At 44.9% G+C, this 107,290-nt stretch overlaps 1 protein-coding gene across 2 annotated transcripts; it reads right to left on the bottom strand.

Moving 5' to 3' along the window:
• Positions 1-461: 461 nt before the first annotated feature.
• Positions 462-107,073, bottom strand: PTPRB (protein tyrosine phosphatase receptor type B). Of its 2 annotated transcripts, XM_058557631.1 has the most exons (34): positions 107,004-107,073; positions 105,426-105,821; positions 95,303-95,559; positions 78,892-79,165; positions 66,569-66,844; positions 65,235-65,492; positions 63,426-63,689; positions 61,387-61,656; positions 59,425-59,685; positions 54,830-55,096; positions 50,968-51,231; positions 46,610-46,873; positions 45,828-46,091; positions 44,738-45,001; positions 42,344-42,613; positions 38,836-39,099; positions 36,988-37,251; positions 36,093-36,374; positions 31,787-32,065; positions 31,113-31,262; positions 29,303-29,546; positions 22,992-23,098; positions 19,935-20,034; positions 19,034-19,117; positions 18,918-18,935; positions 18,722-18,803; positions 18,050-18,140; positions 17,305-17,381; positions 15,526-15,660; positions 14,422-14,544; positions 14,147-14,310; positions 12,526-12,661; positions 6,361-6,481; positions 462-4,515 (listed from the first exon to the last, which is right to left on the bottom strand). In XM_058557631.1, exons 1-34 carry the CDS (start codon positions 107,056-107,058, stop codon positions 4,493-4,495), a joined length of 6,648 nt encoding a protein of 2,215 aa, XP_058413614.1. In that variant the 5' UTR covers positions 107,059-107,073; the 3' UTR covers positions 462-4,492. The 2 variants fall into 2 exon arrangements, with proteins under 2 accessions (XP_058413614.1, XP_058413613.1); XM_058557630.1 differs by lacking the exons at positions 95,303-95,559; positions 105,426-105,821; positions 107,004-107,073 and adding an exon at positions 79,527-79,683.
• Between the last annotated feature and the right edge of the window lie 217 nt (positions 107,074-107,290).

Genomic DNA, 107,290 nt, shown 5'->3' with positions numbered 1-107,290 from the left:
AAAAAACAGCCGTAATTAACCTTTCTTGTGAATGTTCTAGAAGGGATACATTACATTTGTCTGATATTATTCACAGTTTGAACAACTTATTTCAGTATCTTATATAAGATCAAATACATTGGCATATAGGTTATAAAAATAATCTTTGGTAAATCTGTTAATAGAGCTCTTTTATTTCCATTACATAAACCTCTATTTTAGGAGCATTCACCAACAATTTCCTTATTTCGTGAATGTATCTATATAGACAATCTTTTAAAAAATAAAATGTCTTATTTTTGTTGCCTGCATTTATTCCTAGGGAGCCTCCCTACAAGTCAAGAGTATTCTTTAGGCAGAAATATTTCCATTGCTAGAAACATTTTTAGAACAGAACAGATTTTTGCTATTATCATGGCTGCATCAAATGTTACCCTGCATTTTAACTAAAACGGCCAAACATTTCCAAAGGCATCATCCACTGGAGAATCTACAGTAGTGTGTTTGGAATTCCCAACTCAGTCAGTTGAGTCAAACAGCTGGTCAGTCTCAAAACTAAATGAATCAATTCAGCTGCTTAGTCAGCTGAGTCATCTGGCTGTCGTAGTTGAAGTGGACCCCAAAGGATGGTACGTCCTGAGAGAAACACGACATTTTCAAAGAACCGTCTGGACACACAGGAGGGATGCTGTGTGCTCTTCCCAACGACGTCTGGTTAGATCGGCTTTTCAAATATTTTCCCTTCTTTGCATCATTTCACTTGCTTTCTGCAGCCATGGTTTACAGATTTTCCTTCCAGGTGAAACATCCTTTGAACACTTGATGAGATTTTAAATCTCAGGTTAAAAATACTCAGAAACTTCACAGGTCACGTGGGCTGATCATGGCTGTTTCCACCCTAACTCTTCAGGGTGAGGGAGGGTTGAGGGCTTGCTCACAGCCACCGAGGGGAGGCTCAGCCATTCCTTCCTGCCACTCTGTCTTGACTCATCGCTTACTTTCATTTCCTTGGTGAAATGGAGCCCAGAAAGTCCTTGCACTGCCACCTCAGACAAGCAGCTGATTACCTCTTGTTTCTACCAGGCCCACGTGTGTGAACGAAAGCTCTCGGGCACCCCGGAGTTGGGGCTCAGAGGCTACCTCGAGCTATCTTGCAGATCTGGCGGGTTGATGACTTCAGGATCCCAACCTCAAAGACCCAAAAAAGCTAGGTAAATGGGAATTTAGTATATGGCTGGTGATTTTCTTGCAAAAGGTAAAGAGAGTGTTTAATATAACAGCTGGATCCTGAGACTAAGGAAGAGAATCAGAGTGAGAAGTACAACATGGGAGTCTATTTTTGTTTTCTGGACATCTGCTTAGTGGTTTCATGTTATTTTCACATGTCATTTTGGGCTTTGATCCAAGAGGTAATAGCAAAATTAATTAAAGACCTTCCCAAATAAAACTGTCCCCATAATGTCTGTGTGCTGTGCCGTTTTAGTATTTAAAAGGAAATCATGGTCATTTCTTCTATAACGTGGAGCCTGAAGACTATGCGATACCAATGGGAATAAGGAGATGAGATGACCGGAAAGTAAAATCACGTTTGACTGGGAAAACAAACGTATTCAAAAGGGAGGAGGGGACAAGCAGCGAGAAAGAGAGACTCAGAAGTGTTAAGAGACAGCGGATGACTTAGGTCAAATACATGCAGGCCAGACAGGGAGACCGGCCTTTGAAAAATCTGACTCAGGAGCTGAAAAATTGGCTGGTGTCCAGAGAACAGAATGATAACATGAAATTGATTTAATGGGTAGAGATTAAAGGAGGTAATTATAAAGAACTTGGATAAATAATTATTAAGATGCAAGACAGGACTCTCGCAAGATTTGCTAGCTCAAAAGCATTTTGAAGACTCGGTGATTAAAGCGTATGGCACAGTGCACAGACAGGAGGCCCACCTTGATGGGAGACGGAGTGTTTACCAAGACATCAGGCATGATGGAATTAAATTAAAATACATCCAATTGAGGTGAATGTCAAGGAAACCTTTTCTTTTTCCTTCCTAAATTTAATAAATAGATAAACTAGATTATGTATTTAGTCTTTGGCAGTGGCGGGAGGGAAGATACTGAAATATTTGTTGCTAAGGAGATTTAAAATTAGACAGGTGGAGGGTAGGAATAAGTATTTCCTGGATTAGACGAAAAGGACATAACAACAGTTTTCCCTTGTCGAGTCCATTTCCGTAACTCTGATAGCACCCCAGGTACGTCAGGGTATGTGAGCGCTATTTACTCTTATAGGTTGTAGGTTTTTTATGGTTTTAATTTGTGGTTTGTGCGATTAATTGCTCTCTTATAGATCAGTGGTTTGTACTGAAGCAGCATCGTTGGAAGGCTGCACTGCCCTGGGCCGCTCTGTTATTTCACTGCCCGCTGAGGCCCTCTTTCAAGCTTAACTGAAAATAGTAACAACCTTTGCTTAGTATTGTGATGCATTCTCTTGATTGAGTAAAAAGGTGGAGTTGCCAGGACAGGGCCTGGCAGGTTGCAGGTGTTACTAAAACTTTTCTGAATGAATGAAAAGCCAAAAGTGAATTTCTCTTTCTGTGGATTAATGTGCTTTGTGCTGAGCAGCATTAGTTTGCAATTCTGTTTGGTTTTCCTCTTGCTTTTTCTTTCTAATGCAGGAAAGGTCTTCCTAGTGGACACCACATCTCCTCGGTCTCTGACCTCTCTTTTCTCCCTGGGGGCATGTCTGCCACCCTTACAGATGTGTTGTTCCTTTCCAAATCTGGAAGACCCACCTCGTTCCCTGAGACAGGATCCGAGCCTGACACAGTCGTTTCACAGGGGCGTTGCGCACCATAAACCTGGGACACCCAGGATTCCTTTTATTACTCTCCACAGTCATTCCTACAAAGTTTTTCTGTTTTTATAAACTTCAAATAGCTCTGGAAATTTTTCCGGTTTGGGTGGAGACTTACACAACTATAATGAACTACTTTAGATATATTTAACGCTTTTCAATTACTATGCCAGTTACACTCACTATATTACTTATGAGACTTTATGTATGCAGCAGAAATATATACTTTGAAAAGAAATGTACTCTATCTGCAAATGAAGCTGTGAGATCAACAAGCTTGATCTCTAATTCTTAAGTTTATCACAGAGAAATTTGTAGTGAGAAGAAGGCAAACATGTCTGGCTCATTTCTCAGGTGGCCATGAGGGTTCTGTACAGACGCCTTTCAGATGTTCCCCAGGAAGACTTCGAGCCAGACCTGGAGGAGGGCAGTGACCACGTTCCGACTCTGAAATCTGTTGTAGTCAAAACAGCACAGAGACTGGACATAAACCTGGTAGGACGTGGTGACTTTTCTACTAAATGCAGCTTAAGTGACTACTTGATATTTGACCTCAATGATTTACTAAAAAAGTTTTTTGGAGAATTTTATACGAAGCACCTCTGAGTTTTCGTCTTCATTGTTTGGTTTTTCAATGAACTAGATATGATGTTTGTAGATGTTTCTGTGACGATGTTGACATTTGGTCCTCTGATCAGGAGTTTAATCTGCCACCACCATCTTTTTTTCATGGGAAAACCAAGTACGATTGGCCTAATTTTGACTTTTCTGGGAACGCAGCCCACAAGCAATCAGACAGAGGCGAGTGTGTGCACCTCGACCGGCACCGTCACTGTGGCAGGGCAGGCAAGTTCACACGACACACTCTGAAGGCAGCGAAACATCTCGTCACTGTGGGTGGGGCTCTGCATGTGGACGATGCTTCCAGTCAGGGTCCAGGCCGCTCCCCTCTTGAGACAAGGAGTTCATCACTCGGGTTTGGACACTTCTCCATCAGAACCTCAACCCTGCAGCCAGGACTCCACAGCAGGTTACATGGCCCCGAGCTGACCACGGCGGCTCGAGCCTCTGGCGGCAGAAAGGGGAGAGACTGACTGGTTGAGGCACAACCACCTTCTTCAGCTCTGGGGCTGCCTACCCGCTCCCCTCAGTCATTTTTTGACTGTTATATTTGCCCAGTAGCATCTGGGTCAGCTTTGGATGCCAGGATCCGCAGGGCAGCAGGGCAGCACGGCCGGCTGTCCCGAGTGCCCTCCGCCTGGCCCTTCCTCCTGCCCAATAAGTTTCACGACAGGTACAAACCGTGGCCCCAGGGCCCCTCTGCAGCTACCTCCACACACGTCACCAGCACTCCCGTCACACAGGCCAGCCAGTTTATGCTGAACAGCCCATGAACACGTCAGTGTGGAAAAATAGCATCATATAAAGATTAACATCAAACATTGTGAAAAATACATATTTACAGAAGAAACTACAAAATACAACTATGTACAATAATCTCTGTTCCCTTTAAATTACATAAATTCTTTGGCATTCTCCAGATTAATAAATTATACACAGTATCAACAGAAATAGCTGGCACCTCTGTAGGGCATGAAGCAAGTCTGTAAGAAAGTCACACAGTGAATAGTTTTTATCCAGGAGATCTTCAGACACATTCTCAATGCCTTGAGTAGCCCGCGTCTGGAAGGAAGGACACGGTTATTAGAGACTGTAGCAGGATGTGTCACAGTTGTTTGTTCTGTTTATGAAAATCACAAATGGAAAAGACTAGCAGAAACGACCAAAGCTCAACGTGGTTCAGGATGAGGCCGTCCCTGTGGGGCCAGGTCATTCCATCAGACCCACAGATTATGAGAACTGAAAGGGACTAGGGATTCTGTCCATCCCCCTGGTTTTACAGATGAGCCCACAGGCCCAGAGAGGCAGAGTAACTCACTCAGGGTCACACAGCTGGATAATGCTAGTTAGTTCCAGAGCCAGGACCTGAATCCTAACTTTCAGATGCCTGAAGCTAACCACACCACAGTTAGCTTCTTTCAGGGACACCAAGATTACTCTAAAAAGAGACTCTCAAACATTTCAAAACAAGACAAAGGAAACTCCAAGATCCCCCAGAACCCCCTCCTTCTTAGAGCTTCTTAAAGAATCTGACATGCAAAAACCTTAATTTACTATACAGATAAATTAGGGGGTAATTATTCACAATACAAAAGGATTATCTGATTTACACAGGACTCCTTTAAATAGCAGCTCTCACATGTGTTTGTGCTTTACAGATTATTAACTATTCAGCATACTGGCTGGTGGGTGGGTACAGAGGGTGCAGAGAACTAAATAAAATTGAAGATCATTCAGAAATGGACATAAAATAGCTCTGAAATAATGTTTGTCAGAAAAAAGTGATCTGATCTATATGCCCACGTGGCGAGGGCCTGAGACCTCTGCCGACAGCCGTGCGAGGGTGCTGTCTTGAGTGGATCCCCAGCCCCCTCAGCCTTCAGGTGACTGCAGCCCTGGCCAGGGTCTTGACTGCAACCTCCTGAAAGACCCTGGGCCAGAGCCACTCAGCCCGAATTCCTGATCTACAGACACTGCGAGATAATAAACGTTGAGCTAAGCTGCTAAGTTTTGGGGTAATTTGTTAGGCGGAATAAATAACTAATACAATGTAACTTCAAATGTGCAATTAGCCTGTGTGATAAGTTAGGTCTTAGTGATGGTCCAGAGTAGGAAAGGCGTGTGGACCCCTCAAGTCAAGTAATTACTGTCTGATCAAAGCAGTGCCTTATAAAGTTTATACGTTTTTTTCTACTGAATATTTCATTTAAAAAGTGCTACATGCTTGTTCTAGAAAATTTAGAAAATACATAACATGGAAGAAAAATTATCATTTTACTGCTCAGAGAAATTCGTTTTATTGTGGTATGTATCTTTCCAGTCTTTCTTTTCCCCCACGTATTTTTTTTTTGTTCATTTTGCATTCTGCTTTTCTTATTTATAAGCATATCCATATTATTATAATTTCCTCAAAAATATCATTCTTCATGACCGCATCGTATTCTACTGAGTGCATGCAGCATGGTGTACTCAGTCCTCTACTGTTAAACATTTAGGTTTTCCCACTCAAACTGTTAACTATGAAAAGCTGCCCCAGTACTTGGGGTGGTAGTGGAGATACTGGCTGACAAGACAGGAACATACCAAGGACCTCGATACATATGGCCAAGTTCTCCTCCAAAGGGATTTTATAACTGAAGCTCCCAGCTATGATTTCAAACCACTCTCCCAGGAAGGGCTCAGAAAAGGAATGTTAAGCAGAGTCCTCACGAGAAGGCGTCCTAGGCCAGGCTGGCTCAGTGCCCGTTGTGGGAGTCCCTCCCAGTCTCTGCTTCCCCCCTGCTGCCCCTCGTGAGGCCTTCCCTTGAGCCTTTGGGAAGAAGGGGAGATGGTGGTGCATGCTGCAATGGTTTCCAGACCCACCGCATCTTGGTGGATGGATGTGCAGGTCAGTGAGCAAGCTCCTACCTCTGAGGTGCTCCGGGTTCACGTTCTCATAGATGGGGAACAAGGGGTTCTCCTGCTCGCTCCGCAGCCGCCTTGCCCTGAGGACGTCCCTCACACACTGGTGCAGGTAGACGTACTGACACTGAAAGAGCAGAGACCGCGTCAGAGGAAGGCAGGTTCTCAACATCAGAAAGCTGAGGGACTCCCACAGACATCAACAGAGATGGGATTCGTGTGGTCAGCAAATTCCTGGATCACCACTCACGAATGGTCTCTAGGACGTAGAAGAGTGCGTGCTCTCTGTGATCACTGAGAAGAGAGTGATGGTGACCGGCAGAAAGGAGCTGTTTCTTCATCCTTTACGTGAGTGCATATTTACAGAGTATGTTCTCTGAGTGCCTACAACTCTGTCTGGCACATGGAAGGTCCTCCACGAATATTTATTAGATAGATGAATGAATGCCAAACACTGTGCTATGCATGTTACATAAATTGTCTCATTTGATTATTCTGACAACCTCGTGAAGTAGGTATAATCATCTGTATAAACAAAGACTCAGAGAAGTTCAGTAACTTCCAAGGTCACAAAGCTAAGACCTGGGACCCCAGGATTTGATCCTGGGTGTGTGACCTCGAACTTCATGTTCTTCTCACCTCACCAGTTTTCTTAGATGCATCCTAATTTCACTGCTTTACTGAATGAGAAAATCATTTCACGGCACACCCTGTTGTTGTGTTCCCTTTCTTCCGGGAGTGTAGTGAGAAAAAGGAGGTGTGTACTGGACCCCACTGGACGGTCAGCACTTTTAGAGCAAAGCCAGGGTCTTGTCCACCTTGGTTCTCTCAGTCTCTGAGTCTGGCTCATGGAGGAAGCTCAGAGGTGTTGGCTGACCACAGAGAACGACAGGGGGTTACACGTGAGGACAGACTCACCTGTCAGCTACCTGGGAGCTAACTGCTTTCAAAATAGAAACAAAACAGAAGAGTCAGTGTTTTGGTGACGAAAAAGTCACCACAAAGACCTCCACTGACAACAGATGCTCAGCCACAGGCAGCCAAGGCCCCTTCCTTCCTACCAGCTGAGGAGTCTAAGGCGGGAACGCATGTCCTCGTAATCGCAGTGCTCGGCCTGGGGACCCCTCAGTCACACAGCAACTGCCCAGAGCCCAGGGGAGAGGCTGGGGGAGAGCACACGCCACACCAGGGACCTCGGGCTCTCAGTCTGCCTCCAGCCACTGGGTCGGAATCACAGGGTCCTCGGATCTGTCTCCCCGTCTATAAAACGAGAAGGCCAAGGCTCTTCCACAGCTAACATCCTTTGACCGTCAGAGGGTATAAGACTCTGGGTTGCTATCAGTTAGATGGATGCTGAAACCTTTCCTGGACACTGTGATTACGGTGATGAGTGTGGTCAGCTTCAGAATATTTTAAAGGTTTGAGAATCAAAGAGAGACTATGAGATCTTCCTCACAGACGATCTTTACAAGTGGGCAAGTATTTATTGTCATGAGTTGGCACGTGGCATTGCCCCTGACTGGAAGCCAGCCTGGTCATCGACTCATGGGACTTCATAGTGTGGGTCTGGTATAATCATTAGATTAGGACATTTCAAAGAAACAAATCCATAATAAGTGAGGCCTGCGTTAATCTTAATAACTGTTCTCCCTATTTCTGCTCTCAATCCGGGGTCACTTGTACGAGTGTTTTTTGACACCTCGACCTTGAAGATCCGAGGAGGGTGCTGTCCTGCAAACGGTTGTTGGTTGGGCAGTCGCTTCTCCCCATCTTGAGAACCAGCCACCAGACTATGCACTGACGCTTCCCTGTGTCCTCTCATCCAAAGCGTAATCCATGTTTTCGGTTCTGGGATGTCAGGGTACTGTGGGACCTTAAGGTTCAGCTGTGAGTGAGCTCTGTGCTGTGCCTCATTAATAAATTCTCCAACAACAATCCACCACGGGTTTTGAAACGTTAATACTCATTGATTTGCCTTGTCTTAATATAAATTATTCTTTTCCCAACAGAATGTCCCTTTGAAAATGATTACTACTAAAACCTTCATATTGTTAACGAGCTTCCCATTTTATTCTTAATGACAAGTAGACAAAGTCTAATATAGGAACTTCGGATCATAAAAGATCATTTTTTGCTCTGTTCAGCTAACTGGTGAAGCCTCAGTTCCATTCAATTTCACCAATAGTTGGAGTATTAGGTAATATTTCCTGGATTCTACTTATGGCCTTTCAAGGTCCTTGAGTGCACAGCAGATATGGGAACAAATACCTATAAGGTGACAATCATAGGATAGAACTGTGTACAAAGCTTCACATAAGAAGAAGCCATCAGGTTCACTTTTGGGGAGGAAAGTATCAACTCCAGAGAAAAGGTGACATTTGTAAGAATTTGAACAAAGAAGCGGGACATTCCAAATGATGTGTATGACCTGAAGCACACGTGTATTCTGGAAACTGAGCTGTCTAGTGTAGCTACAATGTAGGATGCGTGGGTCATGGGGAACCCCCAGGACAGCTCCCAAATGGGCGCTGAGATCCTTAGTCCTACAACATCCCACTGTTTCCTTCTCACGAGGCAGCGAAAAGGAGGACACACTGGAAACTCCCCCGTCCGATGCCTCTTCGCTTAGAAACCCTTCCTTTTCGATACATTTATCAAAACTTGTGATGACCTGCGACCCTTCGTATCCCAAATGAGGTGGGATAAAGTTGAGGCTGGCCATCCCAGTGGACCCAGAAGAGTAATACAAGGGGTCAGATGTCCTTCTATCTTTGCTGGAACAGTCGCCCACGGGGCCCAGTGGTGACTCACGCCCCTCTGCTCTCGCTCCCAGTACCAAGTGGGCCATGCCAGCTGGGGCCAGGGCTCCTGAGACTGCAGAAGGAGCCCACCTTTGGCAGAGCCTTAAAGCAAGACAGATGATATCTGGATGTTGTTTGGGATTTCGTTTGATAGAGAAAAAAAGGAGAAAGTTTCTATCTCACTGCAGTTTTATTTCATCAGGATCAAAAGAGTCAAAGCAGATTCCGGCTCAGGAAGGGGACTCTCCTTCGTTTTGTCAGACCTAAGACAACGGGGGTGGGCAGGGTTGTGACAGGAGACTGCAGATATAAGCTGGGGCCGGGTTACTAAGAGGCTCATGAGCAAGGAGAGAGTCGGAACTTCATTTCAAAGCCGTGGAGATTTTTAAGCAGCAAGGGCAGTGGCGGAGAGAGTAACAGAGCAGAAGGTGGGAGAACAGACAGGACTCAGTGACTGCTGGAAGTGGGGGCTGTAGCAACAGAAGTCAGACCCCCGCTCGGGCAGGCAGGGGCAGGGCAAGAGGGGCGGCAGCGTGTCCCCTGGGGCCGGAAGCAGCAAGAGCAGCAGCAGCGTTTGTGGAAGGACAGACGTGAGTTCGGCTTTAAGTTTCCTGAGTGTGAGGTGCCTGCAGGCCTCCAGGTGGAGGCGTCTGGAAGGCAGGGACGTAGGGGAGGATGGAGGCACAAGGTACCTGAAGCCATGGGGGTGGAGGATGTCCCAGGGAAGGAAGATGGAGAGAGAGAAGAGCAGAGCCTTGGGGAACGGAAACAGGAAAAGGCTGAGGAACAAGAGCCATGGAATCTCCAGAGGGGCCAGGGAAGAAGGAGGAGTTACATCTGCGCAGAGGGAGGGGAGGTCGGCACATGCAATTACCACGCCCGGAAGGCGGCCAGTGACAGTCACAGCAGAGAGCCCCTGCTCTTCCCCACGTGTCTCTCCAGAGTCCCGGGCAGTGTACAGGAGTGCCTCACGGCCAGGGAAGCCCTGACAGTCAGCAGGGAACCTGAACACACGCACACACGCACGCACACACGCACACGCACACTCACACACTCGCACGCACCTCCAGACTACTTCAAAGGTTATCACCTCCTCTTCCTAAAATTACAAGTTAAGTACCATTTGAGTTTGTGGAAGTGACAATAAACTAACAAGGATACACTGATGCTGACTTTTTAGCAACATAATTGTAGGCTATCTGCTCATTCATTTAGCAGGTAAGATGATGTGGGGACAGAGAGAAGGACGAGTGTCCCCTCCCCCCCGGGAACTCGTGGTCTCGAGGAGAAAGCTGAAGGACAGCAGTCATGATGCGGTGTGAGGTAATAACACCGCAACCCTTAATGAAGCAGCAGAGCTACGCAGCCATCTGCCCAGGCCGTGAGTGAGGGCTGAGGGGGATGCTGCAGTGACGGTTACTGTCGACGTCATCAGCACTGAGAGACCTGACAGGAAGTGATGCCACAGGAAGCACTCAGCACCACTAGGAAGCACTCAGCACCACCAAGAAGCACTCAGCACCACCGAGAAGCACTCTGCACCACCAGGAAGCACTCAGCACCACAGGAAGCACTCAGCACCACTAGGAAGCACTCAGCACCACCGAGAAGCACTCAGCACCACTAGGAAGCACTCAGCACCACTGACAAGCACTGTGGGGCTAACCAAGAACTTGAACTTAATTGAGCCTCGAGATCTAAGGGCTGCCAACAAAAACCGTGGGGCATCGAGGAAGACATCACCCCCGACAACAAGCATCAGCCATATCCTGAATGTGGGAAATCAACAGACAAAACACACTGGTTTCTTTAACAAATCAGTGTCACAAAAACAAACTGAATTAGATTAAAAGAGACGTGAAAGAGACTTCAACCAAATGCAATGTGTGAACTTTGGGTTCTGATGCAAGGCACGTATAAAAAGTAATTTTTGAGATAATTAGGGGTATTGAAACACTGACTGGATATTAGATGATATTAAGGAATTATGGTTAAAATTGTTAGGTGTGTCAATGGCATTGTGGTCATTATTTTAAAGAGTCCTTATCTGTAAAATATATATATCCACAGTATTTCAGGATGAAATGGTGTGATAATAGGGTTTACTTTAAATATTCCAATGAGGTCGTGGGGCAGGGGAACCGCACTTGTGGGTGTCGATGGAAGAAGAACCAGAACGCTGATTATCGTAGAAGCTGGAGTTTGAGTAGGTGGACGTTCATAATACGTACTATTTTCCAAGTTTTATGTAATTTTTAAAATTCCATAATAAAATATTCAACATGTGGTGCAAGGATTGTTATAATGGAAGTACTCCTGGCCCAGGACAAGGCAGTGGCAGAGGATCCTGGTGTGGCCGTGACACCAGTGTTCTCCCAGCCGTGTCACAGAACACGAGTTCTGCAGGTGTTAACATGTGCTGCCCAAGAAGAGAGTTCACGGGTCATGTGGTGTTGGGAATGGGGGGTTCAGCAGAGCTCAGGGGACGCCCCATTTGTGGGGCACTCCCCTGAAGGTGTCGTGTGTCCTCTGACTGCAGGAGGGAGAGGGGTAGGACAACCATTCACCTGGTGACCACGGGAACCTTTTCTTTCTCATGGAGGATTCTGCAGAGTCACTTGGGCAACACCAGGGCGAGAGAACTCGGGCTTGGGAGGCAGTGATGCAGGGGTGACAGGCGTGGTTTGTGGGGCACTGACCTGACCCTGGGGCTGTGGTCCTGGGGGCTGGGACTCTCTAGAGCAGGGGTCAAGTCCCAGCTTGGCCTCTTCTCAGCCTGCAAAGCCCTTTAGCCCCTGAACCTCAGTTTTCTAGCCTGGAAATAGGAAACCTCTCGTATCTGGTTATTGTGAAAATTTAATGAGACAACATGTTCAAAAATGCCCCGCAAATGTCAAAGGATGGTACAAATGGAAGCATTTGTCCTTCACAACCAACATACACACCCTCAGTGTCTCCAGAGACGGGGGTAGAGCTAGGGCGGCTGGAGGAGGAGGTGGGACTCCGTTTCCTCTCTGCTGATTGAAGTTCTCGTGCTCACTCACCAGCCGGTCTGAAAACCACCTTCAAGGTGGACTGGTCTGGCCCTTTTCCCACGTGTATGCATTGATTAAAAAAGTCTATCTTTCTTCCTATCCACCTGAGGAAGATGGGCCACCAGCTCAGTAAAGATGAGGGTACCCATCGTCCTCAAGGTCACTGAGACTGTTTTAAAGTAATGATTCCTAGAAAGCATGTATATTCAGTTCTCTTTCTCTCCCTAATGAGTCCTGGTTATTTCTACTTGTCGGATTAAAGCCCTGGGCATTTTGCGGGGAGGAGAAGGCGGGGGCCGGGAGACCGTCTGTGTCCTTCAGCCTATGACTCTTACCTCGGTCTGGACCATGTGCACCCTGTGAAGTCTTAGGTCGTGCACGGCTCCATAAATGTCCACGGAGTCCTTGGAGTCTAACTGCTGGAGGATTCGGTCCAAGGCGATGAAGGTTCCGGTCCTGCCCACACCAGCACTGGAAGACACATCAAAGGAAGACGCAGCCTCTTTATTAAACTGGGCTTTCAAGACTCAAGCACGATCTTTCCTTTCCCTCCAAGTTACCGGAGAATGTAGGACTTCTTTCTCTCTTTGTGCTCTCTCAGAGCAGTATCACCTGGAGACCCAGCTTGCCTTCTCTTTCCTCAACCCCCGCCTCCCAGGGAGGACCACCCTGCACTAGGTGTGCATCATTTCTGTGTATGTTTTTATACTTTTCCTACACACATGTGAATCCATAAAAAAATATTCATTTTATGTCTCAAAAATTTACTAAAATGGTGACATGTTTCATGTATCCTTCTGCCAACTTTTCTGCTCAATATTATGTTTTGAGATTTTCCCATGCTGTTTCATGTAGATCTAACTTCTTTAACTACTCTACAGAGTTCACAAACCACCACGATCCATACCCTACTGGTAGACAATGGGATCATTTTTAGTTTTTCTCTATTAAAATTGTGCTGCAGTGAACATCATTGTGCACGTGTGTGCAGATTTCTCCAGGGTTGATATTTAGGGGCAGAACTGCTGAATCGTAGGGTGTGAACACCTTCAGTGTCAGGAAGGATTTCCAAATTGCTCCCAAAAGTGATTGTACAACCTGGGGATTTCTGATGCACATATTTACAAGAAAAAGAAGAACCGTTCTCCAGCGGTCCTGGGTGAAAACGCCTGCCATTCTTCAGAAAGCAGGAAGCTCCTGAGTGCCTCCCGTTCCTGTTAGATGCACCAGGTTCCAAAAACACATAGAAGCAGGTCCCCCGGGAACAGAGCAGACTGGGAGAGAGCGAGCGCATCTGACATTTCTCTCACCCCTCATTTATGAATGCCCGTCAGTTAGGGCTAGCAAAGCATTGCTGCAAACGCTAGTTAGCTAAACCCCAGGCTCCCCAGAGAGAGAGAGAAAGAGAGACTGTATGTTAGGTTGGTTTTATGGACATACCATCTGAAGCAAAGAGAAGTCAAGAGAGCAGGAATTTAAGAGCAGAGTTGGTGCTGTGGGTGGCAAGTGCCGCTCGACCTGGAGGGAGGTCTGGAGCAGGGGTCCTGAAGGATGGTTAGGGTAGACAGCTGGAGGGGAGAGAGAGCAGGAGGCGAGAACCAGCGTGTGCAGCCTCCTTCCCCACTGGGGTGGGAAGGGGGTTTCTGGGAAGCTGGACTGGGGGTGCAGGTGGGCCCAATGATGGGTGGCCTGGAAGTCACGTATGGACTTGGCATTTGTACAGTAGGAAAAAGAGCCAGAGGGAGAGATAAGGCTGGAGAGGGAGGGTGAGGGGCGAAGGAGAAGGGAAGGTGGGAAGGAGAGTCAGCGGGAAGCAGTGAGGCTGTGAGGAGAGGGAGAAGGATGTAGTCACATCTTTGGGGCCGGTCGGCACAAACCCTGCACCCTCCAGCTCCCCTGCTCAGGCCTCTGGTCAGACTCCCAGCTGCCATTTCTCGGGTCCCAGGCCCTGAGTACCTGCAGTGCACCACGGCGGGCCCGGCCCCGGGGGTTCTGTTGATGTAGTCTCTGACGGTTCTCACAAACTGGATCAGGGACTGCGTGGTCTCCGGAACCCCGTGGTCTGGCCACACTGTGTAGTGAAAGTGGCGGATGAGTCTGTGTGCATCGAGCTGTTCCTCCTGTAGGAGCAGAGAGGAGAATCAGAGGAACGGTGCCGGGCAGACCTTCAATGTGACGGCCGTCCAGGCGGGACTCAAGCTGCGTTATTACATGAAGTCAAATGAACGTACGCTGCATATCCTGAACTCCCGGATGGTCCACTCGGGCAGCACAGACTCCGAGAGCATCTGCAGGATGAGGTCCCCGTAGTAGAGGGAATCCTGGTCCGCTGGCCAGTAATGGTCACACTTTACCTAGAGGAAGACAGACAAAGAGTGAGTCCGGAAACATGACCCCTCTGTGGACCTGGACATTCCCTCCTCGAAACGTCTTCCTGAGTTGGACTCCAGGATCAGCTGCTGCAGCCAGCTGACCGTCTGCTTTGCATTGACCGGCTCCTGCCCAGTGCTCAAGCTGGGCTGCTGCTGCCAGTGAAGGAGAGGCAGTGCACGTGGATCCATTGACCTTCCAGGCACAATGTTCCGTGGCTTGAGTTCTGTGGTTGATTTCCTCCGCATTTCAGTTCCACTAGCAGATAAACCATGTCCTACAAAGGCTCTTTCTGAAGAAAGACGGAGCTGGGCAGAGGAAGGCATTGTCCTCCTGGCCCTGTTTGGTTCATATTTGACACCACCGCCCTAACCTGGACCAAGTGCCACATGCCAAGTGGTCTTGCAGAAGTCAGACCATTTAGCTAAGCTCACATTTACAGGCAGCGAGACGAGAAAGAGGATTGTGAACACAGATTGACTGACTACAGATACTGGGCACTTGACACACAATCTCTCTTTTAGTCCTCAAAGGAACCACATAAAATAAAGCATGATAAGTGTATTACAAGAGGTTTGCTTAATTTGTCCAGATAACTATTTCACTTTGTGTCTGCTGGTCACTTCTCCTGCTTTCCTAAGAGCAGGGCTGAGCCAGTGACTCTGGCAAGGTGGCTCTCTCACTGAAGGATGGAGCAGACAGGTGCCAGTTAATCCTTCTGTGTCCTGGGCTTGTCTGATAACCCCAGTCCTCACACGGAAACACCTTTGACTGAAACGTCAGACCAGAGTCAGAATCGGAGTCACCTCTCAGAGCCTGTACTTATACACAAGTGGCTTAATTCACAGCGATGTTCTCGTGTGATGCCCACGGGGCTTTTGTGGGGGTCGGCTTTTGCTGACGGGGCAGCGCTCCCTCCGGGCGGCGGAAAGCACGGCGGGAAGTCAGGGAGACCATGCACTCACCCGGCCTTTCTCCACACACTGGGTCACCATGACGATGTTGTGGACGTTCTGTTCCCACGCCATTTTCCAGAAGTCGTCCTTGGTGCCAGGAAGAGGGCCCTGAGTAGCGATGTATTCTCTCCTGAAGCTGTTTCCCTGCGACGAATTAACAGCATGGAGTCAGAACAATGGGCCTCTCAGAAGGTGAACAAAGGGCTGGCTCTGCAGATTAGATGGTTCGCCAGGCCCTGACCTCAGGGAAAGATACTGACGGTGTCAGGCCTGGGAGCAGGAAGGACAAAGGCCGGAACACCCGACTGTGTTAAGAGCCAAACTCCCTGTTCTCAGGCCGGTCTATTCTAAGGGCAGTAATGCAGAAAACACTTCACCCTCAGTTGCGTGAGCGTGTGTGCGTGTGTGTGTGTGTGTGTGTGTGTGTGTGGACTGAGGACTAAACTGATCAGGCTCTTTCCCTATCTGACGTAGAAGGGTTTTCGTCATTTTGGATAATTGACATTAGGTTAATGTTGGCAGGACACCAGGCAAGGGCCACGTCAGGGAAGAGAAACCACTGTCCATCGAGCATCCACCAAAGAACGTGCCGTGGGTCACACACTTGCTTTCGTCTTGGCCACGACTCTCTGGGCTGGGTCTGCCCACCCCTTCATTCTGCACTCCAGCAGTACAGAATTACTTGCAGCTCCTCGTGGAAGCTCCTTCTCTCCTTAGGGCCTCTACCTTGTGTGACTTCTGCCACCCCCCACCCCGCCCCCCCAACACTGCCTGTCATCTGGCCAACGCTTATTTGTCCTCCAAGTCTCAGCCTGCTGCCTGCTCTTCCTTTATCTTGTTCTCTGCTGGGTGGTGTTCTCCTCCCAGAAGCTCCCGTGCAGCCTCTAGCCTCTTGTGACTCAGAGCGTGGTCCTCAGACCAGCGATCACATGGGAGCTTGTCAGAAATGCAGAGTCCCAGGCCCCACCCAGCCCTGCTGAAGCAGCATCTGCACACATGCGGTGTGCAGGTGTGTTAACACATGCGGTGTGCAGGTATGTTAACGCTGGAGCAGCACAGGCTCCGTCCTGTTCCCCGAGGCATCGCCCCATCGTTTCCTGATGCCCCAACCTGCTGAGGGTTCCTGGGGGGTCAGGATTCCAGCTGATCCTGTCCCAGTAGCAGCTCAGTGTCTGACTCACAGTCAGCACTTAGCTAGAGCGCTCATTGAGTGGCTCGATGATCATCTGAGGTAACTATATTATCCTCACTTTTTGGAAAAGGAAATGGAGGCCCGAAGAGGTGACAACTTGCGAAAGGTCACAGAGTCAGCAAGGGGCAGAGATGGGGATCAACCCTGGGTCTGTCTGACCTGAAAGCTTTTTCTGCTGTGGGGCACTGCAGGAAGCTGGCAAGATGCTAGCCAGAATCCGAGCCCAAAGATTTGACACAACCTTGAGCTGCGTCTGTGGTTTTCAAAAATACCAAAAACTCTGAACCAGCTTCCCTAGCTGGGCAGCCTCAGCAGCGGAGGCCCAGCTTCCTCAGGGAGCTCTAATCTCTCTGGGGAGAAAACCTTTGAGATGCCTCCTGGGCTCATTATAATCTTGTGTGACTACAGCCATTGTGAAAACTGGGCCTTAGCAACGATGGAACTAGACTCCCTGCATTTCATGGCCATCAGACATGGTCTTCTAAAACCCGTATGTTTCCAGACCTGAGAACAGTGGGAGCACACGGAGGAGAGGCGTCTGCAGTGCAGCCCCCCGCATAGCTTCGTCCAGGCCCAGGGCCCGGCGGTTCACTTACAGGGATGTAGCTGGCGTTGATGTAGTCAGAGCATGGGTCATCATCCACGTTGGACAGCTTCACTCGCGAGGCATCGTCTGGAAGGCAGTGTATTGAGAGAGTTTTGTCACTGAGTCCTGGGGTGCTTTTCTCCTGTTTGTGGAATGTGTATTTGACATGCATTCACTCTGATCCCATAACAGCCCCACAAGGGAGGTCTCCTCATCTCCATTCACAGAGGAGGCTCAGATCAGAAGATTCACTGGCCCCAGGTGGCACAGGTGGCCCATAAACACACACGCAAACAAATGCCGAGGCCCCGTCTGTGCTCTCCTTTGTGCCACTACGGAGCAGCCGCTCCTTTCCCTGCGGGAATGAACACAACCCAGAAAAACGACCTGCTGCTGCTTCTCCTAATAGGGTAAGGATAATGAAAACACATATAATAATTGCTAACTGGAGACTTTGTTAAGTAAACCCAGGCTGGCCCTGCTGTAGAGCCCCTTCCTGCTCCTGTGCCTACAAGGAGGGCCGTAGGACCCTGCGGTGAGACACCAACAGCAAGAGAGGCCTCTGTGACCAGTTAAGCTGGTTGTTACCCTCCGGAGGGAAGCTCAGTAACAGACAAGTCCTCTCTTTTAAAGGCACTCAGAGCCTCAGACCTGCCACATCCAGCTACACCCTGTTTCTGTAGCCCCATTTCACTGCAGCAAAGAGAAGAAATGGCTAGAGGAAGGCAGTTTTACAAATTTCAACGCAAACTCACAGGGCAATATATTGTTGTACCGGTTTTTCCCTCTGTTCTCCGGCAAGAGTGCGATGTCACACGACTGGTTTCGTCCCACGTCTTTTAAGTCCTGTTAGGTCAAAAACAAGTTTGCAAGTGCAGAACATGGGGTAGAATAAGGCAAATCATGCGATCCTTGAGATAGACAATGATATCAGAACACACGCACTTGCTACTGTTTGTGGAAGGCCTGGTACTGCAATTGTGTCAGCTCTGACCCCACAGAGCTGGGTCAGCCCCGCAGGAGGCAGCCTCATCTCCCTTCACAGATGGGGCTCAGACAGGATAAGTCACACAGGGGCCAAAGCCGGGAACCGGACCCAAAACTGGGCACTTGCACCCAACCACACTGTCTCCCAGTCACGCAAACGGCAGGTGAAATGCTGACAGCGTTAGGTTTGTGTTTGAAATTTGTTGATTCCTTCTTATCATCTGATCCAGGCAGCACTTTGCTGTGCTGTTCTAGAGATTGGACTGGCCTCTGAGACCAGGTGGTATGTTGTGCAGGGAAGGGATTCGGGCAAAACAGAATGCTCAGCTGAGAGCATCATCCTAACGCCAGAACCGGTGGGCCTGTGACTCCACAGTGGAGGCTGGGAGGACATCCTGCTAAGGACCAGGGTGCTGAAGCATCAGGCGTCCAAGTCGTACCTCGTACTCCTTGGAGAGAAGGTAGTTGGAGTCGGCCTGCAGCTTCATGAAGTGCCCTTCAAACTGATTTACTTTTATTGGGCTATAATCAAAAATAGAAGGAAAAGAAAATTACCAAAGAAAAGGGAAAATGCCATGACCAGTCTGAGTTGTAATTGAAAAGCAGATAATACAGTAACTGAGTTCTCTCTCTTACCAAGACGTTTTCCGGTTACTGTGGAGGGAAGCCGAAAGAAGAAAGACCTCGTTAGCAAACCTAACACAACACAATCAACTCATCTTTCAATAAACCATAGGGAGGAGACTGCTCACCCTTTCTGGCCGAGGTTCAGGTGGACAGACAGCGGCCGGTCCCGGCGAATACTTAGGCGGGCAGAGGGCCGTTCTCTGCTGTGGCTGAAACACAAGGCAGAGGATTTATATTCTCACCAGGAAATTTCATTTAAACACATTTTTCATTCATGGTAAGGCTGTGCCTGTTTGTGCAAATGTGGATTTTTCAGTATTCGTGTAGATTTACACTCAGCCGATGTCTCTTTGAGGGAGGGAAAAGGAGGAAGGGCATAAAGAAGGAATAGATTTTCCTACTAGAGATGGGTCTCTGAATAGCTGAAGATTTGTCTTCTGGTTTCTGGCTACAGGGTGTGACCACTTCCCACACTCTCAACAAAACCTTCCTTAAAAAAACCAGTAAGCCTCAGATGCGAGACGTGACTGCAAGAGAGGACAGTGTGCCAAATGAGAGAAATCCCCCAAGACGGGAGAGCGTGGCATTGGGGCCACGTGCTGTTTGGCTCTTCTTGGTCTCTGCTTAACTCAGCATGGCAGAGACGAGCCACAAAGTGGTGTTGTCAGCCACATTCTTCAGCATATTTCAGACATATTTGGGCCGACAATTTGTGGACACCTCTGTCTTCATGAGGAGACTGAACCACACAAAGATGTTTTTCTCTTCTGCAAAAGGAGTATTTTACATTCCAGTGAAGCTACACCCGTCCCCAGCCCGGGGGCCCCTCCCTCCGTCACTTGGTAAGGGCAAAATTCATCAATGGCGTGTGGAAAGGCTGAAAAGGGAGTCATGGTTTTAGGGTTTGACTTGCTTTTCTTGAGAAGCAAAGGATAATAACCTGGAGAAATTGCCTTACTTTCCCCTACTTTTCAGCTGCAGCTTTCAAGTCGTGGGCCCAGAGACCAGAGGGGTCTTGGTACTCACCTGGCTTTCTGTCTGCAAATGAATACGGCCACAACCGCCACCAGCATGCCGATTAAGAACAGGCCTGCGCTCACACCTTCAATGACTCCAAACAGGGGCTCTACGAGAACCAGAGGGAAACAGCAAACCCAGGTGGGAAAATCAGTGCTGAGGAGTCAGTAAGAGAGCCACCGAAACCCCATCTCCCCAGGAACGTCGTTAAAGATGGAATTCTGAGGATGCCACACGGAGGCATTTACCATCTACAGGCTAGGAGTTCCCAGCCAGGAAGACGAAATGCTGCCTGCCCACCACCCTGGAACGGCAGGTTGGTCATCACACTTTCGAAGGTAACGGTGTTTCGCTCATAAAGGAATTGTGGACCTTGTTTGTGCTTGTGTGTAAAGCGTGGGGCACTTGAGAGAAAGGCCAGCAGTTTGCCACCAAGATAAAAATGCTCTTTCACTCTGTTTCACTCGTACAAAACAGGTCACGGCATCTGGGACTTCGGCAAATCCAGTGAATTGCTGAGAGTTGTTTTAACGAAATCTCATTTTTATTATCTGGTCTGATACTGCCACTGGGAGTTTATGAACAGGTAAGAGTAACCCATTTTCTAAACAGCTTTATTAAAATATAATTCACATATCATACCACCAATTTAAATTGTACAATTCAATAGTTTTTAGTACAATCACAGAATTTTACAAATATCACCGCATTCAATTTTATAACATTTTCATCACCCTCAAAAAAGAAACCCCATACCCCTTAGCAGTCATTCTGCATTCTTCCCTCTCCCTAACCTCTGGCAGCCACTAATCTACTTTCTATCTCCATAGATTTGCCTGTTCTAACATTTCATATAAACTGAATCACAAATACGTGGGTTTTGTGATAGGCTTCTTTCATTTAGCATAATGTTTTCAAGGTTCATCCATGTTGTAGCATGTATCAGTCTTTCATTCCTTTTTATGGCTGAATAATATTCCATTGTATGGATAGATCACATTTTGTTTATCCATTCATCCATAGATGGACATTTGGGTTATCTTTATTTTTTGGTTAGTATGAATAATGCCGCTATGAACATCCATGTACATGTTTCTGTGTGGATGTATGTTTTCATTTCTCTTGGGTTATAATTAGGAGTGGGTTAGATGGTAACCCTAGGTTTAATGTTTTGAGGAACTGCAAAACTGTTTTCCAAAGCAGTGACACCATTTTACATTTCTACAAGCAATGTGTGAGGGTTCCAATTTCTCCATATCCTTGCTAACACTTGTTACTGTCTTTGCTTATAGCCATTCTAGCCAGTGTGAAGTGGTATCTCATTGTGGTTATGATTTGCAATTCTCTAATGACCAATGATGCTGAGCATCTTTCCATGTGCATATTGACATTTGCGTATCTTCTTTGGAGAAATGTCTATTAACGTCCTTTGCCCATGTTTTAATTGTGTTAACTTATCTTTTATCATTGAGTTATAAGGTAAGAGTTCTTTATATCTTCTGGATGCTCCATTCTTGTCAGATACAAGATTTGCAAATAGTTTCTCCTATTCTGTGAGTTGTCTTCACTTTCTTCACGATGGCCTTTGAAGCACAAAAGTTTTCCATTTTGATTAAGTCCCATTTACCTATTTTTTTCTTTTGTTGCTTGTGCTTTTGGTGTCATATCTAAGATTTCCTAACCCAAAGTCACAAAGATTTACTTCTATGTTTTCTTTTAAAAGTTTATTGTTTTGGCTCTTACATTTAGTCTACGGAGTAGCCCATTTTTGCTTGTGGGTTTGTTTATTCAATGTTGCTTTTCAAGACTCATCAAGTCAACATAATCATCTTTCTTTTAATGTGGTTAATGTTCTTTTTTTGAATATATGTTTACTATCTTCCTTTACTGGACTATACGCAATTTTTGTTTTATAACAATATTTCAGATAGGAAAGAATTGTGTTTACAAAGCCCTACTTAACATTAAATTATAAGCAAATAATTTTAAATTTAATTCTAAATTTAAATTTAAATTCTAAATCCTCTTAACTGTGTTCTGATCCCTTTTTGGTTTGAAAAGTGGGAGATTATCCCTATATTTGGCATAAATAGATGGGAGTGTTTGTGAGGCTGAGTCATGTTTTGTCATGCAGCATGAGAGACTGTTTTAGCTCTAAAGAAGAACTTCCTGTGACCAAGCACTGGGGAGTCCTGGCTACAGGGAAAGGCTGGGACTGATCACGTTCTCAAGGAACAATGTGCTGAAAAGTGATGCTATTCTCAGCTTCAGGTGGATGTGTTCCGGGCAGTGCAGGGCAGAGGTCAAGGGCTCTGGCAGAAAGTGCTGGAACCCCAGCTGTACTATCTCGGGCAAGATGCTAACCTCTTCGTGCCTCAGGTCCTCACCTTTGAAATGGGGATGATGCTAGTGTCTGCCTCAGAGGGTCGCGGTGAGGACTGGATAAACTACTCTGTGCACAGTTTTGTGCAGGGCGCCTCCACAGAGAGGGGCCAGGAGATGTGAGCTGCTGGCGCTTAGGCTTCCCCATGACACACTGGAGAGGTTTCTCCCATAAATGCGTGTAAAGCCTTTTATGTCAACATTTTTCACAGTGTGAAAACATCATATAAGAGCAAAAGGACAAAATCACCTATAATCCATTATTTTGAGACATCCACTGTTAATACACTGGTGTTTTTCCCCTAGACTTTTCTTCCATGCATTTCTATGTATATGCATACATACATTCCCACTTACAACTGAAGGCCTTTTGTATCTACTTATGTTTTGACGTGTGCAAGCTCTTGATTTGAATTTTTTTCACTCACTATTTTTAAAAAATCATTTTTAGTAGGAAAAAAATCTAGTATTACTATCTTCTTTTCGAGATTAATCCTCTTTCAGTCCATTCCTAGAGAAGTTGTACAATTCCTCTAATCCACATCAATCCTTGATCACATAATATTTAATTCCAAGTGAAAATAAACGTCCCCTCATCAGCCATGTCACCAGACCCTCCACTGGGCCCCCCGTAGGTGACGTGGCAGCTGGCAGACCCCAGGGGTGGATGGAGGGGAGCCTCACCTGACTCAGTGGTGATGGGCAAGGAGAAAAACGTGTCTGAATAGAGTGGCTTTGTGAACTCCTTCAGGTCCTCATCAAACAGCTGCGTGAAAGCCCGAATGCTGATTCTGAAAAGAAAACAGATCCATTTAAGTGCAAATTAGTGTGTGACCATGGTGAGAACGTGTGTCCAAGGAGAAACAGTGTGGGCACCAGGTCAGTGTGTATGCAGGGTAGGACAGGAATTATAGAATCAGACAGAACTGAGTCCACGCATTCATTCATTCATTCATTCATCAAATATTTACTGAGCCCCACTCTGTGCCCGTCCCTGTCCCAGGAGCCGGGGACATTGCAAGGAACAAACGAAGTCCCCACCGTCCCAGGGGCTACATTCTCAGACCATAATACACAAGTTTAATATGCCAGATGGTGGCAGGTGCTGTGAAAAAGAAAAGAGCAGAGTGAGAGATGGAGAGCAGCGGGGATGGGGCATCGGGCGAGGTCAGGGAAGGTCCTGATAAGAGGACACCTGCACTGAAATCTGTGGAAGGGGAGGGAGGGGGCCACGCCTGTGACCCAGGCAGAGGAGCAGCAGTGGGGGGGGGGCAGAGAGGGCCTGGCCTGCAGGAGGAGGGAGGAGTTGAAGATGACTCTGAGACCTGAGCTCAGGTCACGTAGGGGAACACTGGCATCACGGATGGAAATGGGCAGCTGGGCTGCAGAGAGAGGGGGAGCCTGGCTGGGACTGTGCTGGATTCACAGTGACGGTGGGCCGTGGGTTGAGAACCCTCCCGCCGACACCTGGAGTTACTCCCGTCATGTGGACAGGAGAGCTGCTGGGGTGGCCGTCCACGTGTCCACACAGGATGGTGCCTGGAGACCAGCTGGCCCTAAATTCAATAAGCAAGCAGGTTGCAGCTACTAAAACACAGAGTTGTCCCCTCAGCCTGGATGAAAAGCCTCTTGTCCCCATCATAGGACCTAAGGCTCATGCTCTCCAGGTGAGTCAGGCGCTGGCTGGAGGGCTGCGCCTGACTTTTTCTGGGCACATATTTTAGGGAGCATTAGAGATCATTTGAGGGGACTGACCAGGACAATGACAGAGAAGCCTTAGAGGAACAGGGTAATCACTTCAGATTTAAGGAAGTCTGCCATGCAGAAGAGGAAACAGACACAATGGTTTTCCTCTTGAAGGCAGAACTAACTCAGTGGGTTGACCTCGTAGGGACCTGTAGTTTGGGAACATAAAGTCGCTTTCTAACCTCTAGAGTAGGAGCTGCCTCATAGGTAGTGAGCTCTCCATCGTTGAGGGGGTGTAAGCAGCGGCTGGAGGAGAACCAGGGCTCCAGGAAGATGTAGGAGAGTGTCCTGCACTGTTAAAGACTGGCTGGGGCCACCTCTTGAGTTCTTTCTATCTTGAAGATTCTCAGACTGTAGGTTTACTGATAGGGTATAACGCTTGGTTTATATGGGAAAACTTCTAGTGTTAATTTAAATCCTATGAACGTGAGCGGAAGACTCATTTTTCCTTTAAAAAAAAATCTATATTTGTTCAACCCCCAAGTATCAGAGCACGTCCTGTAATAATACTGAAGTCATCCCAGGCTGGGCCCAATTTTCTTGACCCTTGGCCCCCTCCTTCCAAGTCACGCCCAGGTCCAAGTGTCACCTTGTAAAGTGAACAAGATATCGACCAACCACATCTATAATTTCCATCTTTAAAAGATAATTTCCAAGGCAAAAGTTGTACTTCCTGGAGTAACAGACTGTTGGTGGAAGTACAGTGGGGCATTCCCAAAGGGTAACCAGCAGTCAGTGCATGTTCTGCGGGAAGTGAGGAGTCGGTGTGTGTTGCTGACATGTTGTACCTTTGGAGACTGAAAGGAGTCTCCGGTGAAAAGAATTCCTTATACCCGTGTAGTGATTTGTAAGTGTGGAAGAGCTTTCACAAACATGGTCCTCCTTGGTCATCTCCAACATTTACAATATAATAAGGAAGCATGTATTCCTTCAGACATTTGGAACCTGGAGCTTGCAGAGTCCAGGTCTCCTTCCAGATCACAGAGAAAGCGGTGCAAAGAAAACCCAGCTCCGTGTTTTCTGACTCCTAGTCCAGATCTCCTTCTCTCGTTTCCTCTCGGCTTACTCTTGGTTTCACAGCAAAGACTTCTATTGGAGGGATAAAGAGGGCCGGCTCTGGGAAGCAGAGGCTCTGAGGTCTAGCTCCTGCTCTGCCGCTGATTAGTGGAATGGTCCCTAAAGTGCCTTGTGCCTCAGTTTCCTCATCTGTAAAGTAAAGCACTGGATACAACACCTTGACGTGTTCTGTTCTGCAATTCCATGATTCGCAGGTGCAAATGCAAACTACCAAATGGGTGCAGATGAATGGGCTCCTTTAGGAACCAGGAAGGAGACGATGACCTAGTATAGGCTTGGCTTAAAATTACTGGGTCATCAGGAACTCTGCCCTTACAACCTTTCCAAAAGTGGAGGTCACGGCCACATTCCCTCACCCAGCTCTTGGCACGCATCAGAATCCCATCCCATCCTGTCTCCCCATTCCCCATTTTCATACCCCTCCCACCCCAAAACTGGACTATTTGCTCCTCTCTAAACAGTCTATGCTTTTCTGACTCTGAACTGACTCCTTCTGTTCCCACCACCTTGCCCCTCCTCCTGTCCTTATCTCCAGATTTTCAGATCCTTCCCTACTTTCTAATGCCAGTTAAAATGGCGCCTCCTCCAAGAAGCCCCTTGAACCTTCACAGCACTTACTTACCTACGCCCCTCTTAGGTGCTTCAAGATTTCTGCCTATGTTTCGCAGACCTGTTTTATGTATCTGTACATGAATAAGATTATTTTAATGCACAGATATCTGACAGGAATTATTTCAACTTTAAATGTGTACAGAATCGGAATTCTATAGCACGGATCATGTGGTTCAGTTTCCTTCATTTGAGGTCAAGAGAAGCTGACCACCTGATCGTGGCCATGTTGCTGTTCTCTGTAGAAGAGAAACAAGACCAGGTAGGCACTTTCCTGACCTCCAGCTGCCTCTCACCCTCACGATCGGCCCCTACCCCCATGGGACAGCGTTAGTCATACACGGGGTAACAGGAATCCAGCGACGAATGGGAACACTGTCATTGACATCACGAACTTGCACATCTGCTGAACTCAGCATTTCCCATTTCTTTCCAATTCTGATTTTTCTTTCTCTGTGTCCGATCTACCCGTTCTCTCCACAGGGAAGATGCCTGACAGCCTTGAGGGTCAGTGTGGAGACACCATCTCGAGACAGGCAGAATTCTGACCGCCCAGAGCCAGGGCTCAGCATCACCGCTCAGGAGGCTCTGAGACGTGGTTCCCGTGTGCCTCCTCCTGTCGAGCACTGGCTGCCTGGCCTGCTTTTCACAGGACTGAACCAGACGTGTTCTGGAGAAATGAGGAAAGCTGTGTTCTAGAAGACAGATCTGTACAGCGTGAGTGGATTACACTATAATAAGAATGTGTAACTTTTCCTAGAGCATCTTGGCGCCTTCTCTTGTTTGTTCATACACATTCATTGGGTGGCTCTTTTGTGCCGGGGACTTGCCGTATCAATCCATAACCAATGTCTCGTCTGTCTCCCTGTCAGACTGTGAGCTCTCGCAGGCTAGTGAAGGCGGCAGGCAATTAAACAAAGGGTTAAAATCCTGATGTCTAGGCAGATGCAGGACTGGTGCTGTGGAAATGGAGCTGAGGCCAACTGCCTGGCTGTGGGTTGACAGGGGTGGTGTGGGGCCGGTTGAAGGCTGAGCTGGCTTTTGGGGCGTCCAGAGGAGTTACCCAGTCAGAGAAGGGAGTGGAGGGCTACCCAAACAGAGTGAGAAGAATGTGCAAAGACTCAGAGGTGTAAGAGAGCCGTGTCCCGTTCAAGGGAGCTCCGAGGAGCGAGGGCAGCAGAGGCAGGGTGCGAGGGGCAAACGGCGGGAGGCAGAGCCTCCAGGTGAGCAGGAGGGGAAGGAGTTGGGAGTCTTCACTTGCTCCTGGAGGTGAATGGGAGCCCCTGGAAGGCCCTAACCTCCACGGGATGCGACTGGGTTTGATTTGTCGCCTACGTTCGTCCTCAGGACAGCTCTGACATTCCGCAGGTGAGGAAAGTGAGGGTTACCGGGTCACACAGCTGAAAAGGGCAGTGCTGGGGCTCCCATGCAGGGGCGCCCCAGGCCCTTGGCAGCGGCCGGGCACAGGGACGGTGACTGGGGGACGGCTGGGCTCTGTCTGGACGTGAACCGTCTACAGCTTCTCAGTCTCTCTCTCAAATGCAGTAATTAGTCATCTCCTCTCCTCTCTCAGAAAGCAAACAAATAGAAATAGCCTTGACTTTCCAGCTCACAAAGAGAAAAGAGCCCTCGGGAGACTTTTGCTCAAATTTCCTTGAGCTCCAGTGAACAGGAGCTGAGGCATCGTTTGATTCTTATGGGAACTGAGGGACCCAGCATTCTGATCTCTTACATTTCTCCTTTGCTCTGTCCAAGATCTCACCTCCTTCAGGTAGGCTCATGCGGCCTCTTCTTGAGGGAATCGTCACTAATACGTTTGTGTGTCTCCTCCGGAGGTGCCAGCCGTGGCTGGGGTGGCACGAGCATGTTTGTGGTGAGTCCCGGGCAGAGGCAGCCACACAGAGATCCTGCCCCAAGTGTGTACAGCAGTCCCTCGTTATCCGTGGGGGATGCGTTCCAGGACCCCCAGGGGATGCCTGACACTGCGGGAAGTGCCAAACCCTAGAGATGCTGTATTTCTCCTGTACATACAGACCTCTGATCAAGTGTAATTTATAAATTACGCACAGCAAGAGATTACAACAATAATATAAAATAGAACAATTATAACAACAAACTGTAATAAAAGTTACCATAGATCTTAGCAATCTCAGCAAACAATTTTTTGTCTTTCCTTATTAAGTCGAGATCTTTCACCTTTTCACTTAGAGGAAGCACTCTGTGGCTTCCCTGTGGCGTGTCTGAATTGCCAGCATCAGGACTCTTGCACTTTGGGGCCGTTGTTAAGGAAAATAAGGGTGACTTGAACACAAACACTTCGATACCCCGACAGTCGATCTGATGACCCAGACGGCTACTAAGTGACTAATGGGCTGGTGGAGGATACAGCGTGGATCCACTGGACAAAGGGATGATTCATGTCCCAGGAGTGAGATTTCAGAATGTTACTCAGAACAGAGCATAATTTAAAACTTATGAATTGTTTATTTCTGGAATTTTCCATTTAATATTTTCGGGCCATGGTTGACCAAGGAAAGCAAAACTTTGGATAAGGGGGGATGACTGTACTCTGTTTTAGGAAAACCATCTGCCTGCCTTTGTGGATGGGAGGGAAGGGCTTAGGATGTCCTCAGGTGTGACACCACATCACTGTCTCCTTTTGGAGCCGGCAGGGAAGGTTCTACTGAGACTCAGGGCTGATGCTCAAAATCCGTAAGAGTCAGTAAGACCTGGGTGTGGAACAATAAGAACGGACACTGGCCACAGAGAACTTGGTTGGCTGCCATCTTGGCTGGCCACCAGCTCTGGGAAGACCCAACAGAGAAGGCACGTCCTTTGCAGAAGTACCAGTCTTGGATGCCTGGATCCTCGTACCCAGGACAGCAGCACAGCTTCTCTTTCTCTTGAGGACCCTGGTTGGGAGGCTGGTGCTTCTGCTTTCTCTGCCTTCTGGGAGCCCTGTGCAGACTGAGGGCACAGCCAGTTCTCGTGCTGGAAGCACCCGTTAGCTACAGTCATGCTTCCTGGGACAACCCCCCAGTTGCTTTTCATCTGCAGTCTCAGCGTGCGGAAGGGGAGCTCCCATCACTCAGGGCCTTTCCCTTCAAGAGTTCTGTCTGGACCAAATACCATTTGCATCTTTTTATGCCTTAGAAGGTAAATAAATAAGTGTAATTCCAGTCCTCCCTAAAAGTGGAAGATAGAACCTCATATTTCTCAGGTCTCCCTAAACTCAATCTTTGTATTTGAACATTTTCACAATCATTAACCTGGGAAATTATTTGACTTGTACTAAAGAAGTTCTAGGAGAAAGAACAATCTATTAAGAACCTTCAGCTCTTCACATAATGGATTGGCCTTCTGCACAATGCAGAAGGTCCTCCTCACACATCGCCTGTGAGTGGAGTCAGGGACACGACTTTTATGAGTCACCCCGCACAATGAGAGCACTCTCGTGACACAGGTGATTAATCTACAGGAGCTCATGTGCCTCCAATGCCCAGACAGCTGAGCGCCAGTGATGCAGCTCGTCCCTTCCAGCAGACGATGGTAATACGTCTCACCTGTAGGCAGTGCGTGGCTTCAGCGGTCCATCACAGAATTTCTGCTGGTTGGGATCGCATTTCCCCCCTAGGCTCTCCATCTCTGCTCCAAGCTTGATGTTAAAACTCTTGGAGTTGCTGTCAGGACTTTCCGCACATTTGCTGGCAAAATAATTGGTCTGATAAACTCGAACGGAGGCGTTGTGCCTGTACTCCAGGTAGGAGGGCAGCGGGTGCTGCGGTTCTGGCTTCAGCTCGTCACTGCCTGGAGGGAGAAACCACAGTGATGCGCTGACTCTCCATGACTTTAGTGACATCTAACCTGGCTGCCTCCTCACCCACATGTCTGGTCATCCCCAGAGGGCAGAATCTCTGCACTTGATCAAATCCTCCCAATGAAATTAATTTTAATTCAGTTTTTCTAAAATAAATAAAAAATTAAAAATAAAGCATGTATATACAAATTATACACACACACACACATATATACTATCACTTTTCTAGGAAATAAAATGTGTGTGTGAGAGAGGGCAGCTCATTAAATCAAATGATAACATGTCCCATAGCTCCAGAAAGCGAGTTGGCCACTCAGTAAACTTTCTCCCTTCCAGTAACCACTGTGGCTGAGCTAATGAGGAAATCCCCACGACCTGGGAAATGGAGAAGGAGAAGAGAAATCAAGTCCGAAGCCAGGCAGTGTCCCTGAGCACGCTCCACGAGCCACGCCCGATCTGATAATTGCTCGGGTGCAGCTCTGTCCTGTAAACTGCGTGCAGTCTAATCCCGGCTTGACCCGGCCCCTCCTGCAGACACTTCCCAGAACCTTCCCCGTCCACCCGGCCTGCGGTGTGTTTTGGCACCGCTGAGTTTTGATGTTGGCTGGAGGAAAGCACAATTAGGAAGAGAAATGTTGTAGAAATCGAATACCATTTACAATGAACTTCAGGGAGTGGTACTGCGGGGGTTCATCGCACCCTGGACTCTTGTTTAATGACCTTTGCTCCAAATGAGTGGGTCCTGGAGATACTGTCTTGCTGGCAGTAGTGGAGAAGCAAAGTTGCCCTTAGGCTGAGCGTCTGTGCTATAACTGACACTCGTATGCGCTGGACTGTTGCGGACACGTGTGCCCCCAAAGACCGCCCCCTGCAGGTGTGACAAACGCCAACATGATGAACCCCAAAGACCACACTTGGCGGTGGTGGGGGATGCTGTTATAACCACCACCTGGTGTTTGCTGCGTCCACAGGAACTGGGCAGACACTGAACAATTGAGTGGACTGGAGAATGAAAAGCACTATTGAAAATTCGGTAGAGAAAGGAGGAAGGCTTTCCATGATCAACTTTTCCCTCTTTCAACCTTTTGAGCAGCTTTGTGAACTGGTGGGTGGTTTGGGAACGTGTGATTGGTTGAGGTATCTGAGACGGGAAGGGGAAGACAGCTGAAGCAGACTGCTGCTTAACGGCAGAACAAGAGCGTGCTGAACAGGACTGAGTGAGCAGAGGAGACTGAATGAGTCAACATGCAGTGCAATTCCAGCAGCGCCTGGCACAGGGTCCAGGCTCAGCAAATGATGGTTCCTGTCATTATTGCTGCGGCTGCTCTTATTATTATTCACTCATTTAATAATTAAGCCCAGCAGATAATAGCCTTTATTGCTGAAAGAGCCTTTGAGCAGTTTTTTGTTACATCTCCCTGCATCCAGCAGAGAGAGAGTGGAATGATACAAAAATTAGGTTTTCTGCTCTTAGAAACTTGCCCCAGAAGGCGCCCCCTCAGTGACCTCTGAGAAAGCAACCCTGTGTCTTGCAGGAAGTTATTCACGTCACTTACCGTCAGCCTCTCTCACCACCACGGTGAAGTATTTCACAGCCCCGTTGGTGTCGCTGAACCAGCTGCAGTTGAAAGTAAAGTTGATGGAAGATTTGCTAATGAGCACATCCTTTTTATTCACACGAATGTGTGGAGGTGGAGGAGGCGGGCCTGGAAGGAGAAGGAGGAACCAAGAAGGGTCACAACTCTGCTTTTACAGACAGACAGTGAAACGAAGGTCTCCACTCACCGGCGTCAGACTCTGTGCGCGTGTGTGTGTTTGTGTGTGTGCACGCGCTTAATTAAAGCGTGTAATTAAGAAAGCCCCCTCCTCCCCTGAAGGGAAGCAGGCAGAGGAAACCATTTGCAGGTGGCACCTCAAACATAATGAGAGCGGCAGCTCCTCAGCAGGATTTCCTGAAGCTGCAACATCAAATTGCTTAAAAGCCCCATTAGAGCTCTGACTAGATGGGGCAAAGTGATGTATTAAATACCAACTCGTTCAAGTACTTTAAGACCCTTTAAGTTGTTTGCTGCCAGGTTACTGTACTCAGAGAAATGTCCCATTTCCCGGAGCTTTGGGTCCTCCTCTCCAAGCGACAGCGAGCCTGCTAATGAGGACGTGAGCATGTGAGTGGCAGTGGTGCCGGGAGGACAGAGAGGAAGGCGCCCAGGCACGCCTCCGGGACACTCACGGTCTATCATGGTGATGGTGCTGTCTTCCACCACCTCGCTGGTCATGCCGGCCGACTGCACCTTGATGGACACCAGGTACCTCTTGTGGGGCACGAGCATCATGATGTTGAGCAGAGACTTTTCTTTCTCCAGCTTTCTGGAAAACTCAACTTCCTGAGTGTCCATTTTCCGGCATTCAACGCTGTAGCCGTCAAAGTCGGAATCAGGAGGGATCCAAGAACAGGCAATGGCCGTGGAGTTCTGCGGCCGGCAGTGCAGGCTCTGTATCTTGTCCGGCTCTAAAGGGCAGGGGGAGAGACAGAGACACGTTTTACAACTCCGAGGGACATCTTTTTTCAGCTCCTTTGGGTCCAATTAGCGGGAGATCTAAATAAATAATTCTCAAACTTTATTTGGATTGTTTTTCAAGATTCTCATCGATCTCCAAGGGAATTTCTGCCTGCCAGATCCCGCTTTGAAAAACATTAAAAGTGAACACCCTGTCCCTTTAGAAAGCCACCAAGTGCCAGGATGATGGGAACACAGATGCACAGGTAGGCACTAAGATCAGGAGGCAGAAGTCAGAGAGGAGGTGGGCAGAGTAGTCTGGAGGTGAGAAGTGCAGCTCGGCCTCTGAATTCACACTCTGTTTACCAGCTGTGCACAAGTGGGAAGTCAGGTGACCCGTCTGTGTCCCTCTGTAGAGCGGGGAAATTGAGAATACTAGTTTGCGTGGTTACTGTAGCGATTCAGGGAGTTGAAACACGCCCCACCTAGAACCGTGGCTGGCATAGCAACTGCTCAAGAAATGCTAGTTCTTTTCGTAAGGAAATTAAGACAGGGCACTGCTGACTCGTCACCCGCTAGGCTCTGGCTTCTGTCTCCCTCGTCCATTCTTTGCCTTCTCCCCCTGCTCGCATGCCATGCTCTGGGCACTGAAACTGCTGTGGTTCCCACGTACACCACCCCTGTGCTTATGGCCATTCAGTTTCTTCTGCCTGACTCGGGAGGGACTCAGTGGATGGTGGTGAGAAACACAACAAAGAAAAGATTCAGTTGGAAAGAAAAGCAGTTATGTGACTGCGCAGGTTATTAACCACACCCTGTTGGCTGCCCCAATCTGCATGCCCCCATCTCTAATTACATGCTATGGAGCTACACTGTACTATTTAGATAGTAGGTTTTTAAAAATTTTTGTTGTTTTTAAAAAATCTTATTAAAGTTGAATTTGGATAGCAGTTTTTGAATTTTAACAGCTGAGCCATTTAGAAAAGAGTTCTCAGATCCCCAATCTGTAATCAGAGGGGCTCTGGTCCCGTGTTTCCAGTGTGCACTGGGGTCGGGTGCTGAGGTGACCTCCCTTTCCCCTGGAATGTCTGAGGAGCCCTCAGGCCTTGCAATAGAACTTGAAAACGTAGGTCTAGACCACGCTATTTCATTCCAGGAGTCAAAAGCTTTCATAAACGTTAAATTTAAAAAGACAGCTCATTGTTCTATTGACTGTTGCACAAAATATTGCTCAGATGGCAATAATCAGAGACTAGTCCACCAAAAAGCCTCACAAAAACACTGTGTGATGTGGGGAGGGATTAAAAAAGCAAGGTAAAAGACAGTTATGCTTGACCTTAAGAACACCAAACTGGAAAACCCCCTCCATTTCACTGTTGGGTTTTTATGCTCCCTGTTACAAATTTCATCCTTTCCTCTCTTCTCCACCTCCCCCACCTCCCCAGATTAGAATTGTATGTTCACTCAAAAATCTTGTAGATAGGACTGGCTGCATAATTTTCAGGTCTCAGGGCCAAGTGAAAATGTGATGCCCATTGTTCAAAATATTATTAAGAGTTTCCAGATGGTGATAGCAGAGAATTAAACCAAGTGTGGGCCCCTCTAAGCCTGGGGCACTGTGTGCCTGCACAGCTGGTAATGCTGGCCCTGCGTGGAGAACAGATCATTCTTTCAGCTCATGAAGGACCCATGACATAGATGAGCTTCCAGGAACTGTGTGTAGACCCAGGCGGCCCTCCCAGAGCAGCACCTGTGGCTCTGATTTGGAACTCACCACCTGCCCCTGACACATGCTCTGATAGAGGGTCCTGGTTCTCAGCAACCACAACTCTGAAACACTCAGCATCTGTGCCACGGAATGAATTCCTGTTCCATATCAAGGTCTACAGATGCCAGCCAAGTCACAACAGGTTAGATGAGGATGAGCTAGGAAAAAAATCAACCTGAAGATTTTTGAGGATGGGGGCAGAATTGGCCTTTGAGGCAAGCAATAATTGTGCCTTTTCAAACATTAACTGCTTGTTGATCTGGTGAACTCCCTTCAAACTAAGTCGCAGTTGAGACCTTCCCTTTCAGCCTTGGAGGAAGTCTTAAAACATCCTGCCTAATCCATAATTCTGATAATTTGCCCAAAGAATATCATGGAAACTTGCATCAACCTCTTCCCTCACTTCCTTCTCTCTCCTTTTCACTTCTAAGTCCCACCTGTCTTCCAAGGCTCAGGTCATGTCCCCATTCACTAAGAAAAGAGCACCTACTATGAGCAAGGTGCTCTGCTAGGCACTGTGAACAGCAGAGAGGTGAATAAGACATTAGCTCTAACCCCTAGGAAGGGAGAAGAGTCCAAAATAGCCATGATGCAAGGTGGAAAGGAGAACATACCAGAAGAAATGGGGCAAGAAGATGCTGTGTGGAGGATAGACAACTTTCCGCTGCTGGCGTGAGTGATGGGCAGGAGTCAGCAGAGGCTTTCTGGCAGAGAGGACACCACGCCAGCATACTGGGAAAGGGGCATTTTAGGCAGAGAAAACCATGACCCATGAGCCTAGGCCCAAGGGTGGGGCTGGAAGAACAGGAAGGTTGGTGACTGAGAACTTCGAGTTGTTCGTCACACTGGAGCGTGTCTGTGAGAAGTGGCATGCTGGAATGACTTGACATGAGAATATAAACTTCTACTTTGTTTAATCCTCTGATATTTTGGGTTTTCTGTTACCCACTGCCAAACCCAGTCCTAACTAATACAATCCTCATAGTTCCACCAGACTTTCCTTATAAACTCAGCATCGAGTCCCTCTTCCTGCCGGCTGCTTTCCTCCTGAACGTGCCGCATCTGGTAAACGCCTCTCTTAAGTTCTAGCATCCAGGACTGAATACAACGCTCCAGACGAGATCTGACCAGCCCAGCCGCGACTGAGCTCTTAAACTGAGCGCCTTTACACAGCCCACAATCAGCCACTGAAAACCCATCCTGAGCTTGCTGTAAACTAAAACTCCTGGTTCTTTTTCACATTTCTCTTGACACACGATTTCTTGATCCCAACTGCTCTTTGGCCACAATATGGACCACACATATGATTGTTATAACATTAATGTTTGTTGAATAAACAAAACAACTACTTGCTTACATTTCTAATTTTCAACTATATATTTTATCAACGACCAACAACTACCTGATCTGATCATGGAAGCTACATGTATGGGTATTATTGATACATAAATATTTGGATTGAGGTTCCTGTGCTGAAAACCTTTGTTTCCTTCACATTTGTTGTATCTATCCCAAAATGCCTTTGGGAAGAAACAGATACATAATTCCTTGTCGAAGTATTTTTACCTTTAGGATTTACAGCAATATGTCCTACCAGATCACTCTGCTTCTAGTCTGCCCCTTCTAGTTGTACCCAGAGTGACTTTCTACAGTGCAAATCTGATTGTGGTGTCTCGGCCGAAAATCCTTCAGTGGCTCCAATTGATTGAGGATAAAGTTCAAAGTCGGTACCACAGCTCACCAGACATTTTATGACCTGATTCTCCTAGTCCGCACCTTTCATGCTCCAGCCAACTAAACTCCTCTCTGTCTCTCTCTTCTGCCTCATCTTGGAATATTCTATTCTCTCTCCCTGGAATATTCTCCACTTCTTTCCCCATCTCCACCTGGTGAATCTTGCCCTTGCCTTAGGTGTCGATTTGTGTGTTTCTTCCCCCAGGAAGCTCCCTTGTTTTGGGTCAGGTGCCCCGACCTCGTGTTTCTATAGGGCCAGATGTGTCCTTCATCACACCCACAATGGAACTGCCTTTTAATGATAGTACATCCCACTCCATTGTAAGCTCCATGAGGGCAGAGATGATTTCTTTATTGTCCATGACTGTTAGTGTTGAATGAATAAACAAATCTGTACAGACTCCTGCCTGAATTCAAACCTAACAAATCCCAAGTAGAAATGTGGATTTAAACCAAGTCCCATGGGAATAAGATGCTGCAACACATACTTCCTCCTCACCCCATCTGACAACCAAGAGAAACAAAACATGCCATACTTGTCCTCACAGATCCAAAAATCGGTTTGCTGTAGGTTTTCCAGGAATCGCCGCTGACAGTCCTGACACTGAATCGATAGGATCTCCCCGGACGAAGACCGTACACGATGCGGCCTTCTGATTTTCTGTTGTTGTAGGGGTTGAAGACGGTGACTGCATCTCTGGGGAACCACTGCAGCTCGAAGTCATCGTAGTCTGTCCAGTCTGGTGGCCCCTTCCAGGTGATGGCCAAGGACGTGTTTGCAACATCAGCAAATGACATAAGACTGGGAGGACTTGGGGCTGCATGCAGGAGAATGTGAAAAATCATGCAATCACTTCTATGCCATAACAGATACAGATAAGACAGCTGAACAACATCAGACGTACTTTTAATGTACTTTGTAGGAGGAGATAATATGATAATATAGTAACAGGAGCTTCCGTGTATAGTTTACTATGTGTAAGGCACTGTCCTCAAGTGTTTTACGTACAGTTCCTTTAATTTTCACAACCAGAGCTTCCTTATCAGGCTGCTATGGAGCATGAGGGTGTCTGAATGGGTTCCAAGTGTGCAAAGGTATTGATTCCATCAGATTTGGGATGTGAGGGCTCCCAGCAACACAATGATGATATATGTGATTATCCCCATTTACAGATAATAAAATTGAGGCTTAGAGATGCTCGGTGACCTGCCCAGCTTCACATAGGTAAGTGGCAGAGCTCAGCTAAGGACCAAGACCTTCTAACTGAAGTCTGTTTCCTTTTTCTGCTGTACATAGTGCCTTCCCAGGTTCAGGGCTAGCACGTGGCTCACCATGGTTGATTTTACTTCTTCTTATTAAAACCGTAATTAAAACGCGTCTTTGGAAGCTACTTCCCGTTGACACTTGCCCGCTGCACCTGGGCCTCCCACCTGTTCTGCTGTCCCCCGTGACCTTGTTGCTGAGGTCTCCACTGTGAGTGACCACACACAGCGTGTACTTCCTTCCAGGGACAAGGCTGTGAAAACGCCACTCTGTCAGGTCCTTGTCTTTCCAGTTTTCCTTCTTCGTGCCATTGGGGTTGTAGAGAATCAGCTCATAAAAGTCAAGGTCCCCAGAGGCTGGACTCCAACTGAACCAGAGACTGTCTGTCGTGTTCCGACTGGATCCCTTGAGGTTGCTCACAGCGGCTGGGACTTAAACAGAGGGGAGACCTTTACTAAAAGCAAAACAGTTAGAAAAAAGGCACTTTGGCCCACAGGTGAAAACACGAGCTATGTTGGCATGGGGGGAGGAGTACCTTTGTAGAGTCAGATTGTGCCTCTATCTCAGGTCACTTAAGTTTAGGGGCTGTGGTCTAGAAATGTGGCACAAATTAAAATAAAACCAAACGCAACGGGTGGTCACTTCTATGTGCTCACCACGCGTACTCTGATAAACACACAAAATGAAATCTTCAGAAATGATCAATGAAAGCTGGCCAAACAGTTCATAACTTAGCTTATAAAAGGCCCCGAAAGTGCTCATAAAGCTTCCAGCCCATTTGGTCCGGCCCATCTCACTGGCGGCCACCATCCCATCACATTCCTCTCTGTGGCTTCACTTCCCTCCCCCTCTTTCAGCTTCTCATTGTCTCCTGCTCTTTCTTACCAAAGTCTATGCTGGTGGAACCTCACTTGGGGGAAGAAGTGCTACCAGTCACTTCTACCAGTGTATAAATTAGTCACGCTGGCACCTGTCCTGTGGGTCCTGAAGCTTCATTACTGTCTGGAGAGTGAAGACTGTTGTGCCTGGTTGGAGGGACTTGAAACATTAATGAGCAGATAAGGGAAGATGTGCAGAGGGCAGATGGCCCTGGAAATGGTAAATCAAGGCAAGTCTATTCACGGTTGAGGCTTATCTGATGCTCTTTTCATTCCCTTCAAAAGACAAACTGAGAACTTCTGTTGGGGGCCTGGGATGTGCTCTTCACGGGGCTCCCCCACCTTTAGGTCTCCAACGAAAGGCCTTCTCTCTCTAATGTAGTTTCTTGTCCCACCAAGTCACTCTCCGCCACAACACACTGTCTATTTCCTTCACAGAACTGAAGGTGTTCCCAAATCATCTCCCCTGAGAATCTGCTGTCCTGGCCCCTCCCCCTCTGCGCTGAGACAGAGCTCGGCCAGGCCAGGGACCTCGTCTGCCTTGGTCACTGTCACACGCCAGCAGTGAGCCCAGTGCCCAGAGGAGCTCGCAAAAGCTATTGTCAAATGAGAAAAAAAATTGAATAGAAAAATGAGATGATGGACTCAAATTATAGAGAAAGAATAGATTTCGCTTCTTATTTGCAGCCCAGTGAGTCTCTCTCATCTCCAGAGCTCTTCGTGTTCACTGTGTCTATGCTGCGTTTCCGCTCACAGCCGTTGTCACTCGCTGGTCCCCTCTGGAGCTGCCCTTCTCTGGACCTGCCCTCCATTCCGTCTCTTCTCGCAGGAGCTGCAGGGCCCAGCTTGACCACAGCCACCTGGGCTAGCGGCCTCCTGCAGCAGTGTGCTGGCAAGTAGAGGAGCCAGGCTCATTTTTTCACCAAACCCTGTGAGGTAAACACGTGGGGGCCACAGAGCAGAGACCAGAGCAGAACTGTTCTGAGAAATAATCCAGAGTCTGATTTAGGGCCAGAAAGCCTACAGGTCACAGATTTCACATACAGCCGGACCCTGGGTGGGATTGGGAACCAAGGGCAAATCAACGACAAGCCGACAAATATTGCGACGAGCTCCCTGCTTGGGTCTGGGTCTTACCTGTCCTCCCGAACATGAAAGACTCGTTAGACAGCTCGCCACTGTGAGTAACGATCACCATCTTGTACATCCGGCCTTGCAGCAAGTTCTGGAAAGAGAAGGTCTGGACGTGCGGGTCAACCTGAGCTCGCTCCTGAAGAGTCCGATCCGGGTTGTACAGAAAGATGTTGTAGCCGCTGAGCTCGCCCGCGGAGGTGGTCCAGCGGAAGGACAGGTGTCTGGTGGAGTTCTCTGTGAGCCTCAGGTTGGTGACAGCTGCTGGGACTGGAGGGAAAGCCGAGAAACGAGAGAGAGAGACTGAGTCTTGGCTCGTCCCTGACACAGCCCAGGACCAACGCTGGACGGCCGCACTCAGCCGCTGAAAACACGTGGACCCTGCCTTTAAAAAGTACTGACGTCACAGAGACCCCAAAGTAAAGAAATCTGAATTTTGTGAATTAGTGATGCTGAAATTGTTCATTTTACAAGACAAAACCAAAAGAGAACAACAACAACAAAAAACAGTAATGGAAAATTATCTCCACAGACATTTTTTGGATATAGAATAAAGGTTAATCTGTGTGACTAAACGTTTTTCCAATAGAGCAGATCAGAGATCAAAAAACTACCTCCGAGCGCCATCGGAGAGCTAAGAAATGGCCGTTGGAGGGGAGGCCAGTGGGGAGGAGGGGGGTGGGAAAGAACTGGAAAAGCAGATGGCACAAGAGGAAATCAGATTCAGGGAAACAGGAAAGAGAAGAGGGAAAGTCAAAACCATTAAGAAGAAAGACAAAAGGTTTCCACGAGGATTTTGCAGCCCCTTCAGGGCTTCCCGTGGGAAGATGACCAGGTGCCCCAGGATGGGCTGCTGCCAATCTGCTGGTGCAGGTGCTGCCTGACTCCTTGGGGTCCTAGGAGGCTGGGGGTCCTTCCTCCAACCAGACACTTCCGCAGGCTCTCTGCTGTCTCCCTCTCCTCATGCCAGGCCCTTAGAAGTTGGTATTTCCTGTGGCTCCATCCTTTGTCCCCTTCGTGTTCAGTGACACTAGTGCAGCAGTCAGTCTTGTTCACTGTATGGATCACTATGGTCTGAATGTTGGTGCCCCCCAAAATCCGTATTGAAACCTAACCCCCCAGGTGATGGTGTTAGGAGGCAGAGCCATTGGTCATGAGAGTGGAGCCCTCGTGAATGGGATTAGTGCCCTAAAAAGAGGCCCCAGAGAGTCATCCTTCCGCCATGTGAGGACCCAGCAAGAGGGCGCCGTCCATGAACCAGAAGGCGGGCCCTCACCGGACACAGAATCTACCGGCGCCTTGATCCTGGACTTCCAGCCTCCAGAACTGTGAGAAATAAATGCTTGTTGTTTAAGTTCTCCAGTTTATAGTATTTTTGCTATAGCAGCCTGAACAGACTACGACATGGATTTAACTAGGATTTTTGTCCAAATCTTTATGTCCAGGCCACCTTTCTGAGCTCAGGCCCATATTTTCAATTTCTGTGATCACCTCTCTCTGCAAGCCGCTCGGGCATCTCAGACTCAGTACAGAACTGAACCCTGAAAACTTCCCCTGACACTCCCTCCTCCTGCTTCTCTCGTCTCAATGACTGGCATCGTCTTCTACTGACTGCCCAGGTAGAAGCTCCGGAATCTTCTGTTCCTCTCTCTATGCTCCCCTCAGCCACCAAGTGCCGTCTCATCCAGGGCGGAGACAGTTCCTGACAGCATCACTGCTCCTCATCAGGCCCGCGCTGGCGCAGCTCTCCAGCTCATCACATCTGCACCTGCATCACCTGTGACCCCGTCACCTCTCTGACCATATCCCTCCGCTCCCGTCCTCACTCTGCCCCGAGAGGCGGCCTCTTCGCTGTTCCTCCAACAGGCCAGACACACTCCCGCCTCAGGGTCTGTTTGCTCTGCTGGGGGACCGTCTTCCCAAACATCTGCACGACCCTCTTTCTACCTTTTCAGATTGTAACTCAAGTGTCACTTCTCAACAAAACCTTTGAGGACTGTGCTGCCTAACACTGTGAGCCTCCCACAACGGCTGCCCCACTTCCCTGCTGTGAGGTTCTCGTCAGTGTTTATTACCACCTAACCTGCTTAAGATTTTCTGCTTGTTGCTCTCCTTCATGGCCTTTCTCCCCTGCTAGAACATAAGCTGCCTGCCCACGAGGCTTTGTTTTCCTCGCTCTGTGATCCAGCATTTAGATAGCAGGTGCTCAATCCAAGGGAATCGATGAACATCTCCCACCTCCGGTCTCCTCCACTCAATCCATCCCCCGCTGCCATCCGACTTATCTTTCTTAAGGTATTTTTATTACAAAACATTCACTCGCTGGCTTTCATTGGCCCCTCACTGCTTACAAGATGAGAAATACACTCCTGAGGAAGGCAGGCCAGGCACTCTCTAATCTGGCCCCAGTCTGCCCTTCCAGACTCCCCCCTCCCTCAGGAGCACACACTCCAGCCACCCACGACTTCTCACTGCTCCTTCTCCATGGCCCTGTCTTGGCAAAGGATGGTCTGTCTGCACGGGGTGTCCCACCTTCTCTCCACCTGGAGAACTGCTTCATCCTTGGTGACAGTACTGAATGTCACTTTTATGAAGACTTCCCCCTTCCACCCGACCTCCATGCTCCCCTGATGTTGGACATTCCTCTTACACACAACTCTTATCACAATGACTGCCACTTCTTGTCCACGTGTCTGTTTCTCCCATGAGTCAGTCAGCTCTTCCAGGACAAGAAGCCTAATTCATCTTTATGTCCCAATCACCATCACCCCCATTCAAATGTAGATACTTAATAAATAAGTAATCTATCAGACCAGTGTTGTCTGAATAACTGCCCCCAAAGACGTCCATGTCCTGATACACAGAACCTATGCATGTTACCTTATGTGGTGAAAGAGACTTTGCAGATGCGGTTAAGTTAGGGATCTGGAGATGAGAGGTCATCCTGGGTTATCCAGGTGGTGACCACTGTAATCACAAGTCTTTAAAAGATGGAAGAGGGAGGCAGACGAGCAGAGAAGGTGATAGGTGACGGGCAGAGGTGGGAGTGGTGCCATTGCGGGAAGGGGGCCATGACCCAGGGAATGTGAGTGGGCTCTAGAAGCTGAAAAGGGCAAGAAATGGATTCTCCCCAGAAAGTCTCCAGAAGAAACACAGCCCTGCTCTCTCTTGACACCTTCATTTTAGCCCCATAAGACCCATTTCAGATTCTGACCTCTGGAACTGTAAGATAATAAGTCTGTGTTGTTTTAAGCTGCAAAGTTTGTGGTAATTTATTATGGCAGCAACGGGAAACCAACAGAGTCAGTGTTGGTGAAAACTCTGAGCTGGAGTGTGGTGGGCTGCAGGCTGTGTGAGCAGGCGGCTGACCTAGAAGTGGTAAATCCTGGTGAAAGTTACTACTGTGTCAGGAAATACGTATCCTCTCCCAGGGTCACTTAATCCCTCTGATGCTACAGTTCTGCAGGATAGCAGACAGGGAGACACTCGTACAAACAGCAGCTGTGTGAGTTACCTGTGCGGCCTTCAGCCTGGGCTCCCTTGCTGAAGAGGCCTCCACTCACGGTTAGGATCTGTATCTTGTATTTCTTTCCTGGTGTTAGGTCTTCAAATTTGTGCTGCTTTGTGGTGGCTGGCTCTGATGTGTTGCTCAGAAGGATCCCGTTTTCAGTGAGAAGCAGGATGTCATATCTTTCTGCCACGCCCACAGCTTCCTGCCAACTTACCATTAAGGAGTGGCTGCTGTAGGCATTGTCTGCAGTTACTCCCTGGACGGAAGCTGGGACTGCAGAGACAGAAGAGAAGCAGGTTCCATCACTTCGGGTCAAGTGACCAACTGAGAAAACTCTCCTAACTCGACTGCATTCACAAGACGCGGCCCCAGCTTGATCTGCTGCATCACTACTCCCAGTGCCCTGAGGAGAAAGTATTTCTTGGCAGGAATTATCTGCATAACTGCTTTGATTCTCCATTTTCTCTCTGAATTTAGAGAGGCTCTTGAAGTCAAACAAGTGGAAGAATTAGTGACAGCGACACTGATATGTATGTAGAGTGATGTGTATTTATGTATCTGGAAAGCCGAGGTAGTTTGGGTGACTGAACTATGTCGCTCATACAGACTTTTATTCCCAGGGTTAAATCAAGTCTAGGCTTCAAACCTTGACCTAAGCCGTGGTGCATCAAGTGTTTGCGCTGTGGCTCCTGATGTGAAAGGCAAAACTGTGTTATTTGTTAATAATACTTTCTGTCCTAGGCTCACGTTTTTTCTCCTTCTACGTAATCTCCTGAGATCTCATCCACTCCTGCGGTCTGAACTGCTACCTGAGTGGTGACAACTCCCAAACTTAAACTTCCGGTTCAGATCTCGTTTCTGTTTTTGCAAACGACATTTTTCCCTGGATGCTCTGCAGACACTGGCTCCCACTGGACTCCTCCTCTCCCTGGTGACCCCTTTAGCGTCCTCTGTCTCCTTCTCTTGGTTCAAGTCACAAACTGGGCTGTCACTCTCTCCTTTCTGCATATAATCCAACGTGAGTCATAATTCTGTCTCCTAAATCTCACATCTCTCAAATCTCTCCACTTCTGTCCTCTCTGCTGCCACAACCCAGGACAACGCCATCTCTCGTGTGCATATGGCAAGTCTCTAGACTGCCCCTTGCCCCTCACCTGCCACTGTTTCCACCCGCACACTGGATCTGGCACACTCTCAGCGCACGCCAGTGCTGACGGCCCTCTAACGGCCCTCTGTGATCCTGAACACCTCGACCAGGCGCACAGGCCCTGCACGACCGGGTCCCTCTACTTGCTGGGCCACGTGGCTCACTCGCTTTATTCCAGCACACGAGATCCTGTTAGGCCCTCAAGTGTGCCAGGCTTCCTCTCACCTCTAGGCCTTTGCTTTTTCTGCTGGAGCCAAGTGAACACACGCTTCCCCAGGATGACTCCTCAGTGTCTGTTTAAATGTTACTTCCTCCTGGAAGCCCTCCCTGACTCCTCCTGTTTGCTCCTATGACATCTTGTAACAACCTTTATTTTCGTACATATTATGTTGCACTGTCTCTGTCTCCTTCACGAGATTATAAGCTGCTTGAGGTTAGGGGTCTATCTTGCTGCTGAATCTATTTTCTAACATAGTAGTTGGCATGTGGTTGGAGATACACGTACGTGAAATAGAAGTGCATGGCAGGACACGGTCTAGAAGCCCAGGCCCCTCAGCCACAGAGGTGGCCCTGAGAAGGGAAGACATCCAATACACATGGTGCCACAGAAGAGAGAGCATGAGGTTCAGAGAAGCAGACCTAGATTTCAACTACAGCTCTGGCTCTTGTTACATGAATCCTTGATAATGGTTCATAAAATGAGCCCTACTCTCCTTGTCTGTAAGATGGAGAGAATGACCTCTAGTGTGACTAGAGAGAATTTTAAATTCCCGACATATAGCAGCAGGTGCTTATCGCTTATTCTTGTTTTAAAAGTAATTTAAAATAATAGTGATATTGATATAAATAAACAGATACATTATTAATTCATTTGTTACTTGTTCTTTAGTTATCACAGGCAAATAGATGGCACAGCTGTGTACTTTTGTTTTCTTAAAAAAAGAATTTTGAGAAAGGAGTGAAATTTTGAAAAATGCATAGTTAAAGTCTGCTTGTTAAAATGTTTATACCCTCTAGCAAAGGGTAAAATTTGAATAAAAATCTATTCAAATACTTTGGTTTCAAATTACCTTTCATTTATTTTAAAAATCTCTATTAAGAAAGAAAAATGTGAAGAAAAACTATGAGAAAGGCTCTTGAACCCACATTGAATTGTACAAATTCAGGCGGTTTTGAATTTGGATATTTTCGGTTTGTGAAGAGCTAAGCCCGCAATGGAGAACGACTGGCCCTCTCCAGGCGATGCTCACCTGTCCGTCCGAGCGAGTCCACCTGGTTCCTCAGGGACCCGCTGACCGAGGCGACCACCACCTGGTACTGCTCCCCTGCCTCCAGCCGGTGGAACGTGTGCTCAGAGACGTGCTTGGGGACGGTCTGAGACTCAACCTGCTGACTCTGCCTGAACACTGACACCGTGTAGGAGTCAACATCTCCCCCGCCAGGGGTCCACTTCACCGTCAGGCTGTCTGTGGCCCCATTGGGAGAAACGTGAATATTTTTGACAGTGCTAGGAACTAAAAAAGAAAATAAATTTAAAAACCATCACTTAAAGAATGAACTGTGGAAATTTTCAACCAAAGTTTTTGTGCTTCTTATGTTTTGGCGTCTATTGAAAGAATGCATGCAAAAAAATTGGTATCAATTTACCATTTTTCTCTGACCTTTCTGCCTGAACTGGGGTGGAAGGGGGAAGTCTGGAGGGACATCAAGTCCAGGGAGTAGAAACGAAGGATACAGCAAGGGCTGGTTAGGTTACCGTGATCCAGGCCTTGGACTTTTCTCATTGACTAGCTGTGGGACTATAGCTGGATTACTTAACCTCTGTAGTTTCAGTTTCCTCATCAGAAAGGTGGTCATGATAATAATAGGAACCAGCCCAGAGAGCTGTGAGATCTATATACACGAACATATGCCATACATACATGATATATATACACATGTAGGATTGAACAAAACGTACATGTAAAGTACTTTGCTGTGGGCCTGGTTCATGGCAAACTGTCAATGAATGTTAACTATTTTAGCAACACTCCTAAGAGAGTTCCAGAGAAGGAATACCCAGCCAACAGAGTTACTTCTACTTAATCTGTGTGCCTTACAGGCACCAGCTAGTCACATCAATTCAGTACCACTTCTCAGAAAGCTTTTTTTCCTTCTCCTATATCATACTTCACTTTTGTTAATGCAGCTTGGAAAACATCGTTGTCACTGTCAAGATAACCTTCTCCCTTCTTGCCATCCCCTTTTACCCTCCAAATCCTCGGTCAAAACTCCTGGCTATGCAGCATGCTGACTACACCGCTGCATCTAGTCAGGTTCAAGAGCCGTGTTTCAAATTACCTGTGAAGCCCTCAATGAAGGCTGACCGCTGCACGTCTCCACTGATGGTCAAGACAAGAATTTTATACTGGCGCCCTGGGGTCAGGGAGGTGAATCGATACTCAGTTGCAGTATTTACAAGGTGAAAAGGAGGAAATACTTTCATGTCATTGAAGAGAAGCTGGATCTCATACTGGTCGACGTCCCCGTTGGCTCGTGACCAGGTCACCTGCAGATCCTCAGTGCTCCGATTCCGCAGGGTGAGATCCATAACGGGCTCCGGGACTAAGGAGGAATATAAGACGACTCTGAGGAAAGTGACTGAACAGAGTTTACCTGCACGGTAATTTATGAATCATGTTCAAGGAACCAGCCAACATCTCCCTCCCGCAAATAAACCGCTTGAAGTGTTTCATGCATAATTAAACAAGAAAAATTGGAAGCAACCATTAAACTTGTGATCTTTTTCCTGACATAAATCTTATATGCTAAGTGTTGGTAGAACATAATTATAAAATGAGTTATGATCTCAATCATTAGATATGCTAAGAAGTCTAGAACTGTAAATGCCACAATGCAAGGGGACAGGGAATAAAAATGGGACACTGGGCTTCTCCCCCATTAGGCTTTCTTTTTTCTACCAATAAACAGTCTGTCATACAGGCCATGGCTTGGCCATGAGGCTGGCTCCAAGTGAGGCTCGTGGGAATGTAATTTACTCAGATTCGAGGCTCAGATAAATTATTTACTTTTGTGACCTTCGAGTGCCAACCAACCACCAGATTTTGCCTCTTTCCACTTACTTGTTCTCCCGTTCCCCTGCTCGCTGGCCTCATATTGTCCACTTCTTGTGCTGACAGTGACACTGTACAGACGTCCAGGGACTAGCTTAACAAACACACACTCGTTTTCAGACTTGGGGATGCTCTTGGTTTGAACGAAATTGTTTTTGTTTTTAATGGTGACTTCGTAGTGATCAAAGTCCCCAGCGGCGTGCACCCAGGACACCTTTAGATAGTCACTCCTGGCTGAGTTGCTAATGCTAACTCCCTGGACCTTGTCGGGCACTGAAAAGAGAACAGAGAACAGCTAAGACTTAGTGATTCTGAGTGAGCAATTGATCACAGATGACAACCCGGGACGATAAAGGAAAGCGAGCAGATTTTTATTGTGTGCATTTAAAAGAAAAATCTTAGATCTTCAGTCACAAATTTCTGGGGGAGAAAGATTGTTACACTACTTGGAGTGATTAAATGGATCTTTTAACAGAACCTGATGAATTAATTCTAATCCTGTTGTTTGCCTACACAAAATGTCATGTATAAGATAGAACATTAAACATGATAACCGATGATTAATATGAATGATAGTGATGACATTAATAATTCCAACATACCTTGGAGACTTAAGATGTGATAAAAAGTTACCAAGAAGAGTATAAACAATCCAAAAGAAAAATGGAAGAAGAGGAAACACGTAATAAATACATGAAGACGTCCAACATCCTTGGTGATGAAGGAAATGCAAGTCAAGACCACAGCAAAATTCTGTTTTATATCCATTTGATTGGCAAAATTTAAAAACCTGATAAGACCAAGTGTGAGAGAGGATGCCCATTCACAGGAGATTGTATGAATGAACTGGTACATATACACAGTGAAATATGATATAGCAGTCACAATTAATTTCTTCTTAAAACACAAAAATATAGATTTCTTGCTTTTAACATCAAAACAAAAAATATGAATGAATCTTATCAATATAATATTAAGTGAAAAACTAAGTCCTAAAGATTACGTACTGCCTAAAATAACATTTTTCATAATGTTAAAACAACTAAAAATTTAAAAATCCATAATTTTAGGGCTATATAAATAATAAAACTATGCAAGATGGAAGCAAGAGAGAGTTGAAAATAGGAGTTGAGATGATGGTTACCTTGGGAAGGATTAGTGCAGTGGGAACCACTTGATTACACAGAGATTGTTGTCAAGTCTTAGCTTTCATTTTGGGTAGTGGTTTCTCATGTATATATTAAACTATTAAAAATTATTAATAAATAATTTATCAATAATAATAAATAAATACTAAAATTATTATTTTAATTAAACCATTATTTAAATTAATATTTAAATAAAATTATTATTTAAATTGATAAAATTATTAATTAAATGCCTAAATTAAATTAAAAGCCTAAAAATAAGTAAAAGTGGCCATTGACGCATGGTTTCCTGATGCAAGAATTATGATTAATTCAATTTTGTGTACCTGAAGTTCCCTCCAATAACTATAGAAACAATTCTGTGTACCTATCGTTTTTCTCCTAGTCAGTTGGTCAATCAGTCAGTCACTCAATTGGACAAAGCCTGTGTCCAAGTCTTCTCTTCTACTTTCCCGCAAAGCATGAAATGACACAGAGAAGTCAGTATTTTGGCATCTAAGCCGCAGTTTCACGACGCTTCTCACACCTACCAGTCGCCCTGTGACCCTGTGTTGGCCTGAGTCTGCTTGTTAGTTTCGTATCGGGATGCCTCTCACCACGGACACGGAGCCAAGACAGGTATGGTTTCTTCAAGATATTTACGCAAACCAAGTACAGGGCTGCTGGAAGTCAGTCATCTCAGAGTTAAGGGAAGGAAATTCTGAAGATGTTGCATGGGCTAAGGAAGTCAATGATCCAGGCAAGTTACTGAAGGCAAAGTAAGTTTTACAGGAAGAAACCGCTGAGCACCACGCTCGTCGGTCAGGGGCCCTCCAGGAGGAACAGGAGGTAACTTGTGAGACTTGCCTTGCTGCACAGTGAGATGATGTGACACTTGTATTGACATTTTCACCCAAAAATAGAACAAGAGCCTCCGAAAAGGAGAAGGGCAGTGAGACAATTGGCCAGATCAACAAGACAATCCCCCTGACTCGACTCTCCAGTAAATGAGTCTGTCGGGCAATGGTTCGCCTCCATCAGCCAGGCACAAAATCCAGTTCATGCTGGTGGAAAGCCACAGGGCGCCGTAAGTAAATAGTAACTTTTCTTGACTTAAAAACCATCTTAGCACACGGCCTTGCAGTATGAAGGTCACGTGGACAGGAGGCATCCATGAACTGACGCCGAGGGAAAGCAAGTGGTTAGGGGTCAGATGACACATCCTTTAATTTCTGGCTATTTTTAGCCTCCAAGTTGATCAACATAAGACTCTGACATAAGCCTGCTTCATAAATGGAAATCTGCTTTTCAGATCTAAGTCATTATTGTGACTACCAGTATATAATCAGACTTTAAATCGTTCAGGGGTAGGGAATCTCTTTCTATCCCTGACTAGTACTCTCGGGACATGATGTAACAGCCAGGCTGAGCTCACTGCTGGTCAGCCGTGTGACCAGGACAAGCCACAGTTTCTCTCTGGGACTTTATCTTCAAAGGAGACAGGATGAGACCATCTACAGGCACTTTCAATGCCAGCATGCTGTAACAACGTAAATCAGTGGTTCTTAACGTTTTTCAGGTCACAGAAACTATGAGAATCTGATAAAGCCAGGCACTCTCTCCTCGAGGAAATGCACACACACCTTCTTTTCCCCAGCAACTTCAAGCACAAGTTCCTGAAGTCTACCATGGAGCATGGGGGGAAAACCCTGATCTGGGTGATTTCTGATGATTCTTTTATCCATCAGACATCTATTGGGTGCCTACGAGGCTCTGTGCTGGGTTATAGGGTGATGTCAGTTGTCCCAGATCCTCATGGAAAAACTGACATGTTTAAATGCAAATATCAACCTATAGCTCAGAGGAAAGGTTTGACAAAATGCTCATGTCAACCTGAAGCAGAAATCTCAGATGTAAACTCTAGCAAGCATAAGCATTTGGGAAAATGCTAAATGTCTAAATTCCGTTCTTTCCGGCACATGGAAGATCCAGCATTCATCACCTTTGCTAAGATTTTGCTCCCTAGTCCCAGGACCCTAAAGGTTCACATTTCACCTCGTGTGACAAGGGATGAACAGTGGTCTTGATCCACAGACCTTTTGGGAAGGACTTCAGCAGAGAACTTTGTAGGCTCTGGAGTCATTCAGAACTGGGTTCAAACCCAGGATCTGAGACAGACTGGCTGTTTACAAGTTACTTAACCTCTCTGAACCTTGGTGTCCTGATCTGTAAAATGGGAATAATTACAACCACCACCTCAACAAGGAGTTTTAAGGATTAAGTTACTTAACAAATGTAAAACCAGGGGCTAGCAAGCAAAAAGCATTCCTGAGACAGAAACATTGTTACCATGTTTGAATATACTAGGAATTCCAGCAATGAAAGTGGTGTTTATCTCAGTCTAAGGGTAACATGTGCTCACATAAGGAGTTTCTTGGGTAAAATATGAAGACAATGTAACAATTCCGTGATACAGTCGCCTTTAATCCCATCATCAGAGTTGGTGCAGACCTACGATGCCCCGCCCCTATCATCAGAGTTGGTGCAGACCTACGATGCCCACCCCTATCATCAGAGTTGGTGCAGACCTACGATGCCCCGCCCCTATCATCAGAGTTGGTGCAGACCTACGATGCCTGCCCCTATCATCAGAGTTGGTGCAGACCTACGATGCCCCGCCCTATCATCAGAGTTGGTGCAGACCTACGATGCCCACCCCTATCATCAGAGTTGGTGTAGACCTACGATGCCCGGCCCCTATCATCAGAGTTGGTGCAGATCATCAGAGTTGGTGCAAACCTATGATGCCTGCCCCTATCATTAGGGTTGGTGCAGATCTATGATGCCTGCCCCCATCATCAGAGTTGGTGCAGATCTATGATGCCCACTCCTATCATCAGAGTTGGTGCAGACCTACAATGCCTGGCCCCTATCATCAGAGTTGGTGCAGATCTATGATGCCCGCCCCTATCATCAGAGTTGGGGCAGATCTATGATGCCCGCCCCTATCATTAGGGTTGGTGCAGATCTATGATGCCTGCCCCTATCATCAGAGTTGGTGCAGATCTATGATGCCTGCCCCTGTCATCAGAGTTGGTGCAGATCTATGATGCCCGCCCCTATCATCAGAGTTGGTGCAGATCTACGATGCCCACCCCTATGATCAGAGCCGGTGCAGACTTATGATGCCCTGCCACATGGAGCTGGTTGGTATGGCGCCTGTACCCTCCATGGCCTCACCTGTCCGCTCTTGGCTGAAGGCATGACTTTCATACATGCCGCTCCTTGTGGTTATGGTCACGTTGTAGAGGCGGCCGGGGGTGAGGGAGCTGAAGGAGCATTCGCTGACAGACTTGGCAATAATGAGGGACTGGACCACCCTGCTGTCGTGGGAGAGGGTCACCACGTAGCTGTCCACATCTCCTGAAGCCGGTAACCAGGAAACGCTGAGGTAGTCATTACGGCCAGAGTTGTTCACCGTCACTCCACTCACACTCGAGGGGACTGTGGTTAAAAAGGGGGGAAATTTAAAAAGAAGACCGCAATCAGAAGTCTGAGTCTTCTACCATGGTCAGCTCAAACAGTGAGGACTCAGGATCGCCCAGGAGGTCACGGGGAGTGTGAGGGTTTCCCTTTAGCTTCCGGAAGCTGAGTGCTCTCGCGTCAGGAGGCTACCCAAAAGAAAGAGGCAGGAGGCCTTGTGGAGGCATCATAAACACAAGGATGCTGCTACTGCATCTTTATGGCGTTGCTGTTTGAAAAGTATTTTAAGTGGAGGCATTTTATGTGAGGGTGTCAGGAGTTCCCTCTGTGGGAAAGGGAACGAATGTTATACCATACAAAGGAATCAGCTCGAACCAAACTCATCAACAAGACAAAGATGTCTGAGGGGAGACGTGAAGGACGTGGTGGCTTTTCTAAAGGGCTTGGACTCTAGGACAGTTCCATCTTCTCGTGATGAAGTTATTCATTCCTGGGGAGTCTAATAAAACACAACTGGAGGGGTTGTTTTCTCTTGGCAAAGTATTTCCTGCCCTCTAGCGGCAAGAAATAAACCTAAACACCTCTCCTGGAAGGAACAAGTCTGGAAATTGGACCCACTGGGCAGAGAAAGCTGTTGTGATAAGGGGCTGTCTGATGCCGACCTCAATCACTTGCTTATTTCAATTGGGATGCCACAAACATTTACTGAGAACCTGCTATTTGCCAAGTACACAGCAATGGAAAAGACGTGGATGCCTTCAACGAGCTCCCTGGCTAGAAGCAGAGTCTGCAAATTCATCATTGTGGATTTGAGTAATAGTTGCACCATGTATCAGAAATAAGTGCACAGTAAATAGTCCTGCCACCAGTGAACATCAGAATAAAGCCCTATAGGACAGATGAACTGCACTACATTAGTTGATTATCTTCAGCTAAACATTTTCATACAATTGTCAATATCAGTGCATCACACATAACGAATGGGATTTGCCTAGCAGACCCCTGAGAATCCTTCTAATCTATTGTACTCTGACATTGTGATTTAAGCCCCAAAGTCTTCTTCACGCTTACAAACACTTACCCATCACCAAAAATTATAAACAGCACCCTACTGAAAAATTCTGCTGATGTTGTTCCATGTATATGGACATTTCCCAGATATAAAGTTGGACTTTTAGCCATAATATTTATGTATTGATCTTTTCTTTCCTTCCTTCCGTCTTCCTCCATCCTTCTAACTATCTGTACATCCCTTGGTTGCTCTTCAAAGAATTATGCTTGTTTTTCAAAACTGCTAGAAATATTTGCAACTACTAACATTTTATTAGAAAAAGATACAATTATCAAAAGTTTTGCCAAAAATATAAATTCACCTTTAAGAAAAAATAGATATAAAATTTTTTTGTTTTCCTTTAGAATGAGCATTTTCTCAGGTTAGAATTAGATTTGTTATGCATATCTGATACCTTTAATTTTAAATATGTTGCCACCTTATCTGGGCTGGGAGAGTTTATGTATGTGTTTCAACTTGGTGGAAATATAAGTGAATGAGAAAACTTTTCAAAATTATTTCAGCATTGACCAATATTTCAGCAATTTGAGTAGATGGTAATGATTATCAAGGCTTTAGCCATTGAATTTTTTACAATCTACTGTGTACAAAATTTACTAATCTGGGCATCTTTCAAAATCTCTAGTTACTGTGTTTCTGCAGTTGTACTCCATTTTTCTCCCTTCTAATGATAATGTCTGCACTCTTAATGTGTTTGAATAAAATAACTCATGCTTATATTTATCCATATTTTGCCCTTTCCTCAAAACTTTATGATCATTCTTCAAAGAACTTCTTGTCTCTTTTTTGTGTGCTTCTCTTACATAATGTGGGTCAAATACTGATACCTTTATTACAATTAAAATTCAGTATAAAAATTACAAGTCCACTGACTTCAAGTCATGTCAGATACCAAACTGTTTTACTCTATCACAAGAAGTTGGACAGCCCTGTGGTATTTGAAATGGGAATTAACCTGTGTGACAGAGTCTGGCTCGTTGCTCACCAATCCATTTCCTTTTCCTCTGGGACACGCAGCTAGACTGGATTTCTCAGCCTCTCCCACAGTTAGTGTGGCCATATGACTATGTTCCTGACAGTGGAATGTGGGTGGTGCTTACTTCTAGGACTGGTAATCGCCACTGCCCCCCGCCCCCAACTTCCACTCTCTGGAGAAATGGAGAGACCTCTGAGCACCCAGAGGAAGGAAGAACCACAGATGGTAGGAGCCTGGATCCTCGAATTACTGCTTGGAGAAGAACCAACCAACAGAGCTGTCCAGTCCGGAATACCCACATTGCACAGTTGTGTGAGCAGGAAATCAGTCAGTCTATCTGACTAACCCCACTGCAACCGACTAGGAAGTGGATGCAAGTTCTTCTCAAAGCCCCCTCAACTTTCTTGTTATTTCTCCTTCCGCACTCCGACACCCAGTGTCGGGGTGATTACTGGGGATGGATTAGAAGACGGAGGCTTAGAGAAATAAGTTAATGGCAGAGCTAGGACCAGAACCTCAGTTTCTTGATTCCCAAATGAAGCTTTTCAGTCCCCGACTCCCAATTATGCTACACTGATGGGTGGTGTCATGAACCACTGAGAGAGGAGAAAGAAGGTACCAGGAGGAAAGATGGGCATTAGAGTCAGCCACCACAGGATGACAGAAATGGGCGTTCCTCAGTGAGTTTTCACCAAGACTGTGGAATATCTTTTCAATGACTTAGTCACTCTTCTGGGAGAGTTAATGAAGTCAACGTTCCGTGGGTTCATGAAGTAGACGAGATTCATGATCTTGGAAAAGGACACAGCTTTGAAACCTGCAGCTGATACTCAGAATCTGAGCATTGGAGATACAGGGGGAGCCTGAAATCCAGCTTATCATAATCCTATGAAACTAAGTAGGCAAAGCCACCGAGCTGATGCTGAGTTCACTAACAATTATCAAAGTTTCTATTAGATTTATTTAACATTTTTTCTGCCTAAGAAGCTGGAACATACATTTTATATTGTTTGTGTACATTCTTTCTCTGTGTCATGTAGGAAATATGTACATATGACGTGTTTGCTTACTCAGCTCTCTGCCCTATTTGACTGTGAGCCCGTTAGGGTCGAGGAACATCCCTGAGATGGCAGAGAACACTTGTTTAATGTTGCTTATGAAAATATACATGATCTGGGAATTTTATTAACATAACTTTTGACCATAGGAGTTGGAAATCATTTCCTTTCTATGTCTTGAAACCAAGAATATGAAAAGGAGTAGAAGATTTAAAAAAAAAAAATCTCATTACTTGTTTACCTTAACCTGACATGAACAGGAAATCAGCTGAATGAGAGGATGAGCATAGGCATCGAATGACCATCACATCATCACAGACAGTTTCTCTAGGCTCTCACCCGTCCTCTGAGTTCCATTCCTGGGAGAGCAACATGTACCATCTGGATGGTATTGAAATGTGGCCTTTAGGAAGGTCAGAGATGGGTCTGTTGTTAGGATGTTTTAAAAATTCTAGGACACACTCTGGAGGCTCCATGTGCTCAGACTCTGTAGGTCCCAGACAGTCGTCTTACCTGTCCTCCCCTCCACGACCACCTGTCGGGAAGAGATCCCTCCGCTTACTGTGGTGACCACCACGGAGTAGAGGCTGCCCGGCTTGAGGGAGTGGAAGCTGTATTTGCTGGTCTCACTGGAGACACTTTCGTTTTTGATGACCACGTTTTCATGGATCAGTAGGACTTGGTAGAACTCTATGTCTCCCAGCGCCCTGGTCCAGTTAGTAAATAGACTGCTGATTGTCCCTTGGTTGGCCACATGCAAACCAGTCACTTGGGCAGGCACTAAGACACAGTGGACAGAGAGAAGAAAAAACAGATGACCAAGTGTCACCCTAAGGAAGTGTAACAGAAATGAGTCAAAAATGGAGACAGTCTTGAAAATGCTAGGATATATATATATTTTGCTATAGACTGTCTGCTCTATTTCCTGTGGCAAGTGGAGAACGACTCCCCATAGAGACTCTACCATTCTGGAAAAGCTACTTATACGGGAATCAAAATTATTTCAGATGCAAGGATGAGATACATGCCTATTAAGTAGTTTTGATTTTAAATTTTAAATAATGAAAGACTGCTATTTTTGAAGACTGCTTACTTAACGTGATTTTATCTGTTCCCACCCTGTGGGGACTCAAAGCCACGTGACAACCTGAGCCATGGTTGTTATGGGTGGTACTGGGAAATCTCTGCAACCTGACGATTAGGCTGCAGTCTAGAAAACTGGCTGATTCTTTACTGGCACCTTCTGGAGAGGACTATTACTATTTCATGAAAATACTACAATAATATGTTATATTATATAATAATAATAATAACTACTGAGTGCCCACTGTGTGCCAATTATGGGCTCTATGCTTTATAGAGATTATATTATTTGATACTCATTCAAAACTCTATAAAGTTGATTTCCTTATTGTCTTTACTGAAGAAGAAACTGAAGATCATAAAGTGTAAGTAACTTAGCCTATATCACGATGCCAACAAACAGTCAACCTGGGGTCCAAAGCCTGAACCTGTCTGACTTGTGAGCCCGTGCCCTTTTCCTGATTAGCAATTACTGTGATTTCTAACCTTCCCATTAACAAATCTTTTACACAGATCTTTAAGTTGGCACTTGATCAGCACACATCTTCTTTGTGCCTCTTCCCTGAACTAGGATAATCAAAGGGATTGAAACCTTGGTACAACCCTTCTCAGGATTTGTTGACTTTTGGATTAAGATACAAACATTTTTATTAAAAGATATTACTATACATGGTACAGAAGATTCAATTCTAATTCCAAATTTCATATGGAAAGCAAAGGAATCAATACGCCAAAACAATTTTGAAAAAGAAGAAAAAGTGGGAGGACTAAGATCATCTGATTTCAAGACTTACTAGAAAACCACAGCAATGAGGACAGCGCGGTGCTGGTGAAAGGATAGACCATAGATGGATGGAACAGAACTGAGAGTCTAGAAACAGATCAAAACATGCCCAGTCAACCGATTTTTTACAGAGATGCAAGGGCAATTCAGTGGAGAAAGGATAGTCCTTTCAACAAATAGGGCTGAAATTATTAAATGGCCATTTGCAAAGAAATAAGTCCTGACTCATATCGCACACATATGTAAAAATGAACTCAAAATGGATTATACATCTAAATTTAAAACCTAAAACTACAAAATTTCTGGGAGAAAATCTCTGTGACCTTGTGTTAGGCAAAGATTTCTTAGATATGACACCAAAGCATGATGCATGAAAGAAAAAATGATAAATTGATATTAAAATTAAAAACTTATTTTCTATGAGACACACTAACAAATTAATGAAAAGACAAGCCGCAGACTGGGAGAAAACATTGCAACACACATTTCTGACAAAGAACTTATATCTGGAATAAAGAATTCTCAAAACTCAAGGATAAGAAACAAACAACTCTATTAAAAAATGGGCAAAATGTTTGAAAATATATTCTTCCCCAAAGAAGATAATAGATGGTAAATAAGCATATGAAAAGATGCTCAAAACCATTAGTCATTAGGGAAAGACAAATTAAAACCACGTGAAATACTACTTACACACTTATGAAATTAAAGAAAAAAATCTGACAATACCAAGTGCTGCTGAGGATACGGAGGAACTGGAAGTCTCACACACTGCTGGTGCAAAAGCAAAATTCACAACCACTCTGGAAACCAGTCTGGTAGTTTCTACAAAGTTAAGCATACACTTACCATACGACCCTGCAATCTGAGTGATGGGATGATGAAAATGAGCTTAGGTCTTAAAGAATGCCTCAGATTTCCACTTCTGGCAGTATGGTGGGCTACATGCCAAGAAAGTCCCCCCAGTAAACACAACTACATGTGTTGGATGAAATATAAAAATGTAAATGTATGATTGAGTTGTCAAGAATGTAAGGAATTCTCAGAGACCCAAAAGTAAGTGATAGAGAGGTAATTCCATCACTGAAGCAGACTCATCTTAAGGGCATCTCTCAAACTTAAGCTTTGATGTTGTAGGTTTGCAGGATCTGTGAGACAGGAGGTAAAGGGTAGGGCTTTCCCAGGCTGAGGAGCCTCATAGGTGACCCTGCATAACATTGGATCCTGAAAGGTTCCACCCAAGTGTGAGCGAATAAACGTGCCCTCTCTACTCCCCACATCACCTCAGCCTCCACAGCACCAGGTGGAGAAGAAACACTTTCCATGGAGGATTCATAAGCTCAAAGCGGCTTCAGTGAGTGTGCAACCCAAATTCCTAAAACCTGATGATCAAAAACCTCAAGCTGACAATTTAGATTAAAAGAGTCCGGGTTGATAGTCGTCTTGTGCACATGAAAGAATCAAATGAAAACAAAATTCTCTCTGAAACTCACCTTTAAACATGGCCTCAAAGAAATCCCACAGAACAAAATTCCAAAATATATGAGTTTACAGTAAAAAGCACAAACATTTAAAGATGTACTGCACCATGAGCAAAAGGCAGTAGACTCAATAGACAACAGGACTGAACTCCCAAGGATTTCAGATTTGTAATGATCAGACACAGAATGTAAAATAAAAGTGGTCAGCTTGCTTATGGCAACAGAGCAGGGGAATGGGAATATGACTAAAGAGCGGCAGGGCACAAAACAGAGTTGGAAGAGAACCACGGAGAATGTTCAAAAGTGAAGAGCATAATGATTAAAATTTAAAACTCAATGGGTCGATTTAAAAGTAGATTAGCCAGAACCAAATAAAGAATTAATGAACTAAAACAAAGAACTGAGGAAATTATCCAGACTACAGCCCAGAGAGCAAATTCATGGAAAATATGAAATAAATATATTCTAGAATACCAGATACCAGAAGAGACAGGGAATGGAGAAAAGCCAAGAGCCAATATTAGAGAGTTAATGGCTGAGAATTTCCGGGATTGATGAAAGGTACTAATGTGCAAGCACAGAAATCTCAACAATCTCAAGCAGGGCAAACAAAAAGAAGTCTACACCGAGAGCATCACTTCGAGACAACAGATCACCAAGGGCAGACGGGAGACCTTAGAAGCAGTCATACAAACAGATCACCCACAGAGAAATAAAAATTAGGCTGACAGCCAACTTTTCAACAGCAACAATAAATGCCAGAAAGACGAGAATAATATCTTCAATGTGCTGAGAGAAAATAACTTCCAACATAGAATTGTAACCCAGGGAAAATACCTTTCAAGACTGAGAGCCATATAAAGACATACCCAGAAAAATGAAAGTGTAGAGAGTTTGTCTCTAAACTCGCTCAGTAAAGAAATTTGAAGAATGTTCTCCAGGGTGGAGGAAAGTCATCCCAGATGGAACTTCTGAGATACAGGAAGGAAAGAGGAGAACAAAGTGGTAAATTGCTGGGCCAATCCAAAGATACATCGACTGTATAAAACAATAATTATATTTCTTGTGGGATTAAAAAAGGAGAGAGAAATAAAACACAGGGCAACAATAGTATATAAATTGGAAAGGGGAGTCTTTGATGATGACCTTGCTTCCTATTTCATTGAGAAAATGAGAGTTATTGAAAGATAACTGCCCACCACCACATCCATCCATCACTGGTGTCTGCACCTATATGTTCTCTCTTTCCAGCTGGCCCTAAAGTTACAGCACTTATGCACCTTTCTAAAGACAATGCCTTCATTTTGCTCTAGATCCCAAGCCCTCTGCTTACTCACAGAATGACTGAAGCAATCCTTCCCTCTCTCTTTACATCATCACCATTCCTCTCTCTTCCAGAACATTCCTATCAACACAAAACATGCCGGTATTTCTTCTATCCTTAAAAAATAATCCTCCTTTCCAATATACTTCCTCTTTCAGATGCTGCCCTATTTCTCTGCTCTCCTTTGTAGCAAAACTCCTTGGAAAAGTTGTTCTCTGTTCTGTTTCAATTTTACCAAAATAAACCCAAACAAAGTAAAACAAAGGTACTAATAAAGACAAGAGCTAAAATTAGTAAAACAGAAAACGAACAATAGGAAGGATCCATTAAACAATGGCCAGAGCGTAATAGGCACTTAATGAACATTTACAAGTTGAATGTTGAACAATTCAGCAGACAGGATACTTTTAAAGCCTAAAATTTATAAAAAAATTACCTGTTCTTCCTTTTGTTGAAGATGAATTTTTTAAGTCCCCACTAATACTGGTGACTGTAGCTACGTATTTTCGCCCAGGCACCAGGTCACTAAAAGTGAATTCTTGGGCATCTCTGGGGAGCGACTTGTGGATGAGTAAAAGGTCTCTGTCAGCGAGTGAAATGATGTATTTCTCCCATTCTGCTGCAGGGGTCTGCCACGTGACACTCAGGGAGGTTTCATTGGCATGCTTGACACGAAGCTGGTGGACAGCCAGGGGGACTGAGGAGAAAACAAGGGAGACTTGGGTCACTGATCAATGCAGGTACACTCAAGTGCTCTGTAGAGAGCTGTTCTCCACCATCCACGGGAGCCTAGCATGTCTTTTCTGAACGCTCATGAGCATTAAGAACAAAAAGCTAATCACCAAAAACTTTGTTCATGTAACATAACCAGAAATAAGAATTCAAAACAATGCTACTGGAAAATACTTTACCGGGTCATTTAATTTTGACCACATATTACTTTATGAGTGTTTATCTCTTCATATGAATTCTATGATACAAAAACATTTAATTCAATCTTGCCATCCACCAAACACAGAAACCACAGGGAAAGGTCCACGCTTGAGTATTTAGGTGGAGTTAGGAGCATCTGGTACCCCCATAGCTTGGAAAGACCAACTGCTTCTTCCCTTCGTTTCTGAGGAGGGGTCACTGATGTGTTCATGAAAGGAAGAGTAACAACAGTATCTGATTTAAGGACTCCATTATCCAAAGAATTGAAATTGCTTCCATTTCTTTAAAAGGTTTTAGTATTACAATTTCTAGGAGACATTGTTAAGAGCAAAGCGTTGGTCCCACAAACAGCAGGGAAACCAAAGTATGCAAGAATTAAGTATGTAAAATTATATTGTGATTTTTGCATCAGAGAAATGTTCTATAATTCCATTCTAATTGAATCCCTAATCTCTATCTTCCTTCTTCAACAGAGTATATAGAAAAGAATTGGACTATTTAGATCAAAGCCTTCTTGAACTTGCCTTACTCCCCTAGGGATACAGTTTAAGAAAAGTTGTCCGGAGACTTATGTCGAGATGCTGAGAGCCCTACTGCCCTCCACTGTGTTCCCAGGTCATCTGAGGTGAGTGATGAAACGCTACAGAGGACTCAGATGCTTGTTCTGTGAAATTCTGAAAGTGGCTTGTTTTAAGCTTAAAGTCTGATCATCATCCGATGAGTATGAATATTTGGAAAACGAAGAGATTACTGGAAGACAGTTGGCAAGCTGAGGAGGCATCTTCCTTTTTGTTGACTTGCTTTTAGGAAGAACGTTGAGTTAATGTAGTTATTTCCTTATTATCAGGCAAGACTAAGAGAGAAGATGTTTGAATTTCACTCCAAGTATGGAGTATTCCCTGTCACGGGGATTTTCATAGACATGCTGAGCTCAGCAGGGCAACTCTCTTACTTGAAAGCTGAGGAAACAGACTCAGAGAGGCTGTGACTTGCCCAGGGAATTACGGTATAGTGGTGACCCCAGAATCCCAAACCACGTCTCAGCACGCTCATGCGCCCCCTCCCTAACACCTGGAGAGATGCCTCTCCACTTGCATAACCTCCTTGGTACCCGCAGTTCCCCCACCAGTCAACGTCAGGTCAAGGCAGTGCTTCTCTAGCTTGAGCACCAGCAAAGGCCGTCAACTACCTACTCTTGATGGAAAGATTCTCGGATTGTTTCCTTCCCATTCTTTTGGTGTTTAAAAAATGCCTTTCATTTATAAAATAATGGAGTTACTAGTGGAAGTGATTTTTAATGTTCTAATTTGACAAAATTAAACATTACAAACCTACTTCAGTCTGCAAGTCTACAATATCTCAAATTCAGGGAACACTGGGGGATGACACTGACGGTTCCCTGGGTCCCTGGGAGAGACACGAAATTAAGGTGTCATCAGTCATTAACACCTTGATATTTGCTCACCTGTTCTGCCATGGCAGCGCTTAGAATTCTTCAGATTTCCACTCTCAACGGTGACTTCCACCTCGTACTGTCTTCCCGGTGTGAGCCCCACGGCATCTAGGGCATAGTGCGTTTCCTGCTTTCCCACGGTGACGTTGAGGAGAACTGAAGAATCATTGAAGAGCAGGATACGATACTGCTCCCAGTCTCCAGCAGGGGGTGACCAACTCACCACTAGGGACCTCAGAGAACCATTGCTGTTCGCCTCCAGGTTCCCAACTTTCTCTGGAACTAAACGGTGAGATGATGTGAAAAGGAGACACTAAAAACTGAAAGTAAGGATACTCACTCACCTTTCACAGCAACAGCAGATAAGAGACCTGATAGCTGCAATTCAAAACATTTCTACCCCTCCTGATGTTTGGGAACTGCAAATGAGTGTTCTTTCCTCATTTTGGAGACATTTGACACTCAAGAAATGCACGCTAAAATCATTTCCGTAATATATCAGTAATGCGATCTTCTGTAACATTGTTGATAACCTAGCGATATGAGTGCTGTGTTTTATTGATCGCATACCAGCCCTAGAGACAATACTGATGTTGCTTCTAATGATGGTGACAACTTTGGAAGAGACTCTGGATGTTGTGGTCATGGAACATTCCCCTCTTTCTTTTCTAACTGAAGAGATTCCTCTTGCAGTATAGCTCCGATCTTATTATTCCTTTGCTCCAAAACATTCAAGGTTTCTCCATTAGCTACAGAATAAAACATCAAGCCCTTGGCATGGCATTTGTGGCTTTCCAAAATCAGACCCTATATCCTTCCAGTCTTAACTCTGACTACTGCCCCCCCTTTCCCCACTCTTGAACGCTGGCCTCCGGTCGCACGTTCTGCGGGCCTGTAAGTCTCCTGGCTCTTCTGGCTTGGCGCCTTTGCTGATATTATTCCTTCCACCTCAGATGCCTGTCCCTCTTTTCCCTTTTCACCTGCCAAGACCTTCACGTTTTTTTAGGTCCCAGTTAAAGGCCATTTCCTCCAGGAAGTCTTCGCTGATCTTCTGAAAGAGAATTTTGTTCTCTTTTCTTTCTGATCATATGGCTCTTATTGGGGATCTCTAATAGCACAGACGGTGGACTCGGAATCAGACCGCCTGGTTTAACCTTCAGCCCCACCACTTACTGGCTGGACGACCATGGACAAGTTATTTGACATCTCCGAATTATCTGTAAAATTGTGATAATAACAGGACCTCTCTCGTGGTTTTGCTGTGAGAACTAAACAAAATCATGGTGTACAGTGTTTAGTCAGGGCCTGACACATGGAAATATCAACACAATTACCATTATTAAAATGAACTATTTGTATTTTGTGTGTGTATAGTCTACATTTGTGTGATTAAAATGTAACTTCCTTAAAAGCAAGGGTCAGCAAAGCAAATATTACAGGATTTGTGGGTCACATACGGTCTCTGTCTCATATTTTTCTTTCATTTTCTTTTTATTTTTTAAAAATCCTTTAAAAATGTAAAACCACTCTTTGCTTGGGTCTATACAAAAACAGGTCACAGGCCACATTTGGCCAAAGGATGTAGACTGCTGAACTCTGCCATTTTAACAACTCCCAGAGCTCATTGTACAGTAATTTATACATAGAAGCCACAGGATAAATGTTTGGTGACATAAGTTAATAAAATAATTTATGGAAATCTTGGTTAAGTACTCACTGGCCCTCACATAAGAGCTGATCAGAAATGTTCTATTCATTAGTACCAATGTGAGTGCATTTATGCTACTTAAGCGATGTGACATGAAAGATCACAGGGCAGAGCCAGTCCCGGGATCACTCGAGAATCAATCTAAACACTTTTGCTTAAATAACTCAGATGAAGGAGGGAACCCTCTGCTTTACTCTGTACGTGGGACCCTGGCCCAGACACCCTCAGTCATGTAGACCGTGCTTCCCAGGTAGGGAAAGCAGTCTCTTCTCACTTATTTTGTCCTATCCTAAGACGGACCAGAGAGTGATTTGGGCAACGGAGGAATACTCTGGAGACTCACCTGTTCTGCCCACTGCTGCCTTCTGAGCAGACAGTTCACCAGAGACACAGCTGATGGTAACTTGATAAAGTCGTCCAGGGGTTAAGTCTTTAAATTGGGTTTCAGTAACCTGAGGTGCTAACATTCTGGATTCCTTGATGGTGCCTTGGTGAGACAGGGTAATGTTGTAGGAATCCACATTTCCAGAAGGTCTTTGCCACTTGACTTTCAGAGAGGTCGAAGTGCCATCATTTGCCACCCTCAGATTTGAGACTGCCATGGGGGCTAAGTGGGAAGAAAGGAAAAGAGACTAACTCAGGATGTCTTACCAGTCTTGTGGCGAAATTCTGACCTGTATTTTAATCCCTACAAGCCACACTCTGTGCTCAGGTGAAAACAACAACTTCACATGGCAAAAATAATGCTGCAAAACCAAAGAAGGACTGTCCGGCTAGTGGAAAGAGCACAAACTTGACAGTCAGGAGCCTGGTTCCGGCCCAGACCTGGGCAGCTCTGTCCATCTCACTGAGCACAGGAGTCCTTACTGGCAAATGAGGGATTCATCAAAAGACCCAAAATGGTCTCTGCCAGTTCCGAAATTCTTTAAGTGGAGCGCTCAAAGAAGTCTGTCATCCGCCTGATTTCTTCTTGCCTTTATGTGTTTAATAATGGTGAGCACACAATAACACATTGCCCAATTGATCGGCCATCACAAAATTCTGTGTGCAAAAGTACCTTATTTTTCATATTAAATCATGATAAAGTTAAAGCTGAAGAGTTGTGTCGTTATTACATCAAAGGAAAATCATGACAAAGGAGAGACACTTTGGTGAACATTTTTTCAACCTTCTGTCTGTGCTGTAATTTTGGGCCTCACTAACAGCATAATATAAATTGGCAACGTTTCATTAAAACAATCAGCATAGCACACTGATTTGCATAGGCCAGTCAGAATTGTAATTTGCTTTTGATATACATAAATACTTCTTAACACATATGGTACAGTTTTGTTGGGAATGTCTATACATCTTTGAGGTGTGATATGAAAGTTATGTAAATGTACAGGTGTCCCCAAATATCTTTCCCACCAACCTCCTATAGTTCCAGAACTCTCCCCATTAGAGTAATTTCTAAGGCACTATATATTTTAGAGTTTCTCCTAAAATTAGATAGCTTACCAAGAGAAGGGATTTATTAACACATTAGACCCACCAGAAGTGAGAATCCACTAGAATGTAAGCACCCTGGGGCAAAGACTTTGTCTCTCCGGGACGTTGTTATATCCACAATGCCTAGCATACGGTATGCACTCAACAAATACTGAATGAATGAACGAATGTGTCCATGAATTATTCATTAAAACTTGGTGCAGACTAGTCTATCTGGCCACGGTAAGCTGTGAGAACAGCTCCTGTAGTAGTGGGTCTCAGGACACACTGTATGGATAGAGGGGGTTGGAAATGGCTGTTTCACGGGAGTGGTCTTTGAATAGCACCGAGGGAAGTAATCCTACTTCATTGTGGGTGATGTCACAAGGCAGAGGATGCCTGTTTAAGAGAAGGAAGTAGGAACCCTTACCAAGGAGATGGGCATTCAGAAAGAGAAGCTGAGACTGTATCAGTGATTAACTTTGCTCCTTCAGAGTGTTGCAAAGGGCTGGCCTAAACTTTACAATGAAAGGGAATCCCTCTTTCTCTAAGTAGAAAAGTGGACATATATTAAGGCCCTCTATAACATATGAATTTCAATTTGTCCTATATAACCATTATTCAAATGATTTAATAAGTCTTATTGATCTGAATTCTTGTTCAGCTAGCTAGGGAGACTTACTGGTCCTGGCTGGTGTCCATCTGTAGCTCTGTAGCCCTGCAGCCTCGGTCACGATGGTGAGGTTGTACAGGTGGCCTGGCGTCAGGCTGTGAAAAGTGTAGGAAGTAGCGTGTCTATCCACCACACTGCCATGAACTAGGATCCTTTTATCCATTAGCATCAGCTGGTATCTTTCCACGTTCCCAGAGCCATGGGACCACGAAATCAGGAGTGAATTAGTTTTTGCTGAAATACCAATATCTTTCACCGGAGATGGCACTAGTGGGACAAAATGCATTTCCAAAGCATCATTCATAATTTCCTTATGGAAGATACAGACACATTTAATTCAAAATCACACATTCATTTATGCTTCTCTGTACATCCAACTTGTGTAATAACTGAATAAAAGAGCACTCTTGAGACTTTACTGGAACCTGGATGAATGCTCTGTTCAGAGTCCACAGCCTAAAGCTACTTCATCCATCACCTGCCTGTCTCCCGTCTTGAGAGTTGTTAATGTAGTTTTTGTTGATGAAGTATGATGTGGCATAGCAGTAAAAGGAAAAGAAAAAAAGAGAACTATAGAAGATGAAAGATGGAAAGAGAGAATAAAGCAGGGAGGAAATGAGGGAAGAATGAATGATGAGAAGGACAGGACTTTAGGGAAGGGGCATTGCATCAGAATGTGTGGGTGCACGCAAAGACTTGTTCCAAACACAGAGATATTTAGGAAATACCATGCCTCAATGTTGTGAGAAGAATATGCAGAGGAGGAAAACATTTAAGAAATAAGATTGATGGCACAAACTCAGAAAATGAGGCAGAAAATGCTGTTGCCTAAGATTTGAGTTAGAAGGGCTGTTAGGAAACATCTCCTTCATTTTGGAGAAAATTCTAGTCCCAGGGAAGTTCCATGACTCGTTCAAAATCACTCAGCAAGCTAGCAGCACAACCACACCATCTTATTTTCAGTCCAGTCTTCCCACTGCATGGCATAGCATTTATTTGTCTATCTATCCATCTATCATCTCTCTCTCTCTCTGTCTATCTTCTATCTATTTATCTATCTATCTATCTATCTATCTATCTATCTATCTATCATCTATCTACCATGTATCTATCTATCTATCCTCTATATCTATCTATCATCATCTGTCTATCATCTATCTACCTGTCTGTCTGTCTGTCTATCTATCTATCTATCTATCTATTTACTTATCTATCTACCTCTCTATCTAACTATCCATCTTTTTTTGGTCTAATGGCATTATTACTCCCATTTCTTAAATTTAATACAATTTCAAAAGGAGCACAGAATATTAAATACCCAACAATCTGTGGACAGGTCTTACCTGTTGATCCATTGGTGTAAATTGTCAAGGAACGTTTCTCTCCGGAGAAGGCTGTGATGGTGATATTGTATCTACTACCAGCAGTGAGGTTAGAAAACATGTATTCATTCCTTGAAGTACTTGCTTGGATTTTGGTCTCTTGTATCTTTTGGTTATCATCCAATAACTGCACTTCATACCAGGTGACTTTCCCAGAAGAAGGAGTCCACCAAACACGCAAGCTGGTCGAAGTCGTCTTCTCTTCAGTGACTTCAAACCTGGCGGGAGGTAGAGGATCTGCAAGGCAAATACCCAGAAAGAGAACGTGGCTTGAAGACTTCTGCAAATACCTGCTTCCCTTACTGTAATCCAGATCCACTTTCCTCAAAAACGTTAAGAATCTGCTGCCCATGAAAGACACTGCATTTTACTTCACTTCCAAACTTACCATTTTGTTTAAAAAAGAAACCCACTTAGCTACTAGTCTTATAAACTCCTTTTTTTTTTTGGTGAGGAAGATCGGCCCTGAGCTAACATCTGCTAATCCTCCTCTTTTTTTTTTTTTTTTTGCTGAGGAAGACTGGCCCTGGGCTAACATCCATGCCCATCTTCCTCTTTTATATGGGACGCGGCCACAGCATGGCTTGACAAGCGGTGCGTCTGTGCGCACCCAGATCCGAACCGGAAAACCCTGGGCCGCCGCAGCGGAGCGTGAGCACTTAACTGCTTGCGCCAACAGGCCGGCCCCTAAACTCCTTTTTTTGATAAAACTTTTTTGTTAACACAGGTCTGAGCTTGGACTTCCAAGTACCGTTATATTTTCTTTTGCTTGTAAGTTTAGCAAACTTTTCAAACATTGACAAGTATCCAGGCTCTGCTTGGATAAATACTGAAAATCTCAATAAAAAATATAGACATTAAGAAATAATTGTAAAATTTGTACTGAACTTTTTCTTTTTTAGGTTGTGGATTTGGGGAGTTAAGTACACATAACTTTGGGTTGTTTTTAGATATCAGAAAACCACAGAAGATACAGACATGATCAGGAGCCTAAGCTAGGTTTTCTCACCACAGCGAATTCTCCCAACAGCTGGGTTCCCCTAGACTTTCTACGTTTGAGTTCTGGGACACGGAGGAGCTGCCGGAGCCCCAGAGCAGGTAGGATGGGCTGGTCCTGCACCCAGCTGTTCACCTAGTTTCAACTCTCAAAGCCATGGGTCAGCCTGCAGAGTCCCACTTCCCACGTGCTGAATCTTCACTGTGAAACGTGAAGTAGGAGGAACAGCACGTCTCCAGCGTAGGAACTAAGTCAGCAGCATTGAGCGAGCAGCCATTCTCTGGTGCAGGGGGGACCATCTGAGAAACGAGGCTCTCCCTACCCCGAACGCTGGGAGAAGAAACAGTGAGGGATGCTACACACGAGTACTTTTCAGAAATCCTACATTGTTGTTGATCTAGGAGGCGGAATTAAGATACTGAGAGTCAATTTCAGGAGTCAGATCTGATGTTTTAGAGGCATGGCTATAGCGAACTCAGTTCTTATCTGCCTCCCGGTAAATTATATTTTACTCGCGAAATAACTCCAGGAATTCCAGAATCTTCTTGGAACAGTATATGTTTTAAGAAGGTGTTCACTTGTGATTAACATAAATACAAATAGGAACAAGGTAATCTTATTCTATATTCAAACGGCATTTATGGCCAGACTGCTCACGAGACCATCACCTACAGGCACCAGGCAGAGGCTAAACACAACCTATGATCAGTCTAAGGTCTTTGTGTTCTACGCTATGATTTATATGAGTACATCATGCTGCAAAAATTAAACAAGCCATATAACATTTTATAACATCAATAATTAATAATAACGTAAATATTAGCTGACAAGTAAGCCGAGGCAGCAGTGACTCTGAGCCCAAAGCATGGGGGGGCTTGGCGGATGAGGCTGTGCGTTTTACGCCCCCACACGACCCAGCTGCACCTCAGGAGTTCGGGCTCTGGAGGCTGACCCACTGGGTGTGGACCCAGCTCTCCTACTTTGTAGCTGGTACTTCGGGCGGTTCCTTCACTTCTCTGCCTCAGTGGTCTCATCCATGCAACGCTGATAATAATCCTACCTTTTCAGTAGAATTGGTAGGAAGATTAAATTGAGTACTTTATCTAAAGCATTTAGACCGTGTCTGGCACATGGTAAGAGTTCCACGTTAGCTATTATTATTACTCCCATAATCAGGAGAAGACCTTGACCCAGAAGCAGGAGATGTGGTGGCAGAGAGCGTGGGCTTTGGAGTCGGAGAGAAGTAAATACAAACCTCGGCTCTGTCACGTGTGAGTCCTGAGACTGGGCAGACTGCTCAACCATCCCGGCCCACTGGTCCTGTGGGTCCGGGGAGTACAATGATAACACCACATTCTCGATGTTTCGAGGAGCATCAAGATACGGAGGAGACTTACCTGGCATATAATGGGCACTCAGTAACATAAACTTATTTCTGTCAACTTTATCATAAAAAAAATTCCTCGGAGTCACTGACCAAATGGAGGCAAAAGTGGAATAAAATTTTTTTGAAACTAAACTGATAATAGCCTTGTTTGCCTTCTTCATAAAAAAAACACTTGATAAAATCTTATGAGTTTATTCCCATGAACTAACTTTCTAAGTCTTAAGATAAAAAATTCCTAAGATGATTCTTATTTATAGGTTCTTGAGGAAAAACAGTCTTTCCTTTTTTCTTGGCAACATGATTTAACTTTTCTATCCTACATAATAGTCTATAATTAAGGATGTCGTAATAAAAGGAAAGAACAATTTCCCCTGACAAAAAGTTTTCTTATTGCCAGTGAGGAGAAGGCACTTCACCACCGAGAGATTCTAACGGGAACGAAACGCAGGAACAAGCTGTCAGACCCAGGAGACGACGCGTTCTTGCTGAAGAGGCACTTTAGGGACAAGGAGGAGAGAGACAGCTCGTTCCAGGGACAGCTCAGGAGGGATCAATACTGTCCTCTACAGCTACAGTCAGGCCAGGTCAAGGCTGGGGAAAACGATGCTGCGGTCAGGATAACCTAAACATATATAATCTGCAAAATACGAGCTCTGGAAAATGAATCTTAGGTTGCGTGCCTAGAGGGTGCAGTTCAGAAACGCAGACTTTATCTAATCTCTCTGAGCCAGAAAACAAAACAGTCAATCCTTTGTATATCCGCTAGAACAAAGGACAATGAGACTGGGAAGTGCCTGGGCTTCGAGACCCACGCTGGAGACAAACACTCCAACCCCGTCTGCACCGCGATAAAGCGCTTTGCTGGCAGGGGGCCACCGCTGCTCCAAGGACCGCAAAACTTCAATAGTTTCACACTGCTTTTCCACCTAAGCCCCATGAAAACTCTGCCATATTAAAAAAAAGTTTTCAATATTTTATTAGAAACAGATACTTCCATCGGGGTGTTAATTTCATATATACACATATGAAAGAGAGAGAGAGAGATTTTTAATGCTATTTGAAAGCTTAGTCATGTTTCATCTTCTGATCGTGTGACAGATCATATGGAATTAGAAGACCTCACTTGACCTCTGTAATTTACGCTGATGGCCAGCGGTTTCCCTGCATATCTCTGTGCTCTTCCCGTCTTCCTGGTTTCTCCACCACTCTCACAAATGCACTAACCAGTGAAGGACTATCAACTAGAACTGTCAACAACCATAAATCAATCACCGAATCTCAATCAATATATCAAATTTATCATTAGCCATAAATTTAAGACATCTTTGTTTGTACTTAGTTCCAGACAGACCTGGAATACAGAAAGTTTTCAGGATTCATGTGCTATATTTCAGTGAATCTACCAGTATCAGGAAGCCCAGAATTTCATAAGTAGGCTTGATGTCAACCCAAATCTTCTGTTCTCAAAGATGAAGTTTAGCTAAATCCTTGAACCAAAATAAATTCTTCCTTTTTTTCCCTTCTTTTTTTAAAAAAATGTGACTTAGCAAGAGGGAGAAACTCATATATATAAAATGCCATTAATATTTGCTTTAAAATTTTTTGTGTGGCCATTAAAACATTATTATCTACTGATAAACGAATTTCCAGAGTGTTTAGAATTTGAAATGATAGCATTTATTTTGGAAATAAATCCAACCTCATAACAGGAGTGCAGGCAATCCATGGATTGGTGCCAAAAGCTTCTCTTGACATCATCACAGCACCACAGTCTCTCTGTGTAGAGTAGAGATGATGTGCTTTCTCAGCTGGAATGGGGGCAGAGACTTGTGTCACACAGGTAACAAGTACTAAAGCTGGGCTCCTCACACCTGGCTGCAAGGTGTGCGTTCCTTCCATCACACCTTAGGTGTCCCAGGGTGGGAAACGATGTTATGAATTGGAGATTCAGTGTAACCACAAAAAAATCAAAGCAGATATCTAAAGAAAGGAAGAGGCAAATCTACAGAACGCTTACTTGATGGTTTGGATATTGTGGACCAAATGAGCAGCAACACTAATGACAGCCAAATCTCATCCCATGGCCATGAAAGTTTTTTCCATTGCTTTTTTTTTAACTGATGTTTTTGTTGTCTGTTCCTTTTCCTCTCAATCTTACTGCCTTTACCTAGGCTCCCCTCACCCTCTCTCTGGATTGCTCCAAAGGTTTTCTTGGTGTCTTCCTTCTTTTCTTTCTTTTTCCCGCTATTGACAAATAACCTCTTTGTCTCTCTCTCCCATCTGCCATCCTCGACCCCCCTGGAGATCAAGAATTTTCCACAAGATGAAGTCCAAGTTTCTCTGCAGGATGCAAGGTCTCCTCAAACTGGGTGTCAGCCTCCTGCCCAGCCTTCTCTTTCACCACTGACTCCAGGCCAAGAGATCCATCTTTTCAGCGATCACAGAGGATGCTATTCTCGATAAAGGCAGGGTGGCTGGGAGCCTGGAAGCTGCATCTGTGCAGCACTCTGCCGAACACAGAGCGAACGCCAACCTCGCAGAGAAAATAACTGGACTTTTCTCATGGAAATCAGGGTCAGGTGGGGCAAAAGCCACAAACCATCCTTTGGGACAGATTTTTGAAAGTGGGTGGAAGAACAAAATGGAAAAAGAATTGCTCACAATCTCCAGTTAATTAAGTACATTTATAGAGAGGTCATTTTCTTCTACTTTGTGATTGTTGCTGTTTGGTGATAGTCGGCTTTCTGACTTACTGTGAAGATGATACACCATATTAGGCTAATACATCAGATTAACGCGCATTAAATTTATTGCCTTTATACACCAGACATAAAGTTCAGGTAGTAAAGAACTTTCAAAGTTCTTAGCAACCTTGAAAGGGAAATTAAAGCAGTCTGGCCCATCCTTCGCATCATCATCAACAGCAGTGCAACATGCCCCATTACTCTGTGGGTCATCAATTCGGCACCAGGTATGTAAATAGCACACGGCCGGCCCTCTGAGAGTCTACAGTCTACTCAGGCAGTTAAGACACACGTGAAAAGGGGGAATAAAAAGAAGAATTACCAGGGGGGCTAACTTTGATGTCAGACAGACCTGGGTTCAAATCCCAACACTCACTCATGGTGGGGCTTTAGGCAAGTTGCTCAACCTTGCTGACGCTATTTCCTTGTCTGTAGAATGGGACTCAAGATATCTGCTTTCGGGGCTGGCCCGGTGGCGCAAGCGGTTAAGGTCGCGCGCTCTGCTGCGGCGGCCCTGGGTTCGCCGGTTTGGATTCTGGGCGCGCACCCACACACCGTTTGGCAAGCCATGCTGTGGCGGCATCCCATATAAAGTGGAGGAAGATGGGCACGGATGTTAGCCCAGGGCCAGTCTTCCTCAGCAAAAAAGAGGAGGATTGGCAGATGTTAGCACAAGGCTGATCTCCTCACACACACACCCACAAAAAATGAAGATACCTGCTTTCCAGAGCTCTAAGTGTCACACGCAGCCCTGGCACATAGGGACACTCAGTTGGTGTGAGTGCTGCTGCTGTTCTTGGCGTTCAGAGTGACACAGGCCAGCACTGACGCTAAATATGCACATGGAGAACAACACCCAAGGGCTGAGGTCCCAGAGGCGGGCTTCACGAAGGAAACGAACTGAGCAAGTTTGGAAGGTCAAGTAGTACTAAAACCTGAGAGAAGGGCATTGCAGAGTGCGAGTGCGGGGTAAGCGAAAGCTCTGCAGGGCTCATCTGTGGCGTGTTAGAGGACTGCGTCAGCACTGTGGGTACTGACCACTATGGAGACTCGGGTGCCCTCAGTCCCCTGCTGTCCTGCAGCAGCCCCACTGCAGCTCTCTGAGACTCAACTTTATCTCAAGTGCTACATGAATGCCCATAAAGAGAAGTCCCTGGGCCTCCTCTTCCAGCCAGATGGCTGCTCAGAAGCTCTCTTATGTAGAAATTCATGAGCTATCCCTTGATGTGTGCTTCCAAACCTGGACATCTAGGTAGTAAGGAACTATTGTTAATGCTAGATAATGATATTGTGGTTATGTTAAAAAATAGTCCTTATCTTTCACAAATGCATACTGAAATATTTATAAATGAAATTAAATGATGACTTGGATTGCATCAAAATGATATGGGGTGGTGGTGTGGGGGACGGAGATGAAACAAGACTGGCTATGGACTGGTAACTGTGGAAGGGAGGTGAGGAGCACGTGGTAGTTCATTAGACTATTCTGATTACTTTTTCATGTGTCAGTTTTTCCATGTAAAAGGAAGAAAAATAAAATCAAAAACAAAAATCCCTGGAAATCTATATGTATACCTACAATGCTCATTTTAGCTGCATATTATATGTTTTGGGGCATATATTCATCTGCATTTATAAACATTAACACGTATAGAATGGGCTGGATTTCTCCTGCAAGATCAGAAAAGTGTCAGTATTCTTCTTTGTCCCCCACAGGGATTCCAGCAAATTGGTGTCTGGGAAAGGAAGGAGAAACAACTTTTTTTGTCCTTCTCTCATTCGGTCTGGACAAATTAGATTTTCTTTCTTTCTTGCTAACCTGTAGAATGCCATGGCCACCAACAGAAGTCAGATTAATGGAGGAAGCTTCCTACCCACACACAAGAAGATCAAGTTCAGAGAACAGGTTGATTTATTCCACAAACGTCGGTCAGCTTGACCTTAGAATTCCTAAAATAAATAGACTACAAATGGCTGACCGCTGAATAGTAAAGTCCATCACCAAAAGTTCAACTCAATCAAAAATCAATAGCTGCTCATAATTTCTTCACACTAAAACTCATTTAATCATTACTATACTCTTGCATAGGCTAAGTATCTACAGATTTAAAGCATTTTGTAATATATTTTTTCCTCTTTAAAAGTTGACTTTAAAAGTAATAACAAAATGTGATATGGTAATTTGAAAGAGCTAACACCAACTTAAAGATTATATCTTTTCCGCAGAGTAGTGGGAAGAACTGGAGTTGGAGCCAATGAGCCCCCGTTCAGGTGCTGGGTCTACCATACCTCAGCTGTGTGGATTTGTGACTAGTTAATTCTTAGGAATATCAGTCTCATCTCCAACCGGAAAGTAATAATAGTAAACTTACTACACACTTGGTATGTGACAAAACCGTTCTAGAATTTATGCATGAACCAGTGGAAACCTTGACGTGACCCTACGAAGCAGGCATTATTTTTATCATCATCCCCATTTAACAGACGAGGAAACAGGCCTGGAGAGGTCAGTGAGGTGCTTGGGCAGATGGCTGGAGAAGTGCTGGAGGCGGCTGCGTTCAGAACTCACTCCCAACCACCCTGCACCCTGAGCCCACACGATGCTCCTTCCACAGGGCCACCACGAGGCTACAGTTAAACAGTGGTCAGTAAAACAGACAGAAATGATAGAAAAACTATGTCAATAGCTCTTGAACTTCAGTGTGCACTGATTCATTTTGATATTTGTCTAAAATCAGATACTCTCGGCCCCACTCCCTCTTGATTCATTACATGTGGGGTAGAAGCCAAGAATGTGCTTTTAAAACAAGCGCTGCAGGAGATTTTGATGCAAGTAGCTTGCACATGTTATTGAGAAATAATAGCCTATGTTTAAAGCTATGTAAGTGTCACAGGCTGAATTATGTCCCTCTAAAATTCATATGTTGAAACCTCCAATACTTGAGAATGTGACTGTATTTGGAGATAAGGTCTTTAAAGAGGTGATTAAATTAAAATGGGGTTGTTAGGATGGGCCCTAATCCAATATGCTGGTGTCCTTATAAGAAGAGGACATTAGGACACAGACAACACAGACAGAGGGACGGCCATGTGAGGACACAGCGAGAAGGCAGTGTCTGTAAGCCAATCAGAGAAGCATGAGAAGAACCTGCTGACACCTTGATCTGGGACTTCCCAGCCTCCAGAATTGTGAGAAAATAAATTCATGTTGTTGAAGCCACCCAGTCTGTGGTATTTTATTATGGAAGCCCGAGTAAACTGATACAATAAGCAACATTTTGAAGTGAAAATAACAGCTGACATGATGACTTGGTAATTAAAGCTCCCAAAATGTTTTTTATTAAAGACAAAGGAATTAGCCATATTAAAAGAGCTAAAATATTTTTTTTTGCTTTTTGTTCTAGCCTAATTAATAAGTAACCGAAACTTACTAACAAGAGGGCGTATGCCACTAAGATATTCTTCCTGTAGGTAAAGTTCTCTACCCCCAGACTATTTCCCTGGGCTCCATAACTTACCCATAACCCAAAGAGAATAGACCATATTTTTGGTATCTGTACATTCTCCCACCAAAATATTCATTTCATTCATTCATATCTATCTATCTATCATCTATCTATCTATTCATCCATAGATCCACCCATTCATCTATCCATTCGTTCATCCATTCATCCAACGGCCCATCCATTTAATCAATATTTATTGACCACACACCATGTGCTAGGTGCCATTTTAGGTATTGAAAACGACTTTTTATTGGTGGGAAGATAAAAGCCCCCCAAAAGTCTTAAACGAAAACTGTAAAGTTTCATTTAAACAAACTCAAATGTCATTAGGATGCATTCCAGTGAGGAAATAAATGAAGTGGTCCAGGGGGACTCCAGTGAATTGGTATCTGAAAGGAGAGAAGCCACTCTAGAGAGTTCTAGGCAGACTGGCCCAGTTTTACGGAATCTTCTAATATTTTAAAAGAATTAATACATCTGGTATTTATGTGAATTTTCCATTTTTAATTTTGGTGAAAAAATCTGAATTTTTCACAAACACTGTGTGAACCAAACAAAACACATCTATTATTCTGACACCTAGACACCCCCAGGGCTACCAGTTTGCAGCCTCTACTCTAGACTCTGAGGACACAGTGTTATAAAAGTGTTGAGTTCTTCCATATCTTTTATCTTCATTGTCTGATTTCTGATGAATTCACAACTAAATAATTCGGCTTTCAATTTATTATGGTTGCATCAACATGGTCTTCTCTCTGACCATGAAGCATGGGACGCACAAGGCAGGGCAAGGTCTTCATCCAGGAAAGAAGTGCTGAAGCTCTGTCACCACCCTCACCATGGCCTCCCCTCCCCTCTGCACAGGACCTCAGGGTAGGGGCCATGTTTTGTTTATCATCTCTACAAGCCCACCAATCACTGCTTGAGTGTAATTCCCTGCAGTATCCATGCTCGACAGATGTTTGCTGGACTGAATTTGAATCCACATATGTTTTAATTCTGATTTTAAATCTGGAGTGAGAACTGATTGCAGAAATACTTCCCATTCAGTTAAAATTTTTGATCTTTAAGGTCATGTCTGCATGACACCAAAATAACTATTTTAGACAATTTATCAGGAAAAAACAATCAGAAAAATCACACCTGCAATGATACAGAGATAATCTGAGCAACTCTAGTGAATCACCTCTTGCTCTCACTCTATTTTATTCCAGACCAATAAGACAGGCAAAATGGATAAGGAAACACACACATTTTGAATGACTTTTTGTTTGAAGTTACATCTTGGACTTATTATCCTACTAGTTAGTCCTTAATAACAGTAAAATATGATTTGTGAAGCTCATCTCTGAGCTTAGCAATTAATATAGAGGAATACTATTACTTTCTCTTTACTAAATGAAAAATTCACATATGTCCTTAAAATATAGAAAGCCCTACTGACCAAAAATAAATAAAAACCAACAAAAAAAATCCTCCCTGAAACATTTTTTTAAATATCCTAATGTAAAAACAGTGTTTACATAAATAAAATTATTTTAGGGGCCAGCCTGGTGGCGCAGCGGTTAAGTGCGAGCACTCTGCTTTGGCGGCCCAGGGTTCGCAGGTTCGGATCCCGGGCATGCAGCGACGCACCGCTTGTCAATCCATGGTGTGGCGGCATCCCCTATAAAATAGAGGAAGATGGGCATGGATGTTAGCCCAGGTCCAGTATTCCTCAGCAAAAAAGAGGAAGGTTGGCATCGGACGTTAGCTCAGGGCTGATCTTCCTCACAAAAAAATAAAATTATTTTAAAAATGTAGAGAATCCTAAGAAGGGTTTTACCATCATACAAACAAATGTGAAAAAATTATCATTATACAAACATCACCTGCAAATTTCATTCTTCACATTTATCATGGAGCTCATAAAATTTGTGGTGAAAAGTCTATTTGTGGTACTGCAAAAAATAACTTCTTAAGAAAAATGATGAGAACCTGAATGCTAACCCATTGTGAATGCTGATGAAGTCTTTTTTAACTCAACATAGTCAATAAAATGCAAATATTTCTTACATTTCACAAATGCATTTGGACTTGAGACACCTACATGCTTCATAATTAAACTCAAGGCACATTCTAACTAGCAACCCCCACAGTAAGTCCTATTCCATCAACGTTTTTTCCAAAAAGTAAAACCTCTGGGTTAAATGACTTTGCTGGCTTCTGAATGTCTTCACCTTTTCTGCCATCAGCTTCTGAAGGCTCACCTACGTCCACAAAATGTTCTGCCCCATTCAACACAGATGCCTTATCAAATGGAATGAACACGTCTGGAAGTTCTATGCCATAAATTTCACAGTATTAGCAGTCTGAGTGTTCACAAACTGTCCTCACAGACCAAGAAACCAACAGCTTTCTAACTAAAAACCTAGCCTCTTAAAGTTCTGTAAAATGTTCTAATTATGTGGTTGGTTTCAATCTCTCTTTGATTCTATATAAAAACATAACCAAATTCTTAATGAGTGGTGTCTCTTTTCAATTTAAGTTCCTGCAAATCTCAGAAATTATCTAAAAGTTTCATCTGAAGTAAGTCAAGTGATGTAACTGGGCATTCTTAATCTTTCCTTTGAGAAGATGAGAGAATTAATGTTTGGTTGACTTATTTCCTGAGCCCAGCACTTTTCCTGACCTGCTGTAATGCACAAGAAGGGGAAGCTCCGCAGCCTCTTTGAAGAACGGGAGCTAAAGGAGCGATCTGCGTTCAGGTTGAAATGGAGAGAACCACCAGGACAACACATTTCTAAATTTAACTCATGGAATTTTTCAGTTAAATTTGATTTTCTGGATGAAAGTAAGGTTTCTCTATTGCAACAGATAAAGATAACGTTAAAAGGAAGACTACAGAAGTCATAAAACCTCAAAGTCGTCAGAGAATTCAGAGCATGCCTGAGGGTGGGTGGGGCTTAGTGAGCCCCCCACAGAAGTGGTTGGCACTTGGTAAGAACTCAGACCCGAACGACCACGTCTAACACTCATTTTACAGATAAGAAAACTGAGGCAGGCAAGACAAACTCTTACCATATTAGCATGCAAGGTTTACAAAAGTGCAAGGAAAATCATTGCCTTGAGGTGCACAGTGACCAAAGGACGTTCTCTGAGATTATGCTGTTTTAGTCACTCAAGTGACACGAAACTATTTTCGTACTCTCATTTCAAGGGACTTCTCTAATTTTCCCCTATGAATGACTCTACTCTATTCCTGAAGATTTTATGTCTTGGTTCCAAAAATAAAACTAAGTTGAGGAAGGCATATCCCTAATCATTGCACTTCCAGTATTTATTCTAAAAACATTTACTTAAAATTGTTCCAGGGCTTGACAACTTCAGCGATGTAAGCTGAACCTACACGACTTGAACCATTCCCTCCACAGCCGGCCTTCTCCTTGCCGCCTACTCCACTGTCTCCAGCACTAAGGAAGTCTCTCAAAGCAACCAAGTGCTTCTGGCGAGGTCTGAGGAGACTAGAATGCCGCCTCGGTCTTTTTTATCTTCACAGGTATTTCTGCCCTTATTTGTTTATATGCCTGGAACTCAAACGAAACACCAGCTTGAAAAGGCAGGGCTCAGCCCCAGGGCCTGGCCCTCCAACTGCACCTGTCACCCTTTACCTGTTTGCAAGACCACAGTCTTCTCTTCTCCGTCCAGAGACACAATTCTGAAGTTATAGACGGTTCCCGCCTGTAAATCCTTGGGGTTACATCCATAGGTGGTGTTGTCTATCCGCATGGGGTGGCAAAACGTGACGTTCGATGTGTCACTGCTGTAGATGAGGCTAAAGTTACACGGTGACCCCAAAGTTCTCCACCGGAGAGACACCGACTGGCTGGAGACGCTGGACTCCGTCAGGGTGAAGTTACATCTCTGTGGCTCCCCCACTCCCGTCTGCAAAGGAACCAGAGACAACAGCTGAAGCCCGCAGTGTAGACCGCCCAGGGACAGGTCCAGGGAAGCTCCCCATGCCGCCTCCCTGCCCTCGCCGCCAGCCTCAGCCCATCCCTCGCCCTCGGCCCGCAGGAGCTGGGTAGCGACTTTCTCCCAGCAGCTCTTTCTCCGGAGCAGCTGCAGACGGAGGCGGCTTTTAGCCTGTGGCCGCAGGACGAGCTGTCAGCCTAGCTGGGGGCTCAGAGGAGGATCTTTCTTCCTGCGGGAGGGGAAGAACGGCTGCCCCCCCGTCCCCCTCTCCCTCCCCGAAACACAGCCCCGGAGACCGAAGGCGGGCCGGGGACCCGGCCCCGGGCCTCACCCGCAGCAGGCTCAGCGCGGTGCACACGGCCAGCCCGGCCCCCGGGCCCAGCATCGCGCCCCGGGCCCCTCCCGGCCGCGGGCACTTGTTGCGCTCAGCGCTGCCCGCGGGGCGCGCGCCGCGCCGGGGCCGCCGCTGCCGAAGCTGCCGCCGCCGGTGCCGCCACCGCCCGGGCGCGCTGCGGACGCGGGAGGCGGCGGGGGCAGCGCGCCCTCCCCACGGCCATTCGGAGCGCGGCCCGCCCGGCCCGGCCGCCGACTTCCGCAATCAGAAGGCAATTTCCTCGTCTCGGGGCCAAGGAACAATGCTCCGGGCGGGGGGGCCCGAGGAGCCGCCCTGCGCCCCCCGCGCCCCCCGCGCCCGCGCCCCGACTCCCGCTTCTCCCCCGCGCCCGCGCAGGGGCCCGGCCTCGCCGAGCTCGCCCCCACCCCCGCCCCGACCCCCTTCTCCCCCGCGGCCCCACCGCCCCTCGGCCGCAGCGGCGCTCGCCGGCTCTCATCCTGACCCGCAGCCCCCGCCGCCGGCGCCCCCTCGCCTAGCTTCCTTCCTACCCCGCATCTGCTTTCTCCGGGTCTCTTCCCGGCATTGAACTTGACCCCGCCGGTTCCCGGCCGCCCGCGCTCCTTCCTGGAGCCTTGCACTGGAGCGCTTTGCCCTTCTCACCCCGAAGCGCTCGTCCGTCCCAGCCGCACCCCCGACACCAGCAAGACAAAGACCCCGAAGGGTCTTGTCCTTGGCAACGTGACCCTTACTGCCTTCTGCCCTTCACTTTCCCCTCTCTCCTGTGTGGAGGCCTGCGTCCTCCCTAAAGCTCACGCCACTGCTGCGAACCGAGAACACGTATCTGCACCACCGCCTGTTGGACCCGCAAGCACAGCGGGTGCGTCACCGGGCCATCCAGCAGGTGAAGCCGCTTCATCCACAATTGTCCAAGCCGTACAAACTGTCCTTTGTGGAAACACTGTCGATAGCTCAGCCCCCCACGAATTACAAAACTGGAATCACCCGGTTTTCAGCACTGACTTTATACTTGTTAGCAGCTGCCTCAGCACCTGAATGATCACCTATCCGAAAATGGATTGTAGAGCAGTTCCCAGTAACCGAAGAGCAACAACGTTTCATTGTACACAGGTGCTGGTAGCAAAATATTGCAACAACTTTTATAATGTTTGATTTCTTTTCTTTGGGTTTCATCCCTGACAACTGCCAAAACAGATGAGATTCCACATTTTGATTTTCAAAACAGAATACTCTGGAGCTAAAGCAATGGGGAGTGTGACGTAGTCCCTTCTTTTTCAAACAGATTATACATAAAGCTATACTATTGGATACTATAGTGACCATATTTACATTAAGGAAAAGCAGAAAAAAGGGAAAATTGTTTCAATTCTTTTAGAAAATATGTTTTTAAAAAATATCTTAATGAAAAAATAAAGTTTCTACCCCTTCAGGGATTCTATGGACTTTTAATTTGCAGCCAGACCAGGGATCTCAATCTCCTTTTCAAGTTAGTAAACGCTCAAAGAAGGTCAAACCTAAAACATGTGTGTATTTCTGAGAAAACCGAATCTTTCCTCCTTCTCTGCCTAGGTCACCTGTCTCACAAAAGAGGTTTTGCCCTGTGTATTTTGCCTGCAAGTTCAGTGGCTTTTCACAGCCCGGCTGGCTCCCAGTCACCAGAGAGGGCCCCTCCTCTCCGTCAGACGCTGGGAGCCTGCAGGCTGCCCTCAGCCTGTACAGGGGTCTTTTTTCAGCTTGATTCCTTTTCAACAGCACCTTTTTCTTTTCATGCTGCATTCAGAAAACAATGTGGTTTCCTCGTCTGCAAAACTGGAATAATGCCTACTGTGAATACTTCTCAGAGCTGTTATAAGGACTAAGATCACACATGTTAAGCATCTTTGAAACTTTAATGTGCCGTACTGGGTCAGTTTGCCTACTAATAGAGTGCACTCAAATCCCATTTTGTGCTTTTAAATTCTTTTAAATTTAAAGTCTTTTAAAATCACATAGATCGCACTTTCCTAGCTTCTGCTGCCTGTCCTTCTGTTTGTCTTTTCTGTTAAGGTTTATAAAATTTTCTCGTAAATTGCCCCTCAGATTTGGAGTCTTCTCACCCAAATACACTAAATACTCTTTGGTCTTTGGCGAAAATCTTCAATAAATCCTACCTCTTCCAAGTTGCCCAGACATCTTTTTTTTCTCGACACTACGTGCCACCAATCTACTGTACCCTGTAAGTTTATTTTAAAATTACATTTCATTTCCAACATACTGTCTAACAATCCTTCCTTTGGTGCAGGGAAATGCACCAAAAAGGCAAAACTTGAAGAAGACTGATCAAACTAGGCACTAACAAAATGTCCTCAAACCACACAGTTCAGATGCTTCCAGATTCTGTTATCAACAATGATCTGCCAGTAGTGCCCTTGGGACTAGGAATTAGGAAAAGGAGGAATGATTTTTTTAAATACAATTATTTTATTTCTGACCTATCAAGGAGAGATGCATACATTTAGAATCGTGTGTTGTCTTTTATCTATTTTAATATCAATATATATGAAGAATCATGGCAATACATGCAGGAAAGGACCAGTGGTCGTAGACGTTTCTTTGCTGAAGAGACCTAAGTGCCGGTTCTTTTTTGGAGAATCTTAAGGCTCACAGTAGAGCTCCTCAATAATTGTGGGTGCTAAATAACCCATAAGAATTAACTTTTATGAAACAATGAGTGAAAGTTTAAACTCAGGCTTTTACTGACTACATTTTTCCTTTTAAAAGCACTTACGTTACTATGAGAAATTAGGGAGAATTGTAATGGATTCAAGGCAGTATGGGACTGCGAAAAGCTGCTAGATATCATCTTTTCTTATCAATTTATCAACGAGAAGTTTATTTGAAACTAGTGTACAAAGTATAAATAAAATGATTCATTTTTTTCTTTGTTCTCATCTTTGTTTGGAATTCCTCAACTCCTTTTGAACGTATTTATCCTGCATAATGACACTGCATTTCTTTAGAAGTTACCGCATTCCAGGAATTTGGGATCAGCCACTCTGTGACTTTTCAGGGGACAATGTCTTCTCTCTGCCACTAGGAAGCCTTTCCCAGACTGCACGGGAAGGGTGGGGCTGCTTCTGACTGCATGTGAGTGAACAAACAGCTGCCTCTTAAACAGTGTCATAGCAATTAATTAATGATTGTTGTAATTTACATAGTCATTAATTATGAATGCGTGGGTGAAAGCACGGCTCTTCTCACATTATGAACATAGATGTCAAGTGATACAACCGGTTCTCAAGGGTCCAGGGGCCACACTGTGAGAACTACTCCTTTAGATCTGGGTGTGGGGACATTTTGGAGATGAGGGGAGGGCAGGTGGATTGGTGAGCTTGACCGGTCAGTCCAAACTCGGTCACCCATGACCTGGCCTCTGCCCACCCCTCCCCTCCCTCCTGCTTGCCTCCTATGCTCCAGTGGCCAGGGTCTGATAATCGTTTACTCATTCATTCTGCACACACTGATTGACCACCTACTATGCGCCAGGCTCTGGTTTAGGTTTTGGAGACACCCCCACAGAGCTGACATTTTCCTGCCCCAGGACCTTTGTGCCTGCTGTTTCATCCTCTGGGACCACTCCTCCCAAGGGGCTCTGCTTGGCTATCCTCCTGTCAACCTTTAGGTCTCAGCTTAAACACACCCCTAACAGGGCCAGGTCCTTTCTGACCTCACAAGGAAAGAGTGTCCTTTCGTTATTCTTCATCTCAGCAACCCATTTGTTTAATTCTGAGCATTATGACATTTGATAATAATCTAATTATTTATATGTTCACACTGTCTGCCTTCCCCAGGCATGTGGGGAATTCTCTTAGGACAGAGTCTTTGTCTGTCTTCTTCTTGTGCAGAGCTTGGCATAAAAGTAGTGTTTCAACAAATATTTGTTGAATGAATGGATGAATGAATGTATGAGTGAATCTTTGTAGCTTCTCAGTAAATACTGTTATATGAAAAAATACTCTCAACAAGTCCTTCTAAACAAGTTCCTGCTGGATGCTTCAACAGCATCTTGGAGGGAGGGAGGGAAAGAAAAGAGAAAGAAAGAGGGAAGGGCAAAGGAGTAAAGGAAGATTGATTTTGAAGAGGAAGAGGAAATGGTGTGAATAGATGAGGATGGGGGAAAGAGCGAGGGGGACCAGGAGAGAGGGAAGGAGGACGGAGGACCCTCCAGGGCAGTGGCTTTCACTGGGCAGCGTCACATCATCTGAGGACTTCTGGGAACCTCAGTCCAGGGGCCCTTCCTCAATCTGAGGGATACAGACCGCCGCGGTGGAGCCCAGTACTGTGTGTCTGTGTGTGTGTGCATGTGTGTGAGCCAGCCTTCCTGCTCCAGCTTCTGAGAAAGAGCCATTCCAACAAAAGCCTTAGATTGTCAGCCCCCACCCTAAACACCAAACCAAGCGTCATTTTACATTAAAGAGAGTTCACGATAGCTTAGTGTTCTTTTCTTCTAAATTTCACTGAGCTCTCTGGTTACAAGAAGCTATGCAAGTGATTTAGAAGGTCTTGAACAATTTTAGAATGTGTCAAATTGATACTGGCTCAAGACAAGGTTGACATAAGGGAAGTCATATTGTACAAAAGAAAAACCCTATTGTAACTTTGAATGACCTCTGACAAACTAACCCAGCTGGATATGCACCGTCCAGGAGGTCTAACTGCTCTGTAGATTTTACAACCCCTGCTTGTGCACGTACCTCCCAGCTGTGATAAGATGATAACTTTGCTTTTTTGAGTTCCTTAGGAATGTGATGAACCCCGAACAGAGAGTCTATGCTGATAGCCATCATCAGTGAAAACTGAAAGATCTGGTGTGGCACTCCCAGTCTGTAACACCAGAAGGTCAACATTCCTAACCCCCTCCCCAATAACCCAATGGCCTATATAACTGCTGTAAGATTTCGTACCCCCTTAAGATGATTCTTTCGGACATGAGTCGGCCATCTTCTCTCTTGCTAGCAAGCTATAATAAAAAAGTCATTTTTCTCCTACCACCTGGCCTCTTGACTATTGGCATGTCTTGCGGCGAGCAGAAGGCCCCACGTTGGGCGGTAACAAAATCAGTAAATTGGTGATATAATATATAATACGTTTAAAGTATACAATATGCTTATTATATATTTATGATACGTAATATGCATGTTTTGATATTTTTAACTTCTCAATAAAGTACGGATGCTCAAGGAAAAAGAATCAACAGGCAGCAAACTTAATAAATGTTAGATGACAGACTGATTCAGAAGCCTTTTCCTCTGAGGAAGCACTTTCCTTACGCAATGCTCCTGTGTGTTTCTCCAGATATTTTTAAAAAGAGGAAAGCCCAGCCATCAGGGAATGTGTTGATTAAAAACAATTACAAGATGGCAAACCCTTTTCTGTTTTCATTTGAACTGGCTCAATAGGAAATCACGGCAAAAGTGAATACAATTTTAACCTGCAGCAGCTGTCGCGTATACAAAAAGAAATTCATTACAATTTGAGGTAAGGCAATTTTGATAAGCAGTTTTTCTAAAAATGACTGTGACCATCCCCTTTTGGTTTAAAGATACCATTTTGGGATACTTATATTTCAAGGAATCTTTCTAGCTTCCTAGGGCGTAACCTTCCTAGGTCATGGGTGTCCAGGAAAGTGGAAATAATGAAGCATTTGGGTGGCGGGCAAGGAATAAATGAAGGTGCATGTGACACGTACAGCACAGTCCCCGGCTGAAGGGCTCAGCAACATCAGACCCTGTGGTTGTGAATAGTAATAATCGTATATGAACAACGATAAACCGGGGGTGCTGAGCACCCCATGGTGCCAGAGAGTGACAAAGCCCATGGATGAAAGTGTCTTTCTGAGAACATCCAGATGACAATGAACCATCACTGCTTTCAATCTCATGCCCAAGAGCAGCTCTTTGGTGGATCAGCAGGAGGACATTGAAGGACTCTTGGCCGTGCCAAGACTTTTGGGGCCCCTCGAGGGAGAGGTGAGGCGGCCAGCTTTGTCTCCAACAGCAGGCTCACCACCTCTCTCAGACACATCTCTAAGGTTTCCCGGTATTTTTTTCTACACCAATTTCTCACCCTCTTCCCCTCCTCCAGTTTATTTATTTTTTTAATCTGGAGGAAACAGGCTTTGCATAGCTCTTGTCGTAGCTTTGTAACCGTACACAGACAGACGACTTAAAACCAGAGGAGACTATAACTCATCACCTTCTCAACCCCAAGCGGTTCCGCTGCATCTTCGTCCCCACTTCTCAGACCTTGCCGCCCCACCCTCGGAAATGAATGCTCACATATGGACCCAGTCAAGGCATTAATGCCTCCAGAGGGGCTGTCTGTGTGGGCCGGCTGGGATACATATGGTTTCAGGAGCCAGGTCACGATTTTCATAAATATCCAAACCCCAGGGTAGCAAATAAACAAAACATGGCTCACGCTGGCTTTAAGGAAAAGGAAAATAAAAATAAAAAGAAATGATGCCCGGTATCATCACCCTTAGAAAGTGAGGGTGGGAGGGTGAAGGCTCTCTTCTCTTTTCTGTGTGTCATGTTGCTGGACTGTTATTTCCCATGAATTCTGTGGAGGTTGTAGGGGGCTCACTATTTGGTCACCATATGTGCATTTTCTGGCTTTTATAGTGGGATCTTAACATTGTTTCAATGTTTGCTGAGTGAGGCGGACATAGGGCATCTCTGAGGGATCACAGTGGGGGATCAAAGGATTTTATCATGTTTTTCAAAAATGCAATGAGAAAATCATCAGCTAGATTGTAACCCTCTTGAAGGAAGGAGTCGTGTCTCTTCATCATCCCCTCACATCCCAGGTAGTGGAGACTCCATGTCTACTCTCTATTGACAGAGCAAACATTCACACACCCGCTGCATGAGTAAGCACGATACGTTTCCATCTGAAACAAACTTGCATTCTCCACGGCTCCAGTGTAGACCTGGACCCCTGGCACCACAGAAGCCATGAACACCCAGCTCCTACGCCTTAGGATAAACAGGTGCCAACAGCCCCTGCTCCCAATGGACAGACTGTGACTCCGGGGGAGATCTAATCCTCCTCGAATAATGCGGAGGTCGCCAGATTCAGGCCACCAGGGTCAAAACTCAGCACAGCATATTCTGCAGTCTCCTCGCCACAGCTCTGCTGTCCTGGGCTGGAAGTGCAGGCTTGCAGAAAGAGGACCAACACAGGTAGGTGTTCACAGACACACAGACGGAGGGCAGGCACTAGGAGAGCCACACATATAGGTATGCTCCTTGGCCCAGATCTGTTGGAGATCCAAGTCAGAAGAGCCTGGAGGAAGCAACAGGGGCCTCCCGTGTCCCTCCCACACAGAAGGTGCCCAGCCCAGTGGAGATCCATCTGGATTTAGCAATGGCGTGATCTGTGTCAGCTCCCCCAAGGTGTGGGAAGAATGGAAAGGAATTCTTCAAAGACAGCTCCTGGAACTCACAGCTTTTCCCCTTCAGTTGCTTTTCATCATACTTCACGATAACTGGTCTTCAAAGCTGTTATTCTGTGAGTGGGTAACATGTGGGTGCAACCAACACGAAGCTGGGGTAAACTGCAGAGATTTGAAGAACTCAGTGTTCTTTTCCAGGGTTCTCTATCTTATCTCTCTACATATCAGCTGGCTCATCTCCCAGTGCTGTCCCTTGTCTTCATTGCTCTTTCTTGTAAATTCATCACCGTTTCTCTCACGGTGTCTGCTCCTGCCTCTCCCACCCCCTCTCCTTCTGGTCCTCAAAGAAGACAGACGAGTCTTAGCAGGTCTGAGCCACTGGGCTCCCTGACTCAGGAGCATCCCTTGGACTCTAACCTCTAAAAGCCCCTAAGCTAACCATTCCTGTTATTTTTTCAACTTTTTTGCTTTGAAATAGTTTCAAACTCACAGATAAATTGTAATAATCATACAGAGTGCTTCCACATTACCTTACCCAGACCCACTCGTGGGTTTTTTTTTTTTTTGACATTCTGCCCCATTTACTGTATCATTCTCTCTTTCTCTCCATGTGTGACACTTCTACCTGAGCCATTTCAGAGTAGGCTCCATATATCCTGAATTAAGTGTGTAATCTCAGTAAAGTTACCAAACTCAGGAAAATAAAATTTGATATAGTGCCTTAATCCACAATCCACATTTCAACTTTGTCAATTGCCTTGATAATGTCACTTTTAGCATGTTTTTTGTCTTTTTCTCTATTAAGGATCCCACCCAGGATCCTGTATTACATTTAGTTGTCAAGTCTCCTTATCTTCTTGAATCTGGAACAAGTCCTCCACCTTTTAAAATTATCTTTTTGACATTGGCTCTGGAATGGTGCAGGCTGGTTATGCCTACCGTGGCTTCTTCCATTTGTTTCTGTCTGACGTCTCCTGGTGGTTAGATGTGGTTACGTGTCTTCAGCAGGACTTGTCCTCTTCTCTTTTGTTCAGTGTTTTTCCCCACAGGCTGATTATCCCATTATTCTCCAGTGGATCGCAAACCTAACTGCGCATCAGAATCAAGGGGTGGATTTTTACACTCTGGTGCTGAGGTCCTACCTCAGTAGATTCTGATTCGGTAGGTCTGGGGCAGGATTGTAGAATCGGGATCTTTGAAAAGCTTCCCAGGTGATTCTGATGTACCAAGACCAGGGCTGAGAGCTGCAGATTTCCCGTCTCAGTTAGCACATCCCGCCTCTCCTTCGATCTGCTTTCTCTTTCCTTCACCGTTCTCTCTCCCACTGCATCAACCTCGCCTGGGAGAGACCTCAGCTGCCCAGGGAAACCAACGTGCCAGAGTCATGCTCGCAGTTCAAGAGCCCATTCAACGCACGTGTTCTGGTTCACGGTTGCATTTTATGTGCATATGATTTGTACTGTGACAAATATGAACGGTCTTTTTGTATACAAAATGGAGAGTAACTCAAATCACCTGTAACTAAAAAAAAAATGATGGGGGCCCGCCCAGTGGCATAGCAGTTGAGATCACGCACTCTGCTTCGGTGGCCCAGAGTTCAGGGGTTCAGATCCCGAGTGCAGACCTACACACCACTCATCAAGCCATGCTGTGGTGGTGTCCCATATACAAAATAGAGGAAGATTGGCACAGATGTTAGCTCAGGGACAATATTCCTCACCAAAAAAAATATAAATAAATAAATAAATAAATAAATAAATAATACCAGAAAAGAAAAACCCTTGAGATTCTAAAGCTGGAAGAGGCCGAGTTAATGGTAAGCCATATTATGCTACTGGCACGTGGCAATCCATTTTAGCTGGCAAACCAAGAGAACTGCAGCCTTTTGTCAGAATTAGGCTTGAATGATGCTAATTACGAATGAGGGTCTTCAGGACACCTCCCTCTCACAATGTGCTGCTCCAGAGGGGCCTTCTTGCGCCATCAGCAGCTCAGATCTGCTGTTTCATCCTATTCGCCCTCGATAGTCTGAGAGTCCTTGTTCACGAGGAATGATTCAGGGATGATGTGTTGTTTTTGTTTTGCTCCATCTTTGCTCTTCTCCCTCTAGGTATTTGCCTCAGTAGAGGGGAGTATTGTCCCCTCTTTAGTTCTGGTCACAGAACAGTGGTGGCAGCAGGGAGACTCCCCTGTGTAATTTAAGTAACACAATAAAGGAGGTTACCCCCAACTTGGGGGTGGGGGTGGGGGTTCTGCATTCACCTCCTCAGTTATTAGAGACTCACATGGGGCTAGATCTCTTTGAAGGCCAAATGGAAGGAAGCACAGAACCATCAAACCCACACCAGCATCACAATGGCTATTCACGAGCTGAGGAAATGCAAGCCCTCTCCCAGGCCGGCGGGGCAGGGGAGGGGAAGGGGGCGGGGAAGGGGACGGAAGGGCAGGGGTGCCTCCAAACAGGAGTGACGGGTCTTTAGCAGAATCAGAACCAGCCAGGAACATTTCTAATGCATGTTCCACATTTTACGCCTTTCAAAGCATTTTCACATAAAATGTTGGCACATCTGGTTCTTACCAACTGCGCGAGGGAGGGGGCTAGGATCGAAGAAGCGAAAACAAGGAGTTGGTATTAATTGCTAACATTGTTGAATGCTTATCGTGTGCAGCCAAGGTACTAAGAACTTTGCTTATCAGATTTTAATCCTCAGGACTGTCTCATGAGGCAGACAGAGTACCACAATTAGCCTTACTTTAGAGAGGAGGCAAGTATGACCTGAGTAACTAGTAGCTGACACTGCTAGCATCCAACCAGGTTCTCTGACACCAGAGCCCCAGCCCCTGACCACCGTTCCAAGCACCCCCACCCAGGTCACAGGCTGAGATGAGGCCCAGACCGTGGACAGAGGTGCGTCAGGTTCTGAGGTTGAAGTCCAAGCCCCCCCACTTTGGGTCCACTTCTCTACATTTGACTCCTCTTCCTGCACCCCACCACTCAGTCCCCAGTGGACTGACTCCCTGCTCCCTCCAGCCCCCGTCTCCCTTGCCCTCAGGTAACGGCTGGTCCACGCAGGGCACAGATCTGACACCTACATCTGGTCTGGATATTTCCTGACTCATGCTATAGACAAGCATCTCGTCCCAGCAACTTTGTCCTTGTGAAGACACACAGCCACATCAGACACTGTTGTAATGTAACAGTTGTAGCTACAGCAGCTGACATTAACTAACCACTATTTTCCAGGCACTACTCTAGGCACAAGATACGTATTAATTCATTTAATGTAGGTCCAGGGTGAGAGAGTTTGAAGCCAAGGACTGGCCCAAGTTCACAACCTTCCAAAGTCAGATCCCTCACACTGGCAGGCGAGGATGCAAGTAAAGAGAGGGAGCAGAAAGGGAGGGAAAATTCTGCTACAGAAAGAGTCAACCTAGGGCAACGTTGCAGTAGCACTAATGGTTGCCGCGCTCCAAGTCATGTCCTCCTTGGCTTTGACCTTCATTAACAAGAGAACAAGGTGATTAGGTGCGCAGTGTATGAGTATGTGTGCGTACGAGTGCACGTATGTGCAGTGTGTGTGCACATGTGCATGTTTGCAGTGTGCATGTGTGTGCACGTGTGTGCAGTGTGTGCTCGCATGTGTGTGTGTGCATGTGTGTGTGTGCATGTGTGTGCGCGCATGTGTGTGTGTGTACGTGTGTGTGCGCATGTGTGCGCTTGTTTTGTTCTGCCACTCTCTGATCACTTGACCCTGGGCAAGTCCTTAACGTCTTTAAGCTTAAACTAGGCATCTGCAAAATAATAATAATAATAATAACAATAAATACTATGATAGATTGTTTACTGACCACCGATTCCTCCCACCCACTATGTATGCCCCTTTGCAGTGTGACTGCAGCTCTTCCCGTCGAGAGGTGGAGTCTGTTTCTCCGCCTCCCAAATCCAGCCTGGCTTGTGACTGCATTGATGGCAGAATGTGGCAGAAGCGATGTCGTGTGATTCCAGAGCCTAGGCCTCTGGAGACCTGTGGCTCCCACCTTGCCCTCCTGCAAAGCTTCCCTAAACCACCATGTAAGGAAGCCGGAGTAGCTCACCGGAGGACGGGAGCCTCCTGAGGGGAACCGAGACGCCCCAGCCTGCAGCCAACACTGACTGCTGGTCGTGCACCTGACTCGACCATGAATGTTCCCGCGCAGCTGACCCTCCAGGCTGAATGCAGCGCCCCCTGAGCCCAGGTGGAACCAGTTGAGGAACCTCCCTCCCACCAAGAAATCGTGAGAAACAGGGAACTGTCGTTGTTTTAAATTACTGAGCTTTGGGGTGGTTTCTTACACCCCAAATGGACTCAAGAACCACCTCCCCGAGTGTGTGAAAGTGCTTAGCACAGTTCCCACACACAAGTCTCGGCTTCATTTTTACCCCCAGATTCTCCTCTTTGCAGACGCTGTAGAGCATCGCTTCCCCTTCCCTTCCTCCCAACTCAAAGGAACGCTTGATGGAAGGGAAGGCACAAGTATGCGCCACGTTTTCTTTGGAAGTGTTTGTGATGTGTCCACCCCACTCCCAGCCCCACGTTCCACCCTAGCTCATCCCTCGATTGTGGATTTGGAACACTGGTCACTCCACAAATGTTAATTAGTGGTAATGACATAGCATTTCCAAGCTTAAAATCTTAGTGTTCAGTTCTTATTCTTTCTTCTCTAGATTTCTATTTCCGGTCAAGTGTTCTAAATTCAACCTGGTAGCTACATACGTTTGGAACCAAAAGGAATGACAGATAACGTAAGCGTGTCACTAGTTAAGATAGCAGGTAGGAACCAGCCACAGTTCCTGGATGAGTGGACGTGTGTGTGAGGGCTTCACGAGTGTACACTCATTTCTGCACAGGGGAGAATGCTCAAAGGGCTCGCACACGTCCTCGTCTTCTCTACACTCTTGGCAGACTGGTCATCCTGCACCCGATGATTTAAATGAGTGTGGAATACGTGACTGGAGTGAAGTGATAAAACCCCCAAGTTTCTTTAAAATGCTCATTTTAGGTGAAAATTGAAATCACTCTCTAACCTTCCATCTTGGCCCTCACTCTTACTTGGTTAACTCACATAATCTTTAAGCTCAGTTCAGATACTCTCTCCACAGAAGACCTTCTGGAAGCCCCCGCACCAGTCAGGAACCCCTTTCTTTCCACAAAGCCCGTGTGTGTCTGTTTCCCTCAGCCCCTCAGCGAATGGTCATTCACCTCCGTGTCCCACTGAAAAACAGCCATGGCACCTGTTATTTCTCAGATGCTTGCTGAGGACCAGGGCTGCAGCAGGCACAGTCCTCGCAGCAGCCCTCAGGGGAGGACCCACTTGACAGAGGAGGAAACCGAGGCTCACAGACCCTGAGCGACTCGCACAGTCACTCGCTAGGAAGAGGCCTTTGACCGCAAAGCCTGAGGTCGTCACCGCTCTGTTCTGATGTGAGTTAGGTCCTCAGGAGACGTTTGCTGAGCTCACAAATGTTTTCCAGTCACTAAATTGAACAGTGATCATTGCCGCCTTCCCTTGTTCTCTTACACTTCTGCGTGTGTGTGAAGGGGGGTGGGGAGTTGAAGGGTGATTGAGAAATGAAATGGGGGGAATTAGAAGGGAGAAAAAGCAACTGGATAATTGGCCCCTGAATAAAACTATATATATTAGAAAACAAAACATACTAAACACTAGATACACACAGACTGCAAAACACTCAGGCAATAAAAAATCATGGTTACTAACATGACCGGCTCACCTTGGCAGAGGGTTGGTCATTTCGGTCCTCTGCTTCCCAAATGTCCACAGTTCCACCCATGTCAACACCACTCGGTGGACAGCTCACTGCACGCCCGCCCATTCTCTCGGGCCCTCTTGCTCCTCCCTCCCCCCTCGCCTGCCCTTCCTTTCTGTGAAACTGTATTAAGTAGTAAGCGTTATGTCCAGGTGCTGGAGACACAAGGCTGAATAAATACAGTCCCACAAGCCCACATTCAGGTTTCCCCGTCCTCTCCCGATAGCAGCCCGCCCCAAGTCGTGGCCCAACCTCCTGAGTCAGTCCCAGGTCCTCACAGACAGGCGCCGTCTGATAAAGCAGACGACGGACACACGGGTTTTCCTTCTGCACAACTCCACACAGTTACACCGAACGGTTTCATTCCTCACGCTCTTCTAGGTGTCGAGATACAGTCCCTTCCGAAAGGGACAGGCATTTTTACCTCCCACGTGACTCAGCTTTACTTTCAGAGCATCTAACAACAGCTGTTTTAACTGTTACAAAGTTAACGCTCCTGCTGAACCGAGTAACCGTCTAGCGGGGGCCTTGACTAAAGCAGAGGGGTCACAGAAGGCTGCGGTTTTAGAAACTGCCTTTGGAAAGGGGACAGCTCCTGCACACCCAGCTTCCCAAGATGTAGCTAACATTTTGCTGAGCTTTGAGAAAAAACCGGAACGTGACAATAGTTGGCGGCATAGTCATTCTGGTGCCCCATCTGGGAGCTCGGATAGACATTGCTGCGGATTCCACTTTAGAAAAAGGCTAAAAAACAAAACATAAAACCCGCTGTGTTTGCCAGGAGCTGAGGCTGCAAACCCAGCTCCGAGCTGGACCACGGCAAGCCGGTGAGCCTGCATCAGAGCTGCGCGCCCGGAGAGGCCGCCCCGCCGGGAGCTCTCTGCGTGTTTGTCTCACAACGGTCAAACCCGGGCAAAAATATTTTTTTTCTGCTAGAAGACAACTCTTTAGTGTTCAGACAGATATGTTTCTATTGCAGTTTTTATTCAGTATGTTTCTTATATGACACAATTATATATATATATAATTATATGTAAAATATATATATCAGTACAGAGAAAAATTGGGTATATAAATCTAAGCTCAGACGTAAGTGAATACTCGTATAAACTGACGGTAGAATGAAGTTTTGGCTGAGGTACCGTCAGTGAAAATGAGAAGGTGCTCCATCAAGAAGCGTTCGATTTCAAAAGTAAGTGGTAAGTCTGGCTGACTGGGTGGGTGGGCGGGCCCAGGAGTGGGGGGTTGACGGCGGCGCAGAGCCAGCTGGTGGCAGCATCCTTAAGAAACAGCTCTCCTTCCCCCATTTCCTGTCTTCCCTCCCCTCTTTCCAAGCCCAGAAACACCTGAAACCATAATGATCAAGCCAGGAGACGTGGGTGAAAAGCTAGGTGGAGAGTGAGAGAATCTGGGCATGTTCTTTTCCCTATTTCAAGCCCAAACTGAATGGGTGATGGGAGAGGAGAAACTAACATTTAAATTGAACCTGCAGCTTGGGTTACTTCCTGAAATGGATGTTTTTGTTGATGGATCGAGAGTGAGTATTGAGTCTTAAAGTGATATAAAGAGTGTCCAGAGAAGTCATGAGCCTTCCTAACTTCCACCCAGAGGAAGGAAGAACTAGGTCGCAGGGAAGATTTACAGTAAAGGAAAAGTGGAGATAAAAATAAAGTCCCATGGGTCGTCAATGTACTGGCTGTATTTGTTTTGTGATCAGTAATGAAGGCTGTGCTCACCAGCTGGGAACCACGTGCAGTATTAGATTCTGCACAGGGCGAAAGAAACCAGGGCGCTGAAATGGATGTCAAGTCATATGTGTGGTGCGCGGCTTTTCCTTTCTGTAAATTACTTGGGTTGTTTATTAGGAAACAGCTCAACACTACCAAATGAAACCTTGGCTTTTTTGATTTCCTTTAATTACACTGTTATTGCCTAAAATGGAGGCCTAAAACCCTGAATGGAAAGCAAAACCGAAGAGATGAACACCTGAAACAGAAACGCTATGTGAGTGGATTCTGTGGCTGTGCCCTGGCTGCCCTCACCCCCTGATTCATCTGTCCTCTTGTGGGTGATGATGTGGAATTGGTGTGTGACTTAGCTTATGTTTAACTGCGTTCACAAATCAATGAGAGTGATTCTTGAATCTTCCATTGCTGTGACTCTTTGTCTTCCCTGATGAGCATAAATGATGGTGACACTGATTTCAATGTCTATTTCCAGCTTCAGGTTGTGTGTAAGACTAGGAATCCCAACTTTGGATCAGAAACATGGCCTGCCTACAGGAGCGCAGTTATGACACGGCGGCCTAATTGTCTTCACCTTGTAAAGAAGTAGAAACTAATTTCTGTCTCAAAGATTTTCTCCTTACACAGAATATATTCCTGTACAATTAGCAGCTGGGATGCAGAGCACCCAGTCACCCCCTCAGTAGCAACATTTCTAGCAAAGCAGGTCTCTGCAAGTGACGGGCTTTTTGAGACCTTCACGAAGTGGGCTGCACACTTCTTCTCTTACCTCTTCAGTGGAGCTGGAGAAGGGCTGAGCAGTCCAGGGCACCCAGGACGCCTCTGCAGTTCCAGCCACCTGCAGAGTGGGGTGCTGCCCCTGGCTGCTGTTCTGGCCATAGGTTTCTGTGGTACTTCTGGTGAAGGCCTCGGTGGTATTCCCCACGAGGTGTCCCGGGCTGTATGGAACGGCGTGGAAGGTAGTGGGGATCTGGAGGGGAGCCGTGTTTCTCGTGCTCCGTAACGGAACTTCTGCTCCCAGGCCAGCTGAGGAAGAGAAAGGATAGTTGCTGAAGTTGTTTTATGGATTCTTCACATAAAAGCAGTTTTACTTAGAAAAAGGAGACGTCTTTAGTAACGGGCATGTGGATAAGCTTTGTTATATGAAAAATCAAAGATACTTTGAGCGTGACATTGCTAACTTGCCATGTCCAATTCACCCATCCTTTATCCATCCATCAATTCTGTAGGGTGAAGTGAGGGTTGTGGAAAATGTGCTGTCAGAAAAAAACCCCAGCTCTGTATAGAGGGTGGACTTAAATTTACTCTGTGAACATCTAGGGAGTCACTGAATTGGCTTCAGGGGGTCCACGAATCTCTAAAAACCTCATGAAAAATTCTGAATATATCTATATGTGTACTTTCCTTCTGTGGGGAACTTTCATCAGCTTCTCAAAGAGATCATTATACAAAATTCCAGGTTGAGAATCACTCTTGATGACTTGCCTAACTTCACCATGAAGATGGACATTTCCTTGGAACGTAATGACATTTGTTTTACTGCAGAGCAAACAGTTTCTGATCCTAATTGTGTGAATCCAAATCATGGATGGTTATTTTTTGTAAGCTCCTTATCTTCTGGAAAAACAGCAATTTAAAGTGGATTTAAAACTTATGAGCTGGTAGGATTAATTTATAGCTTTGCTTTGCAAGGCTGAATTGCTCATACTTAAAAAAAAAATTGGTTTATGGATTAGGTTCACCCAGCCATACCACTAAACTGTGCTCTCCATCTCCGGGGAATCTTGCTAACATGCAAATTCTGGTTCAGTAGATTGTCAGAGTGGGCACTCCTAACAAGCTCTCAGGTGGTGCCAGTGCTGATGACAGTCTCTGGACCACACTGGTGTAATGAGGCCTAGAGAACAGGCGTATAATATAAAGAATTGGAAAGGGCTCTAAATTATGGGCTGAGGTCAGATGTTTAATGCTTCCATCAACTCCATAATGCATCCGAGTTGTCTGGGGTACAAAATCTTGCCCAATTACATAAGTATCACTTTGAAAAGTTTCTGGTTTAAAGACTGGCAGAAGAAAGATTTATTTTCACTACTCCTTTACTGGTTCATTGAAACAACTATTTATTAAGCAGCTACTATGTGTGAGGTGGAGTCCCCTGAAGAGGCTACTAATCATTGCATTTTTCCTGTTCTGGTCCACCTTACTGACCCCTGTTTTGAATCTCATCATTTCCATTCCTATTTCGACTGATGAACATATTTCATATGATAATGTATATAAAAAAAGGGAGGACAAGGCACGAAAAGACCAAAATAGAAAAGGTATTTTTAAAATTTAGCAAGATATAAATATCAGCAGTTCTCTTAATAAATAATCATGATCGTTATCAGCCTTTCCTTGAGATGTGGAGGATTATGTAAAGTACCCTGCATGTGGGGCTGCCAGATTTAGCAAATAAAAATAGATGATGCCCAGTTAAGTTAGAATTTCAAATAAACAACCAATAATTCAGTATATTTGGTATATCCCAAATATACAGTATTACAAAGATTAAACTATATATTATATTGTATGTTAGAAATATACTAAAACATTATCTGTCATTCATCTGAAATTGAAATGTAACTGAGTGCTGTTTGTAATAGGATGCTGGCAGCCCTACCTGTCCATCTGCTAGATCTGGGCTTTGATAGGTTTTTGGACGTTCCCCTAGTTTCTGTTTGTTTTGCTCCTTCTGCCATCGTGCCTGGCTTAGCCACTCTGCGCACAGACCAGGAGATTTATTTATCCCTGGGGTGTTTTCTGCATGGCAAACCCAACTGAACTATTAGTGATATTCCTTTACAACAAAGTCCAAGAAGCAGTCTTAACTCTGCAGTCTTAATTGAATTAGGTGCCTGAATGTTCCTTTAAGTCGACATGTGTCTGCTGCCAGGGTGTAAAAATTTCTGTATGTGGAGATTAGTATTTTGGTCATTTTGAGCCTAGCCAATGAGATGATTACCACCTATCACAATGTTAGCTCTCAGACCCTCAAAAAAAAAAAAAAAAAAAAAGATTTGATGATGGGGTTAGGACAAGGACGAGCTTCCAAACACCTGGCACATAATTACATGTCTTACTTACCATGTCATCCTTACTTACTCTTCTTCACTGAGGGGCAGTTGGTAAGTTCTCATCCTAAGAACTTTTTTTATTACTCAATTGACATAATTAATTCAATGGAAGAAATAGGACTCTCCCCAAAATTAGATAAATGACAAAAACACTCTTGAAATTTCTTCTGCAAATAACACAGCTCATTGCCCTGGCATGGAGCTGGGATATCTTACAGACTCTTCTCTAATCGTCTTCAATTAACTTTCTGAAGGTATTTTTAAAACACCCCCAAACCAGACAAGTCTATTTTCCATTTTAGGTGGCCACTTTTTTTCCAAAAAAAGAAACTACAGAATATCCAAGTCCGGTACCCCTTCATTTTGTGTCTGTGTTGTTAACTTGTGCTATTTAAGCTTTAGTCTTAACATTCAGTTTCCAAACTTCGTGAATTTTAAAGCAGTGGTTTGCAAATGTTGGTAGGCATCAAAATCACCTCTGGAGCTTCTTAGAACATGCAAGACTTCGCCCTCTCCCCAGAAACTGTGATTCAGTAGATTTCATTTGGACCCAGCACCTGCATGTCTAAGTTTTCAGGTGATTCTACCATATATGTAAATATATGGTTTTATCCAAATTCACAATGCGAGCACAAACTGAATTCCAGTCACCCTTATGTGGGTACTGATGGATTATAAAGTACATGGGAAGAAGGAAAATCCACTATAGAAATATATACGGTGGTCAAAATAAGTTCATCTTTTCATCTCCAGAACTCTTTGTTGAAACGAGTGCTATGAAATTACACTAAAGAGAGTAGCTCTTTGGATGTTTTGGTATCTGTAAATTCTTCTGATGTTCTTTAAAAAGGTATCAACATTCTATAGTTCATCAAAGAGCAAGACGTGTTTTGACAACTGCGAGGAAAAGTTCTTACACAATGGAACAATATGTTGACGCTATTTTTAAAAAACTTTATTGTGCCATTGCTGACACATTGTTTCCACGTGATACACAATTCCTCTTAGAACACAATTTAAGATAAGGTGGACCATCCTGGGTCCACCTAAAAAGTTTTAGCACTTAAGTTGCAAATAGCTTGCCCAAGATGATTTGCAGTGAGTGCACCATATCAAGACCATATTTTGAATACATCTTTTAAAAAGCAACATGTATTTTAGTTTATTAATTAGTCTATGATTGGCTCAGGTATAATCAATAATAGAAATGGAATTTTTGTATAATGATAATAAAGACAATACACAATTTGTTAGTTTCCCTCCTTTAAATTATACAAACAACTTTCAAGAATGTTGAAAACAGAATAACTTGAATAGAACTCATTTTGGAGATAGATAGAAAATTTTAACTATATTGGTACATTCTATCATTTAGGAAGATGTCAAATATGTTGTGCCTTTTAAAAATGGGGAAAATAATCCGGAAAAGAGTTAACAAATGAAATAGAAGATACTTTAGAAAAAGGATGATTTACATTTATGTATATGAATACGCTAAATATATTAAACAAGATTGGGCTACAATTAAGGTGAAGTGGAAGGGATGGGAATTATAATAGTCTAAATAATTATTAGAAATGGTAAAAAGAATTATTAACATTTCAGAAAATGTAAATAAAATAAAGGGTACATTAAAAAAATACATATCTGAAGTTTGAGAAAGTGAACAAGGAGGTGAAATGCTTGTGAAAAGAGACACCAAAGATAGAGAATTTGCAAGTGAGGGGAGACGTAAAAAATCAGAAGTCTTAATTAGATGTTAAAAAAATTTTTTTACAGAACTTAAAAAAGATCCAAGATTAGAAATAAACTAAAATTAATAAATGGAAACTGATACCAAAACACAGCATAGTAAAACATCAAAGAATAGCATGCTAAAACATTTAGAATAAAAAAATAAAGAAATACTTTCACTAGCTAGTTCTCGCTCAGCCACTGAACTGTGAGTTGCCTGTGAAGATGTGCCCTGTTTATCTTAATGCCCGTGCTTTCTTTTGGGAGTTTACACACACACACACACACACACACACACACAAAGAAAAGGATGAGGTTGTGGGGGAAGGAAACCAGGCTAGAGGAGGAGGAAGGGCAGCTTATAAGTTTGTGGCGACCAGGCTGTGGGAGATATGCTGAACCAGAGGCCCCTCAAACGGAGTCTGGGAGAGTGGAAGTAGAAGAGGGTGAATAACCCTGTGTGTCCAGGCTGACTGGTTCCTTAGGCACAAGAAGCCCACCACTCAGGGCCCATGATCTTGAGAGCCCACAAAACTATTTAACCTCTTTGCAAATATAAAAAAAACTTTCAGAGTTAAAGAAAATGTTTTTAATGTTTTCACACATCAGGAAAAAATGAGAATTTTAGGGCCCATGAAAATCTATTGCATTATTTTACTTTTTTTTTTTTTTAAATAGAGGAAGGGGCCTACAAAGACATACAGGCCCAGCCTGTGAGAGTCATAGGTGGCCCTGGATGCACCCTGATAAGCTCACTGACATGTCACTGGCTGAAAATGGTGGGGGGCTCTGGGTACTGTGCCAGACTGTTTTCAGTAATCATATAAATCATGTATCAATAATCAATGATCATACGACTTTCAATGATCATATAAACAAACTGTCAATTGCAGAGCCCATGTTGTTATAATGAAGCAAGGAGAAAACAAACCCTAAAATGGCTGTGACAGCCAATTTGCTCAAAGTAGGGTCTGTGTATACAAAAGACACTTTGTGTTGTTTTGTTTGTTCCTCTCAAGTCTCTGTATTTACAAGCATTCCTAAAAATCACTAAAGGAAATAACTTCCACTAAAACTCTTTCTCCCAAGAGTATACAGTATACGATTGTTTATCTCTTACAGTGCTTGTGCCTTTTATTCCCTCACTGAAATTGCTACAATCAAGCAATTACTTTAACCAGCGCCTATATCCAGCCTGCCAACAATATGGTTTACTTCAGCAACAAAATCTCCTTTAGTGATTTCACTAGCCCAGCCATGCTGAAATTTTGTCTGCAAAAATGTGCCTGTCCTCAGATAAACGTGAGATCTGAATGAATGAATCTGTAGCAGATGCTGCATAAACCTTGACTGGCTGGCTGACATGTACAATGTTACTCTCCATACAACATGAAACATCATCCTGCTGTTTTTCCTTGTAGGGAGACTTGGTACCTCTTGGAAAAGGTAACCAATGGATGGGTAGAATTCTGCACCCTTCATCTGGAAGTGCTAGGACCACATGGACACTGTCTATCTGCCAACAGATTTGTGTTGATCTTGTTGAAGCTGGTTTCAGGTTCAGAATATTTTAGTTTCCCCCTCTCAAAGATTATTTGTTTAGACATGCTTGCAAATCAGTAATGTCCTTGAGTAAATTTCTCTGTTTCTCATATAGAAAAGGGAGCCAAGGAATGAGTTATTTTCCATATCCTGTAGGTCCAAAAAACTTCATTAATTGGGCCACTGTAACCTTTGTTGTCTGCTTGTGTATTATTTCCTATTGGAAAAGATGCAACTGTAACTTTTGATGGTTTGGTGGGTTTAAAATTGTGCTTGGTTTCGATAGAAGAGAAAAGCAGTAGCCATGATTTCAACAGTGGCATTCCTCAAAGTTGTCCTTACTTTTCCTTTATTGTTCTTTACAATTCTGATATTCAAGACCTTCTAGAGGTGGAAACATCTGCTGATTCAATCAGCATTTGTTGACCATGAGGACCGAGGTTACCTTTAAAGAAGATAAAGACTTCTAAGGTCTGATCCCTGTTTTGAATAAGCTTGTAGTACAGTAATTTAGTTTTTTCTAACTCTTTTCCCTCTGCATCTCCTGTATTATTGAAAGATTTGCTCCTGGGGAAATGACTTTTTCAATTTAATTTCAAGTGAACTTTTCTGGAAATGTGCACATACGCCCAAAAGTGTAGGTCAATACAATTTCCCTTTGGCTTGTGAGGTTTATGCTATGCAGGTAGCCCTCCACTCATGAGTGTTATGTTTCAAGAGTTTGTAAATTAGAGATTTGGACCTCAGAATGCATTCTTACTCCTAAAGTAACACTCCTGTAGTAGTAATCCTAAGGTAGTCATCCTTTCAAAAAAACGTCAAATGTGTTGTAACACTATTGAATAGAACAAAATTTGTTTTTTTTCCTTATTCTTACTGCATTATTGATGACTGCCTTGTGTGAATTTATGGAATGAGACTGAGCAATTATGTACATGGGATTTCTAAAAATTATACTCTTGATACAGTGACTCTGGAGGTGTAGCTTTACAACTATAGCTATAATACCAAAATATATGGAGGAAAATTGAGAAATTCTGTCAGTCACCTGTTTGTTTTATTGACACATGGCTAAGGGACGACATTTGGATGTTTCCAAATATCTGGACAGCTGGCACTTGGTTGACAAGAGAATATATGGGGAGAAAGAAATTTTTCAGTTTTTATCCAGATATGTTGGCATTTTGGAAAAAATGCTTTTATTGTCACTCTTATAACTCAGAATAATAGCTATAAGGCTCTAATTTTTAAAAATTGATTTTAAAAGGTTGATTTTTTTAAAGAATCTGTCTACCAGTGCACTCTTCTTTTGCCCATAATGAAGGCATGCAGTAAACTTGAAATTCAGAGGAAATGGTAAAAATCTCAATCCCATCTTTTCTTTAATTTGGTAATTTGTTATGTACAGGTGATCCTGGTTCTATGCAATCTATATGTCCTATTTAATTAGGTTCCTACTAATTAGGTCCCATTGTTTTCTATTCTATTATTCTGTTTATCCTATTAAATGGTTGTTTTAAAGAAATATAAACTATATAATAATCCAAAAAGGCAAGCCAATTTTATATTCTTCTCTAAAGAAAGCCACTGCAGTAGGAGGTATACTGGAGGAGATCTGACTCTGGTAGGGTCCTTCTCTCAAAACACTTCACACTACTTTTTTACTGAATTTTAATCCACTTTGGAAGCCTACTCAATTCACCCTGTTATAGAGGGACTCTGAGGAAGAGAAAGGAAGAATAAAGGTAGCTTAGTGGGAGTGGAGCACAGCTAAACTATGGACACATCCAGTGGGCACTCCGAGGACTGTGTAAAGAAATATGCCATTGGAAAATTGTCCTTAAAATTTTTTTTAAACACAGTTGCTTTTAAACACAGTATGTGACACATTGGCAAAACTGCATATTGGAGGAAGGGGTACTTTTTTCTATTTACACTCTATCATAATGAACTATTTACATATCTGGCTTGCCCATTACCCTAAGGAACAAGACATGGATAGTGATTCTCAACCTTGGCTGCACATTAGAATCACCTTGGAAGCATTTAGAAAATACAGTTCCCGATTTAACTGGCCTAGAGGATGAAGCCTGGACATTAGTCTTGTTTCAAAGCTTCCACTGTGATTCTGTGTCAAGCTTGGTCTGAGGATCACAGTGGTACTTGAAGCACAGCTCTGGCACATGGCAGGTACAGAGAAACACTACTTAGACACTTGGACGACATCACGAATGTTTCCCTGTGAAACAAATATGAAACATATAGTCCCTCTTTTGACCTTCACAGGTACGCTAGCTTTTACTGAAGAACTTCATAAAAAAATTCACATCCCATGGATGAACACCATACATATTTGTGCTGCTTTAGATGATAGTATTTAGTTATCAACTCTTTAAAAGGGGCTTTTGGAATTATTCATCTGAATGCAATTTAATTTTTCACAATGGATTCTCTAGGAAATCAGCGAGAGTTCGTGCTATGGGTCAACTAACATCATTCTGTATCTTTAATCAATGGTAAGTTTGAGATGGGGCAGAAAAATGTGTCTTAGCTTATAAATGTGTTAAAGCAAAAGTATGTTATACCTTTGCGTATTCAAAGCATATTCAACGTAAGATTTTTTTGTACCACAATTTTGCAAATTTTAACTCTGTGTTTTCTAGAGGTCCATTTTTTTTTCCCAACACACATTATGGGGCATGTTTTGGGTATGGCACATTCAGTGGTTAACTGTAAATGGTCTATTCCATCCATTTTACTTTTGAAGTGATGTCCATTATTGGACATGTTTTGTATGAGGGTCAAAGGAGATAGTTTTTCCATGAATTGTTTTCTATCTTGAATAACTCTACACTGAATCCATATCTGATTTTTTAAAGTTCCAATGAAAGAGCATCCTAAGTAAGGTTTGATTGGGAGCTGCAGAGGAACTTCACTTCTTGTGCATCGTGGTCCAATGAGAGTATTCATGATGTTTCTATGTTGTTTAGGACAGGCCTCGCTAGATGAGCTCCAAGAAAGGAAATGTACAAATTGGTGCTATGTGCTGTATGTTGTCTGATAAAGTTGAATTTTCTAATTGACTTTTTATTTTTATCTTATTCTCATAGTCAGAAGTCTTATAAGAACAGGGACTATAACGCTCAACTTCTATTGTAGAAGAACCCGCAGCATTCAAGTGCATCAAATTAAATCCTTGGTTAATTTATGAAACGAATGAATGACAGAAAACTGTCCGAAGATCAGCATGGTGGAAAGACTCATATAGGCCTCAAAAATCAACACCTGATTAGAAAAATATAAAGGTACTGTGGATGCTGATCCACAAATGGGATCATGGATCAATATTATCTGGGGATCTTTTTAAAAAACATCAAGTATTATGCCCAAATCCAGATTTCTTGAAACAAAGTCTCAGAGGTGGTAATGGGGGAGAAATGATGGGAACGATTCCCTTCCCACACCAGGCAATTCTTACGTGCCCAGCTGGGCAGACGTCTGTGGTCAAGCATTTGGGAAACACTGTATAAGGGAGTGGACCCTGGACAAGGAGCTAAGAAGTTGGGTTCTAGTCAGACCCGTGCCACTAAATTATCTGGGACAAGTCACCTAATCTTGGCAGATTTCAGTCTCCCTAATGAAGGGCTTCATTTCTAGATAATTTCTCCAGTGACATGTAAGGTCCGTTGGTATCTAATATATAATATTCTGTTAGTTTTATCTTTCTTGACTTCCTAAAGCAAACCTCTAATAGAGAAGTAAATAAATAATAAAATGATTAAATAAAATAGAAAATTAAGCTGTATCCACAAATAAAAATTCCTAGCACAGGTCTGAACTGTGTGGTGCACCAGGAGTTTGTGTGCCTGTATACAAGGTCGACACCTGTCTACCATCTGGGTTGTGTCCATCATGGTCAATGAATCCGAAAACTCTGTGGCTGCACATTGGTTCTTACCATTTCAAAAGTATGTTACCTCCAAAAGATCTCTACCCCTAAACATTAGTACAAGAGATTTGCAAAAGCACTGTTTATTATCTTTCTAGTCTTCTCAAGCACCGTCTTGGTGTTCTCATAGCTCCTCACAATCAGAGAAGGAAAGTGTCTACATCAGCAAAATTATTAACTTCCTGTTCAGTGGCTTTAGTCCTTCCACATGTATGCTGTGTTTGTGCCCTGGCCTGTATTCCTACATCTAATAGTACTTAACCAAAGTGCCTCGTGTCTGGCACAAAAGAGAAACTCAAGAAATATTTGTTGAATTAATAAAAGAAGAAAGAAGAGAAGGGAAGGAAGAGTGAGAGACAGAAAGAGAAAAGTTGGGCTTATTTTAACAAGGGTAATGGAGTTTTCCACATCAACAGGTAGCACACACCCCATTTCCATTAGCTTGTGGATCCTCCATAGCAATTTGTTGGGGCATGTGGATTTCCCCTGAATGTGAAAAACCAAGACATTAGGCAGAACTTTCAGAATTGATTCTGAAAGGAATAGCTCACCTTTTTTTAAGCAGAGGCTTTCATTGACTGGTTTTCCCTCTTTGTCGACGTCTATTTTCATCCAGCTATGGAGGTATTTCCTGCCTTTCTTGACCACTACCTTGAAGCCTTCTTTCTTGAGAAACAGAGAGGCATTTTCCACCTGGAGGAACCCTTCCTGCTCGTAGCAGGTCCATCGGGGTGCCTGGGAGCAGTGGGCAAAGATGGCCGGTTGGGAAGGGCCCTTCGTGGAGTTGGAGACGCCCAGGCACAGCGCAGATCTAACATTAAGGAGCTTTCCATCCTCCGTCCATGTCCACTGCTGGTTCTGGCTGGTCCCATTGCAGAAGCCCACGGCAACTATCTTATTTTCAAAAAGGCACTGCTGTTTCTGGACGTGGACAATCTGAAACCCCTCTGGAAGATGAAAAGCTCATAAAGTACCATGTCGCAAATTGCCAGGCCCCCAGAAAACAAAACAACCCACCCACAAATCAGCCACACAAAATGCCGGGTTTACTCATTTTCTGCCATTGTTGTCATTTCAAGTGAATATTCCAGACTCAACACGTGATTGAAAATCCCATGTAAAAATGTAAAAATGTCCAAACGTCACACTTAGCTCCCTTTCTTTTACTTTCACGTGGTTTTGGGAAGAAAACACACCCCACCGAAATAAGGAAAGGGAGATTGGAAAAGAAATGAAATCACCCAAAAATATGGTGTGATGTTTTAGCCCAGTTAGTTAAATAGGCTGAAGCCATGAAAAGCCCAGTTTTGACTTTACTTTTCCCATCTCACCTCTGCCCCTACTAGAAAAAACACCCTTTTCCCAACTCTTAAGTTAGCCTTGCAATAAGTATTTGTATACAAATGGAATGGTTTGAACACAAATTTAAAAATTGGATATACTTATCCAAAAATAAAACACATTTTCCCACCCCTCTAAGCACTACTTCGTAGCCAATCAAAGTATTGATTATCACAAACTAAATTTCTTTTAGTCCTGGAGAGAAGCATTTCTTTATTTTGTGACAATGTCTACAGTTTCTCTCAAATACTAATAGATTAAAAAATCAGCTTTTCTCAGGGTAAGAAAATTAAACATCCAATTGTTAAACATCAGTATTAAAAAGTGGGATATTCAGGCTCAGAAACTATTTTCTGAGTTTTACTTAATTTTCCCAGCTCTCCCATGAAAATGTTCAGACTTTCCTTCCAAATAACAAAACACACCCCAGTTCTTCGCCCCTTTAATTATGTTTCTTATACTTTCTTTCTTTAACACAAAAGAAAACAAAACTATAACCCGGCTGGGGAAAAGCCTGGAGCGTGTCACAGACTGTTGGATAATAACAAAAACCGTCTCCTCAGGTCCCCCCTCTCGGCTGTCCAGATGCCATTTTAGGAGCTGCCCGGGGCGCTGGGGCCTGAGGTGTGGGCAGAGCTGGCTCCTTTTATCCCCCTCCTCATTGTCTTGGGCTAAACTGCCATGGAGACTTGGCTCCATTTCCGCCTTCTTCCAGACTCTTCTCAAAGGACAGAGGCTCCTCCGCGGGCGCCTGGAGGAAGACAGGACACCAAGGCGGGCCCACTCACCTGAGTTCCTGAAGAGCAAGCAGGTAAGAATCGCCATGTAAAATTCAGCCTCCATTTTCCACTTAACAACTGCTCATGCTTCGCTTGGGGGGAAAAAGATTTTCCCAGATAAGAGAAGCAAAGTAGAGGAAGGAAATCCTTCGTGGTGGGGAGTCGGTGACGAGCGCTTCCTCCTATTGAATTGTGGGGGAGGTTTACACCACTGTCCTTCTGTCTGCTTCCTTAGAAAGAAGGGATCCTGACTACCTCTCTTGTTTTATGTAGAAAAATTCTAGCCTCCAGGAGCA

Source organism: Diceros bicornis, chromosome 17, assembly GCF_020826845.1.
Source record: "Diceros bicornis minor isolate mBicDic1 chromosome 17, mDicBic1.mat.cur, whole genome shotgun sequence".
NCBI classification, from domain to species: Eukaryota; Metazoa; Chordata; class Mammalia; order Perissodactyla; family Rhinocerotidae; genus Diceros; species Diceros bicornis.
This window is presented reverse-complemented; position numbering and strand designations above follow the sequence as displayed.

Bases quoted from the DNA above. Each gene is read 5' to 3' on its own strand.
- PTPRB (XM_058557631.1), bottom strand. From the start codon at position 107,058: ATGGAGGCTGAATTTTACATGGCGATTCTTACCTGCTTGCTCTTCAGG. The intron at 55,097-59,424 runs GTAATTTTTTTA...ACTGTGTCTTAG, and splicing joins TTCAACAAAAGGAAGAACAG to TGCCTGCCCAAGTGACTGGT. The intron at 29,547-31,112 runs GTAAGTGACGTG...TTCTCCCTCCAG, and splicing joins GGTGGTGAGAGAGGCTGACG to GCAGTGACGAGCTGAAGCCA.